Below are 121,896 nucleotides of genomic sequence, written 5' to 3'. Positions count from 1 at the left end.
GTTTCAAAATAACCTCATGTTTCCCGTCAGTCTAACTCAACATTCAGCAACAGAAAGTAAGCAAACGCCGTGAAGTCAAATCTTGCACAAACCTAAATAAACCAACAAACAAACATGCAGCATGGTGCAAGTCCAACACTTCCTCAAGTGAGAATGAGGAGGTTTTAGATTTACTTACTTAATGTGTGTTTAATGTTTTGTGTCTGATACGTTTTCTTATTACACACACTGTAAAATAGATTCAAGCATTTTCACAGTGTTACGTGCCAGGCAGGGGCAGTGTATTTCCTTGTCTCTCTCATGGAGAAGTTTGTTAGCCAGGTCGAGTTTTATTATATTACCTTAATTTATTTGGCATAACCAACCATGGTCCAGTCCTTCCCCACTGTGTATGCTTCAATCAGATTTTCAGTTGCCTTTATATCTAAAATAAATCTGGTTAAGTTTGCTTTACATCCAGACTCGACTTCAACAGTTGTCTCATGTTTGTCCCTATTCCCCTAGACCTTCCTAGAGACGTAACACATAGATAAACTTCCTCTTTGCTTTTCAAGGATTCCAGGAGTTTTTATTGTCATTACACACATGTTGGTACATGAGGTGGAACGAAATTAGTTACCCTGGTCCCGGTGCAAGCCAAAGCAGAAACAGTAAAAGTAAAAAAATAGAATAAAATTAGCTAACTGAGTAATATAAATACAGAAAATGGAAAACGCAACAATATACAGCAGAATTGTGCAAAACAACTGCATTTAGTGCAAAATGTATCTGTGGTTGGTTATCTGGGTGCAGGGGCTACAGGGGTCCTCCAGCGTTCAGCAGTCTCACAGCCTCTAGGAAGAAGCTGTTCCTCAGTCTGGTGGTCCTGCTCTTGATGCTCAGCAGCCTCCTGCCTGAGGGGAGAGTCTCTTATGATGCAGGTGGCCCTTTTCCTGCATCTGGAGGTGTAGATGTCCGTGGTGGTGGATAGACTGCGTCCCACAGTCTTCAGTGCAGCTTTCACCATCCTCTGCAGAGCCTTCTTCTCTGGCCCAGAGCAGCTGCCGTGCCACACAGTGATGCAGGAGCACAGGACGCTCTCCACCACACATCTGTAGCAGTGGCGGCTGCTGGTCTTTCAAATAGGGGAAGCCCAGTTTTGTAAAATTGGCCAATTATTACATCATTAAATTTAACAGGGTAACTAATTAATTCTCCTTATATTGTATAGGCCTATGTTTATAGTTATTATTAGTTAATTACAGTGCATGAAAATGCACTCTACTGTTATCAGAAGCGTTCTTCGTATTATTATTATTATCATTCTTCTAACCAAAATTCATTTAATTGATTCAGCTTGAATCGTTTAACGTAGAAACTTCATTCAACTTTTAAACTACAGTGGGTGCAGCTAGCTAGCTGGCTGGCTAGTTTACCCCCTACAATTGCAAATAAACGAACTTTTTAAAACTGAAATGAAAACAAGTAGCAAACTCAATAACGCTATATATTCACGATTTTATTTTGACAGATGGAAATAGTGCGATATATCGCAACAGATAATGCGCAGTAGCTCAGTATTAACTCTCTGGTATTAACTTCACTCGCCAAATCCGCATGGGACTGACCTAGAATCCTTCGATGCAGAAGTATAGTCTGGTATAGGCTTAAAGCGCTGTCAATCACGACGAGTTCCAGCCACGTTAACAGTTCATCCAATCATCATACAGAAGCTCGGCGTCCTGGTACATCCCACTGCCCATTCACTCCCAGAGACGCCCGGCTTCCCTGGAAGTGACGATTTTGGAGCGTTTGTCCAATAAATGTCGAGCTTTTTTGCCCTGAGATCGGCCCATTCTGAAGCCCCATTGAAAGTCCATTGAAGCCGAGCCTCAATGGGTTTTTAAACGGACCGTGATATGAGAAAAAAAATCACGATAGACGAACGGCTAAAACTTATTAACGATTGTGTTATTATAAGAAGTAGCCATGAAGTCGATCATGTTCTAGCACATTTTAGTTTGAGTAGTAACGTAAATTCGTAGTATTTGACGAAATTGCCAGTGATATTTTAGGGGAGGCTGAGCTTCCCCTGTAGCAGAGCCGGTTTTTGCTATGGGCAATGTGGGCGACCGCCCAGGGCGCAATCCATGTGAGGGCGCACGAGCGCCGTAAAAAAAAAAACAAAACAAAAAAAAAAAAAACCTGGAAACAAAACTCGCCATTTTTCTAGACTACCGCTCATTTCCATGCAAGTTAGTGTAGTGGTCGCTGGGGCGCCCTCACGTCAACTTGCTGCTGAGAGTCATACAGGTGTGTGTGTGTGTCAGAAGAGGCAAGGGGAGGGGGGCGGGGGATCAACTTGCGACTGCCGAGGTTGGAAAGGAGGAGGGGGGCGAGGGATAGACTGATCCCAGGCCACACAACACAAACTGCTTCCAAATAAATTGTATTTCATTCCTAAAATTAACATAGACCCATACCTACATGTAATGAATTGGGTTATGTGAAAAATGACCAAAAAAATAAAAAATCTGTGCAGTTATCTACGTGACTCACGTAACTCCGGTTGATTGACGAGCGAACGGACGGTGTTGGCAAAAAGTAATGCAAAAGTTAATGATGTCGAGTCTTCTTCTTCATCATGGATCAAAGTAAAAGACCAAAGAAGCATCAGGTGCCCAGTTCAGAAAAAGAAAAGAAGAAGAGGAGAAACGGGCAGAAGATAAAGGTAGCCTATACAGATTTCTATGAGTGACGTGAGTGACAGTAGGCTATATGTTGCTATTAGCCACAGAAGACGACTGTATTTGGTTTTTAGTTTTGCTGAACTAGCAACTATTAGAATTGAGGCAATTGCACTTCACACCTGTTGTTAATGTTAATGCCAGTTGTAAAAGGGGTGAAAAACCCAGGTTGAAAAATCTGCTACAGTCTGAGCACTGAATTCAGATTATGTTAATTATCTGCTGTTTCTCTATGTACAAAACTGGTGTGTTATCATAACTGTTCAGATGGTATTCGGATGATGCAAATCAAAACTCGTATGTAAAATACGAAATAGTTGTATTAGTGCAGGAACCTTTTTTTATGTAGTTTTTTATTTATTTATTTTTTTAGCTTTCTTCAGGGATTTTTCAAGCATGGTTATTAGATCCTGTGATGAAGGATTTGTGCAATTTTGTGCATTTATTTATCTTGTTGTTTCTCTGTACTTGTTATCTTTTTGTATTTAAGATTATATATAATAAAATAATACAAATAATATAATATATTGTTGTGTTGGTGGCGTTTTTTTTTTTTTTGGGGGGGGGGCGCCAAGGGATGGTTCGCCCAGGGAGTAAATCTAGCCAGGACCGCCTCTGCCCTGTAGTCTTAGAGCAATCGCCTCTGATCTGTAGAATGATGTCAGGACTGAGCTCCCAAGTCCGGCGCGCCTCAACCTCCTGAGAAATCATCATCAGGCAGGAAGTGTTGGTGCTCCAGGTGAGGTCGTCAGTGATGTGGACACCCAGGTACCTGTAGCCGGAGACCACTTCCACCGCTGTCCCTCCGATGTGCAGGGGAGGGGGGAGGTGTCTGCCCCCCCTTCTGAAGTCCACGATCAATCATTTTAATCATTTGCGAAGATAAAAGAATTATGTTTATTAGAAATTATAACCTGCAGTCTTCTGAGGTTTTGAGACATTAATGAGTGTTTGACAAATGAACAAAATATTCAGTGAGAAATTTTATTTCAAATCAGACAAAACAGAGACAATCAACAATATAAAGAAGAGACAACATATAATCTTTGACCTCAATAAAACAAAATATCAAACACTTTTATCTAAATAAAAAGAAAAATGTTCTTACACAATGAGAGACTAGACTGTAGATAAAGTCTCCTCCCCGTCCTATAAAATTAAATAGGAAGTTTATTTTAAAGAAAAAGCGCTGTCAGCCGTAAAGGGGTTAACAGTCTGTCAAAGCCTGAAGAGAGGAACAAGGAAATGTTTATGGTGAGTATTGCAGCTTATCTGTCAAACCAAATGTGTTGTGTTTCTTTATTGCAGAGACGGTTGAACTAACACTGAAGTCAACATCTGGAAGCCTCAACATAATGAGCCGTCCACAGAGCTACATAGAAGGTAAGAACATGAATGTGATGGAAAATCAGGAATCAGGAAGGTGAAGAAGAGAGCACATAAGCACCAGAATAAGCAAAGGTGTTGGTTTAAGAAGATAACAGAACATTGTAGAATAAGAAAACATCGTCTGCATAAAACTTTAGAAAACTAGGAGCCATGTTTAACTTTGTATCAATATATTATAATATGTAACTCTAGCTAAATGAAACTGGGACAGATTTATTTAAGAAGATTTATTTATGTCTCTTTTATTACAAGAAAGAAAGTCAACGATTGTGAAGTGAAATATAAAAGTGTAAAACAAAGTCTGACGTCAAGCCAGAAAAAAACTGACCATTTAAACTGAACTGAATGTGTCAAATAACTTCAAGTTTCCTGTTGGTTCACTGGAGCTGTTGGCCTCACACTAAACGGTTTGACTGTTGACTAACGCAGACATTTTAATTTAATAAATGTTGAAGACACAGTGTAATTCAGGAGAAACTGTTCAAAATCGTTGTTTTTTGAAATGATGTCAAAAGAATCTGTTGGCCGTGTTTCCTGCATCATATCATGAAGTTGTTCATTGATTCTCCTCTAAATGTTGACCAGGTGAAGCTCCTGCTTCTCAACAAGTAAAATCAAACAGAGGGTCAAAGGTCACATGGGCCCTGCTGGTTCTCTGTGTTCTCCTGGCAGCTGCTCTCATCGTGATTTACCGTCTCTGTGAGTTTGTTCACTTTTTCATGTAGATTCATGTAAAAACAATCATGTAACTGTAGAAACCGTTAAAAACAAAGATAGAAAAGATGATTTGAGATATCTGAGGAAAATATTGAACTGTGCAAGACTCATATTTTCAGTGACACTGAAACAAGTACTGATTGACTTGCACGGCCTTTTCACCATTTTTACATCAGCGTCTGACCGGATGAGGCTACAAACACTCAAAGACCTGGAGATTGAAACTTTAAAGAGGAACATCACAGGTAAGCACAGTAGATCAACCCAGTGTTTAATGCACCTGAACTGGTGACACAACTATGTGAAAGATTCTCTTTTCTGTTCAGGCTCTGAAATGATAATCCTGATAAATGACTGATGATAATAATTTATTATCATTGTTTGTATTTTTTGTAACAGAGAGTCGATGTAAACCTCCACCAGTGGTGCAGCCTTCATGTCCAACAGTTCCAGGATTGAGTAAGTTGTGGATTTAGATCTTTCCTCTGATGATGAAACTTTAACAGACTGACAGATAAAGTTAGATTATAACTTAAGGACAGACGGAGCCTCCTGCTGCCTCCAATTATAAACAATGATTTCTTCCACTTGACTGAAGTTTTTGCTGTGATCTCTTTAAAGGTGAGAAGTGTCCGGTGTGTGAAGAAGGCTGGGAGCAACATGGAGGACAGTGCTATTATTTCTCCACTGATAAATTAACCTGGGAACAGAGCAGAGATGAATGTAGAGATAAAAAAGGAGGAGACCTGGTGAAGATAGACAGCAGAGAGGAGCAGGTATAAAACACTGCTGCAGGTTCATGTTTCATCAACATGTTTCTTCATCTCAGCACAGAAAAGTCTCATAGAGTCATTTTCATCAACTTTTCCTCTTCAGACATTCCTGGAGAGAAGACTGAGAGACATAATGACAGAAGCTGAGGACAAGTTCTGGATCGGACTGACAGACTCACAGACAGAGGGGACATGGTTGTGGACGGACGGCTCAGCACTGGACACGAGGTTTGATTGTTGTGAAAATATTTTGGATCATTTCAAGAATCAAAGTCACCAGTTGTTGTTGAATCTGTTCTTCTTCTTTTAGTTTGACTTTTTGGGGCCTGAAGGAGCCAGACAACTGGAATGGGCACAATAATGAATATCCTGAAGGACAGGACTGTGTGAGGATGGGGGAGAAAGGAGGAGCTGTTGAATTGAAGTGTTGGTTTGATGCATTCTGCAGAGCTCCTCATAAAAGTATTTGTGAGAAACCACCAATACCTGGACGGGTTTCATGTGTACATCCCTAAAATTCAATTCATCTTATGAAACAACCTCAGTAGGATACAGAAGGTGGAGTGATGCTATTTTTATTTAAACATTTAAAGTTCACTTCAAGACAAATAAAATACTCTGCTTTGAATATTATTTAGAGTCTGATAAAATGTTGTAAACCCCTTTATTTTACTTTACTCACTTACTTAATGATTTACAAAAAATATTTCTTTTCAACTGTTCCTGGTTCATAAATACAAAATAAACTGTGATTTAACAGAAGCACTGATCTGTTGACTTTATTATTCCAGTCTGCTGACGTCTTGCTACTGTTTCCACCATCTGTTGTGATATTTTCCATGTGCTTTCTGACAAACAGACAAACAGGAAGGAAGGAGGTTATTCACTGCTGTGGTGTTTGAGACCAGAGGAGGGAACATGTCTGACTTTACTGAAAATTTAACGTCTGTCAAAATGAAATGAAGCTTTAACTTGACACAATAAAAAAAACATAAAGATTTAGTTATGACTCCCTTTATTAAATGAAAATATGTTAAAATGAGTCAAACAGGAAAAACTCCAGCTCTAACTCTGTTGTGGGCCTCATAGTTAGCTATGTAGGAAACCTTTCATGACTGTGTCAAGTGTTTAAGTCAAAGAGGAAACCTTCAGGCACAACAATGATATTTTAAAACGTCTGACGTGTGTTAAAATAACGTTTCCTGTTGGTCAAACTGTACATTTAGCAGCGTGGGATATTTGTCATAACTGTCAATGACTGATGACGTTAATACACATTTAATGTTCTTGTATTTTCACACAACCACTGTACACTGTGTTAATTAATGCTTGTTAAATCTAGACTGACTCTAGATATGTTGAGGAGAAAATGTTTAAGTTTGTTAAGATGATGTAAAAAAAACAAAAAAAACAACAACATTTGGTCATGTCGCTCCTCAATACAGTCCTGAATTATCCTGATCCTGGCTTTCAGAAATGTTTCCTGTCTCTAAACGTGATGTCTGTCATGTTGATGATGTTGAACTTTCTCCTTGAACGTGTCGCAGCACAGGAAGAAACCACTTGATCCCACTCATCTGGATCCTCAGACTCCTGTGGCAGTGGATCGACATTAGTGTCTGATGTGTGGAAATATATGTTTCCTTACAGACAAACAGAGGAGAGGAGGATTAGAGGATTATTCACTGATGTGGTTTGAAGTTTCAGAGGATGTGGAGACAACAGACTTTTTCCGTGCCCACACAAGACAAACACAAATTTACCATCTATGAAGGTTAAACCAAGCTTTAAACGACAATGGATTCATTCATTCATTCATTTTCCGTAACCGCTTGTCCTGTGAAGGGTCCCGGGGGGGGGGGGGGCTGGAGCCTATCCCAGCTGTCATTGGGCGAGAGGTGGGGTACACCCTGGACAGGTCTCCAGTCTATCACAGGGCTAACACAGAGAGACAGACAACCATTCACACTCACACCTACGGCCAACAGAAACACCAATGAACCGATGTCTTTGGATGGTGGGAGGAAGCTGGAGAACCTGGAGAGAACCCAACAATATTTGTAGTTATGGAAAAGTAAAAAGTTTGTCAACCATGACAAGCTATATTCTATCCAAATCCTCCTCCCTCGTCCTTTAAATTCAACAGGAAGTTTCTCTTAACACAAGTTTCTCTTAACACAACGTTGTGACACATTAAGGTGTCGTACAGTAATCCTTCCTGCAAACTGTGAAGAGAGGAAACATTTATCGTGACTCTCTGAAGACAGAGGGAATAAATAAAGAAGTTGTTATTCTTTGTTGCATAGAGAGACGGTTGAACCAACTCTGAAGTCAGGATCCTGAAGCCTCGACACAATGAGCCAAACACAGAGCAACGGAGAAGGTAGGGACGTCATCAAGTCGTCATCAAACAAACGACCACCAAGTCTGAACAAAACTGTTGGTTTATGGGCTGTATTATAGAATAAGATGACATCATCTGCATAAAACTGTAGAATACCTGGAGCCAAGTTCAGCTTCGTACAATATAAACATATAACTTTGAAATTTCAGCTTCAGCAAGTTTCTGATTCAAACAATCTGAAGTCTGAACAAAACTATTGCTTAAAGAACATAACACGTATTCTGAAATATAACATTATCTGCTTAAAACTTAAGAAACCACAAGGTCACGTTAGCAGTTTGTATCGTATTATATGTCTAATAATATTTCATTCTGGTAAATGGGACACTGACACTCCTCACAGATTAAAGTTATTTTTATCACTCACACTTTTAAAGAAAGAAAGAACATTAATCACATAAGATGAGTCAAAGGCGTTAAACCAGAACAAAAGAGGAACTGATTTGGAAAGATGAGATTTTAACATATCCTGACACAGATTGTGTCCTGACACAGATTGTGTTGGGACACCACGAGAAAACAGTTAACAACATTAAAAAAACTCTTTATGACACTTAAATGTTCTTATATCTGGTCACAACTACACTACACTGTCATATATTTTTAATATTTGATTTATTATTTATTTAATGATAATGTACTATTAATGAATGGTGACAAACACATGCTGATCAGTCTAATATTTATCTGTTTTAATGAAAGACACGACACAAATAGAACTCCAGATCAAATCTCCTCTCAAATCATGTCTCCTGATATGACGATCAGCTACGTAGGTGTTTTCTAGTCCTTAAGAGAAAACAAGTTTTAAACAACAAACTTAGTTATATAATGAGTTAGTTGTTATAAACTTAATAAACAGTATTTGCACCTCTTCATTTTCTACAATTTTTGCACTCAAGTCCTGAAAATAGGTAAAAAGAACCCAGTCATAGAAATGAAAGATATATTGTGCTTGTGCATTCATTTATTCTAGACAAGTAATCATTTGTACAAATATGTAAGTGACCCCTTGTTTTCAGTATCTGCTGTGACCTCCTTGTGCAGCAATAACAGCAACTAAGCATTTCCTGTATAATACAGTACAACTGATTTATTTATTGAGATAACATCAAAAGCGTTTGACCATGTTTCCTTCATCATATCATGAAGTTGTTCATTGATTCTCCTCTAAATGTTGACCAGGTGAAGCTCCTGCTTCTCAACAAGTAAAATCAAACAGAGGGTCAAAGGTCACATGGGCCCTGCTGATTCTCTGTGCTCTCCTGGCAGCTGCTCTCGTCTTGATGTGCCTTCTCTGTGAGTTTGTTCACTTTTATTCATGTAGATTCACGTATTAAACTCTGGTGGAGACATGAACCAGCTTCTCTCTGTTTTCAATCAGCTTTCAAAAACTGGAGAGCGAACAGAAAACTCCAAACACTGAAGGAGGAGAATGAAGCTCTGTGGAAGAATATCACAGGTAAAACTGTCAGGGTCTGAAACTGGGTCTCAAAAGTCTCAAAAGTCTCCATCAGTGGTCACGTTTACATGAAGAGATTCAAACTAAACTGTTCACATGGACGCTGAATAAAATGATCTGATCAGATTCATGTGTTTACATCCAAACATCAGTCAGGAAAGAACTGTTTTCACAAAGTGGTTCTGCTGCTTTAGAGAAACAAATCTGATTTTAAATATAACAGAAGAAGATGACTTAGATGTGTCCACGTCTCCAGCGTTGCTGTCCTCACTGATTCCATCTTGCTTCATCTTGCTTTTCTACCTCCATGTTTCTGTCCCTCCTGGAAACTCCTCAACCTGATGTTTACTCACTCCAGGTGGAGCAGAACATGCTCAGAGAGTTGAGGGATAAAACGTCTCCTTCTTTTTCATTCTTTGTAACAGAGAGACACTGTGAAACTGAACCATGCAGGACGGTGCAGCCTACATGTGCAACGCCTCCAGTACTGAGTAAGTTGTGGATTTAGATCTTTCCTCTGATGATGAAACTTTAACAGACTGACAGATAAAGTTAGATTATAACTAAAGGACAGACGGAGCCTCCTGCTGCCTCCAATTATGAACAATGATTTCTTCCACTTGACTGAAGTCTTTGCTGTGATCTCTTTAAAGGTGAGCAGTGTCAGATGTGTGAAAAAGGCTGGGAGAAACATGGAGGATGGTGCTATTATTTCTCCACCAATGCATCAACCTGGAAACAGAGCAGAGATGAATGTAGAGATAAAAAAGGAGGAGACCTGGTGAAGATAGACAGCAGAGAGGAGCAGGTATAAAACACTGCTGCAGGTTCATGTTTCATCAACATGTTTCTTCATCTCAGCACAGAAAAGTCTCATAGAGTCATTTTCATCAACTTTTCCTCTTCAGACATTCCTGGAGGGAAGACTGAGAGACATAATGACAAGAGATGGGGACAAGTTCTGGATCGGACTGACAGACTCACAGACAGAGGGGACATGGTTGTGGACGGACGGCTCAGCACTGAACACAAGGTTTGATTGTTGTGAAACTATTTTGGATCATTTCAAGAATCAAAGTCACCAGTTGTTGTTGAATCTGTTCTTCTTCTTCTAGTTTGAGTTTTTGGAGCCTGAACGAGCCAGACAACTGGACAGGGTACGGTTCTGGAGGAGAGGACTGTGTGATGATGGGGGAGAAAGGAGGAGCTGATGACCTGAAGTGTTGGTTTGATGCATCCTGCAAAGTTCTTCATAAAAGTATTTGTGAGAAACGAGTAATAACTGGATTGGTTTCATGTTCATGTTCATATCGCTAATATTCAGTTCATCTTATGAAACAACCTCAGTAGGATACAGAAGATGGAACGATGCTGTTCACTTCAACACAAATAAAATACTCTGCTTTGAATAATATTTAGAATCTGATATCCACCTGTAAAATATATGAAACCATTTTCTTTCATAAACTCTCCTGTTTTTTTGTTTTTCTTTTTTTTAGCTTAAGAATTTACAAGAAATATTTCACTCAAACCTTTTAGATACGACTGATCCGATAGTTATGGACGATAAATGCAAAATAAACTGTGAATCATCAAATACGCTGTGGTTATTGACATGTCGTTGGTGTCTGAAATATCTTCTGTGATTATGTTGAAATGTTTTGTAAACCACTTTCTTTTTTGTAATAATTTACAAAAAAAAAGTTTCCTTCAGAAAGTTTAGAAACCGCTGATCCAACTGTTCCTGGTTCATAAATACAAAATAAACCGTGATTTAACAGAAGCACTGATCTTGTTGCTGTCTCAAGTATCTTTTGTGATATTTTACCTGTGCTTTCTAACAAACACACAAACAGGTAGATACTTTATTTATCCTGAAGAAACAGATATAAAAGGTTGTGAAGGTTAAACCAAGCTATAAAAGACACTGGAGTCAATAGACATATTATATGTGACCTCAATATTATTGTATGTTCCTAGATATGGAAAGTAAAAAGTTTGTCAACCATGACAAACTAAACTCTATACAAAGCCTAAGCCTAACAAAACTGTTTGTATCGTATCAATGTCTAATAATGTTTCATTCTGGTTAAATGGGACACTGACACACAGATTAAAGGTATTTTCATCACTAATACTTTAAAAGAAAGAAAGAAAGAACATTAATCACATAAGATGAGTCAAAGACGTTAAGCCAGAACAAAAGAGGAACTGATTTGTAAAGATGAGATTTTAACATATCCTGACACAAATCACAAATATCCTGTCAAAATGGGCCTCACAGTTAACAGCATTAAAAAACTCTTATGACACTTAAATGTTCTTATATCTGGTCCCAACTACACTACACTGTCATATATTTTTAGTATTTGATTTATTATTTATTTAATGATAATGTACTATTAATGAATGGTGACAAACACATGCTGATCAGTCTAATATTTATCTGTTTTAATGAAAGACACGACACAAATAGAACTCCAGATCAAATCTCCTCAGTGACATGACGATCAGCTACGTAGTTGTTTTCTAGTCCTGAAGAGAAAACAAGTTTTAAACAACAAACTTAGTTATATAATGAGTCAGTTGTTATAAACTTAATAAACAGTATTTGCACCTCTTCATTTTCTACATTTTTTTCACTCAGGTCCTGAAAATAGGTAAAAAGAACCCAGTCATAGAAATGAAACAGACATATTGTGCTTGTGCATTCATTTATTCTAGATAAATAATCATTTGTAGAAATATGTAAGTGACCCCTTGTTTTCAGTATCTGCTGTGACCTCCTTGTGCAGCAATAACAGCAACTAAACATTTCCTGTATAATACAGTACAATTGATTTATTTATTGAGATAACATGAAAAGGGTTTGACCATGTTTCCTGCATCATATCATGAAGTTGTTCATTGATTCTCCTCTAAATGTTGACCAGGTGAAGCTCCTGCTTCTCAACAAGTAAAATCAAACAGAGGGTCAAAGGTCACATGGGCCCTGCTGGTTCTCTGTGCTCTCCTGGCAGCTGCTCTCATCGTGATTTACCTTCTCTGTGAGTTTGTTCACTTTTATTCATGTGATTCACTTAAAAACAATCACGTTTTAAACTCTGGTGGAGACCTGAACCAGTTTCTTTCTGTTTTCAATCCTGCAGGTCTGTGAGCCTGTGGATGGACGGCTCAGCACCGGACACGAGGTTTGATTGTTGTGAAAATATTTTGCATCATTTCAAGAATCACAGTCACCAGTTCTTCTTCTTTTAGTTTGAGTTCTTGGAGCCTGAACGAGCCAGACAACTGGACAGGACTCAATGATGGAGAGGACTGTGTGATGATAAGGGAGAAAGGAGGAGCCGATGACCTGAGGTGTTGGTTTGATAAATCCTGCAACGCTCCTCATAAAAGTGTTTGTGAGAAACCAGCAGCAACGGAGCAGCGTTCATGTGTATGTGTCTAAAATGATTGTATTAATCTGAAACAACCTCAGAGGGAGACAGAAGGTGGAGCGATGCTGCTTTAACAAAACTTGTCCACTGTTGTCGTCAGAACACAACACCCAGAGCTAAACAGCAGATGGCAGCAATGTGTTGACATTTTAGTTCAGGGGCCACATTCAGCTCAATATGATTTAAAGCTGGTCAGACCAGGAACATAACGGCATGATAACCTATAAATAAAAACAACTGCAGGTTTTTCCCTTTGTTTCAGAGCAAATAAGATCATTATGAAACTGTTTACATTTAATAAACTAAACTACAAAACGTTTTAGAAACATCCTGACAGAAATAGGTGTAGTTTCAGAACACTGCTGCCTCCTGCTGTTCAGTTCTTCTGGGTGTTGTGTTCTGTCTGCTGCTGCTGCTCTGACTAAATTAGGTTCAGCATCAGTGCCTCTGATTGGTTGATAGATGTGTTGTCACCAGCATTCTCGTTGGCCATTGGACGGCGTTCTGTGAATTGAACAAGATTCAGGATTTGACCTATAAAAGTAAATTAAAGAAGTAATTATAAAAATAAATTCACCCATGCAGATATTCAAACTTAATTATACGTTTCTAATGGTACGTTAATACATTGTGTATGACTGTATTCAGTTTAAATCTTTTATACATCATCTGAGCCATAAAATCTAATGTCTGTTGGAATTAAAGCAAATCTGAAGCTAAATTTAAACTCAACATGTGGTTTTATTCTAACAGGTGAGTCGCTCTTTACTGTGAACAGGTTAAATTGACCAGATATACAAACACTGTAGTAGTTTTTACTGTTCACTTTTCATTTTATTAAACTGAAACTGTGTGAAGGTTATTATCTAGAAACACTGTTCACTGTTGACTCCATTAAAGTCTGTTACATCTGCAGTAATAAACACATTTCCCTCTTTATTTTCCAGCCTTGAATTTAAATGTGACTCATGAATAAACAGACAAATTATAAGCGGCATGTTTCAAGTGTTTTTTTATTTCACTTATTTCACATTCTGACTTTTCCCTGCGGCAGAATGACACGTTATATTTGCACCATTTTCTTCGCTTTTCTTTTAGAGCTGCTTATGAAGACAAACACATATAACAACAATGTGAGAACGGACATAAAACGTACAAAACAAATGGGATTGAGTTCGTAGGTTTGGACAGTTTAGTCAAACCCTGTCCTCATTAAAATAATCTGTTTATTAAAACAGACACATGAGGACTCGTCTTTGAGAAACAGAGAGAAGCGTCTCCAGATTGAAGCTCTTACTTCAGCGTATTATCATTTCCAACTTTGTCTAAGCTTCTTCCACTTGTCCAGTGTTTGTGACGACACACAGTGCAAACTATAAACTGTATAGAGGGAGGCCAATCTGCTACAACAGCTGCTGTATATAACTAGAAAAAGAGGACGTTTAAAGACATATCACAACATCTTTACACTGAGCAGAAGCCACTTACAGAGAATTCTCCCCGACACCCTAGTGCAACAACATGTTCATTCCTGAACAGAAAAATAAGGAACATAAAATAGATTTCTCTGGAAGTATATATATATATAAAAAAGAAATGTCTACAGGAACAGGTGGACAGCCGCTCCTCAAATCTCACCCAAGGTTCAGTGTCACACGTCCAGTCAGCTGACGTCTTTACTTCTCTTTCTGTGAGGGGACGGAGAAGACATCACAGAGAGTTAACACCAGGCAGGAGACATTAATGTAAACACATTCAGAGGTTTCTGTCGTCCTAGTCAGAAACGTGACATTACCTTTTCTTGTTTATTAGCTTCACCTGAGCCTGCAGAGAAATAAAAGACAAACAGTCAGATACAGAAATAAGAAATAATGTTTGTGTCATCAAAGTATAGTAACTTGTTAATGTTTCTGATTTCTTTGCTACCTGAGCTGGTAAAGGTCCATGAGACAAACTTGATGAGGCCGTAGAGCACAAGGGCCACACCAACCATAGCCATGGAGTCCTCAATGGAGGGACTACTGAACCCTGGAAAGAAACAAACAAAAATCTGGTTTCCAATTGTCTGACTTTCATCTTTATGTTAACATGGACGAAAATAACTATTGTGGACCAGGACCTTCACTTATAGCATGAGGTATAATTAAAACAAAGTCTGCAGCACTGGAGTTAGATGCTTTTACTGCTGCGTATCAAAATGACTTTAAGGATTTAAATCTATTGTTGGGTGAAATCTGAAATCTGAAATCTGAAATCCAGCAGCTACATGCAGCTAAGTTCATTTTTCATTAAAATACTTAAATTAGATTCAGAAAACTTCTTGTCTTGTCTCACGGTGTCAGTTCCAGCTCTCTTCTCTCTTTCATCATTGCAGTCTGGTGCTTTGATGATACCAGAAGCACTTTAATGAACTTTCTTCCACATTACCGATGAGGTTGAGGGTCACGCTGGCCCGTCGTGTGCCTCCAGGATGGACAGCCACACAGGTGACCTCCCCTCCTCTGCCCAGGTCCAGTTTAGACGTGTCGAGCTCCAGCCGGGCGCTCTGGCTGTAGGTGCCGTCCCAGGCCTGCCGGTGGCCCGTAACGCTGCCTGATCCCAGGGGCGTAATTTTCCCATCGGCCCCTTTAAACTCCCAGCTCAGCTCCAGGGTTAAGGGGGCGAAGCCGGACGCTTCACACTGGATGTTCAAGGTCTGACCTGGAGCAGTGAGGGGCAGAGGGGAGGGGTGGATGGAGAGAGAGGGGGGCTCTGGGAAGAGAAGGAAAAAAAGAAGATATTCATGTTTTTACACATTTTTTTAGAAAACAGACAGTAGAAGATACTTGAGTAAAGCCTAAACATTAAAATGATTCCCTCACCTACGATCTCAAGCTCTATTGCCACCTGAGCCACCAGGTACGGCAGAAACACCGTACAGATATACGTCCCGGAGTGACGCACTTGAGCCTCCTGCAGGATCAGCGATGCGTTCCCTTTCTCGTGCAAAGCCTCAAAGTCTAGCGTGGCCCCTTTCTCTTGTGTGTCAGCCAGGCGGTCCGTCTTGCCGTCATAGGCCAGGACGAGTCGCCCGTTGCCCCTGAACTGGTAGCGCCACTCGACGGCGAAGCCTTTCCCAGACAGAGGGGAGGAAGGGTCGGCCCAGAAGCCACAGTCCAGCAGCACCGGTTCCCCGAGTCTGGACTGCACCGACATCGTTTTACTGGTCACGCTCAGGATCACTGAGGACACAGACCAGGAGGAAAAGAGAGTCAAACTGCCTCTCAGATACAATAAACCTTTCTTTAAACATATTTTATATTCCTACCATTCTGCTCCTTAGTCCCTGTAGGAGCACGCATGATAGTAGAAACGCCCAGTGGTTCATTGAGGCCGTGGAAAGCAGCTGAAAACCAATCAGCCTGCAGGTATACGGGACTGAGGGCAGACTCTGTGAGAGGAAGGACCCACTTGAGGCTGGAGGGCTGCGGCAGGAAGGGGTTGATCTCACAGCGGGGCTTCTCGACGGAGCCTCTGGGAGGGTTGAGAGAGCGGTGGCAGAGAGTGGCAGCCGGGTCTGAGGAAACAGGGTAACACAAAGAAGATGCTCTCAGATCCTCACTTTACTAATATATCTTAAAATATATACTAATACTGATATAGATATAAATATATGCCTTTAAGAAAACAAAAACAGCTCAAATAGAGATGATTTAAAACATGCAGAAAGAAAACTGCAAGGCATGCAGAGATAAACACTGAATCACTGCCTACATCCATCATTTAGATTTTCTTCTATGTAAAAAATATGCCTCACATATGCACATTAAAGCTCTCATACATCCAGATAAGTCACGTCCTGTTCAGAGAGTCACTGTGAACTGACCGGTGATGAAGTAGACTCTGTCAGGGCTGATGTCGGATGGAGACTTGCGGCTCTCTGTACTCTGTGGGTTAGTTCTGATGTGAAGCAGTGATTTCTCCTGGCTCGTTGCTCCAGTTAAGCCTCCTCCTCGACCTGCTTTCTCCTGCACGAACCAACACTCCAGCACTGGACATCTGCTGCTGCTGCTGCTGCTGCAGGCTTCAGCAAACAGATATTAAAGAAAATGTACAGTTAATAAAAAAATGCAATTGCATTCTGTAGTGTTCCCCTAATATACTCAAACAAACTATTATTTTACTAGATTGTAGGATATTTTTCCAAAACCTATTATATTATGAATGTACTGTAATTCTGTTAAAAGAATTAAAGTCAAACACTGAGTGCAAATGCAACATAAAACCTTGCATGAATGAAAAAAAACATATTTATAAAATCAAAAGCAAAACTATAATTTTCTTCTGAACCACAAACTCCAGGGCTGCCTCCTCGGTTAAATGTTTTCCTCTCTGTTGCTTTCAGTTTTCGCTCTCATTGTTAATGTTTGAACTTTGTACAACAAATGTGTATCATAGGGTTAGGCTTATAGTTCCCTTTTATTTTTCTACTTTGTACTTGTATTTAGGTCATAAAACGTCTTTGTCTTAATCATGATAATTTAATAAAAGCAAACTGAAGCTTGGCTGCTGGTGTAATTATCATTTTGGCCACAAGGGGTGGGTACATCCTAGCTCACGTCGCTGAAGCTTCACACCAAACTTCATTTAGAAATATGTCGTTTTTAATCGAAGCACATTAAAGATACATTTATATAAGTATATAACACTAGTTAAGAAGTTTCACCACGTATTTCGGCCTAATGGTAAATTCGGCAATGTTCTCAAAAAGCATAGATATTACTATAAGTTCTAACATGATGATGTTTAAAGTTTATAAGTTAACGTTGGACTCGTATTAATTTGCAAAATGTGTTACTTTATAAAACATCTTATAAAACATCTATAACTTTTTTTTTTTTTTTTCTATTCGCCTACCTTGGATGAAGCAGGTAACAGCAACCAGGCTCAGTTTGTAAATTGTGGAAAAGTTCGTCATGGTTGTCTCTGCTCCGTCTTGTCGCAGGTTCTCTTCTCTGCTGCGATCAGACGCAGTAAACAGGGTTTAGATGGTTGGTTTTCCCCTTGCAAACCCAGCGATCTTTTACTTTCACTTTTACCGAGTCCAGCACAGTTTGACAGTTAAATTATATCATAATTTAAAAATAAAATAAAAAGATATATCAACGATTGTGAATAAATAAATAAAGGCATATCTGAAAACCTAAAAAAAAATATATATATATATATATGTGGAAAATCAGTCTGTTTTAAATTGGACTTAAGTTCTCCAATTTCACCGCTAGATGGAGCCATCCACCATGCAACAAACCAGCAGCACTAGTACTGGACCCTACACTCATGCAGCCTTTGTTTACTATCTTTGTCTCCTTCTCTGCAAAAAAGGCGAGTTTTATCCTTTCTGTGGTTGGTCATAGTCTGGTTTATGTGCAGCACGAGTCATTTAATCCAGAAAAGAGAGTCTAAAGAAAGACAAAAGTGGACATAAGAGGCTGAAAGAATCCAGTCTGTGACAACAATAAAGGTCAAATGAGGACAAGCGAAACAGAAAATGTTATATTCTGACATGAAGCCACTGATTTTATCATCTAAATACAATAAAGTGCACAAATATTATGAAAGCAACGTATGGATATCATGCTGCTGTTTTTTTAAATATGCAAATTTTGTTTTTGTGAAGTTTCCAGAGTCTGTTTAACATGGTGTGTGGTGTCTCTTACATTTTTAAAGTCAGTTGCACACTTGCTGAAATTTTATTGATGTTAGTCTATCTTTATCACGGTGGAATGTAGTAAAACGAGGAGGACGAGATGACTCAGTGAACAATGGCTCGTTCTTTCTTCCTGGTTTGCATGCCAAAAAAAAAAAAAAAACACCCATACTAGCTCTCTGTTGTATACACCATAAACGAAACCTAACAGACTGAGCATGTGATTTCCCAGAAAGAGCCTCAGAGGGATTTATTTTATCATCCTGGTGGTGGAGCTGTAACACTGCTACTGACAGCAAAGACAACCACCGTGAGGGCTACTGAAGAACCCTTTCTATTCAGAGCTGCAGTCTCTCTCTCTGCAGGTTTAGTTTGTTAATCTGCAGCGCATCGTGTCAGAAAATCAGCAGCAGAAGTTGACAGAAAGACAAGAAAACACTCTTTACCTATTTAAGATGATTAAAATACTGTTTGTTACGACCTGTGCTGCTAAAGCTTATAAATGCCCCAAATCAAAGCATTATCAGGGCACAAGTCTCTCAGGATATCAGTATATATTACATACTTTATTCTTTCTATTGTCATTGGGGTAAAATATGAACTGAGAACCAAGTATCAAGCAACTGCGCAACAGCTTTGAGCGTCTGCCATTTCAAAACAAGGAAGACACAAAATGGCAGCGCCCGCCCATGTTTTCAGAATAAAAAGGGTGTGGCGCAGCATGTGTCTGCATGAGTCTGATATTGCATGCAGCTCAGTTCAGGAACTTCACAAAAACAACACAGCACTGTCTCCCTGCAGGATTACATTTAACTGTGTGTTCCAGTGCATTTTAACCCTGTTCTCTATAGTTAAACCCTCTCTTAAAATCTGTTTAGGTGAGTCATCGTGTTAACTTGCAGAGTCTTATTAGAAACACAACATTAACTCAAATTGCAGAAGAAACTTTCACAAAGTTGGAAAGGAAACAGAAGAAGTAGCCAAACCTGTTTATGTGCAGATGCTTTACTTTGTCTTTTAAAAGCTGAGAGAGGCATTACTGACTTGAATTTGAATTAAAAGGGCAGCATGGTGGAACAGTGGGTTGCACTGGTGCCTCACAGCAAGAAGGTCCTTGGTTCGAATCCCCGGTGCAGAGAGGGTTTGATTCTCAGGGCCTTTCTGTGTGGAGTTTGCATATTCTCCCTGTGTTTGTGTGGGTTTTCTCCAGGTACTCCTATCAATTTCCTCCTATCATCAAAAACATGAGTGCTTGGTGCCGGGTCAGGTTTGCCCACAGTGTCGCCACGCTCAGTTGCAGTAAAGCACTTTACTTTACTAAAAACAACAGAGACCTTAAAATAACAAGTCTACTGTACGTACTGCAGGCTCTGTGGTGGCGTCGGCCATCCTGTGTGGAGTGGTCTGCTGGAGCAGTGCCATAGCAGAGAGGAAAAGGAAGAAGCTGGATAAGATCATCAGGAAGTCCAGCTCTGTCCTGGGGAGGTGGGTGACGGGGGAGTTCTGGCTAAACTGTCCTCCATGCTGGACGATGAGTCCAGCCACCCTGCATGGTGACCTGACGGGACTGAGGAGCAGCTTCAGTGGCAGACTGCTTCTCCCTCAATGTGTGAAGGAAAGATACAGAAGGTCTTTCCTAGCACTCCTATGTGCAATATTGTTACACCTTATGGTGTAATAACACCTGTCTGTGCAATATGTCTATTATCTGTTCTATCTCTGTCATTTCTGCATGTTGTTACAAACTTCAATTTCCCCATTGTGGGACAATTAAAGGTTTTCTTATTCTTATTCTTATTCTGATCAAAGCATTTTGTTACCATGATTAGAACATGTCTCAGGGAAAAAAGGGATTAAAATGAACAAACTAAGATGGTTAAACTCTTTCACACACACAAATATTTGTCATGGAGTTCCACTAACACTAATACTTTTCATCTTATTGTATAGGTAATGTTATTAGGAAGCAGCCTCACAGCGGGAAGGTCCCAGGTTTGAATTCATGGGCCGACTGGTTCCTTTCTGTGTGGAGTTTGCATGTTCTCTCTGTGTCTGCGTGGGTTCTCTCCAGGTTCTCCAGCTTCCTCCCATCATCTAAAGACATGCTCATTAGGTTCATTGGTGATTCTAAATGGGCTGTAGGTGTGAGTGTGAATGGTTGTCTGTCTCTCTGTGTTGGCCCTGATAGACTGGAGACCTGTCCGCTTCTCGCCCGATGGCCCCCGCGACCCTTAACAGGAATACAGAAGCGGGTACAGAAGATGAATGAATGAATGAATGAATATTAGGAAGCACTCCATATATATCCATTGTCATGCAGATGACACTGAGCTGCATTATTCTGTGAAGCTAGATGAAATAAAGGCCTGGCTGACTTGTAACAGAGACATAAATGAAGTTGTTCCTATACATCAGAAACCAGAACTACTGGGAGGAACCTTGAAGCTACTTCTGACCAGGATGTGTCTTTTAACTCACACATAAATCAAGTTCACAGAACTGTTCTTTTTTGCATAGATAACTCTGTCAAAGCAGGAATATCTTGTCTGTTTTTCCATGTATTTACTGTTTACAGGCTGGACTATTGTTTATTATGTGCCCTGAAAGTCCACATATATTTCCAGCACATGTTATAAGTTGGAACTATCTAAATGAAACTGAACCGAACCGAGAAGTAAACGTCTCAGTTCCATTTAGAACCTCATTGGGTCCGTTTAACCCAGTTTTTAGTGACGAAGGGTCAGAATAAACCCTCATTGGCTCAGTTATAGTTCACTCGTGTTTTATTAATTTATTAGGGGTTATTAGGGGACATTGGACCTTAGTGGTTCTTGCGCTCAAGATAAACAGTTTTTCCGTGATTTAGATGCGACATTTCACAATGAAGCCCTTCATTTTGCTGCTTTTGCTGGGAATACACGAAGTGACGGCAGGTGAAGTTAACATTTTTAACTTTTTCCTCTGTTTTAACAGAAAAAAAATGCTTTGTGTCTTACGAGTTTAAAGTGTGTTAAATAGTCTCCGATTTTAAGTTTCAGGACTGAGAGGACTCCTATGATTAAGCTATCGATGATATTTTACTCATTGTTTTATTTATTTCTGGAAAGCGCAACGATCAAAACTTAACGACCCGAGCGGGTTTCCACTGCGGTCTAGGGTGACCAGATCCCAATTCACCATTTGTGGGACAAAGGCTACGTTTGTGTGGGACAATGTGGGACAATGTGAGATACCAGTGCATCAAGGTACCCTAAAAGAACTATAACAGAAAAAATAAACATTTCTATTCTGCCCCTTTGCTTATAGCATTACTATGCTTTGCCATCTGATTGATTCAGTAGCACATAACAGCCTGCAAATAAAAACTTAACAAATATATTTTATAATATATATATATATATATAAACTTATTTAAATGCAACTTTCCCAAGTTCCCAAGTTGAGCAACACGTTTTGTCTCGCATTGTCTGTGTCGTTTCACGTCGTATTCACCTCCGTGTGAAACGGAAAAATCACTCAAGCAAACTTCACAGCAAACTTTACCAGACTCGCCTTGCACTGGTTTCAAGGGATCGATAGTTTCCCAGTCTTTATTATAGCTGCATTTCCTCTTCTCAGTCGTACGGGTTGTGCTTCCCTCCATGTCTCGCGCTGCATGCCGTTCTGATCTGATTTGTATTAGGCGCGTTCGACTTGTCTGCGCCTGTCTGAGTCTGACTTGCTTACGTCAGCGTGATCTTACGCCGACTGTAGGGGTGGAGCATAAAACGGCTGCAGACAAGTCGGACACGGTCAACTTCGTGTAAACAATGGCGGATCTCGCGGTGTTTGCATTCGTTGTTGCCGACGAAATAGAAGCTTTGGAGTTACCGGAATTTATACCCGTGTTACAACAAGCATGCTGTATGCAAAGGATTGTGAATAGCAGCAAATCTACTGAATAAGGATTAAGTAGCATAGTGCTTTGGTCTCCAATCTTGGCGAAAATGAACTGCTGATTAGGCTACTTATTTGAATATTTACTTTTACACCCAAAGTCGTTTAGCACCTGTAACTCAACCATGAAACGAATTCACAGAAAGATATTGAGATGGAGATTAAATGCCATTTGTTTTCATTTTTAGACAGACAGGTGTGAAGAAGAACCCCAAAAATCAACTAACCGTTAACAAGATTTGAACTACGGACGGCCGATCGCCAGACTGACGTGTTACCCACTAAACCAATTTAGGATGATACTGAAGAAGCAGTACTACGATATAAGTAAAGGATAATGGACGACACTTCTACAAATTGAATGCACGCGTTCTAGATGGTGAAACGGCCCAACGCGAAGCCTTAGAATGTAACCTGCGTGATTCAGCTCCGCACACGCCCAGACTCGAACCAGCAGCACCTCGGATCGGGAGGCGAGCGTGCTGACAGTTGAGCCAATAGCCCAGGGTGTTCGACCTCGTGATGCGTTTATTTTCGGATAGTCTAATGGAGTGAAGTCCATTATCCCGCTTATTCTACTGTTACCAACATGTTAAAAATGCCTTTTTACTGTTTAATCGAAGAAATGAACTCTGCATTGAACTGCAGTCAGATGTACAACGTTTTCAGTAGGCCAGCCTACCATTGTTGCAGAAATCACATATAAGAAGGTATCCCTTCGATTTCTGTTCATTTTCGCATATTCCAACATAACGAAGTGAGAAACGTCAAAATCTTCATGAGGAGATTCCTCCCAAACTGCCCAATCACGTCTTTGACCTGACGTCATGAGGGCGGGTTTCCGGTCGTGCAGTTCGTTGGAGAGCAACTGCAAGATCTGTCTGCAGGCGAAGACTCCCGCGATATTTTAAGGTCATGTGACATGGTGACGTAGTGGTAAGTCCCTCCCCGTCTGACTCAAGTCGGACAGAATTTCTAACCAGCATGCATTGCGTCCATCCCAGCATGCATTGCGTCCATCCCAGGATGCATCACGTCAAGTCAGACTCAGACAGATCTGCATCAAGTCGAACGCGCCTATTGTTTGTTATTGGTGGGTGCGCCCTTAACCTGCGTCCGCGTCTCAGTTTGATTGACATGATCAAACAGCCCGCCCCGACCCCTGATGACAGCCCTCACTGCTTTCTCCAAACAGCTATTTGATAAATGCCAGATTATAAAACACGCATGGAGTCGGACTGTCAATAACAATGCGGGACAACGTCTCAATTTGCGGGACGTGTGAAAAGTAATGAAAATGCGTGACTGTCCCGCACAAAGCGGGACATCTGGTCACCCTACTGCGGTCATATGAGCCGTCGTTCTCAGAGTCAAACCAGCCAAGCCAGCCTGTCCCTTATGGAGCCGCGGTCACATTTTTCTTGCGCGTCTATACTTAAGGTACAGATGCCGGGACAGGCCAAAATGCAAACAAAAAAACAAACTTTATTTGGTGGATTCTGGTTTTGATTCCCCTGCGACCCTTCATCAGCGTTACAGAAGATGAATTGATGCATGAATGGTTCAGATTTTAAAAATCCTGTTTCCTTCATAGGTTACCACGATTACTGACTTGATTCTTGTTCACAACATCCCTCTCTATTACTGTTCAACATTTTAAGTCATTTTACTGAATAATTTTGAAGAAAAATACTGATAAAGTCACCCAACCTAAAGACGTCCAGACAGTTCAGTTCTTCATATTCAAACACTCATAAAACCCTACCCACCATAGGTTTGCTCAAATATTGTCTTGATTCCTGTTCACAGTGACCCTGACTACTACTGTACAATAGTTCAAGTCATTTTACTGTATAATTTTGAAGAAAATAAATGATAAAGCCACCCAAACTATCTCAAAGCATGCCAACATGGACCATTTACTTACATTTAAACTGTACAAAAATATTGACTCGATTCTTCTTAACAGTGAATCTTAATGTCCTCAAGTCATTTCACTGAACAGTTTTCAGGAAAAAGTTTACACCAGCATGTTTCATTTTCTTGCTCAAGCCTTGCTCAAATATTTTTGCAAGTCATCACGTAATTTTACCTTAAAGACTTGAAGAAAATCACTGACAAAGTCACCCAGCATAAGAGCATCCTGGCAGTTCAATTCCTCATATTCAGATAGTCATAAAACCTTTTCTTTCATAGGTTTGCTCTAATATTGTCTTGATTCTTGTTCCCAGTGACCCAGACTACTACTGTACAATAGTTCAAGTCATTTTACTGTATAACGTTGAAGAAAATAAATGGTAAAGTCACCCAGAGTATTCTGACACAGACCATTTACTTTCATTCAAACGTCCTTAAATTTTTTTCTTTCATAATTATGCTTTAAATCAATGCTTCCAGGTTTAAATGGTAAAATGTGCACAACAGTCAGAAGTTCTATGGTCACACGTCAACTTTAGTCTTTACTGTTTTTTACACATAAAGTTTTAGAAAGCTGCACTTAATGAATTTTACATGCTTATTATACTAAGACAGTATAATCCAATTATAATTGATCTATAGGTTAAACATTAACGTATGTTTTAAGTGTCTGATGAACAAGTAATTATTTTCCTACAGTCACTCACTCTCTGAAGAATTTCTACACTGCCTCGTCTCAAGTCCCAAACTTCCCAGAGTTTGTGATTGTTGGGATGGTTGATGATGTTGAGGTGATTCACTGTGACAGCAACACCAGGAGAGCTCAACCCAAACAGGACTGGATGATCAAAGTGACAGGAGATGATCCACAGTACTGGGAGAAAGAGACTCAGATCTGTGTGGCTTCCCAGCAGACCTTCACAGCCAACATCGACACTTTAAAGCAGCGCTTCAACCAAACTGAAGGCTAGTTCATGTGTTTTACTCTTAAAACGTGTGTTTATTTATTTTGTTTGTTGTAAATACACAAATACATGCACACAACAGTGTTTTATATTAATACGTTAGCTAGCTTATTATAAAAGTTGTTTTATTAGATAATACTGCCAGACTGATCATCCCAAAGTTATCCGTATAGATTATTAACATTTTATCTTTGTTAAATTATATAAAAAATACTCTGAACACACAGAGTGAGCCTTCTGTAGAAATCTGTTTAACACCATGACAGTAGGAACATTATTTGTTGATTTTCTTGGTCATTATTGTAAGTTAAATTCTGTTTAGTCTTAGAAATGATTTAATGTACAGTAAGATATCAGTTTGTAAATCCTATGTTTTAGTTCATGTTTCTTTCTTCTGGTTTGTGAGTCTCAGTTTTTCATCTGCATGTCCCTGTCTTTATGGTAAAAGGACAAATGTTTCAAGGGGCGGGGTTTGTCTCTGTGCTGCTCTTCTATTGGTCAGATAAACTGTCAATCACATCCTGCAGGCAGCTCTGAGAAGTGACCACAGTCCTCTGATGCTGTTAGCATTCAACCAGTAGTACTCAGTAAAAGTATAGATTGAAGTTATATCCTCTGTCTGTTTTCATCACTGATACATGAAACCTTCCTGCTGACATCAGATTACCTTCTGGAAAATAATCTCACCGTGTCTCCAACACTAGTGAGGAAGTTACTGGTATTTATTGTGAGCAAACATTAGCCTGTTCATACACTCTGAACCAGCTACATCTGTTTTATGGAAAGATCTCAAACCAAACTGAAACACCTGATCACTGAGGAAAAGAAATGTCTGAATATTTTGTTGTTCCTTTTTAGTTGAGAAATAGAAAAATAAATAAAGATGACAGCCAACATGTGATGATGAGTTTAACAGACAGTCTGATCTGGTTAAACCTCCATTCAGTCCTCTCCTGCTCTCCACCGTCTCATATCCTGTCTTCTAATTTACACACTCACTGTTTAACTGCTCTCATTGAATTATTTTTCTGTTTCTGCCGTCGGAACCGAATGAGCATAAAAACAGTGATTTGATTGTGGCTCATAAATTCTTAGTAAAAGCAGGAAAGTTGTAGCTTCTGTGCTGTTGAGCTGAGACGTTGCTTAAATTCATTAAAAATATAAAAATGACAGGGAACTGATGATTAGTTTTTAGTTAAGAGTTGGACAGATGAAGAGAGGATGAAATGATCCTACTAGTTAGTGAAGATGTTTGTCAGTTAAATGATCTAGAAAGCATCTTCTACACCTGAAACCAGAGATTTTCCTTCATATTCTGATTAAATACAGTAACAGTGTGGTCTACCTGCTCAGACAGGGTGCTCTCTGCGACCACACAATATACAGGTTAAGAGCTCTTTGTCTCTGTCTCTGTCTCTCAGGTGTCCACGTTGTCCAGAACATGTATGGCTGTGAATGGGATGATGAGACTGATGAGGTGTATGGATATGATCAGTATGGTTATGATGGAGAAGACTTCATAGCATTCAGCCCGGAGACAGACTCATGGACCGCTCCAAAACCAGAGGCTGTCATCACCAAACACAAACTGGATAATAACAACGCTCTTAATGCAGCCTTGAAGAACTACTTCACCCAGATTTGTCCTGAGTGGTTGAAGAAGTATGTGAACTATGGGAGGAGCTCTCTGATGAGAAAAGGTAAAATCACATGACCTCAGTTAGTGTAATGAACTCAATGTTCATATTCCTCAGTTACTTTTCTACCATAGCATAGCATTTATTTATTTATTTATTTTTGCTGTTTTCTATCAAATTTACTAGCCTCAGTTACTCTACATTTCTCTTCCCCTCTGGCCTTTGTAAACGGTCTCTCTCTCTATATATATATATTAATATGTCTTTGTTCTCTGTCTCTCTCTCTCTCCAGACCTCCCCTCACTGTCTCTCCTCCAGAAGACTCCCTCCTCTCCAGTCAGCTGCTACGCTACAGGTTTCTACCCTGACAGAGTCATGATGTTCTGGAGGAAAGATGAAGAGGAGATTCATGAAGGAGTGGAACTTGGAGAGATCCTCCCCAACCATGATGGATCCTTCCAGATGAATGTTGACCTGGATGTCTCATCAGTCTCACCTGCAGACTGGACTAAGTACGACTGTGTGTTTCAGCTCTCTGGTGTGGAGGACATCATCACCAAACTGGACGAAGCATCGATTAAGACAAACCGAGGTAAGTGTTCGATAGGAGGTTCAGAATTAGGTGTTCACCATCATCATGAGCATCGGTCAGAATGCAGAGCCGAGGTTCAAAGGGTTATAATGCTCAGAAAACGTTTATTTGTCCAAAAGAAAAAGGGGGGGGGGGTTTCAATAATGAATTCAACACGTTACTTAATGAGACCAAGGAGAACAAACACATGGGTGAGTGAATCAGCACAGCACTGCCGCCCCATGCAAAGGTGAGGAAAGGAGGAGTGAGAGGGAGTGCAGGCCTTAAATAAGGAGTGATCAGGTGAACTCAATCAGGTAAACGAACGAGGGAGTGATGGAAGGTGAGAAGAGCCAATCAGTGATAGAGAAAGAGAAAAGGAAGTGAGGTAAAGGAAGTGATAAAGGTGAGGTCAGAAATGTCAAAATAAAAGGGAAATTAGGATCTTTGCTACAGCCGCCCCCGAATTTCTAGTGAGAAATACGATTAAAGATCAAACCATAACTAATGGGTGACTTCGGGCAGGGTAGGAAGAGGGATTAGATGTGCAACAGGCCGGATATAGGTTTTGTCTTTAACTAAAACTTTGGCAGCCCTAATGCGGCCATCTTTACTCTGTAGGAGATGAGTCACTTTCCCTACAGGCCAAAGAGCCCTTGGTTGCTGGGAATCAACAATCATTACAATTGAGCTCAATGTCAGATCTGGTTTATCCTTTTGCCATTTTTGCCTGGTCTGAAGCGAAGGTAGGTAGGATTTGGTGAAATGTTTCCAGAAATGGTCAGACAATATTTGTGTATGGCGCCAACGTCTTCGACTGAGGAGATCAGAATCAGGGTAGGACACCAGAGGGAGTGATGCATCATGTCGTCCCATGATGAGAAGGTTTGGTGTGACAGGGTCAACATCTGCAATATCCGAGGATACATAGCCCAGGGGTTTTGAGTTAAGAATTCCTTCAATTTCAATCAGCACTGTTCTTAGAACCTCCTCAGTGACCATTTGTGCACCAATGGTTTTCTTTAGAGCATTCTTAACTGAGCGGATCTCACGTTCCCAGACACCACCGAAATGGGGTGCGTGTGGAGGATTGAAACGAAAATTAATTCTTTGGGTTGCTAGTACTGACTTAAGGGTGGGACAAAGATTGTTGAAGGCTTCCTGAAGTTCTTTGTCCCCTCCTTTGAAGTTGGTTCCCTGATCACACAAGATCTCAGCTGGTGTTCCTCTCCGAGAAGTGAATCTTTGAAGGGCCATAAGGAAAGAGTCTGTATCCATGTTATTAAGGAGGTCAAGATGTACACATTGTGTTGTGAGGCATTTGAATATTATACCCCACCTTTTCTCAGTTTTGCGGCCAATCTTTACACTGTAAGGACCGAAACAATCTATTCCGGTGGAGTAGAAAGGAGGTTTAAGTAACCTGAGACGAGCATCAGGCAAATCAGCCATCTTGGGAATTATTGGTTTTGCTCTCCACTTCTGACATGAAACACAGGTATGTTGATGTCGTCGTACTGCCTCTCGTCCTCTCAAGATCCAGAATTTCCGTCGGATTTCAGCAAAGAGTCTTTCTGAGCCAGGATGATGCAGTTTTTCATCGTAATCCTGAATGATCAGTTTGGTGACATTGTGAGAAGGATTCAAGACAATTGGATGGACTGACTCAGATTCCAGCTGATGGCTTTGCCGCAATCGGCCTCCAACACGAATGAGTCAGTGTTGTATAAAGTACTACAAAGCAATACTTGAGTAAAAGTACAAGTATCGTAATAGAAAAAGACTTTGGTAGAAGTGAAAGTTACCTTTTAGAATATTACTTAAGTAAAAGTCTTAAAGTATCTGATATATACTGTACTTAAGTATCAAAAGTAATTTTCTGATATTTAATGTACTTAAGTATTTGAAGTAAAAGTAAAAAGTATTTTTTATTTTTTTTTTAAAAAGCAAGCGGTTAGAACTTTTATTGTGAACTTTATTGTGGCTTTCTTATACTAAAGCATAAAGCATATTCAGGACTTTTCAGGCACAATTCTCTGAAGTTTAAAGAAAAACAGCACATTTTTAGAGCTGACATCAAAGAAAAAAAAACAGAAACAGAAATTTCACTTCTGTATGAACTTCAGGTAAAAATGAAAAATAAATAGCTTATTTCTTTTTAAAAAAAAAAAAAAAGACCTGCTGGTACTGCTGGTAGGGAGAACATTTTGGTCATGTGGTATGAGCATTTGTAGGGCTTACTCCCCAGGTCACCATCTCACACACACACTCACACACACACACAGGCCACCTATGTCCAGCAGCTACTAATACGCCAGTCATTAGTTGAAACTGAAAAGGTGTCTGTTCATCTTCAAAAGAAGCTGGTTTTCAAAGTTGCGAGAATTCAGTCTTACTCTTCTTGGACTGAAGACAAGTCCTGCGATGCTAAATAGCCTTTCACAGGCTGCTGAGGCAGGTAGCGGAGTGTTCAGCTTCACAGAAAGCTTGCACACTGCTGGGAAGGACTTCAGCAAGTCCATGTGATCAGCTGAACAGGCCAAGTACCCATCCAGCTGTTTGGCGCCTTCTTGCATTTGAGACGACTGCATGGCAGAGAAAAAGTCATCTTCATCAGATGAAGAGGACCTGCTGGCATCGCCTATCTGCAGTGAGGGCTCTTCCAGATGCTGCCTGATGTAGTCAGTTCCTGAAATAGTGTGGATGAAAATATAAATTATACAACTAATGCAACTGTCTAATCTGTCATGACCCCAACACAAACTTTTAATTTAAGGTTTGTTATTTTAGTTTCATGTACTATCCATGCACCTATAATTCAAGAATCTTGATTTGTGAATTGCCAGTATGACAAATTGTGAAAATATATACACGTAATTTTTCACTATCCCCATGGTATTTTACCCGTTTTGATTGTGGCTTCATCCTTTGTCCACATCGTTCGGAATTTCGGATGCAGAATCGCAGCAGCGATCAACTCTGGTTCTCCAAACATGTGGCCAAAACGGTTCATGATTCCCACCTGCAAGACAGGTTATTTATAGCACATTTCAGCAGCAAGGCAATTCAAAATGTACTTTACATAAAACATGTAAGCATTGAGACAAAGTGCCAAAGAAACTTACATATATTTAATTAATAATTGAAGAGTTAAGACAATAGAAAATAAATACAATAATAAAAGTTACCTGTAGAGCATCCACCAGAGGCTTGCAGAACTTCAGTGACAACTTGACTCTGTCAAGTTTGACATTGAGCAGGTTGATGGTTGGAAGTAGCCATCCCATCATGGCATTTGCTTCTGCTTGCAAGATGTTGGTAGCCTGGGCGACAGGGGTCATGACAGTGGCATACTCTGCGAGAAAGGCGAGTTCAGCTGGATTAAACCTGTTGAAAACAAAACACAACAACATTGTTTTTATAACACTGTAACCATTTCATTGAATTCATCAAAATAACTGCTGGAAGAGTAATTCAGTAAAATTGACCAATAATAAGTGGAAGTTGGGATACAATGTAATGTAAAGTTATTAGTGTCCATAAATGAATGGGACAAAGGAAGACATTCCAGATGTTCGATTATAATGAAATAAAACTAAATAAAAAAAACAATTCCTACTTACATTGGAAGCTTTAAGTCAGTGCAGATGACTCTGATGGTCCCCTCTCCCTTTTCTTTAATTATTCTCAGCAGTCTTTCCACTGCCAGGAATAGGGAGTTCCACCTGGTGGAATTCGGGCGCAGCAGCTGGAGGGAACAAGCATTTTCAACAGTTTCGGCTGCAAGGGTGGATTTTCCACATTTGTTCCAAAGTGCACTACACTTGCCAAATGTTGAACGATACACTTTCTTGTACGCCTCACTGGATGTTGATTTCATGGCATCAACCGTAGCTATTAGGTTGAGTAAGTGACAAGCACAGCGCTGGTGCTTTGGGAGCTCGAACTCTAAGCCATCATCTTCAGTCAGAAGTGCTGACACATCAAGAGACTCCACTTCTTCATCCCCTTCTTGATCTTCTTCTTCCTCTCCTGGTTGAGATGCACTGCCATGATCATCATCACTTCCAATGGCATTATTGTTCTCATCTTCACCAAAAATGTTGAACGCTTTTATGAAGTTAGAGGCATTGTCTGTTGTTGTTCGCACAATCTTTCCCCAAATCTCAAACTCAGAGTGAATCTCATTCAGGGCACTTGCCAACACATCAAATGTGTGCGAACCTCTCAGCTGTTTACAGGCTAGGGCTGCTGAGCATCTTTTGAGACTGTCGGGGTCAATCCAATGGGCAGTAACACCAATGAAGCTCCGCCTTCTGACAGACCAGCAGTCGGTGGTGGTGGCGATATGGTCAACTCCCCTCATGGCCTCGGTCACAGCCCTCTTCATTCCCCTGTAGGCATCATCAATCATGGAGCGCAGAGTCAGCCGTGAAATAATTTTTGCATTAGGCTGCAGTTCCTTCACAAAATCTTGAAATGCTTGTTCTTCAACAACATGGAATGGCCGGAGTCCTTGGACCACATAAGTCACTATAGCTTTGTCAATGGACCTCTGAGACACAGTGCTGGTGTTCACCAATGTGGTCTGCTTGATGCTGGAGGTGGTGGTCGGAGTCTCATGAGTCCTTTTTCTCTTTGTTGATGTAAGCTCTTCATACTTTTTGAGGTGAGGTACATGCTTTCTCTGTTTCAGAGGGAGAGACATTTAATGAGCAACTTTAGCTACAAAATTTAAGTCACACAACACAAACAATTGTCATTTGACTGTTAAACATTATCTAACTGCAAGTAAGTTAATGAAACTATATTTCCATCTGTGATGCAAATTACTAGCCTGGAAAATCCAGACCCTTTTAATCCAAGGTAGCAAATTACTAGAAACTAGTTCTAATTTTCATCACTGACTCTATTTTTGAAAACTTAAATGTCACCAAATTATCTCGTTTCAAAAACATAGAATTATAAACACTCAGACTGCCACCCTTGCAACACCTAGGCAATAACAGTATTAACTGGTACAACCTGCTGTTGTTTGTGTTTTGTAGCCTGTACTGCAGGGCCTACTTGACGTTTGTGCGCCAATCAGCTAATTAGCAACGTTAACAAGCAGACGTTAGCCTGGCCATCACGTTAGCCATATATCTGATACGGCTTATGATAACTAATGTTGAATCACATTGACATTGTGGCTTTACTGAATAAATATTACTTTAACCTACCTCGACGTGCTTCTTCAGGTTGGACGGGGAGTTTTTGAATGCCAAAATTTCAGTGACTTTCGGTAGGCATAAGAGGCACTTCATCCGGTAGGAAGAATCTTTCATTCCAATGTACAGAAACATGTCTTGCAAATACGGCCATGGGTGTATGACGTTATCTTCACCACTACCCTGTTCACCGAGTTCATCGAGTTCACCACTATCGTCGGGGTGGTCTACCATAACGGGAGGTCCTCCAGTAGACTGTGCTCGTGCTTCCATGGCGGTTTCAGTTGTGCGTCCTCCTCCTCAAACAAGCGGTAAAATATAGCACGCGGCGTGAGGAACTTGCTTAATACAATTGTAGCGACCATAGACATGTATATATGTCTATGGTAGCGACTATGGGTAGCGACAACAACAAAGTCGCCCCTCATTTACGTCACACCTGCGCCCCACTCTCACACAATCTAGGAGCAGTGATTCGCCAACATTTCTTCTAATTTTATTTTTTAGTAACGAGTAACGAAGATGCTTAGTGGAAATATAACGGAGTAAAAGTATACATTTTATCTAGGAAATGTAGTGGAGTAAAAGTGAAAGTTGACATAAATTTAAATAGCGAAGTAAAGTACAGATACGTGAAATTTCTACTTAAGTACAGTAACGAAGTATTTGTACTCCGTTACATTACAACACTGGAATGAGTCCAGAGTTACTGCACAGTTCTGGGGATAAGCAGAGTAAGCGACTCTGTGATGAAAGTGGTTTCTGTGATTGAAGGCAAGCTAAGTCCTCACCGAAGCTGTCCATCTGTGCCTGCTGGAGGATTTTCTGTTCTGCTTTCAGGTAGTCAGCTGCAGAAGGATTTCCATCAGTCAGATTTGAGAGAGATTGGGCAGTAACATCCAAAAGATCTCGGTAAGACTTAAAATCGCCAGTGTTTGGAACATTAACAATAGCATTGATGACACCACAGAAGGCAGGTTTTCTCAGCTCCGTTTTATCATCATTATCAGGTTCACAAGATGACAGTTTGGGCCAGTTATCTGGAGGTCCAGCTAAGAACGTTGGGCCATTAGTCCATCTGTTTGGACTGAGGATGTCCGACAAGGATTTGCCTCTTGTAACATCATCAGCAGGGTTATTGGCTGACTCAATATATCTCCAGTCTTGACTGTTTGTGAGATTTTGGATCTCTGATACTCTCGCTCCTACGAATACTTTGAAACGGCAAGAGTCGGCTTGGAGCCAGTGGAGTACAGTCGTTGAGTCTGTCCAAAGTGTAATGTCTCTGATTGGTGGGGTGAGTTCATTCCTGATCAGTTCACAGAGGCGTGCTTCAGTTAGTGCTGCACAGAGCTCCAGTCTGGGTACTGACAGCTGTTGTTTTGGGCTGACACGTGATCGAGCTAGTATGAAACTCACCTCAACCTGGCCTCTGTTATCTTCTGATCTCAAGTATGCAACGGCACCGTAGGCATGTTGTGAAGCATCACAAAAGATATGTACATCTCGAGCTGTGGTAGAAGCATCCATTTCTTTGGAAGTATAACAGCGAGTGATGGTGATCTGTGGTAGGAGACTAAGTTCTTCTTCCCAGGATTTCCAAGCTGTTAAGAGGTCGTGTGGAAGAAGGGGATCATCCCATTCTCGTTCCTTCCTCCAGAGTTGTTGGACAAGAATTTTGGCACGTGTTGTAAAGGGTAAGAGGTAACCTAATGGGTCATACAGACGGGCAAGAACTCTATAGATATGACGCATTGTTACAGTGTGTGCCTCCAATGTTCTGTATTTGTACTTGAAGAAATCCGGTTTGCAATTCCACAGTAATCCTAGTGTGTGTTCTTGGGGTTCAGTCTGATTCTCAGAGAGCCACAGTTCACTGCTTTCGGATCTTGCTTCGGATGGTAGATGGCTAATAACAGAGGGATCATTGCTTGCCCATTGACGGAGGTCAAAGCCTCCTAATGAAAGAGTAGCTCTTAGTTTGTCAAGGAGTGTTTGTGCTGCCACAGCTGAAGGAAAGCTTTGCAAGCAATTGTCGACATAAAAGCAGCGGGTTACTGAATTCTGCACCTCTGCATCAGATTGGTTGTCCTTGACATGCTTTTGCAGAGCATAAATGGCACAGCAGGGGCTGCAAGTGGTGCCGAAAGGAAGGACCTGCCATTCATACACTGAAGGGGGAACATCCTTGTTCATATCGCGCCAGAGGAATCGAAGAAGGGGCCTGTCTTGAGGTAAGAGACGGATTTGGTGAAACATACCTTTAATGTCACCACTTATTGCTACAGCATGTTGCCTGAAGCGGAGCAGCACACCAAGGAGTGAAGGCCCGATGATTGGTCCTGGCAGCAAGTATTTATTGAGACATTGTCCTTGGAAAGTGAATGAGCAATCAAATACAATACGGTCTTTGTTGTTATGTGTGATCATATGATGTGGAATGTACCAGGCCTCTTTAGTGTTGCAAACCTCTTCCGGGGTCAGTTTTGCTACATAACCAGCCTGGTCTAGTTTTGAGATCTGATCACTGTATGAGGTGGCTCTGTCGGCATCCTTGGATAACTGACATTCAGTATTTCGGAGCCGTGACATCACTGCAGACTGAGGAATGTTCAAGAGAGGAAAATTTGCTAGCCTAAGAAGGGGATGGCATTGCGGTTAACACCTTTGACTTGAACTCTTTCCGTGGCCTGTTCAAGGAGCTCCACGGCTTGTTGGTCTTGCCTGGATCTGATCACTGCCCTTTCACTTCTCACAGGTAAAGCATCAAGCTTCCAAAGTTTTTCGACATGATAATGCAGTTCATCAGCAGGAGATCTGAAGGATGTGAACAGGCACTGGACAGGAACTGAAGAAGCCTGACTGTGATAGTCTGTGATGGGGCCTTGGAGTGTCCATCCCAGACGAGTTTTGACAGCTGCAGGTGATCCAGGGGGGCCGAGTCTGACAGGAGCAGTAGGGGAAATAAGATGGATGTGATCTGAGCCTATGAGCAGCAGTGGTGAGGCTTTGTTGATTGACGGTAATGGAATGCCTTGTAAATGTTTGTATTTTCTTTGAAGGGTTAGCACAGGATAGGTATGCTCTGAGAGTGCTAACTGGCTCGCAGTAAAGGCATGATTGATAGTGAAAGTCTTTTCTGGGTATGCCATTGGAGAAAGCTGGAAAGTAACAGATGAACCATCAAGAGTTTCAACATCTTGGCGAACTGTTCTGAGAGACAATTTCTCAGCTTTACCATCCAAGTGGAGGTGCTGAGCTGCTGGGTGCAGAAGAATGGTACGCTGCGAACCATCATCAAGGACAGCATGTGTTTCCAGAGTTCGTTTACCATTATGGAGAAGCACTTTCACAACTTTCAGAAGTACACCATTGCAGTCACTTGGTCGGTCCAGGTACAGTGTTTTAACAGCAGGACAAGCAAGATTACTAGATCTTTCATTTACCTCGCATAGGATTTGCAGATGTTTTCCCCTACAGGTGGCACAGGATTTCTTCAGGTCACATTTAGCAGCTTGATGAGCTCGAGCACAGCGCCAGCAACGTTTTTTCTCTTTAATCCAGTTTACCTTTTGATCCTTCGTCATGACAGTGAACAGGGGACATTTGCTTACATGATGTTCGAATGAGCTGCAATAGGCACAGGTTGCTCTAGACCTCAGAATGGGTTCTGAAAATGGCATGTCATCACTAGGTTTATTTGCTCCATGTAAGATTGTTGTCAGAGCAGGTGTGGACTTACGTGGATGTCTTTGGTTGGAAGATGAGATTGAGACTTCTTTTCTGGGTTGGCACCGAGCTTCAGTTTGCAACCAAGATGAGAAAATATGTAAGTCATACTTCATGGTCCCTTGGTTCCTGTAGACATGACGCTTGAAGCGACTGGAATGTTCTGCAGACAGCTTTTCAAGGAGACGATCTACATGGGAGCCACAGAGAAGTTCTGCTTGTCCTTGATCCTCCATGGTGTTAAGCAGACCAACAAGTGCTTGTACACGCAAGGAAAAGTCGTCAAGAGCGTGACCATCACCTACCCTAACAGGAGGGAGATCCATGATGTTCCTGAGCTCCCTCAATGCTAGTTGTCTAGGTTGCCCATACCGTTCATCAAGAGCTGCGATGGCTTGGGTATATGGGTCAGAGGCATAGGAAAAAGCAAGGGCTAATCACTTGGCCTGGTCAACTTTCAGATGATCAAGAAGAACATGATATTTAAAATGCTCTGTTTCATTAGGGTCAAGGAGATTGCTCAACGCCATCCGCAGCATCCTATACTGCATTTCATCCTCTCTAGTAAGGTTTGGGAAGGAGGGGCCCTCAAGCTTGTAGACATGTGTCCTTCCTGGAGGAGGTGCTGCAGATCTCTGTTCTTGATGGCTATAAGATGTAGAGGTCTGAGGAATTAAAGAAGGGGACTGCCTCTGCTGGGAAGAAAAGGAAACAGGAGGCTGAGCAGGGTTTACTGGGAGAATCAAAGGCTGAACATGTGAACTCTGTGGTTGGCCCTCTGGTGATGCTGCAGGAAAACTGGGAGGTGTTAAGTCTTGTGAATAAAGGATTGGCCTAGGTAGGCCAGCTGTAGGAACTGCAGCATCAAGGATTGACAAATCAGGTAAATGGGGCATGGCAGAAGAAACTGCAACAGGATGACGGCTGACCTCTGGTGGACGGGAGGATGACTGGGGTTGTGGTGATTCACAGTGAGCAGTTTGTGGTTCTGTCTGAGAAACTAGGGGTTGGTTACACCCAGAGTGCCTGTTTCCTATAGATGATCCGGATTTAGATGAATATTTAGAGGATGAATGAGGAGTGCATGATCTTTCCATGAAGCATCGAATATCTCTCATTGTCTCAAGAATTTCCTTCATGATTTCAAACTGATTAACAGGCACAGGATTGGCATGTTGAGGGATATCCTCTATTTGACTGTCAGGCTCATGTCTTTGTTTCTCCTCTGGAACATCTTGTAACCCATGTGTGTTTGTATTACGTCGTGTGCACTCAGTTTGACATGCAGCACCTTTAACTCTAGGATATTGGACTTCATAATCTTCCAGATGAGCAGGGGGTCGAGTTTCACGACCAGAACGTCGAATAGTTCCATCTAATGGCGGCGGCGAATTCATGACAATAATGACATCCGGCTCGAAGGACCATGTTCGATAGGAGGTTCAAAATTAGGTGTTCACCATCATCATGAGCATCGGTCAGAATGCAGAGCCGAGGTTCAAAGGGTTATAATGCTCAGAAAACGTTTATTTGTCCAAAAGAAAAAGGGGGTTTCAATAATGAATTCAACACGTTACTTAATGAGACCAAGGAGAACAAACACATGGGTGAGTGAATCAGCACAGCACTGCCGCCCCATGCAAAGGTGAGGAAAGGAGGAGTGAGGGGGAGTGCAGGCCTTAAATAAGGAGTGATCAGGTGAACTCAATCAGGTAAACGAACAAGGGAGTGATGGAAGGTGAGAAGAGCCAATCAGTGATAGAGAAAGAGAAAAGGAAGTGAGGTAAAGGAAGTGATAAAGGTGAGGTCAGAAATGTCAAAATAAAAGGGAAATTAGGATCTTTGCTACAGTAAGCCTAAAGTAAAAAGTGATGATGGAGGTAGGAAACATGTTTAGTTTACTCTAATCAAACTTCTTGTTTTTTTTGTAAAAGAGGATCTGATTATTTTTTTCTTTTGTTCAAGTCTCATTGATCATTCAGTCATACTGTATATTAAATCAGAGATGTCTGCTTGTTGAGATTTCTTTCCCTGACATGTGATCCTGAGCTGTACACAGCTTACTGTAGCTTTGACTGATATTTTTACATTTACATGGAGGATGGTGGATGTAATATAGAGAGTATTTAGACTTGTTAAAGCATCAAGCCTCCTATTTCAGTTTCATTTATCATCATGTCAGAAATAATTCTGTACAGTATTCTAACAGTTTCAGCCAGTACTTTTAACGCATCTCCTGAAATTCAAACTGTAATAATCACTACAGTATTTCTGGTAGTTTGTCATGTGTCTCATATCTCGTGCGTGTGACATTACATAGTTTGTATAGTGCATATTAGGGCTGCAAAAAGCACATTTTAGTTTTGTGTCCTCTTATGAAGTCTGAATTGTTAAGAAGGTTATCCAAATGCAGGACAGAGTGGCTGAGGAGGCAGGAGTTGGCAAAAAGGTATTTAATAAACAGAATCAAGACTAAACTGAAAGCGCTGCAGAGACGGCAGGTAATCTAAACGTAACGAGACATGAACAAGGCAGGGTGGCGTGAATACAGATGAGCAACCAGACAAGCGACAAGTACGACATGACAGAGAACAAAGAGAAAGGCAGGGCTATATATACACACACGGGACGGAGGGGGGAGGAGACACAGGTGAAACAAATCAAGGTGGAGAACACAAGGAGAAACCAATGAACTATTTAAGGGGGAAAACACACAAGACAGGAAACAGACCCCAGGAAAACTAATCACAAAATCCTGACATGAATTAATAACTGTCTTCTCTATTTCAGAGGTTCAGCGCGCTAACAGTAAATATTGTCAGTATTTAAATTAGGTAGATTATTTGATCAGATTTATATTGTGAGCTTTATTAGCTTTATTTAGCTTCTGACACTTCATCATCATCAGCTGAACGTCCAGATCCTTAGAAAGTGAGTAGACAGTAAACACAGCTGATCAGACTAAACAAATATAATAGTATAGTCTCAAAGCTGCAGCTGCTGTCTTTTTGTTTTTTTATAATTTCTTTGTGTGATTCATTGTTTCTACAGGAAAATGATCCAGATGTGTAAACTGAACGATGAGAGGATGAGAGGATTCTTCTTGATTGTTCATCTGTCTCTACAGGAGACAGTGATTTACAGCATATATTTACAGTTTACTGTTGAAGCTATAAGTTAATCATGTACAATGTTTTATATTTGTGATTTTATTTCTGCTGCTTTTGACTTTTTGAAACAGTTAATCATTGACTGAATAATAAATAAGAACTCATCAGATACATAGATGATGTATTTCAGCCTCAGATATCGTAGGGATGCAGATTAGTGGTTTATCTGGTTTAGATTAGCTGGTCTTTATTTGTAGTAACACATTCATGGATGGACATTAACGGGGGGATAGGCCTCTTCTTTCCAGAAACAGATACAGAAAGTTTGAGAGCAGATCTGTCTGTCCATCCAGATACTGACCAGAGATAAATCAGATGTGAAGACAACAATGCACCACTGATCAAAGGTAGCTGAAGTCTCTGGACTAGCTCTGTCTGACATTTCATATGCAGAGTATAGAATCATCTGATTAAAGTTATGTTTGCATGTTATGAGCCATTAAAAGGTTTTCAATAGTGAACTATTGAACTGAAACTTGTTTTTTTCACACCTTCCACTTGTTTATGCATTTTGGATTTTGTGACATCGCAGCTCATTTCTACATTTTTAGTCATTTGTCTGAACAGAAACAAGAGGAAACTGATAAAGAGCAGAAAGAGGAGAGAGAACTCCACTCTATAAAGAATATGAGACTTTGAGTTTGAGAGAAATCTTCCCTCTCAGTCACAAACACAGATTTCTTCAATAAGAATAAAAAACTAAACTGATAATGACAATTATAATTCATTCATCTTCTGCTTGTCCTTGGAAGGGTCACAGGGGGCTGGAGCCTATCCCAGTTGTCACTGGACAGTTTAAAATTTAAACAGCCTTCTGTTCTGTTTGCAGTGTTTAATGTCATTTACTCTTGTCTGTGGTAATTACCAAATTAAAATAAAAGCATGAAACACATTAAGGTTTTGGTGATATTTATATGTTAAAATATATTTTGTTAATAATTTCTAGACAGACTTTAAAATCTACAGAGTCCTAGTTTTGTTTGTCTCTTAAGAATAAGACCTTAGAGATGAAAGTCATCAGTTCAAAGAGGAAGAATTAAAGAATGATTTACTGAATTATTCCTGGAAAGAAGGTCAAAAACTATTCCTGAAAAAAAATATTTTTCTAGTTTGTTTTTATTTTTATTTACATATATTTGTGCTCTTAATTGATAGATCATTAAACATATTACTGTCTACATTTTAACATTTTACTACAACTTTTACTGTCTGCGAAGGTTCTCAGTCATCCAGGTCATGGTATATCCAACAAAGGTTCAAAAAAGGCAACTGGACTTGTAGAGTTTTGGTGTGAATGAGACTGAAACTTCTTGGGGACAGAAGTTAAAACTGTATTGTAAATAGATGGCAGATTAAACCTCAGTCCACCTCGTCTGTTTAGTGAAGGTTTTTCCAATCTGACATAGATGGCTTCCTTTACTCCTCTTTCAAGATGAAGGCCGATGGTTTCACACCTTGACACTGGAGCCTCTGACGGACAAGAGTCGTTAGAGAATCATTCACCGGGGCGGGGTACTCCCCCCCCCAGGTAAGTACATAGCCGTTAATGGAAATTAGCTGCACCAGTTTATGGTTATTAGCATAACAAGCAAGTTTTTTTCAGGAGGAGTTCCTGTTTAAAGCTCAGACTTCCCACCAGTCCCCTAGAACTGAAGAAGCAAGAGCAAAATGAAAACAGTTTCAGGTGTTCAAACATCAGCAGAGACTTTAAATTTCTCTTCCATCAAGTAGTTTTCATCGGACACATCGTATATCGTTAGTGCTTTCACCCTCTTTGGTTGATTTAATTTCAAAAAATTGTTGCTTTACAATGTGTGTTTTATTGTGTCCCAGGGGTGGAGCAGCAATTTTAAAAGTGGGGTGGTTCTAGGGGTAGCACATGAGCACCGCAACTGCCTTTGGCCCCTGTTTGTTTCATCTTCAGATATAGGCTGGGGCATACATACAGAATGTGTATCATTTTGCCAGGTATTCTGATTACAAAATGCCTGCATAACCGAGGAATCAATGTGTCATTGGAAATTGTATTCTCCAATAATTTTCAAACAATTTAACAGTAATACTTAATGCTGTCTATCTGTCTGTCTTGCAGTGGGACAAAGTGGAAAAACTCCTGGGAGCCAAAAGACAACATTCAAAGCTAACATCCTGAAATAGACTGTTACTGTGTCATATTGATTTTGTTGTTGTTACTGTGTTGTATTGTTTGTTATTATTGCTGTGTTGTATGACAGTTATGGAGACTGACAGGGGATTATGCCATACTGTGGTAATCAAAAATGTTCAAGTATAGACATGTTTCTTTTTTAATAATTCATTTTTAATGTTTGATTCAGACTGGTATTTAATTGATGACAAGAGTGAAAATCAATTCTTTGATATAACTGATTTATGATCTATTTTGCTTGATCGTTGAGGAGGCAGGCTACCTGAATGATAAATGTGTTCAGGCGGCTGGACCTACCTCCTCTTTTCTGGACATTACCAAAGGGGTGCCCCAAGGGTCAGTGCTGGGACCCATTTTATTCTCAATTTATATAAACAATCTCTGTAACAACTTGTCAAATTCAATGTATCATCTTTATGCAGACGACACCATTATTTATTGCTGTTCAACCTCTCTCACTCAGGCTTTTGAGTTTTTACAAGTTGCTTTTAGTGTTATCCAGACTCGTTTAGATGATCTTAAACTGGTTTTAAACACAGATAAAACCAAGCTCATGATTTTCTCTCAGGCAAAGGTGCTACCACAGAACATTACAAATATTTTAACAACCAAAGGAAAACCTATAGAGCTGGTCTCGAACTACAAGTATCTGGGCTTTACCCTAGATCAGGAGCTCTCATTTAAAGCCCATATAAACAAGCTGGTCACTAAACTTCGGGTGAAACTTGGGTTCTTTTTTAGAAATAGAACCTGCTTCTCTCTCAGGGTCAGAAAGAAAATTGTGACAGCAACCTTCTTGCCCATTCTTGACTATGGGGACGTGCTCTACTTGAATGTGTCATCCAAATGTCTCCAGTCTTTGGACACGTTTTTCATTCGGCACTGAGATTCGTCGCAGGGTGTAGTCGCCTCACCCACCATTGTGAATTGTACTTGAAATCGAACTTGCCTTCTCTGAGTGCACGCAGATATGCACATTGGCTGACTTTAATTTATAAGGCTCTCTTAGGCTTGATACCTTCCTATTTGTGTGTTTTATTGCAGAAAACAAGCAGTTCTTATGCCTTGCGTTCCTGTTCAACCCTTGTTTTAACTGCTCCCCGGGTAAGGACCGAATTTGGGAAAAGAGCATTCAGCTTTGCCGCCCCCTTGGCATGGAATACTCTACAGACTGAGCTAAAACTCTCTAAACTGATTTCACTTGGAGCCTTCCACTCTATCCTGAAAGACAGGCAGCAGAAATTCATTGAACAGTGCCTGTGTTTCAAATCTTGATTTGTTTGTTGTGCTAATGCTCCCACGTCTCTGACTGGGACTGCTGTTGCATCTCTAGGATTGCATGTTTTGTTCTGTCTGTTGCTCTTTGTGGTCTGTGTTGACATGTGCTGCTGTTGTGCCTCGTGCTGCTTACCTTGTTGGCCAGGTCACCCTTGTGAAAGAGATCTTGATCTCAATGGGCTTTTATCTGGTTAAATAAAGGTTAAATAAAAAAAAAAAAAGGACTTCCGGTGTAGCGACTAATGGAGTAAGACGCGTCTTTCTGAGCTCCCGCAACAACCTTTAGCAAAGTTATTTTAGGCGCATTTTTTTTATCTTTTTTTGGTGTTCATTTTCTCTACCACCTTAATTTGAACTCAACGCCGACCTCTTGCCGATTAAAATGCCTCCAAAAGCGAAACCACCTATACAACCACAGCGGCCTACTTCCCACGCCGCATCCCCGCCTCGTGGTGATTTCCCCTCCTGCCCGGATGGAGCCGCAGGCGGCACTCTCCCCTCCGATTTTAAGGCTGAGCTGCTCTCGTCACTCCGCGTCGAGATGGCGGCTATTTTCAAAACCGAGCTTCAAGCGGCCTTGACCGAGAACTTGTCAAACATCAAGACTGAACTGCAGGCAGTGAAGTCGGAGCTATCTGGCAGTATTACAAACATTCAGTCTGATGTGCGCGCTCTGAAAGACACCGTAGGTGAAATGGAAATATCGCTTTCCTCCTGCACCGATGACATTACTACATTACAGGCTAAAGTGGAGCATCTGTCAACAGAACTGATAAGATTGGACAATAAATGCGAGGATTTGGAGGCGAGGTCTCGGCGCAATAACATACGGTTAGTGATGGCTCTCTGACACCCGAGGCTCCGACACATGCGCCGTAGCTCATGAAGCAATTGTATCGAACCACTGTGCCGAGGCGTGGTTCGGTCACGTGACTAGTGACGTTTGAAGCACTTCAGTTACGTTCGAAGCAGTTCAAGTGCTTCGAATGCATCAGCGGCAAACGAATCACCTGAGGGGTTCGGTTTGTCATGTGAATCACCTGGTGGAATCGAGTGTGTTCAGGGATATCTCGGATATCCTACCCCTATTTAGTATGGGGTGCCGAATGTAAAATTTCGATTACAATTTTTTAGCTGATACATTTTCTACATTTAGCTCACTTTCCTAACATTTAGCGCATTTTCCTCACATTTGAGACAGATATTATATATATATGTATATACTATATCTAAATGTTAAATGTTAAATCTAAATGTTATATCTAAATATAAATGTTAAATCTAAATCTAAATATTAAATATAAATATAAATGTTAAATTATATCTAAATATTAAATCTAAATCTAAATGTTAAATCTATATCTAAATGTTAAATCTAAATGTAAATGTTAAATCTAAATCTAAATATTAAATCTAAATCTAAATATTAAATCTAAATCTAAATGTTAAATCTAAATCTAAATGTTAAATCTATATCTAAATGTTAAATGTTAAATCTAAATCTAAATGGGTCGCCGAGTGTAAAGCTAAATATTTACAAAATATGCAAATATACCACGCCCCTTCTCAAACCACGCCCATACCACTGGTGAAAGAGGGCTTCGGGGATGTTGAGGACCTTCATGGCCGTTTCCCTGCGTGTGGAGGAAATTGACCGGGCGGTTTTGGCGGATGTGCGGGCTGACCTTCAAGGGGTAGTTTAACCGGCACCGTCACCGTCACCGACATTAACGGTAAGTTAAGTCGTTTTAATATTACCGTTAACTCATTTATTATTCATCGCTAAGATACCTTGCTAACGTGACTCGGATGCTACCTAGCAAACAGTCAGCTAGCTTTGGAGAGCGTTTCAGTTAAGAGGATACTCTACTTGGAATACAGCACATGAGCAGGATGGAGACATTTTGACATTTAACGTTGTAATATTAAAATTATCAGTATGGGATGTTGTTTCAGGTCTCCGCACCACAGAGTAACCCACAGGCATTTCCAGCTTTGCCACCACGGTCGCATCACTGAGATCAGTAAGTTTAGTTGAGATATGAAATGTTAGCTAGAAAAAGTTTTTGTTACCCTAAATTGTCCTTGAAATACATACATTTCCTTTCATCACATCCGTTTTTCCAGGTGTAAGGGGCACATTTGAAAATGCAGTTCTTGAAATGTCATTGAATTAGATGTCATCTCCTAATTTCATCTACATTCTGTGTGTGAAAAATTGCTGCCGTAACACTATATGTCAACCTAGAGGCCTTGCTGTATATGCAGTTCATTATAGCTTTACTTTTCACAGGATTGCTATGTACCCCATTAAGGAAAATCTCTTGGTCTGCTTTTTTATAGGCCTCCCTGCCATGCATCCCTTGACATTATGGGGCCCGATCACACTCCATCAACCGAAGGCACGTCAAAACATACACAAAGGATATTGTATGTTTGCCTTTTTCACCAGAGGCATCTGTCTTCGTTATACCCAGAGGAGAAACTCGGACCAGGTTAGCGTAGAATGGCCTTGTTGGAAAAATTTCATTTACCACAGAATCGTCTGAAGACCAACTGCGAGTATAGCCTGTCAACTACTACATACTTTGACTTTAGAAAGACTGAACAGTCATGAAATGTCTTAACAGAAAGCAAAAATAAAATCATAAAAGCCACCCACCAGTTTATTCATTTTACATCTATGTGCACAGCATTGTGTTGTTCTTTTGTTGACTACACTGCACTAAAAATGGCTCCATTCATGAGAGCCACAAGAAAATGGTAATCAAACTCATCATCATCTGTCAGATTCTTTCTGTTAACAAAGATCTGAAGCTCATTAGCGCATGTATGAGGGATGGGAAGGTGTTTCGTGTCATCATGGATGAAAGTTAGTTTTGGACTGGGAAAAAATCCAATTGCAGGTACTTTGGTGCTTCCTGTTGCAAAGGCAACGATGTGTCCAGGACTCAGTGTCAGGGTGAATGCCTTTTCTGCCTCAGTTAGGTTCCTATCATGAAGACGTTCCCCAACCGCTTTCTCTACAAAGGTAAAAAAACAACAGACAATAAAAACATTGCAATCCATGAACTGGGAGTGTTCTACTGAGCAGTACAGTTGTAGAACAATTTGAAGGCAATGTAAAATAAAAAGATGAAATTAGGAGATGGCATCTAATTCAATGACATTTCAAGAACTGTATTTTCAAATGTGCCCCTTACACCTGGAAAAACGGATGTGATGAAAGGAAATGTATGTATTTCAAGGACAATTTAGGGTAACAAAAACTTTTTCTAGCTAACATTTCATATCTCAACTAAACTTACTGATCTCAGTGATGCGACCGTGGTGGCAAAGCTGGACGTCCCGGTGGTCGCCGCTGGAAATGCCTGTGGGTTACTCTGTGGTGCGGAGACCTGAAACAACATCCCATACTGATAATTTTAATATTACAACGTTAAATGTCAAAATGTCTCCATCCTGCTCGTGTGCTGTATTCCAAGTAGAGTATCCTCTTAACTGAAACGCTCTCCAAAGCTAGCTGACTGTTTGCTAGGTAGCATCCGAGTCACGTTAGCAAGGTATCTTAGGTATCTTAGAATAATAAATGAGTTAACGGTAATATTAAAACGACTTAACTTACCGTTAATGTCGGTGACGGTGACGGTGCCGGTTAAACTACCCCTTGAAGGTCAGCCCGCACATCCGCCAAAACCGCCCGGTCAATTTCCTCCACACGCAGGGAAACGGCCATGAAGGTCCTCAACATCCCCGAAGCCCTCTTTCACCAGTGGTATGGGCGTGGTTTGAGAAGGGGCGTGGTATATTTGCATATTTTGTAAATATTTAGCTTTACACTCGGCGACCCATTTAGATTTAGATTTAACATTTAACATTTAGATATAGATTTAACATTTAGATTTAGATTTAACATTTAGATTTAGATTTAATATTTAGATTTAGATTTAATATTTAGATTTAGATTTAACATTTACATTTAGATTTAACATTTAGATATAGATTTAACATTTAGATATAGATTTAACATTTATATTTATATTTAATATTTAGATTTAGATTTAACATTTATATTTAGATATAACATTTAGATTTAACATTTAACATTTATAGTATATACATATATATATAATATCTGTCTCAAATGTGAGGAAAATGCGCTAAATGTTAGGAAAGTGAGCTAAATGTTGAAAATGTATCAGCTAAAAAATTGTAACCGAAATTTTACATTCGGCACCCCATAATTTAGTGGTGCTCATTTGAATGTTTCTTTGCATAGTAGGTTGGTTTGTTGCTGTAGTTGGAGATAGTTGCGTATTTTGTGGACAAATCACGTGTTTTGTGACGTATGAACCATTTCACTGCTTCATTCAGAAACCCTGTCACTGGTTTGGTTGTCTCGGCTCTTCGGGAGAGATGAGATGAGTCTTCGAAGCAAATAATGACTGAGTCAAGAGAGATTTGGTTTGACACTGTTGCATTCAGTACAAATATTCTCTAACACTACTAAACCATGATACCAAGAGCAAATGAAAATAGCTGATGTAAGCGCTGAAACATAATCATTAGTGTAAATTAGCAACGGTTCATGGAGTGTAGCAGTGACGTAATCAAAATGGTCCAACGACAACGGTGCATCACTCACGAGGTTCGTGGTACACTGTGAAATCACCGGTCTTTCGTTAGCGAAACAAGGTGTATCCGCAAATGTTGACTAGCAGGTATTTCTGGCTTACACGTATCCTGGCGCTGTTGTCCTTAATAATCCACTCGACTTCCAGGTGACGTAACAAAAAATAAAAACTTTTATTCCACAAGTGTCACTGAATTATCCACAAAATTAGCTTTCTCTTAATCAAAAATACAGAACAGGACACGGTAAAAAACCGTGTGTCTCCACTGCTAGTCTGGGGTTCTACCACGCAGGTAAACAACACCACTTGAACCAAAGTGCGAGGCTGCTGCCTCTTAAAGCTACAGTACCCCAGTAATAAACCAACTAATAAATGACTATTGGACAAATATGTAAACTTCAAATTCAAAAGTTACAGTAAATGTCTATTTAAATAACACAAGGAGATAAGGAGAAATGAGAATATTAGCAAGCTCATTCTTGCCTCATACATATCCGGCCCCTAATTGTTCTCTAACCTATGAAACAATTACAAACTACGTAAATCAACATAACCACGGGGCAATTAAAGTTTTAAGAACAAATATAAGTTTGTGTTCTTGCTTCTGTTATTACAAGTCTCTAGTACTTGACATACCGAAAGAGGCCAGTGTTTACTTCTGTATTATACTGCTTCTAGGAGCAGACAGATCTTGGTGATGGGTCTATCTAGTTCACTGGTCTTAGTCTTTAAACGAACCCGGCGAACAAGTCCATGTTCATCTGGAACTGCCTTAATGACTTTACCAATGACCCATGAGTTTCTTGGTGCAGTCTCATCCACCAGCAAAACGATGTCCCCTGGCACAAAGTTGCGTGATACCCGTGACCACTTCTGGCGCATCTGGAGTTCAGGCAGAAACTCTCTCACCCAGCGTTTCCAAAAAAGGTCCGCCATGTACTGGACCTGCCTCCACCTTCGACGTGCGTAGAGGTCCTCCTTCTGGAAAAGTCCTGGAGGTAGAGATGGCTTGGTCCTCAGTAGTAGGAGGTGATTCGGGCTGAGTGCTTCTAGGTCGTTGGGGTCACTGGAAGCGGTAGTAATGGGTCGCCCATTAACGATGGCCTCAGCTTCACATAGAAATGTTTGGAGGCTTTCCTCATCCAGATTCTGAGTGCTCAGGGTGGCATTGAGGATTTTCCTGATGGACCTGATTAAACGCTCCCAAACTCCTCCATGGTGAGAGGCGGCTGGGGGGTTGAACATCCATTTAATGCCTCGTTGAAGCAATGTTGCCTCTATTTTGGAGATGTTCCACTCTTGAATAGCTTTCTTGAGCTCTCGCTCTGCTCCAACAAAATTGGTTCCGTTGTCAGAACGCAGCTCCACAACTTGTCCTCTTCGTGCGATGAACCGTCGAAGAGCGTTAATAAAGGAGTCTGTGTCTAGGGATGCCGCCACTTCTAGGTGGACAGCCCGAATGGCTAAGCAGGTGAAGATAACACCATATCTCTTCACAGTAGCTCTTCCCCGCTTCACCTCAAAAGGTCCAAAATAGTCCACTCCTGTTCTAGTGAAAGGTGGTTCATCAGGTAAGACTCTGTTTCGTGGCAAGTCTGCCATTTGTTGCTGCCCGGTAACACCATGTAACCGTCGACACACAAGGCACTTGGACAGGACTCTTCGTATTGTTGCACTGACGTTGGGGATCCAGTATTTTAGACGCAGCTTGGATAGGACATAATTGCGTCCACTGTGACCTACTTCCTTGTGGATCTCCTGAAGGATGAGTTCTGACACCCGAAGGTCTTTAGCCAAGATAGCAGGATGTTTAGATTCATGTGGCATGGCTGCTCGGTTGAGCCTTCCTCCAACTCTAAGAATACCGTCTTGGAGAACTGGGTTTAGTTTGTATATGTGGCTACTCCTTTTGACGGGTTCACCCTTTTTTAAAGAGTTGATTTCCTCTTGGAATCTTTTTCTCTGACAGTGGCGTATAATCTCCAGTTCAGCCTCTTTCAGATCATCCACTGTGAGGGTTACTTTGCTGAGGCTTGTCTTGGTGTTTGTCATGAACTTGTGCAACTGCTGTTTTTGTTGATCCTTTTCAGCGTCAGACAGTGCAATAGTTACAGGTTGCTCCCTTCTCTTCTTAGCCATGCAAAGCAATGTGTTTCTCACCATAAGGATCCATGCCACTGCTTTCTTAAGGCGCATCCATGAAGAGTAGTGCTCGATTAGTTTCTGCATTGCGTCTACCTTTTCTCCTACGGCAAGAGCGTTTATGGTGGCATTTTTCTTGAGCTCTGGATCAGCAGTGTTCAGATCTGTCAGATGGTCAGGGTTCTCTGGCCAGTTGTCAGGCGACTGGGTGAGAAAGTCAGGTCCAGAGATCCAGGCTTGGTTTTCCACAAAGGATTTCACTTTCTGTCCTCTTGATGCGTAATCAGCAGGATTCAAATGTGTGCTAACATGCCTCCATTGAGATCCTGTTGACACCTTCCGAATTTCTGCCACTCTATTGGCTACGAATGTGCGGAATCTTGTCATTTCATTATTGATGTACTTGAGCACAGCCGTGCTGTCTGTCCAAAACACTGAGTCTGTAAGCTGTACCTCCAGTTCCTTCCTTATCAGTCGGTCCATGCGCACTGCCATAGTTGCCGCTGTTAATTCCAGGCGTGGGATGGTGGTGGGCTTGAGTGGGGCAACCCTGGCCTTTCCCATGACAAACGCGCTATGAACTTGGTCTTCGCTGTTCTGCTGGACTAAGTAGGTAACCGTGCCATAGCCCTCTTCACTAGCGTCACAAAAATGATGCAGCTGAGCATATGTAGGCTCTCCAAAATGGGCTGGCTTGAAACATCGCTCAACTCCAAAGTCAGTGAGCAACTGCAGATCCTTAATCCAGTCGAACCACTGTAGTGCAAGATGAGCTGGAATTATATCATCCCAGCTGAGCCTCAGCCTACAGAGCTCTTGCAAGATCTTTTTTGCAGGCAGAACCACTGGAGCCAAGATTCCCAACGGATCATATACAGAACTCACCAAGGAGAGAACATTTCTTCTGGTGGGAGGTTTATCTTGGATGACAATCCTGAACTTGAATTGGTCGGACTCGACACACCATTGTATTCCCAATGCCCTTTCAATGGGGAGTGAATCTTGATCCAGATCCAAATCTTTTACTTCTTTTACCATTTCCTTCTCAGGTATAGCTGCCAGCACTACCCGACTGTTGCTAATCCACTTTGTTAAGCTGAAGCCCCCCTTCTGACAGATGGCTTTCAGATTGTGGCAGAGCAATACCGCCTCTTCTTCAGAGCTGACTGACTTAAGGCAGTCGTCAACATAGAAATTGTTCAGTACTGTGCTGATTACCGAAGCGTCAAACAGGTCCCTGTTGTCTTCAGCACATCGTCTGAGGGCGTAGCTCGCACAGCTCGGGGATGACGTAGCACCAAATAGGTGCACAACCATCCTGTATTCCACCAGTGGTTTGTTCACATCTCCACCAGGCCACCATAGAAACCGAAGAAGGTCAGCGTCTTCTTGTGGGACCCTTACCTGGTGGAACATGGCTTCCACGTCAGCCATAGTGGCCACAGATTCTTGGCGGAACCTGGTGATGACTCCAATTAAGGAACTGGTGAGGTCTGGTCCCTGAAGAAGTTGCTCATTCAATGTGACTCCCTGATAAGAAGCACCACAGTCGTATACAACACGTAGCTTGTGTTTTTTAGGGTGGTACACTCCATGGTGAGGAATGTACCAAACCTTTCCATCGTTGCGGTTAAGCTCTTCATCAGGAACCTTCATTGCAAAGCCTTTTGAAATCATATCATTCATAAAGGTGACATAGTCCTCACAGAATTAATTATTCTTGAGAAGCTTCTTCTTCAAGTTTGAGGCCCGCTGTTCTGCTACAACACGATTGTTAGGCATTTGGAGCTTCTTGTTCCTTAACGGTAGACCAATACAGTAATGCCCTTCTACCAGTCTGGCAGACTGTGATACACTGTCCATGAATTGGAGGTCTTCGCGGGACATTTCCAGCTGTTCTTGGTCACTTTCAGGGAAGTCATATTTGAACTGTTGATTCCACAACTCATCCAGTTTAGCCACTGATATTCTGTTGGATGTAATGTATTTTCCATTTCCAGTTGGTTCACAGTTGTTGTCCCTCAATGGTCCATTCACTGTCCATCCAAGAATAGTTCTTACAGCGTAAGGTCCATCGTTGACACTCTTGATGACCTCTTCTGGTTCCATAGCCTTTGGCACATTGGTCCCAATCAGCAGTCCTATTTCTGCGGTGATGTGGGGAATTCTCACATGCTCCAGATGAGGCCACTTGTCCACGTCTTCTTGCAGTGGAATGTTACTTTTATTAACTGGGATGGTCTTTTGCGTGAAAACTTCCTGTAGTTCTATGAAGTTGTAACTGTTTAAGCTACACACCTCTAAGCCTGTTACAACATGGCTGCGAACAGTCTTTTGTTCTCCCATGGTTGTCAGTAGAATGTCAATCTTCTTTCCACTAAGGTTGAGCTCATTCATAAGCTCTTCAGTGCAAAAAGTAGCTGTACTACCTGGGTCTAAAAAGGCATATGACTTGACCACCTTGTTGCCTTTCTTCGCCTTTACTTGTACTGGAACAATGGCAAGGATACTGTCTGTGTCCCCGGCCCCAGTGCCAGAACTTGCGTTGTTTGTTTTGTCCACAAACCCACTGATCACAGACTGCTTTTCACCATCATCTGGTGACTCTTCCTTAGGTGTGACCTTGTCTTTGTTCTTCATGTGCAACACAGTGGGATGAAGCAATGAGCAAACCTCACAGTGTAATTTCTCTTCACATGACTTGCTCATGTGCCCCTGTTGCAAGCAACTGAAGCATAGTCCTTTTCCACGGAGAAAGTCTATCTTCTCTTTGTGAAGTGATTTCCTCAGTTTCTTACATTGCACCATGCTGTGTTCACCCTGACAAAAAAGACAGGGCTTGATGAAAGCGCTGACAGGGCTAGTAGGAGTCCTCTTGCTTGGCTTTAACTCTGTGCTAACACCTGTCTGGCTACTCATGGGCGTTGCAGACGTGGTAAAGATTGTCTTACGACTCTTCCTCTCTGCTGTGAGGTTTACTGGAGATTTGGCTTGTCCTTTGTTGCTGTCCTTTATATCTCCAAACAAAGGGTGTAGCGCAACCTTAGCTTGCATGTTAATGAACTTGACAAGGTCCTTAAACTTGGGTCTTCTAGCCGTTTGCTCCTGAATATCAAAGGCAGCACTCCTCCATCTCTCTCTCAACTTATACGGAAGCTTATTAACAATGGCACGCATGTTGGCAACATTATCCAACTCTTCCATATAATCCAAGTCTGTCATTGCATTGTTACAACTGGTGAGGAAGAGAGCTAACGAATTGAGACCTTCGCCATCATCTGCCTTGATTGCAGGCCAACTTAAAGCCTTGTCTATATATGCTACAGAGATCCGATATTCATTTCCGAAGTGCTCCTTTAAGAGTTTTTTTGCTTTGCTATAACCCGTCTCTGGATCCATATGTAGACAACTCCGTATTAACTCTCTGGGCTGTCCGTTGGTGTATTGCTCCATGAAGTACAAACGATCCTTGCAGCTCTCTGTTTTATCTTCAACACCATGCTCAAATGCTCTGATAAAGAGTTTATATTCTAAAGGATCTCCCTCAAAAATGGGAATGTTTTGTGGTGGCAGCGTAGAAAGTTTATGTTGCTTGATCAATAATTCTGTGATGTCATTTTGACGTTGCTTTGCAGTGGGCAAGGCCCCTGCACCTGCTACACTTTTGGCATAACTGCTGATTGAAGAATTGTCATCATCTACATCACTTGTAGCTGACTGATTTGACTGCGCAGCATTAAAGAGTAGTGGTGGGTTATGTTTCTTTCTTGTATTTCCATGATGCTCAGTGGCTACGTTATGGCCTGTCCCAGACTCTACATGACCTTTCTTTACCATAGCTGGCTGCTTCTCTTGTGGTTTAAACAGTTCATTCTTTTGAAGACCATCAGCTTCTTCAAACCTTTTCAAAACTTTAAGTTTAGCATCTGAAGCAGCTAAAGCCGTCTGAAGCTCAAGCTCTTCTTTCTCAGCCTTAAGCTTGACTTCTTGCTTATCCAAGGCTTCCTTCTTTTTCAGCGTTGCTGCCCTTGCCAAAAGTGCAGCCCTTTCCAATTCTGCTTGCAAGCGTGCTGAAGAGGCAGAGGAGGATGAAGAACGACCAGAGCTTGCTTTAGACCTATTGGACTTTCTATATGATGTTTCCGATATGCTATCAGATGGTCTAATATTTTCGTTAACTTCCCTTGCTTCCTCCATGCGTCTATGGACATCTCCTATCCAAGCATCAACTTGCTCAGTGAAGCACTTGAATGAATCAGCTTTTGGTTTAAACCACTTCTTTTGGTCACTGTTAATTTCCTCTTCTGAGATAACTGGCTGAGACAATGCTTTAACAGAAATGTTCAACTCACAAAACTCTCCGAAGAGCTTATTGAACTCAACAGCCAACTTGGTCTTAACTGCCTCCAAATTGCCATCATCATCCATTAAATGAAGCATCTCGTTCTTTTTTGCTGTAAGCTGAGTCAGTGTAGCTTTCCTGAACCCTATTTTCCTCTGTAATGCGTCTTCCATAGCTTTGACTGTTGGCTTCACTTGCCGTTTTTCCAATGTGGCTGAATCTTTATCCTCCTCCATGTTTCCTAATACAAGATTAGCCGTTCCATGTGCTAGCTTCGGTTGGCTTAATACACGAAAGTGTTCCACTGTCTTTCAAAGCACACAAAGGATAACCGTCCGCGGATCGTTAGCGCATCCTCCGCGAGTAGTTAGCGGGTCGTCCGTGCTAATTAGCGTATTAATAATATGCTCTCCGTCACATTAGCACTTACTTGAGGCATTGCAGAACTTTTTCTTTCCTTTCCATAATCCTCGAACTCTCTCATTCCACTGGTAAAGACCACAAGGAGAGGGTTTTTTACTAATGTATCCGCAAATGTTGACTAGCAGGTATTTCTGGCTTACACGTATCCTGGCACTGTTGTCCTTAATAATCCACTCGACTTCCAGGTGACGTAACAAAAAATAAAAACTTTTATTCCACAAGTGTCACTGAATTATCCACAAAATTAGCTTTCTCTTAATCAAAAATACAGAACAGGACACGGTAAAAAACCGTGTGTCTCCACTGCTAGTCTGGGGTTCTACCACGCAGGTAAACAACACCACTTGAACCAAAGTGCGAGGCTGCTGCCTCTTAAAGCTACAGTACCCCAGTAATAAACCAACTAATAAATGACTATTGGACAAATATGTAAACTTCAAATTCAAAAGTTACAGTAAATGTCTATTTAAATAACACAAGGAGATAAGGAGAAATGAGAATATTAGCAAGCTCATTCTTGCCTCATACACAAGGGTTCGATTCCTATTTGTTCTCTTTTATTTATTTTATTGTTATATGTATATAAGTTTCTTATAATAAACTTTAAACCACATATCCATGTAATCTAGTCGAATAGGAATGTGCATGGCAAATCAAGTCCCATACAAGTGTAAGGCAGTGGCCTTTTCAAGCCAATAGATGACGATGTTATATTATTTTCACCCCCAGGGGGTCTAGCGAATGTCGCTGTTTTTGTCCTTGCAGGCCACCGTATTTTCACCGGTTTTTGTTCGCGCAAGCGCCATGTTTGTTAGAAGGTTTTTGGTCTCGATTGCATGTAAGTCGCTAACCTCTGGATGTCTGAAATAAACGGCGTGGTCGAAGCCACAAATCAGTTACCACCGTGTGTCCGGCTCGTCCCTCTGCAGTACACCCGCACGACAACACATAAAAAACAACAACAAAACACAACGCAGAGTCTCCGGGTGCAGCGAGGCGTCGGAGGTAGCGCACGGGACGGGTTACATCTTTGGTGCCGTGACCCGGATTTGTGGTGCTTCGAGACCGAAGGGGAAGTTGAGCTGTCGGCTGTCGGCAGCAGTCTCCGCTACGCCGCTTGATTGAACTATTGTTATCCGAAGCGTAAAGTGCGACTAACTGAGTTATTCGTGTGAAGCTGCGTTACCAGGACATTCCTCCCCTCTAACGTATCCTTTGCAAGTGAAAGTGAATATAAACTTCATTGTGTTCTATTCGAGAACTTTCCACGCAATTCTAACTGCGATAAAAATAGTGTGACTGAATGATAGATGAGTGTATTCTGTGTGAAACGTTTCCAATAAGGACAATCTGACCAATTTTTAAGCAAGGATTGCTGGTTTATCTCATTCACATTATCTGTGCTTAACAGAATTGTGTAATGACGTTTTGAGTTTAATTTAAGTTAAAAGTGAGGTTTTGGGTTATTAAGTGATAATTGTGCCGCATGTTTTATTGTGGTCGTCACATTATACTGAAAATAATAGTTATAGACGCCCACAGTTAAGCATTTATTAAGTAACTTGCTCACCCTCCCACATTTTATCCTGCTGCTTGAATCAGAGATAGATGTCATTGAAGATGATGAGTGACTATGCAGACTCTCCACAGGAGCAGGGTCTCTCTGCAGCAATACCAGTCCCCCCACCCACTCCTGGGCCTGTAATAAGCCACAGTTATGACTCTCAGTCTCCAAGGAGAACACCTACCCACCTCACCAGTGAAGGAGCAACTGTGGGCACCAGCAACCAACAGCCATCTGTGAGGTCAAAGCTAACCACCCAATTTCCCAGACAGTATTACACCCCAGTTCGGCAGCCCACAGAGTCAGGGCAGGGCACACTGCTCACCCCATCACCCCCAACGCTGACACCCTATACTGATGTCTATGTTGCTCAAGCACAAGTGTCCACATTAGCAGCCCCTGTAACCCCAAGCGCAACACCCCCAGTGTTACAGCCGGCTGTGCAGGCAACCATGGCCTCTACCCCCCAGCCCCAGACCAGCGTGCCCAGGCCTGCAACGACCCTGCCCCCTCAAAGTCTCCCACGCCCCAACTTCCCAGAAACACAAATCATACGACAGCCCCCCATGAACCATCCAGCTATCTACCATTATCCAATGCAGGTTTATCAGCCTAGCCCCCAGGCCCCCATCAGCTATGCCGATACCCCACCTGCACCCCAAGCCCCCATGTCAAGTCTCCCAACACCACAACCGATGAATATTATGAATAATCTCTCTACAGTTGTGCAGAACCACCCCCAAGGCGCAGAGTATGAACAAACCCCCCAGTTGCATGTGCCACAGGCAGCTGCCCACTACTCTCAGGTTCCCCGGTACTCATCTGCCACCAGTGCATGGGACCCTACGGCAGCTCCGCCCACCCCTCTGAGTATGACTCATGGAGCTTTTGACTACACAGCTTCGCCCCAAGTCAGCATGCATCCTGATACAGTCCCCCAACCCACCCTCCTGCCTCCACCCTTTGCCCAGCACATGCCTGCACCACTAAATGCCCCAGTCAGAGTCACCTCCACCCCAAGCCTCCCTCCAGCAGCCTATGGCAGTCTCCTGCAGACTCATCAGGTGAAGAATGTCCAGATCTTCACTGGTAATGCTGATAGCAAAATGCTTATAGAGGACTGGATTCGTGACATGCAATATCTCCTAGAGGCAATCGAGCTCCCCCTTCACCTCCGCTTCTCAACAGTGGTGCGTCACCTGAGTGGTGAGGCCCGAAAGCTGATCCTGAACCTGCCTCCCCCTGACCAAACCCCAGAAAAGGCATTCGAGGAACTGAGGGCGGAGTATGGTGACACACAGGGCTCCTTGGACCCACTAGCCGACTTCTACGAGCGTGGCCAGAGGTCGGGGGAGTCTGCTTGCTCTTATGCCATAGCACTGGAGGCAACATTGCGAGCTGTAGAAGAAAGTCAAAGAGGCGGCAAGCCTTTCCCCGACCGTGACTGTAAACTCACCCGGCAGTTCTTGAGAGGACTTAATGATGAGGAGGTGTACATGAGGATTGCACCGATGAAACCCCGGCTTCTGAACTTCCGGGAACTACAGGCCGAGCTGAGAAATCTGGCTAAAGAAACAAAAAAGTTCCAGTCCTCAAACAAGTCAAAGAAAACCTACGCTCAGGTCCAGGTTGCATCAGAGTGTAGTTCAAATGCGAAGACAGAGAGGCCTAAACATACCTCAGAGTGGTCAGAGCTGACTGAGTTGGTCAAGAAACTAGCCCTTTGCCAAGAAGAGCAGATGGCCAAGCTGACTCACCTCGAATCAAGAATTGCTGCTCCCCCATCTGTCCCTTTCCCCGCTCCGAGAGTCCAGCCACCCCCCAGACCCACAACCCAGACCTCAGTTGTTACATGCTACCGGTGTGGGAAGCAAGGACATATAGCCCGGGTCTGCAGAGCAGTGTTCCTGGATCCCGATCAGACAGGGGCTCACCAATCTCAGCCTAGGACTCCTGTGGAGGGGAGCACCCCTCACTCAGCACAGCCTTTAAATGCCTAAGGCCCATGGTGACCGGGGCAACTATGGGCCAGCAGCAAGACCCCCCAATGCAGGTAACTAAGACTGGTGATGGAGGAGAGGACACCCCGTTAGTGGGCCCCAGGAATGAAGGGGAGGTGGAGGTCAATGGAATGAAGTGCAGGGCGCTCATTGACTCTGGCTCTCAGATAACCAGTATTACGCACAAGTACTGGCGCACCCACCCCATCCTCCAGGAACAGAAGCTCCAGCCCTCTAAAATACCCATTGAGGGTGCAGCCGGTCAGAGTGTAACCTACCATGGTGTCCTGCGCATTAACTTGAATGTGTTGGGGAAAGAGTTTAAGAATGTACCAGCTTTTGTTGTGACAGACTCAGAGTATCGCTCCTCTGTCCCCCTGCTAGTAGGAACTAATGTCCTCCGTGCCTCCAGAAGCCACCTCCAAGCGACCTATGGCCAGCAGTTCCTACACAAAGTCAAGGAGAGCCATCCAGAGTGGTACACTTCTCTATTGGAAATTGGGGGCACTGAGCATTATGCGGATGACATAGTGGGCCCTGCTGTGTACACTGGCCGTAAACTACGCATTCCTGGGGGAAAAGAGATGGATTTAATGTGCAAGATAAAGGCTGGCCCACAAAGAAAGACCTACACTGCAATGATTGAAGGTGACTCCTCTCTGCAGCTCCCCCAAGGCCTCCTAGTTGCCAAAGTCCTTACTGATGTAAAGAGAGGTTGTGCCCCTGTCAGAGTGATGAACTTGTCCCAGCATGCTATTACTATCAAGCCTCACACTCACCTGGCCAATGCTTCCCTGGTGGAAAGTGTTGTGGACTTTTCAGACAAAAAGCAGGGCAAGTGTCACAATAGTGGGGACAAGGAGACATGCCTGAGTCTGGACCAGGTTGTGGCGAGTTGTGGAGTGGGCTTGAGTGAAGCAGCAGTTGAGAATGAGCACCAGCGGTCCCTCCTGAAAGACCTTGTGGAAAGGAATGTAGATGTTTTCTCCCTACATCCCATGGATTATGGTCATACAAAGACTGTGCAGCACGAAATCCCTTTGGTTGATTCTAAGCCCTTTCGGCTCCCGTATCGCAAGATTCCCCCATCACAGTGGCAAGATGTGAGAAAGTTATTGATCGAGATGGAGGCTGCAGGAGTCATCAGGCCTAGTAAGAGTGCATATGCTTCACCTGTAGTGGTCGTGACCAAGAAAGATGGTTCACTAAGGTTATGTATCGACTACCGAAAGCTAAACTCCTGTAGCACAAGAGATGCCTTCCCCCTGCCCAGAATAGAGGAGGCCCTGGAGGCTCTGGGGCAGGCAAAGTTCTTCTCCACACTTGACCTCACTTCTGGTTATTGGCAGGTGGAGGTGGCAGAGCATGATAAACACAAGACAGCATTCAGCACCCCAGCGGGCCTGTTTGAGGCCAACCGAATGCCCTTCGGACTACAGAATGCCCCCTCCACCTTCCAGAGACTCATGACCTGCTGCTTCGGAGATCTGAACTTTACTCACCTCCTGATTTATCTCGACGACCTCATCATATTCTCTAAAACCTTTGACGAGCATCTGGAGAGGTTGCAGCTGGTATTTGATCGACTCCGAGAGCATGGCCTGAAGCTGAAACCCTCTAAGTGTCAGCTGATGAGAAAGGAGGTGCAGTATCTGGGTCATTTGGTGTCGGCTGAGGGGATCCGGACGGACCCCGAAAAGATAAGAAGGGTTAAAGATTGGGTGAGGCCCACAAACCGCAAGGAAGTGCTACAGTTCCTGGGGTTTGCGGGGTATTACAGGCGGTATGTGAGTGGATACTCCACACTAGCTGCTCCCTTATACCGCCTCACTGCTGGTGACCCTAGAAAGAAAAAGAGGGGCGGGAAGAAAACCCTGGCACCTGACCCACCCTTCTTGTGGACTGATGAATGTGAGGTGGCATTTCAGGCCCTGAAAGAAAGACTGACGTCTGCTCCAGTGTTAGGCTACCCTGATTACAGCCTGCCCTTTGTCATTCAGACTGACGCCTCCGGTGAGGGGCTCGGCGCCGTCTTGGTCCAGGTTCAGGAGGGCACAGAGAGGGTCATAGCCTTTGCCAGCAGAGGTTTGAGTCCAGCCGAGACGAGGTATCCTGCACACAAACTCGAGTTCCTCGCTCTGAAATGGGCAGTGACAGACAAATTCCATGACCACCTCTATGGACGTAGGTTCTCAGTCCTGACAGACAATAACCCTCTCAAGTATGTTATGTCGTCTGCAAAGCTGGATGCTACAGGTCAACGGTGGGTGTCTCAGCTGGCTGCCTTTGATTTTGACGTCCAGTATCGGAGGGGACAGAGCAACGCTAACGCCGATGCCCTCTCTCGCATGTCCAATCAGGAGGTCACGCAGGCCCTGCAAACATGCCCCCAGCAGGTGCAGTCCAGTGAGCCCAAGTATGTCATGGGACAGTCCACGCCGGACCCCGAAAGCCCCGCAGACCAGAGCACATCTGCCTCAGAGAAACACGAACCCCCCCGATCTAATGAGCCCTACAGAGACGTGGGGATGGAGTCACTTCCTGCCATGACAAAACAGGAGATCCGTGCAGGGCAGAAGGAGGATCCCGTCATCGGCCCTGTCTTGCACCATAAGACTCTGAACCAGAAACCAAGCCGCAGTGAGAGGATCAGTGGTGGTGGGCAGGTGTGCCTTCTCTTAAAGGAGTGGAGGAGGTTAGTGATAAGGGATGGTATCCTGTATCGCTGCATCCGAGACTGCCAAAGGGGAATAGTGGAGCAGCTAGTACTGCCAGAAAAGCTGCGTGATTCGGTCAAGACGGCACTCCATGACGACTCAGGGCACTTGGGTTTTGAGAGGACGGTGCAGATGATAAGAGAGAGATTTTATTGGCCACGGATGTTCCAGGAGATAAAGGCTTGGTGTGAGCAGTGTGAGAGGTGCTGCCTCCGAAAGACCCCAACCGCAGGTGTCAGGGCTCCCCTGGTCAGCATTCACAGCAGTGTCCCCATGGAGCTCGTATGTGTAGACTTTCTGACTCTGGAGAAGTCGAAGGGCGGCATAGAAAATGTCCTCATCGTCACTGACCACTTCTCACGCTATGCGCAGGCATACCCCACTAAAGATCAGAAGGCCAGTACTGTGGCCAAAGTGCTGTGGAAAAACTTCTTCTGTCGGTTCGGTTTCCCTGCAAAACTGCATGCAGACCAAGGGCGTAATTTTGAAAGCGCTGTTGTTAAGGAGCTGTGTAAGTGTACTGGCATTGCTAAAACCCACACAACCCCCTATCACCCCCAGGGCAATGGAACCACCGAAAGGTTTAATCGCACCCTCATGAACATGCTTGGGACATTAGAGCCTCACCTGAAGCCCCGGTGGCATGAGTATGTGGATGCAATGACTCACGCCTACAACTGCACACGCCACGACTCCACTGGATATACACCGTACTTTCTGATGTTTGGCAGGCACCCCAGGCTCCCTGTCGACCTGATCTTTGGGCTCCAGACCACTAATGAGCCATGTCAATATAGTGAGTATGTCCAGACCCTACATGACTGTCTGTCGCATGCCTATGCCCAGGCAAATCAGACCTCTCACCAGGCCAAGGGGCAACAAAAAAAATACTATGATCAGAGGGCCAAGAGTCAAGTCTTTAACCCCGGTGACAGAGTTCTCGTCAAAGTGTGTCATGTGGAGGGGCGGCAGAAACTGGGAGACAAGTGGGAGCCCCGGCCATACATTGTGGTGAAGAAACAGCCTAGCATACCTGTGTATGTGGTGCGCTCAGAAAATGGCGACAGAGAGAGGGTGGTTCACCGCAATCTCCTTACACAGTGTATGTTTCTTCCAGTGGAGCGGGCTAGTGAGATGACAAGAGAGGAGGTCATGGGGATGGAGGATACCGAGGACATGAGGGAGCAGGCTGGTGAAGTGGCAATACAGGGAGATGAGTCAGACACAGTGGAGGACTTGGACATGGACAACATGGAGGAAAATGTGGAGGAATGTTTACCTGAGACAACAGACGAACAGTTTGAATGCACAAAAATGGAGGAACTGGAAGCGAAGACAGGACAAGTGAGTGCGGGAGGGGAAGAACATGTAACAGCTGGTGGCACCAACGGGCCTCTCAGGCCCAGTGATCCAAGGAGGAACCCGCCGAGAAATCGACATCCCCCCAAGAAACTGTCCTATGATTCACGAGCCGTGGGAACAGAGGAAGATCAGCAGAAGATCCGGAGAGGATGGAAGTTGTGGCAGAGGGCCAAAGCAAGAAGAGCAGCTGGACACTTGTAGCTTAACACAGCAAGTGCACACACCTTTCACACTGTCGTTAAATCTTCACATGTTTATTTTAACTGTTCTCTTTGTTTGTGTTTAATAGGTGGTCCTGGTTTTATTCCATGTGTTCTGATGCCTGGGACGTCATCAATTAAAGAAGGGGTGGATGTAAGGCAGTGGCCTTTTCAAGCCAATAGATGACGAAGTTATATTATTTTCACCCCCAGGGGGTCTAGCGAATGTCGCTGTTTTTGTCCTTGCAGGCCACCGTATTTTCACCGGTTTTTGTTCGCGCAAGCGCCATGTTTGTTAGAAGGTTTTTGGTCTCGATTGCATGTAAGTCGCTAACCTCTGGATGTCTGAAATAAACGGCGTGGTCGAAGCCACAAATCAGTTACCACCGTGTGTCCGGCTCGTCCCTCTGCAGTACACCCGCACGACAACACATAAAAAACAACAACAAAACACAACGCAGAGTCTCCGGGTGCAGCGAGGCGTCGGAGGTAGCGCACGGGACGGGTTACACAAGCATGAACCAGTATGACACGTCTCCATTGCACTACATTTTATTGTCCACTAGATGTCCTAATAGAGCACTGTGTCATTGAAGCTTCGAGTAATGAACCTTTTTTTGAATCACGTGTCGAGGCTTCAACAAAGCCTCGATTGCCCATCACTACATACGGTTAGTGGGAATTCCTGAGGATTTTGCTACCTCTTCTACTGCTACAGCTATTTCATCTCTACTCAAGGAGGCCTTTAAACTTGAGAAGGAGCCTCTCGTTGACCGTGCTCATCGTACCCTTCAGCCGAAGCCGAAACCCGGAGAGCGCCCGCGCCCCATAATTGCTCGCTTACATTATCATACGGACTGTGTGTTGCGCCGTGCCAGGGCCCAACAACGGATCAAAGTTGGAGACATGAGTTTCTCTGTCTTCCCCGACCATACTCCGAAGACGGCTCGTGCCCGATCCGCCTTTAATGATGTCAGCCCACATAGCAAAACTGGTCTGGCCCACCTCTGGGCCACACCTCCCACTTGCACTCGGCCCACATGCCTGAAAGAATTCCGGCCCTTATGTGGGCCACATCCGGCATCCAACGTGTGTGCCAGATAAGGCCCACATCTCAGCCACACTTCAACCAGAGCTGGCCCTAATGTGGCCCTAAGGTGGGCCAAACCATTTTCAGAAGTGGTTCCTGATGTCAGCCTTAACTCAGCCACTATATTTATGTGCCATATTTATTCATATATATATGTATATAGGCCTATATATATATAAAAAAACAAGTACAGTATTATAAGCAAATGTTTATTTTGTTTAGTCATGTCAACACAGTACATTTAACAAACATTTAACAAATTTAACTGTACATTTATGATTCTAGACATGTCCATAAAGGTTTAAGATTGTATTTGTCACATACACAGTTATATATAGTACAATACACAGTGAAATGTATTCTTGTAACTGCAGCCAGTAGTAAAAAAAAAAAAGAGTACTACAGTAAAACAGTAGTAATTGTAAATTCCTTAACACACAAGGTAAACAATATAAGTGTAAATGTACACCGATAAAAATAGAATAAAATATAGATGGTAAAACTCAAGTGTAAACTTGGGGGGGGGGGGTAGAGTTTGTATATATACACACACACACATTTACTTTATTGAGCAGCTATGTGAGTAAAGTGCAGTGGTATAAGTGGTTAAGGTTCAGAGTTGAGCAGGCGGATGGCATGTGGATAGAAACTGTTCTTCAGCCTTTCAGTCTTTGTCCTCAGGCATCGGAAACGCAACCTGATGGCAGTAGAGAGAAAACTGGATTCTCTCCACTCTCAGCACGAGTTTAAGATATGGTGCTGTCCATTTCCTGCTTTCTCTTCATCCTCTTCAGTCTGCCACCATCTCTACCTGGAGAGAGACGTAAACATCTTTTGATGGTCCAGTCTATTTCCTGGTCTGTGGCCCCAGATGTTAGTCAGTTATGCCAACAGCAGCTGAAACATACACACAAAGCACAAATGATTGGAAATTAACATTTATGCATCATTAGGTAACATGGCTACAGTAATTATATTAAAACTGATAGTGATGACAATATTCAGATAAGTGTTTTCCCTACATCTGCTTGGTTTAATTTATGTATAAAACAAGGACTTACAGTGTTACACAAACTATGAGTAGTCAGTATCAGTATGTAATCAATAAAAATAACTCTAAGATTCTTAAAAATAGAGTCTGTAGGTTTGTAAACAACATTCAAACTGACCCGTTTTATGGTTGTTTACAAACAATAGTTTCAGTATAAGTTCCTAAACCTCAGACTTCCCACCAGTCCCCTAGAACTGAAGAAGCTACTCAGATGAGTTGTGAAGCGTCTTCTCAAAAAATAAAATGAAAACACATAACACATACATAAATAAAACTCTACAAGTCCACAGTTGCCTTTTTAAACGCTATTTTTGTATTGAAGCACGATATATCTGCAATTGCCAGCGGAAAAAACACGCCAACGGTCAGCTAGCAGAAGCTATGGTAGTAGCACTAATGTTTAACTAGCCGGAAAAAACGTAAAAAAAAAAAAAAAAGAAAACGACCTCTTCGGCAAAACATCTGCTGTGTTAAGTTCGTCTATATAATTTATTCAAAACGAATATGATAGTTTAACAGTAAAACAGTGCAGTCCATCCTTTCCTGAGCCGCATTTTAGGCTAACGGTAATCGTTAGCTAACGCTAACCACGCGTTAGCCACATAGCTAACCGTTAGCCACATAGCTAAACGTTAGCGCCCCTTGTTAACATTCAGGCTAGACTCTAGACATTGTCTTTGTATACCAACGGCTAGCGCATTGTCTCAAAAACAAACGTTATCGTAAACATAAAACTGATGTATTTCACTCACCACGTCTTTGTTGTCCGTCTCACCGGAGTGCACGAGCAGCCATCAGCTCCGGTCACAGTGACGTCGGTCGCGTCAGTCACCTGGACGGTTACGTTACTTCCGTTGATTGGCTGATGAATTTAAAAAGTGGATAGCTGGCTGACCGTTGAAAGGCCGCTGTTGCAAAGTTTAACTTTAAATTTTCAGATCAACTGAGACATCTGTCCTATTTCTACAAGAACGATATTGTGATAGTTGACATTGATTGACATCGACAATATATCATAATAATATTTAATTTACTTATTTATTTTTATTAAATCTGTGATGTTAAACAACAACTCACTCAAAAATATCGAAAAATAACTTTAAGGGTGGCATGAGTCCGGCCTCACATATGTGGCCCAGAGGTCTAAGCTGATATGTGGGCCGAATTCGGCACTCCACAAGTGGCCCACATCTGTCTGCCGGAGTCAAGACAGTGCCGCCTTTGCCGCATCCGGGCCATGTCCGGCTCACATGCCGTATGCCAGTGCCGAGTGAACGCCACCTGTGCCGGCTTCAAGCCAGATCTGGCCCACATGTCTCTGCTATGTGGGAGACGCCAGCTCCGTGAGATACCGGGGATACGCTTTGGACTGCTCTACCCGGCGCGTCTCCGGGTTACTCATAACGGTGCAGAGAAGGAGTTCAAGTCGCCAGAAGAGGCCAGCGCATTTATTAGGTCGCTTAACACGTAAGAGAACTGAGAAAAGATACACTTTATTTCACGTATTCACAGTTTGTATTGTGTTTCCTTTTTGTGCCTTGCTGCCACATGTTGCTAGGTTTGCGGGAGTTCTACCCGAAGCCTGTCTGTAACTATTAGGCTAAAAGCTGTAAGCATTCGTTTAAGGAATCTGACTCCTTGTGGAGTTAGCACTGGGTTCTCCATCGTTTGGGGATGGGGTCGTTGTAAGTGCTGTGGGTGGGTGGGTGGGTGGGGTCGAGTGTTGTTCGGTATGCCAGTGTTTTTTTTCTTTTTTCTTTTTCTTTTTTTTTTTTTCTTGCTTGTTTGTTTTTGTTTTGTCTTGTTTGCTTTTTGTCTCTTTCTTTCTTCTTCTTTTCTTCCTCTCTCTTCTTCTTGGGGGTCCACATTCAGTCTATTTCTATGTCCAGGAACATAACATATGGCCACTAATGCTACTACTTCTGATGTCTCACATATTGGGTCTTCTGTGAGATTTTTGAGCTGGAATATTAAAGGCATGGGGAGTCCAGTTAAGAGGTCGAGGATATTTGCTCATTTGAAACGCCTTAAAGCTGAAATAGTGTTTCTGCAGGAAACCCACATGCGCACCAAAGATCAGGTCAGACTTAGGCCACATTTACACATAGCCGGGTATTTAGGGAAACGAATATTTCCTCCCCTCCGTTTTCAATAATAACATCGTGCACACAACATCGTTTTCAAAAAACTTGTCATTTACATCAACCCGCATAAATACGCCGTCGAGCGCCATAATAACTATGCCAAACCTATGGGCGGCAGTATAGGGAAAAGAATAAAGCCATGCAAGCCAATCAAAATCCTCAGAATCGACACCAACGAATAACACGAGCGACTTCCTGTTCTTTTCTAAACAGCAAACATGGCGCGAGGTTCGTTTGTGTGGACAGACAGCGAAGTTGAGTTACTCCTTCGTGTAGCGTTGGACTACAAGGCAAGGAAAGCCCAAGACAATGTCGACTGGGAATCTTGCCAGTCCAAATATGTCGACATGTTGGCCCAATTCTTGGAGCAATACCCGTCCGAGACCAACCAGGACTTTCCTCATGTGAAGGAGGAGATAACGCGAGCCAATCTGACAACGAAACTTAAGGCAATAAGAGGGAAATACAGAAATGCAGTGGACACTGGACGCAGGAGCGGCCACGGAAGAGTGGTGCTCCTCTACTTCGAGTTGTGTGAGCAGGTTTGGGGTGGTTCCCCAGCCACTACGACCATCGCCTCCGGCATCGAGACCGACGAACTGGAAGATTCGTCGCTCCTTCCCCCGCCACATCTTCTTCGTCCTTGGTGGAATTAGACGCCGAGTCTGAAGCAGAGGTTCAAGATGTTGATGGCAGTGTGGCCATCAACCCCACAGTGAAGCAGAGGAGAGACCTGCTTCAGGTATGTATTTATTGTCATATCATTGTAGTGTATGTATTGTTGGCTTTGTTTCAATGAATGTGTGGATGTATCTGTGAAATTTAAGATCATACTAGCCTTCCAATGAAGCATGTTTTAATTTCTGTAGTCCTATAGTCTGTTGTGAATCGTGACGTTTAGTGTTAAGTACTTGTTCATAGATTGATTATGCTGAGGGAAATATAGGCCATCATTAATCATGGTAATATCAAATGTGATTATTTTTGGATAGGTATACTTCTGTAAAGGAGAATGTAAATGAGTTTTAATACATTTTCTTTGGTCTACTCTGTAAAGGCTAAACTGAAGGGACACCGGCATGAACGGTTAAAGAGGAAGCTACCCGCTGAGGCCCAGTGGTTGAATGCCGTTGAGGATGACAGAAATGTCAAGAAGAAACTTGTGGAAATTATTGCGACCTCAGAAAAGCAGGCATCCGAGAATTTCTCTAAAATAACAAATACCCTGGATAGGCTAACATCATCAATTGCAGATGGGTTTGCTCTCCTGCGTCAAGTTGTGCAGCCAACGTCACATTACAATATCCCATTTGAGGGAAGAGGTCCTTATGGACCAGTATATGCACACACTCCACCAGTACACACACAGTCCTATTTCCAAAATTCGGCACCAATTCAGCATTCATTCCCACCCAACTTGTCAGCTGACAACAGACCACCCAATGCAGTGCCACTCAGCACCATCAACATAACTGATTTGACACACACACCTGTTGAGGGCATGCAGGGTCAGTTTTCATATACCCAAGCCCTTAAGGAAGATTAGCGATATTGAGATATAAAAAGTTTCAACTGATATGTGCAACTGTGATTTGTAAAAAAAAGTTTTTGCCAATTGGTACTGTATTTTGGGGACTTGTTTTTTTAGTGTGAAATGTTACCCTGAGCAGGTCCAATGTTTGTGTACCAAGAGTTTAAAAATGGGTTCTATATAGGTAGCCTAAAGTTAAGGCCTCTTGAAGTGTTTTTTACTTGAAAAGTGTTTTATTTTTTTACTTGAAAAGTGCCTATTGGTTGAACAGCAGTACTGAAGAGGCAGCTTATATGCACTACTTTTGTCAATTTGTGAATTCCTCTTGAAGTCTAAGTTTACTTGAAATATGCCTTTATTATTTGACAATTTGCACTACAGATGACACTTATTTGCACTACTATGCTTGTCTGATTTTCTGGATTAATGACAAACAGGCAATTTGATTTTGTGTCTGTCAAGTGTCACATCTCTTCAGAAGTAAAATGTCTGAAAAATGAAGACGTGTGTCTGTGTATTCAATATGGGTCAAACCAGGTCAAGCTATTATAGAAAGCGTTCACACAGGACCATTTAGAATTTCTTATTCTTTATGTGGATAATGGTATTCTACCAAACAACTAACATTTACACTTGGCAGTGTCAATACATTACATCCAAGTGACTTGTAAACATGTACAATGTAAAGAACAGAAAACTAAACCTATTTGCTTTGACATGTTGTAAATTTAAATGCTTAACACCTTGAAATGTAGCCAAAATATACTGCCATGTAAAGAGCACACAGTTTTTAGGTCTGTGATGAACATAAGCAAAATATTGTGAACTATGACAATAATAACTTTAAACTTTGAGATGTCATACAATGTCATACTGTCCGATACCCCACACACAATGGAGAGAAGAGTGTTGCTTTTATGGATCCAGGAATTGAGTGAGGATTCTCCTGACCCTCTTCCCTTCTGATGTCATGCAGTCTCCTCTGGTAGCTGGTTGTATGTCTGGCTGGTTTTCCCTGTCGTATTGAATTGCCTCAGCAACACTGTTGTCGTCTACCGTGTCCTTGGAAGCCTCACAGTAATTGTGCAGCACAAAACATGCATAAATTACATAGGGAAGATCAGCCAGATTAATGTCCATGGCCCTTTTCAGGGCACCGAACCGGGCTTTTAGTCTCCCAAACGCACATTCTATCACCATCCTTGCTTGGCACAAAGATAGTCCAAAGTACTGCTCCTGGGCAGTGCTTCCCCCATTGACATATTCCTTCATAAGATATGGGAGCAGTGGATATGCAGGGTCGCCAAGTATGTAAACCGGTATGGGCTCTTCATCTTCAATGATTTGCCTTGGACAGGGAGGGATGGTTCTATCTTTGAAGGATGTGTTAAGTGTGGAGTTGGCAAAAATACGGGCGTCGTGCACGCTCCCAGGCCATTTCACTACCACGTCCATGAAGGCATATTTATAATCGCAGGTGGCTTGAATGTTTAAGGTAAACCTCCCTTTCCTATTGATGTAATCAGTGGAATTGGCTGGTGGTTGCTTTATCTCAATATGCGTCCCATCCACAGCACCTAGGCACTGAGGGAGGCCATGATGAGCTTCAAATCCCTGCACAAGTTGCTGGACAGCCGCTTCAGTTTTCGGCAGTGTTATATATTTAGGACCCAAGTGGACAGTAATCGCTCTACAAACCTTTCTGATTATTATTGAAACAGCCGATCTTGACAGACCGAATGCGTTTGCCGTTTTACGAAGTCTACCCTCATCAGCCAAATAGTACAGGGTGAGGGCAACTTTCTTCTCTACACTGACTGGCGACCGCATAACAGTAGTCTGACCTTCTATGGTGGGACGCAGTAACTCCGAAAGCGACAGTAGGGATGACCGTGACATTCGGAAGTTCTCATGCCACTCCTCCGGGAGGACGACTTCTTTCTCAAAGTTTTCCCACCAGACCGATGACCGCCCAGGTCGGATCCAAAACCGGCGACGGCGACGTTGGGAGGCAATGCACCGTCTTGGTAGGGAAAGCTGCAGTAAAAATGCTGACCTCCGTGCACTCCTTCGCCTCTGCTCCTCCATATAGTAGAGCAGTTGTTGCAAATGCAAACAGGCCAAAAGCGTTTGCACAAAAGTAAAAATTAGTAGCACCTTAACAGCATCCATGATAATCCTGATTTACGACGATCCGTAGCCAAACAAACTGTAAATATGGCGCTCACATGACGTTAAGCATCTTCCGGTGCATAATGTGACGTTTGAGAACCTAAAACCCCGTTTCTCCCAGTTGACACGGCAACACATAACCGGCGTTATCAGAAATCTCCACTTTGGCCGGAGTTTTTAGAAATAATCGTTTTCTGTGATAAAAACGGGGTTTTCGTGTAAATGAGAGGCCAAACCGCAGGGAAATATCTGCGTCTTCCCTTCGTGTAAACGGGGCCTTAAATGTCCCTGGGTTTCTGAGGTGTTTCATTCAAATTTCAATTCCAAAGCTAGGGGGGTTGCCATTTTAATTTGTAAGTCAATTCCATTTTCAGCTTCTAAGGTTATATCAGACAAAAATGGTAGATACTTAATTGTTACGGGTATACTATTCCATGTTCCCATTTTACTAGTTAACATATATGCCCCCAGTTTTGATGATCCACACTTTATGAATAAGCTCTTTGAATGTCTTCCCTCTTTGAATAACAACCTCCTTATGATTGGTGGGGACATGAATTATGTAATTGATCCCAATCTTGACCGTTCTAACCCACGAACTCTGTCCCCATCTTTGATGTCAAGATCACTTTCAGATTTCATGTCCAAGAATGGTTGCATTGATCCTTGGAGATTTTACAACCCTCATGCCAAGGAATATTCCTTCTTTTCACAGATGCATCAGTCTTTCTCTCGGATTGATTATTACTTTATTGATGCCAAACTAATTCCCAACGTATTGACTGTTAATTACCATCCTATTGTTATCTCTGACCACGCCCCTCTTTCTTTAGACATTCAATTCTCCTCACGACCCCGGTACTTAACATCTTGGAGGTTTAATACTTTACTTCTTTCAGATGAAAAGTTTAATAAATTCATTGCAGCTAAAATTGATGATTTTATTGCTATAAATCAAAATGAGATGGAACCAGTATCATGTTCATTGCTGTGGGAATCATTAAAAGCATATTTACGGGGACAAATAATTTCCTATTCGGCCCATCTGATTAAGTCCCGTGAAGCCAAATTGCAAGAACTCTCTATTAATATCACTAAATTGGACCAGCAACTCGCTACTTGCCCCTCTCCCAATTTATTTAAACAACGTGTTGATTTACAGACTGAATTTGATCTCATCACTACTAGTGATGCAGAGCGACTTCTCTTACGATCACACTCCACATATTATGAACATGGTGATAAGGCTAGCCGGCTCCTAGCTCACCAACTACGTCGACAGGCAGCATCACGTATCATCCCTCAGATAAAAGATTCAGCAGGCGCATTGCATAGGGATCCCACCGCCATTAATTCGGTTTTTCACTCATTTTATTCCTCTTTATATAAGTCTGAATCGTCACCTGACACCACGGATATGAATTCGTTCCTAGATAGCCTCAATTTCCCTGTGATCAACCCAGATGTTGCTAAAGAACTTGATGCTTCGTTAACGGTACAAGAAGTCTCTCTTGCTATGAGAAGCATGCAAAATAACAAAGCTCCTGGCCCTGACGGGTTTCCAGTTGAGTTTTTTAAAAGATTTCAGGATAAATTGTCCCCTTTATTGCATGCTGTTTATAAGGAATCGTTGGAATTTGGCACTCTCCCTCCCACTTTAAGGCAAGCCTCCATAAGTCTCCTCTTAAAAAAAGATAAGGATCCAAATCTCTATAGCTCTTATAGACCTCTCTCCTTAATAAACGTGGATGCTAAGATCCTTGCTAAAGCTTTGGCTTATCGCCTGGAAAATATTGTACCAACTATGGTTTCACATGAACAAACTGGATTTGTTAAGGGGCGGCAGCTATTCTTTAATGTGCGCACGCTCCTAAATATTATCTACTCAAAATCTACCACAACAACACCTGAAGTAGTGATCTCGGTTGACGCTGAAAAAGCATTTGACAGGGTTGAATGGGACTACTTATTTACTGTACTAAGGAGATTTGGGCTGGGAAGTGGGTTCATTTCATGGATACGTCTCCTTTATACATCTCCACAAGCTAGCATCTCTACCAATGGCATTCAATCCTGCTTTTTCACTCTATCCCGTGGCACCAGACAGGGGTGTCCTTTATCTCCCCTACTGTTCGCACTAGCTATGGAACCCTTGTCAATCTTTCTGAGGTCCTCCTCCATTTTTACCGGGATTTCACAATTGGACACAGAATTTAAATTATCACTTTATGCAGATGATTTATTGTTGTATGTCTCGGATCCTGTCCTTTCTATACCAACAATTTTATCCACTTTTCAGAGATTTGGATCATTTTCAGGCTATAAAGTGAATATCTCTAAAAGTGAATGCTACCCTATTAATGCTTCAGCAACACAACTCACACAGTCTGATGTTCCTTTTAAGTTGAGCCTGTCTGGCTTTAGGTATCTGGGGATCAATGTAACCAGAACATTAAACTCTCTTTTTTCTGCTAATTTCTCACCTTTAATGTCTAAAATTAAATCCGACCTCCAAAGATGGGGAAGTTTACCGCTTTCGTTAATTGGAAGAATTAATGCAATTAAAATGAACATTTTGCCCAAATTCCTATTTTTGTTCCATTGTCTCCCACTTTTCCTGTCAAAACAGTTTTTTAAAACAATTGACCGAATTATTTCTGATTTCTTATGGTGTGGAAAAGCACCCCGGATCCGCAAATCTATACTTCAGAGATGTAAATTCAACGGTGGTTTGTCACTCCCTAATTTCCAACTGTATTATTGGGCAGCACATATCCACAAAATTTCTTTTTGGTTCAAATCAATGGATCTGCCATGGTGTAACTTAGAGGCGCAGTCATGTGTTTCATCTTCCCTAACTGCTTTACTTACCTCTTCTATTCCATCCAGCCTCTCCGACTTTACAAATAATCAAGTGGTTCACTCCACACTTAAAATTTGGTATCAATTTAGGAAGCACTTTAACTTTAAGTCGGCATCTACTTTAGCTCCCTTGCTGAAGAATCATTTATTTCGACCTGCGCTGACAGATTCAACCTTTTTTGCATGGCACAATAAAGGCCTGAAATGTTTTAAAGACCTTTATAAAGATGGTATCTTTCGTAGCTTTCCAGATTTGTCAGGAGAATTTGATCTTCCACCCTCTCATCTTTTTCGATATTTTCAGATTAGACACTGTGCTAAAGCTTTGTTTCCAGTTTTTCCTTTCTCACCACAGAGTCTACAGTGGGAGGAGCTTCTAAATCACGACCCACTTCAGAAGTCACTCATTTCTAAAGTTTACAATGAAATTCTGTCTTTTGATTGCTCACCAGTTACTAAAGTCAAGGCTGCATGGGAACAAGAACTAGGTCTGAATTTGGAAGATGACTGGTGGGGCTCTGCTCTTAAGAAAATCTACACAAGCTCAGCCTATGCTCGTCTCACACTTATACAGTTTAAAGTACTGTTTAGAGTCCATTTTTCTAAAACTCGACTGTCACAAATCTATCCCAATGTCACGGACTGTTGCGACAAATGTCATGCCTCACCCTGTAATTTAACCCATATGTTCTACTCTTGCTCGCTACTTTTTCGCTTCTGGCAGAATTATTTTGATACCATGTCAAAAATACTTTCAATAGACATAAAAGTTTCCCCCCATGTCGCCATATTTGGGCTTCCAGAAGACTGTTACCGGTTTACCGCTAAACAATTAGATATTTTAGCTTTTACTTCTTTACTGGCAAGACGCCATCTCCTTCTTCACTGGAAGTCAACCAAAGCTCCTTCTAGCACTCAATGGCTCAATGACACCATGTCTTTTCTAAAGCTGGAGAAGATCAGATATTCACTGAAAGGTAACTCTGATACATTTTATAACAAGTGGCTTTCCTTTTTAACATTCTTTCACTCTCTTCAGTCTCTGCCCCCTGATTGATGGACCCCCCCCCCCTTATTTATTTTATTTTAATTTTAATTTTAATTTTATATTTTAAATTATTATTATTATTATTTATTTATTTATTTATTTATTTTTTAATTATTTTTCTCTCTTCTGTCTTTTGGTTATTTATTCATTTATTATTCTTTTTCAAATGGTGTATTGTTTCTTGTTTCGCCCGAATAGGTTCCTGAGGGCCGCAAAATTAAAAAAAATGTCCTAGGAGGTAGATTATATGCTTTGCTCTTCATTCGTCAGGATGCACAATATTTCTGTGGTATCAATATGTCTATATATTTTTTGTGATACAGATGTGATGTGATACTCAATGTAAATTTGACGTCAGTTCATGTTCTGATGTGCCTTACCTCCTAATAAACATATTAATAAAAAAAAATAAAAATAAAAATAAATAAATAAAAAAAATGAATGATAAATGTTAATGTCTGGTAATGTTTTAAAATAAAATACCTGCCACCTGTCTCTGTCTGTGTTCATTTCCATTCAATTCAGTTTCATGATTGTTACAGTTTATAAATTAGCAGCCTGAATAGGTTTGTTTTCACTAAAAAAGGGTGAGGGGTTAACAGACAACTTCATCCAATCACACCCATTACAGTAGCTTAGCCAGCATAAAAGACAAGCCCATGTCATCGAGGAGTACATTCTTACCCATCAGCTGAATTTTTGTGCTTAAATTGCTTGTTAATTACTCAGAATTTATTTAGTTTTGATTAATATTTATTGTTAAAGGCATAAGCCGTGAATCTGTAGTTACACTATAGGTGAGGATAGAAGTTACAGTATTCTGAAATCAAGGAATGCCCCCTTAGTGGAGCTGATAAGTGAAAAAATACTTCAGTTTGTGATACAAACATGAAAATTGGCACAAGTGCTCACTATAACCCACTCTTTTGAAAAGTTTGGGTGTCCACGCAAAATTTCAAGATGGCCACCATTTTTCAAGATGGCCACCAATTGCACCGATTTTAGACCATTTTAGACACTTTCAGTGCCCAATTTTTTGTGATATGTGGTTATGATGTTGACACTGACATTAAAAACTAAAAAGTAAATAAATAATAAATAATAAAATAATAAAAAATAAATAAAAAATAACAAGCGGCCATTCCAGAGGCTACTTACACCTCACATTTGCAGCTGCATAAAGCTGTACATGCCAGCCCAAGCCTGTAGCATTTGCATCTGCCATGGCAGGCAGACTTGCAGCCACATTTAGTGAGTTGTTCACAACTTTTTGCAATGGGAGAGATGGCTGTCCAGAAGACTTTCCATTCCTCACCAACCTCACATATCCTCATTAGTGTTTTGTTGAGATGCTGTTTTTTCATTGAAACACACAGATGTCAGAAATGACCTATTGGACATCATAACAACGGTATGTGTAACTGATTTACTCGAAGTCCCTTGACAAATAGCTGTTGTGATGTTAGTTTACACACAGGTTCAAAATGTCTGGTGGAATTAATTGGCAAAAACAAATGAGCAGATATAATATAAATTACTAATTCAGTTGTAAATCTGTCACATATGATTACCTTACATGATTTTTATAATTTGTTATTTAAAAAAATAATAATCCTTATGTCATGGGCTGAGCCCTCAAAAGGCTCTCTGAATCTAAGCCTGTGCACAGCTGTGTCCATGAAATGTGAAAATCCATACTTTGTTGTAAGACTATAATAAAGATATCATTGGAAAGGTCTCAACGTGGGGAATAACATATGTTAGTTAGGGGATTGTAAATGGCTCCTTCTTTGAACTATTGACCTTTGAACCCTGACTTCTGTGAAGATCTGAAGGGCTGTAATTCTGCATCAAAAGGGGCTATAGACATGGGACAAAGTGCTGTAGAAAGCTTATGAACTCTGCCTTTTGTGCCTGTGTGACTATACCTAGTGGATAAAGACAGAAAGTGGGAGTGCTATCCAAAATGGTATCTTTTCACCCACTTGACAATTATATGCTTAAATTCTGGTAAGAAATGTGTTTCCCACACCCTTAAACCCCGGCTATGTATTCATTTTATTATTTATAACCTCCTATTCAAGGAAATCACTAATCGTGGTAGAAACTACAAATCCCTTGAGCTGCCACATGTAGCTTTATACCAAGTCACGTGATATTTGTAGTTTTTTCAGTTTTCAAACGTATGTTAAAATAGGGTTGTAAAAAGATATATATACTGATTACATCGAATATCTAGTATTGCCGAACTAGCGATGACATTGCTTTAAGTCGATATATGTTAAGAAAAAGTAAAGAGAGTTTATTTAGGATGTGTTTAGAACCGCCGCGCAATGTAGATTTACGCCAAACAGCAATGCAGTTTGGTTCTCCCGCTTCAGTAGGCAGGGTTTGGATTGGTTTATCTGCTGAACACATGAAATATTTACTACAGCCGAACTTGTAACGGCAGTGATTATAGTTGCTTTAAGTTAAGAAATGACACACAACACTGCATTTGAGTCGTTTATTTGAAAATATTATGAAGCTTTGCTGTAGCTTGGTTGAGCGGCAGAAACCGAACGCAGCCAATCCACGGCAGACAGAGTGGTCCTGCTGGCTGACTCAAACGGGAAATTCCTGGACACTAACAAGCTTTTTCCTTCTAAGAAAGTGCTGTCTAAACGTTGCAGCACCACAGGCCAAGCAATGAAGCTGTTGAGAAAGGAGACCCTCGGGAGCCCTCAATGCCTGGTGATCCACACAGGAACAAACGACCTGCACAACCTCCGAAGGAACACTGCTGAGGCAGTAAGGAAGATGGCGGAACAGGCCACCAAGGAATTCCCTGACACCCGCATCGTGATCTCCACCCTGCTGCCTAGGACAGACACTCCTCCTCACGTCATCCATGACATCAATATGGAGATCAGAAGAGGTTGTGCCACCTTACCCAACGTCCACCTGGCCCTCCATCCAACCATTGGCACCTGGGACCTCTACGATGGACTCCATCTACACAGAGAGAAGGTGAATATCTTTGCAAAGACCCTCAAAGACACGGCTCTAGGACGCAGCCCTTGCACCCTCTCTTCTACCAGAAGCTTCAGAGACCATCAAAGACCTCCTCCCCCCTATCTCCAGCCCCGGATCATCCCCACTGCGGTGAGGAGACACACCAGTTCTGCCCAGACCCCACACTACCCACACGCCCACCGCCTCACCACTGGGAAACAGAACCAGCTGAGGCCACTTTCCCCCTCCTCAGTCCCTGCCCAACAACCCCTTATACAGCATCGGCAGCAGAGCCATGGAGCAGCACGTCCCCCTCCCCACCCACAGCAGCAGAGCTATGCTGCAGTTGTAGCCCGGCCTGCTGTCACAGCCCCTCCCCCTGCTACCTATGAGCTGAGAGACATCAGGGAGATGCTGCACACCCTGTGCAGCCGGCTTCTGTCCAGCTAAGATATATTCCCATACGAGTCACAAAACAACATGGACATATATTTGTTAGTTAGTAATAGTAATAGCAATAGTAGTAGTCAGAACAATGGCAATATTATTGAAAATAGTACATCTCCATGGAATTAATATCAAATTATTATTATACATATATAGATAGGTTTTTTTGTTTTGTTTTGTTTTGTTTTTGTCTCACTGTGCAGGTTCATTTTGATTGTTTTCTTTTTTGATGCGTTCATTTCACATAAGCTGTTGGAATATTCAGGGTCTCCACTCCTCGACCTTTGAGCTGAAGAGTGGAGACCCTGAGTTCCTGAAATCTATCAAAGACGTTGATATCATCGTATTGACGGAAACATGGTGTCAAGATGATTTGCTCACTCGCTGTCCCCCAGGATATAATGAAGTCATGGTGCCCTCCATAAAACTAAAAAACATACGCAAGGGCAGAACATCGGGGGGGATTTTGGTGTGGTATAAAGGAGATCTTTGCAATCAGATCTCACCAGTAAAACAGGGTAAATCGCACATTTGGTTGAGGTTAGATCAAACCCTAGGCATAACCGATAGGGATCTACACTATATTACCAAAAGTATTCGCTCACCCATTCAAATGATCAGAATCAGGTGTTCTAATCACTTGGCCTGGCCCCAGGTGTATAAATTCAAGCACTCAGGCATGCAGACTGTGAAACAAGACATTTGTGAAAGAATGGGCCGCTCTCAGGAGCTCAGTGAATTCCAGCGTGGAACTGTCATAGGATGCCACTTGTGCAACAAATCCAGTCGTGAAATTTCCTCGCTCCTAAATATTCCACAGTCAACTGTCAGCTCTATTATAACAAAATGGAAGCGTTTGGGAAAAACAGCAACTCAGCCACGAAGTGGTAGGCCACGTAAAGTGACGGAGAGGGGTCAGCGGATGCTGAAGCGCATAGTGCAAAGAGGTCGCCGACTTTCTGCACAGTCAATTGCTACAGAGCTACAAACTTCATGTGACCTTCAGATTAGCCCAAGTACAGTACGCAGAGAGCTTCATGGAATGGGTTTCCATGGCCGAGCAGCTGCAGCCAAGCCACACATCACCAAGTGCAATGCAAGGCGTCGGATGCAATGGTGTAAAGCACGCCGCCACTGGCCTCTAGAGCAGTGGAGACGCGTTCTCTGGAGTGATGAATCACGCTTTTCCATCTGGCAATCTGATGGACGAGTCTGGGTTTGGAGGTTGCCAGGAGAACGGTACATTTCAGATTGCATTGTGCCAACTGTGAAATTTGGTGGAGGAGGAATTATGGTATGGGGTTGTTTTTCAGGAGCTGGGCTTGGCCCCTTAGTTCCAGTGAAAGGAACATTGAATGCTTCAGGATACCAAAACATTTTGGACAATTCCATGCTCCCAACCTTGTGGGAACAGTTTGGAGCGGGCCCCTTCCTCTTCCAACATGACTGTGCACCAGTGCACAAAGCAAGGTCCATAAAGACGTGGATGACAGAGTCTGGTGTGGATGAACTTGACTGGCCTGCACAGAGTCCTGACCTGAACCCGATAGAACACCTTTGGGATGAATTAGAGCGGAGACTGAGAGCCAGGCCTTCTCGACCAACATCAGTGTGTGACCTCACCAATGCGCTTTTGGAAGAATGGTCAAAAATTCCTATAAACACTCTCCTCAACCTTGTGGACAGTCTTCCCAGAAGAGTTGAAGCTGTAATAGCTGCAAAAGGTGGACCGACATCATATTGAATTCTATGAGTTAGGAATGGGATGGCACTTCAGTTCATAGAATGAGTAAAGGCAGGTGAGCGAATACTTTTGGTAATATAGTGTATACCTCTGTGCAATTTACATACCCCCAGTGGATTCTCCTTATTTTGAAGAGGACATTTTTGACACCCTAAATTCAGAAATCTCCTATTTCCAGGCCCAGGGAAATGTACTTCTCACTGGAGATCTGAATGGACGTACAGGAATTGAACCTGATATCATTGACACACAGGGCAACAACCATGTATTTGGTCAGGCCCCCCTGTTTACCACACCAAACATCACCCGTCGGAATAACCTTGACTCAATATTGAATCAAAGTGGCAGGGAGATAGTGCATTTCTGTCGGGCCTTAGGCCTGTACATAATTAACGGTAGGTTCAGAGGGGACTCTTTGGGGAGGTTCACATACTCCTCAGCTCTTGGGTCTAGTGTTGTAGACTACGCAATCACTGACATGGACCCCTCAACTATCAGTGCATTCACTGTCAGACAGCAATCCCCCCTTTCAGACCACAACCAAATTAATGTGTTGTTTAAATTGTCAGGTCAAATTAGTGACACAAAAAGGAAGCCCAGTAAGCTGTATAAATTAAATCCTTCTTACAGATGGGCCCCAGACAGTGGAGACAAATTCACCAAGGCTCTAAACTCCCCTGATCTGATGAACTACATATCAACATATACTCAAAATCAATATGTCCCTACCAGAGATGGGGTAAACAAGGCCACTGATGATATCAATATGATATTTCATAAGGCAGCTATTAGGGCTGACCTCATAAAGCAAAGACGGAGACCTGTTAAAAGGCAAAATACCGACAAATGGTTTGATCAGGAATGCAAAGAAATCAGAAAAGAGCTGAGAAAAATAGCAAATGAGAAACATCGCCAACCGAACAACCCAGCCCTGCGCATTCGATACAATGACATTTTAAACACATATAAACACACAATTAGGATCAAAAAACAAAATTATACCCAATTGAAACTTGAAGATATTGAGAATGCCATTAACCAAAATCAATTCTGGGATATGTGGAACAAGTTCAACACAAAGCAACAGCAGACATTACCCATCCAAAACGGTGACATCTGGAGATCACATTTTGAAAATTTATACAAAGACATACCAATCAATCAAATCAATTCAGATCAGTGTATTATGAAAGAAAAACTCCAAAAATTAGAAGAAACAATTAAAGACAACCAAAACCCCCTTGATTTCGAAATGACTTGGGAAGAAATAACCAGACAGACAAAATGTCTGAAGCCAAGGAAAGCTTGTGGTCCAGACAGCATTAGAAACGAAATGCTCAAAAGCAGCACCCCAGAAATGCAGGGTGCAGTGTTACATTTGTTCAACCTTATACTACAGGCAGGATGTTTCCCCAACATCTGGTGCAAAGGGCTCATTTCCCCCATTCATAAGAGTGGGGACAAATCAGACCCTAATAACTACCGTGGCATCTGTGTCAGCAGCTGTCTGGGTAAACTATTCTGTAGTATTCTTAATACAAGAATACTAGATTTCCTTGAGGAACAGTCAGTCTTAAGTAAAAGTCAGATTGGCTTCCTCCCAAAACACCGCACCACCGACCATGTATATACCCTTCACACTTTAATCAACAAACATGTACAACAAACTAAGAATGGAAAAATATTTGCCTGCTTCATTGATTTCAAGAAAGCTTTCGACTCTATTTGGCATGAAGGGCTCTATTACAGACTTTTAAAATGTGGCATAGGTGGCAAAATGTATGATCTGGTTAAATCAATGTATTCGGAAAACATGTGTGCTGTTAAAATTGGAGACAAATTAACTGATTTCTTCCCCCAGAGAAGAGGTGTTCGGCAGGGTTGCAACCTAAGTCCGACGTTATTTAATCTGTATATAAATGAACTGGCTGTTGAGTTGGATAAATGTGCTGCTCCGGGCCTCTCCCTCCTAGATAGAGAGGTGAAGTCTCTGTTCTATGCTGATGACCTTGTTCTACTGTCTCCTACTGAACAAGGACTACAGCTACAGCTGGACGTAGTAGAAAAGTACTGTCAGAACTGGGCCCTGGCAGTAAACATGAAGAAAACAAATATCATGATTTTTCAAAAACGCCCCAGGTGTCATGAGAACAAACACCAATTTACCATCAATAATCATGTCATTGAACACAGCATGAGTTATACCTACCTTGGTATAACCATAACAGCATCAGGGAGTTTCAACATGGCAGTGAATGCACTAAAAGAAAAAGCTCGAAGAGCTCTATATGCAATTAAGAGAAAATTTTATAATGTCCATATTCCAATAAAAATCTGGCTTAAAATATTTGATAGTGTCATCCAGCCCATTGCGCTGTACGGTAGTGAAGTATGGGGTCCACTCAGTCATCAGAGCTTTATCCGTTGGGACAAACATCCAACAGAATCTCTACATGCAGAATTCTGCAGATACATTTTACACGTACACAGAAACACACCAACAAATGCATGTAGAGCAGAATTAGGCAGATACCCACTGATAATCAACATTCAGAAGAGAACGCTCAACTTCTTTAACCACCTGAAATCCAGCCCCAGAGACACCCTCCACTCCAAAGCCCTCCAAACCCAAGAGCTGAGCCCAGAGAAGAGTCCCCTATGTCAGTTGGTACTGAGGCTAACTGCCCCCTCTCAGACACAGTCTGACCAGCCTCACAACAACACTGCTCTACAAAAAGTAATCAGGGTAAATCAAATTATAGCACAATGTAAAGAAAGCTATCTGGACCATTGGGAAGAAACAACTAAAAGCCAAAGTAGATTGGAATGTTATCTTGCCCTTAAAAGAGATTATGAATTAGCAGAATATCTCTCCACTGTCAGAGATAGAAAGCAGAGACAGATCCTAACCAAGTACAGGCTCAGTGACCACAAACTGGCAATCCAAACAGGAAGACACAAAAAATCATGGCAACCAAAAGAAAACAGAAAATGTGGTCACTGTTCGACAGGTGAGGTTGAGACGGAGATGCACTTTCTCCTACAATGTACAAAATTAAATGACACTAGAAAAATTTATTGGAACAAGTTCAGCTCTTTGGTTCCAGGTTTCATTTTGTGTCAGCTGGACGACCTCTCCAAATTAAAAATACTCCTCGGAGAAGGAGAGCGGGCACACCTTGCTGCCCAGTATGTGTTAACATGCCACACCCTGAGGGACAGTGGGTGATCGAGGCACACACACACACACACACACACACACTGTATATAACTAATAGAATGTTCATAATGTATATATCTTTGATTTATTGTATTGTACTTTAATGCTCTGCTTTGGCAATATTGTTTTTTTTTAAGAAACTTTCATGCCAATAAAGCCCATTTTGAATTTTTGAATTTTGAATTGAATATAGACAGGAATGGAATGAGTCCAACTCCGTCACTAGACTTACTGCCGATCTCATAAGCCTTCTTTTAATAATACTGATCAAAATGCACCAGGTTTAACGAATGCATTGAGTAACACGCATTACTAGCATTCACTTTGAGGGTATGGGTAGTATTTTTACACTAATAAGCTCGTTTTCTACCCCGGGATGACGACGGAGGTTGACCGGCGGATCACTTCAGGAGGCCGGCCGTTCGTCTCTGAGATGACTCGCTGCGCCTGGTTCCGCAGGTGGCGCTTCACTTCTCCGAGAACATCGGAGCAAACTTCCAACCAGGCGTAATTTGGATAAACTGATCACATATTGGGGATCTGCACTGTTACTTTCTAGCATGAAAAAATATTAAAACTTAATAAATGACGTATTAGAGCGGGAATCAAAACAGCTTTTAGCCTGCTTATTAGGCTACGATCCCCAGCGTCAGAATGCGACGGTGAGGGTTTTACATTCAAGTCTATTGGACAGCCCTATGCGTTGAAAAGCAACGATGAGGGATTTACATTCAGGTCTATGGGCGGCCCTAGTCGTCCAAGAGCGACGCAATGGGGGTACCTTCTGCTTCAAATGTTGACGACAGGGGTCAGTGACCAAGCGTCAATATGTGACGACTAGGGATGAGACTGTGTTGCACAATTTGTGTGTGTATTTTGGGGATCACAAATGCGTACCTAGGTATCTAAACGTGTGTGCTTGTTTTGCAAATTCACAAATCAGATCGTTCAGCTTCACAAAGCTCATCCTTTTTGTTTTCAAAAGACTTCCTGCTTACGAGTGTCTAAGTCTACGCATACGGATCGGCAGATACGGACAGATCAGGCTGCAATAACCACTTCTTGTTTTGCTCGTCTCCTTTGTTTTTTTTTTTTTTTTTTTTCATTTGCACTTTTGTTTTGTTTCTCTCACTAGATGGCAGTCAAGAGCAATGGCTCCACTCTGAGCTGAGCTCGCTGGAAATCCCCTTTCACCAATCTGCTGTGCTGACCGCTTCCAAGAAAACTGCTGGTAAAAGCGCCAAACTGAGCCAACAGTGGCGCTATTACACCACAGTAAAGGTTGATCACAGGGTTGTGTTCCTGATAGCTGACAGAGGATCAGTTTCCTTTCTCCTAGTTTTGATTTCTCAACACAAAAACAGACATCAGATCAGTACTTTGTCTTAACCTTCTTCACTGGCTGGGACTTCCCTGAGAGGAGCTTTTTTTTCTTTTATTACCATCAATTTAAGAAACCACATATCAACTGTAATAGCTGCAATTGTCATTCTCCCCAGGGGAAGTCAGGGGATTCACAAACGTTAGTGGGGCTTTACCTGTCTATAAAACAGTGCAATATACTGCTGGAGATACTTTATGTAGTTATCATTACCTCCAAACAGTAAACTGAAAGCAATATTATAATAAGACTTTTCAAAATCATCTTTTTCACTCAGCAGTTTCACATATTTCCCTGCCTATTCTATTCTATTCTATTCTATTCTGTTCTATTCTATTCTAACTCGTGTTTTAAACTTTTTCAGGGGGCACTACATTTTCATCATCTCTCTTGTGCCTCGTGCTGCACCAGTTCCTTTATTATTTTTGATTTAGAGAAAAGAGAAGTAAGGATCAAGTTACAGTGAAGTTCCATCAACGGACTTCATTCTGTTTTTTTATTTCTTTCTTCCAGAGATGACTCAGCAGGGTCTAAGGCTCTAACTGAAATATATATTATAAAATATGCAATAGGCCTAAAGTATATTACTTTGATTGTTTTGCTCACTTGACCAGATCAGGGAAGGTCTGGTTTCATGACGCATTAACTGAAGCAGAGCAGAAATATTTGCAGGACAGATGGCCTTCTGTAGACATGAAACCTGAAAAGACACAAGTCAGATTGTTGTGAAAGCCTGAGTTTCTTAATCGATGGACACTTTTTCTGTCAAAATATCGTTGTTGATGTTTAAGTGTTGCTCTGGATCTGACAGTCAGTCAAATGCTTGAAATTGTAATACAGACATTAGAGAGAAACGTTCATACAATTCAGGCATTTAAAATATTACTTTAAACATAATTATGTCAAATATAAAACTGTGTCAGCTCCCGAAAAAGGAGCAACACAAACCTTATATCTAAAAGGTAGAAGAGACATAATGCTTTCAGTTACATGCCTGGGTGTGTCAGCATAAGAATAAGAATAATAAGAATAAGAATTTCCCCACAATGGGGAAATTGCAGTTTGCAACAGCATGCAGAAGTGACAGAGATAGAACAGATAATAGACATATTGCACAGACTGGTGTTATTACACCATAAGGTGTAACAATATTGCACATATTAGGAGTGCTCGCTGTGGAGCCTAACAGCAGCAGGAAGGAAAGACCTTCTGTATCTTTCCTTCACACATCGAGGGTGAAACAGTCTGCCACTGAAGCTGCTCCTCAGTCCTGTCAGGTCACCATGGAGGGGGGCTGAACTCATCGTCCAGCATGGAGGACAGTTCAGCCAGAACTCCCCCGTCATCCACCTCCCCCACTGAGTCCAAGGGGCAGCCCAGGACAGAGCTGGACTTTCTGATGATCTTATCCAGCTTCTTCCTTTCCCTCTGTGCTATGCCACTGCTCCAGACCACTCCACACAGGATGGCCGACGCCACCACAGAGCCTGCAGAGTGCGTCCAGTTCGAACGTCTTGTATGGCGGCGATATCACGTTGCCCATGGTAACGGAGGGGAGAACAGCGCTGAGAAGTGAAGCGCCTCTTCTCTTCTCTATGTTATTTTCCTGCTCGGCATCCACGGCGGGTCCCACAAAGCATCTACAGGGGGATCCCATGTCCATCCCGAGGGAACACCACAGTGCCACGCAGGACAATCAGCCGTTCCCGCCTGTAATCAATGCGCACGCTTGCCGCTTCTTGAATAGTAACACCGGACGGTCTGGATGTTGTTAAAAATATTAGGCTATGGAGAGACTCCCCATAAAAAACAAAACTAAAAAAGTGCAGTGCTGTCTGAAAAAGTATATACAAAAGTAATCTCCAGACAAAGGGAAGCAAAAAGTGAATTAAATTCGGAAAAAGGAGAGATCAAGTAAGAGTTGTTGCAAGCAGCTGTCAGCCTCAACCGGCACCGCAAAAAAGGAAAAGAAAATGAAAAAAAAAAAGTTAGGCAACAACTCAATCTAGTAGAGAATGAAAGTGAAAGAAAGTGAAAGAAAAAACAGAGAGGGACTTTCCAGCTCGGTAAAGTTGTGCAATGGCATGGTGCAGAACTGGTTAGACAAAGGAATCATGGCACACACTTTATATCCGACCACAGAGAGACACACTAATGTACATTAACACTGAGTGTTGAGGATGCACATGACTCTCTCTCCTATTATACCATACTAATAGACGGCCACATAACTGTTAGATCATCTTTTATTTGCCGTAACAGACCATTTTCTAACTTTCTCTCTCTCACGGCGCCGGCCATTTTGTGTTTTCTTTTTTGAAAGTGTCAGCTTAAGATGGCGGCGAATGTCAGCTCTGTGCCTGCCTGCCTTTGTGACCCGCAGGCGGTATCAATTGCTGATGGGAAGCAGCCAAGTTTAAGGATGAGTCACTGCACCTGATGGAGGCATTTTAACTCCAAACTGGTGTTTTTAAATTAACGGTTTACAGACAGTTTTCACCTCCACGCATTTTATTAGCATGTAGTAGCCTATAACAATAAATATACAACTAGGTTTCTACCTCAAATGAGATCATAATACTCCAGTTAAAATTAAAATATGGAACATTAAAATAAATTCAGCTAATGTTAGTTAAAAGAAAGAGACATTAATTCAGTCTGATTTCTAAAAAGGCTGTCTCTCTGTAACCGTCTCTAGGGCAGGACCCACTGTATAAAAGTGAATGAAACCTTACTATTGGCAGTCGATTCTGTAGGCCTACTTGCTAGTGAATGCGTCGACTCCTTGCTGCAAGTAAAACTTTAGAACAAGACGCCAGTGACTCTGTCATTGTTGATAAAAGAATTTCCGTAACAAAGACGTATTTCTTCATCATAAATTATTTTTAAAATGAATTTTAGGTTTCAGGGAGCAGTGAGGCTGTTGATTGACTCTAATAACTTGATATGAACATAGTCATGGATTATTAGGATGTTTTCCTCAGACAGGAAGTGACGTCCTCAGGTGATTTTTCATTTATAGTTAAACTGTAGATACATAGTTTGTCTGCAGGGTCACACTGATAATAAGAGCAAAACAAAATGCTTCAAAAGCAGAAAGTATGAATTTAAACGTCAACAGCACTAAAGCAAGAACAAAATGAAAACAGCTTCAGGTGTTCAAACATCAGCAGAAACATTCAATTTCTCTTCCATCAAGTAGTTTTCATCAGACACATCGTACAGGACAGAGCTGATCTGTTGCTGTTAGTGCTTTCGCTCTCTTTGGTTGATTTCATTTCAAAGATTGTTGCTTCACAGTGATTGTGTGTTTTATTGTGTCCTCACCTGAGGTCGAACAATATGTCATTAATCAAACTAAACTAGGTTTGAACCAGTAGAATGAAAACCACAGAAATGCACAGGAACGTCTGTAAAACCATGTTTGTATTGGTTGTTGATTCTTTTTTATCAGGACATTTTTCATTCTCAGTGCAGCCAAAGCAAAGAAAAATACAATAATGCATCATATAACTCCCCAGAGTGTAGAATAGAATAGAATAGAATAGAATAGAATAGAATAGAATAGAACTTTATTGTCCACCGAGGTGGAAATTTGGCTTCGGCTCACCAACAGAAAGGACAGTACTAAAATACCAAAGTTGACAAATACAGACAAACAGCATTACATTGACATAATAGTAAATACCAGCCAGAGGGGCTCTATAGCGCCTCCCAGATTTCAAAAGATCAAACTGATTAAAAAGAAGGTGGGAGCTATCTGCCAGGATTCGCTTAGCTTTCCTCCCCATCCTCTCAGTATAGATGTGGGTCAAAGACTTTGGGGTTTTCCCACAATTTTGCTTGCCACTGCCACAATCCTGTTTAGTTTATTCTTGCACTTACTGCTTAAGTGTCCCAACCAAACAGGGAGATAAAATGTTAGGACACTCTCTATGTGTGCAGTATATACAAGTTCCAGAATCACTGGACTGACCCCAAGACAGCTCAGTCTTCTCAGAAGGTGAAGCCGCTGTGAACATTTCTTAAAAACAAAGTCTGTGTTTTCTGAGAAGTTTATCTGGCAGTCCAGAACTGTGCCAAGGTATTTAAAAGTTTCCACAGTTTCAACAAGTTGTCCATCAAGTGAAACTGGCACTACTGTCAGATCTTTTTTCATGCAGACAACCAACTCCTTTGTTCTAGAAACACTGATTTCCAGCTTGCTATCTATGCACCATGCTTCAAAAGCCTTAATGTGAGCAAAATAGGATGTCTCACCAGAAGTGTCCGTTCTCAGTAACAAGCCCACTAAGGCCATGTCATCAGCGTATTTAATCAGCTTGTAGTTATGATCATTAAGTGCAAATTCATTTGTAAATAGGGAGAAAAGCAAAGGTGAAAGAATGCTACCTTGTGGGCAGCCTGTGCTTATGACAGCCTCTCCTGAAAGAGTATCATTAACACACACCCTTTGAGGGCGGCAGGAGAGAAAGTCTCTGATCCAAAGAATCAGGCCCTTAGCCTATTGACATTTAGATCGACGAGCCTTTTCAGAAGGATATGCACCGTCATAGAATTAAAAGCTGCACTGAAATCTACGAATAAAACCCTTGCATATCCTTTAGGAAGTGTAAGCTGCTTTGAGAGTGAATCCAACAGAGTCAGGACAGCATCATCCGTACCTCATGCTTTTGGAAGCAAACTGGAGTGGACCTAAAACTCCAGCCACTGTGGAGGTCAGGAGGCCCACCAGAACTTTCTCCATAGTTTTACACAGCATGGAGGTAATGGCGACTGGTCGAAAATCATCAGGTTTGCTTGCACCTGGCTTTTTCGGAATGGGCCTTATTACGGAGACTTTCCAGGATTTGGGTACCCCTGTGACTAGGAGGGAATTGAACAGCCTTGATTGGTGAGCACAGTCTTTAAGAAGACGAGCTTTCAGGCCATCTGGGCCTGTGGCCTTATTTGGTTTCAACTTAGAGAAACTTTTTGCGACAGCATCAACAGTGATGACCGTCGGTGATCCTGAGGGAAGGTTTTTACAGATCCTGTCACATTCAGGCTTGTCATCCTCAGTATCAAATCTACAGAAGAACCGATTCAATTCATCAACAAAACCTTGACTTTTGTTCACAGAATTATCTCCTCTTTTACTGGTTTTGCCCATTAAGGTGTTTAGACCCTCCCAGGCTTGTTTTAATTTACCGTTGAAGAATTTGCACTCTATTAGGCTAGCTGACAGTGACCTCTGACCTGCCACTTGTTATCACCATATCTCAAGAAACACTATCACACAGGGTCTGATCAGCATGAGATAAATTACATTAGCACCTTTTCATTATTTTTCACTGGCTCAAGGCAGAGTTTACTTTCAGTTTCATTTCCAACCTCTGTGAGTCAGTTTAAACCGGTTCAAACCAGTTATAAGTAACGACAGCTCAGACTAAACTCTCATTGGCTCAGTTATCTACGGTAGTTCTCTTGTATCCACTTCGGTGTTTGTGTCTGAGCTGGAAGAGTCTCGCTTTTAACTCCAAAATGTAAAACATTATTTCAGTGAGACAATAGATAATAATTATTATCTATTGTCTTTAATTCTATTAGATCTGTTTAATTCTAATGAAATCATTCGTCGTTCTGCTCTTTCTGGGAATACAGGAAGTGACGGCAGGTGAGTTTAAAATTTTAAAGTGAATTGATTTGAACAGAGAAAAGGCTTGTGTCTTACAAATTTAAAGTTTGTCAGATAGTCTCCGATTTTAAGTTTCAGGACTGAGAGGACTTCTATGATTAAGCTATCGCTGATATTTTAGTCATTATTGTATTTATTTCTTGAAAGCCCAATGGTCGAAACTTCGACCCGAGTGTCTTTCACCAATATGGCTTCACGGCAGACACAGATAAAGAAATAGGAAGACAGAAAACATTGTTTCATGTCCACACATGGTGGGGGACTAAACCATTTAAGTCTCTAAAATGTTCACGACACAAGAATCACAGGAAATTTGAAAAAATGTGCGTTTGTTGTCATTACAACGTTGCTCCAACGATATCAAAACTGTAACAGTTACATTATATATTATTATTTATTTATTTATTTCACACAAAACAATAATTTTAGCTTTACTCACGACATTTTAACGGAATACTTCATGATACAAATAGAGTAAGAACAAAATTAATAAAAAAAACAAACTTGCATTGTATGACCTTTATGTAGGCTACCATATATACACCATATATATATTATAGAATACTCATTAGAGCCATAAATCTTCCACATACTGACCGATACCAGTTTATCCAATTTAAACAGTATATGTTTGTTGATCAGTACAAAAAAAACATTTCAGGACCCTTAAACCTTTCAGGGGTTGAACCAGTGGTGTCATGACATTATTTGTCCAGCAGAGAGCAGTGACGACATGATTTTTTTTTAGGGTGATAGGGTGTTAGCGTGTATTACTGAAAAAAGAAAATACAAAATAACATCAAACAAAAAAATGTTATATAAAATATATTAATCAATAAATACTATTGGAGGTGGAAGCAATATAGAGGGGTATAATCATATTTTAATGATGTATCTTGACTATATTTAACTTCACTTTTACAAAACAAAGAATGCACATGATATAGAAAAATGTTGGAGGTAAAAAGGCTATTTTGATATCTAGATATTTGGCTTATTAAATATTTAATGTTATTTCAAGTTATTGTCTTTTTCTTACAGTGACTCACTCTCTGCAGTATTTCTACACTACATCTTCTGGAGTCTCAAACATCCCAGAGTATGTCTCTGTTGGGATGGTTGATGATGTCCAGATAAGTCACTGTGACAGCAACTCCAACAAAAACGTACCCAGACAAGACTGGATGAATAAAGTCACTAAAGATCATCCAGAGTACTGGGATGATCTTACTCAGAACTGTTTGCGTGCCCAACAGATCTTCAAAGTCAACATTGGAATTGCAAAGCGTCGCTTCAACCAAACTGGAGGTTAGTTAATCTGTCACTGTTTTTTTTCTGCTATACTGTAATATTACAATGTTTATATCCATCAAATATTAATCAATATTAATTCACATTTCTAACTTTACTGTAGAAACAGTTTTGTAGCACAGAGCTGACAGAGGACTCTGAAACTATGACGACAAAGAAAACGTCTCTGTCAAGGCTTCAAGGGTTTAACTGTGTGAAAAAATAACTGTATTAGATCAGTTTATCGATAATGAACATATACAGTGCTGAAACAATTCATAGGTTTATCAACATTATCAATACTCTTTTCTCTGTCACCATTATGAATTAAAGAATGATGTTTGCGCTGAAAACGTCTCAATGATCTGCAATGAATTTAAATGTGTCCATTAATAAAAACACAAATAAATTATGGACTGAAAACCATCAGTTATAAACTACAACATTTTACTATCACACATTGATTTACTATCATGTGTTTCTAATTTTTTGTTTTAGTTTTTCTTTAGCTTGTTTCAGTTTTCAGAGTTTGATCTGTTATGGTAAATGGACAAAATACTTGAATTAACGTGAGTGTCTGTGCTGTAATAAAACAAATTAACTAGCAGCGTTTTTTTTCTGTTTAATTAATTCTGTAAAATACTCTGATCATTATTGTTTGGACAAAAGAAGCAGTTTGAACATTTCTCCTCAAGCTCTGAGCAAATTTGACAGTGATTTGACAGCTATTCATTGATTAATAAAAAACACTCATACTAATACTAATACTCAGACATGAAGCTCAATCTACATAACCAGCAGTGGCACAATAGAAACAGATTAAATGAATCATTTCTGTTATTATATACACTGTCCTTAATGTAGTAGAACCAAATAAGGTTAGATCAACTTTACTTGACCTGTTTTTAGTTCATTTTTAATTGAATAATAAAAAACATTTTGATAAAACATTTTTTTATGCTGCCCTAAATACATTGTAAAAGATTAATCACTGGTATATTATAACCTGTTGTAATAACACACTGTTGAACTCTCTCTCTCTCTCTCTCTCTCTCTCTCTCTCTCTCTCTCTCTCTGTCTGTCTCTGTCTCTGTCTCTCAGGTATCCATATTTACCAGAAGATGTATGGCTGTGAATGGGATGATGAGACTGATGAGGTGAAAGGATATGAGCAGCTTGGTTATGATGGAGAAGACTTCATAGTATTTGACCTGAGGACAGAGTCATGGATCGCTCCAAAACAACAGGCTTTCACCAGCAAAATGAAATGGGACAATAATAAAGCTGGAGTGAAGTATTTAAAGAACTACCTCACCCAGCAGTGTCCTGAGTGGCTGAAGAAGTATGTGAACTATGGGAGGAGCTTTCTGATGAGAAAAGGTAAAATCATGTGACATGGTGTAGTTTAATGGACTAATGTAGTTTGTGACTTTACAGAGAACATGATCAGATCCACTATGACCCATTTCTGTCACTTTATCTCACACATCTATCATTACTCTTTCCATCTTTCTTCATTTATCTAATCCTCCCTTTTTTGTAATTACACTTGACCTGGCATATATATTAAAATGTATAAATATACATTACACCAAACAGAGATAATTATATTAGGAAACACTACATTTTAATAATCTTAACAATCCTCCTCTCTCCCTCCAGTCCTCCCCTCAGTGTCTCTCCTCCAGAAGACTCCCTCCTCTCCAGTCAGCTGCCACGCTACAGGTTTCTACCCTGACAGAGCCATGCTGTTCTGGAGGAAAGATGGAGAGGAGATTCATGAAGGAGTGGAACATGGAGAGATCCTCCCCAACCCTGATGGATCCTTCCAGATGAATGTTGACCTGGACATTTCATCAGTATCAGACTGGAGGAGGTACGACTGTGTGTTTCAGCTCTCTGGTGTGGAGGACGACATCATCACCAAACTGGACAAAAGGGACATCAGAAGCAATGAAGGTAAGAGATCAGAAGTTTACTTTAAGAGCTTAGAAATTGTTTGGATGAGAAATTAATCTTACCTGTCATCTTTTAGTCATTTACTTCCATGTTTTTTTACACATAATTTTAAGGCCTACATCATCATTACACAAATACGTGTGTTTCATGGAATAATTATGCCCCAGAAAGTTAATAAATAAACATTCAAAGTATTAAGTATTCATTAAGTATGTTTATTTAAGTTGTTATTTTTTATGTAAAGTGCATTGAAGTAGATACACATTTGTGTTGCATTTTGCATCTGAACTTTACTTTTACAGATAAACCTTGTCTGGATGAATTGTTTTTGTTTGTTATTTTTTTAAATTAAGATCGAGTTTATTTGTCCAGCATGTTCACTGTTAAAACCAAAATGAAATTTGACTATTTGGTTTGATCCCTCATCCCTTTGTAGAGTAGCTATAATGGAAATGACGTGGTGGAGATGTACGTGACATCTGGGGGTATCCAGGACAAGGTTATGAAGGAGCATTGGGTGTGGAGGTGTAAAAGCCTCATTAGGGTCATCAGGGGGCTCGTGCCTTCATAGATATCTCAGTGATTATCTATCAACACCTCAGGAGGACTCATCTGTGATATGACCAGATGTGTCTCCCTCTGTCTCTTCAGTTTGCGTATCAGCCTCATGTTGGTGTGGATGATGCTGTCATCTACCTGCTGCACCGTGCTCACTCTCACCTGGAAGGTGGAAAGGGCTCTGTGAGGATCATGTTCTTTGATTTCTCCAGTGCTTTTAACACCATTCAGCCCTTTCTGACGAGTGAGAAGCTGCTCAGATGGGTGTCAGCTCCTCCATTGTCTCCTGGATTACTGATTACTTGTCTGACAGGCCCCAGTTTGTGCGGCTGGGGGGGCTCCCTGTCTGATACTGTTGTCAGTAATGTGGGGGCACCACAGGGGACTGTCCTGTCTCCATTTCTGTTCACCCTTTACACCTCTGATTTCCAGTACAGCTCTGGGTCCTGCCACCTGCCGAAGTTCTCTGATGACTCTGCAGTGGTTGGCTGTATTAGTGGTGGACATGAGGAGGAATACAGGACACTAATCAGAGACTTTGTAGAGTGGTCCCAGGCAAACCACCTACTCCTGAATGTGGACAAGACCAAGGAGCTGGTCATTGACTTCAGGAGGAAGAGGACACCAGTGGAGCCCACCACCATCCAGGGTCTGGAGGTGGAAGTAGTGGACCACTATAAGTAGCTGGGCGTCCACATGAACAGCAGACTGGACTGGAGGGACAACAGAGATGCTGTGGACAAGAAGGGACTGAGTAGACTCTACTTCCTGAGGAAGCTCAGGTCTTTTAACGTATTCAGCAAGTTGCTGGAGATTTTCTACCAGTCTGTTGTTGCGAGTGCCCTGTACTTTGCTGTGGTTTGTTGGGGGAGCAGCACCAGCAAAAAGGACATAAGTAGGATCGACAAATTGATCCGAAAGGCTGGTCATGTGATTGGCAGTAAGTTGAAGACGTTTGTCTCAGTGAGGGACAGGAGGACACTGGACAAACTGCTCTCCATCATGGACAATCCATCTCATCCACTACACCAGACAACAGAGGGGCAGCGGAGCTCATTCTCCAACAGACTGATGCAGCTTCGCTTCCACACTGAACGCTACAGGACGTCATTCATACCATTCTCAGTCCAGCTCTACAAGAACTCACCTTTCTGTAACAGATAACATGTTAGTCATAGTAATGGACACTATTGCACCTTACTATCATCCCTGTGTATATAATATATATTCTTCTATCTCTATTTCTTGTACATTTATATATACTAATATGCTAATTTGTACATTTTGCATGTACTATTTTATTTTATTTTATTTGATCTTATTTAATCTTTCTTTTATCCATGGTTCTTAAGAGTGTTACTGCTACTGTGGTTTCTTAAGAGTGTTACTGCTACTGTGACCAAGCAATTTCCCTTGTGGATGAATAAAGTTTATCTAAGTCTAAGTCTAAGTCTGCTTTACTGCTGCTCTATTCACCCTGTTGGTGTGAATAGAATTATTCAGTGGCCCAGTTGATAAACACAGGGCAGGAACCAACACAGACAACAACACAGTGAGAGTACAGAGGCTGAATTGACTTTGTTGTTATCTTTTTGGTAAATTTTCCTCTTCTTATATTTTCTGCTTCATCTGTTCAGCTTCTGATTTGTTTGTTGCTTCTCAACAGGGAACTCCCCCTTCATGATCATTGGCATCGTTGCTGCAGTGGTTGTTCTTGTTGCCATTGTTGTGATCATGTTTTTCATTTACAAAAAGAGGACAGGTGAGAGAACAAAAGCATGTTGCAAAAACTGTTGCATCAACCAACAGTAAGAAATTAAATAATGTAAAATTATTTATAACTATAACAACTAAAATGTTTTGATTTTCTTCTCATTCCAGAGAAACAAGCTCCATCTCGTAAGTTATTATTTTTTTCATCTTTAATCTTTAAAGGTCAAAGAGGATTCCTGTATGGTGAAGATTTACCTTCATGACTGTTTCCTGAAGTGTCTGCTGTTTGTTAAAGTGTCATTTTAGATCAAGAAGCAGACTAACACTGTTTCTATGATCTTACAGCTGCAGAGGACGTAGAGATCCAGATGATGCCACAGCCTGAATGACAAACACCACTATGAACACAGTGAGTTGTTTCATGTTTTACACAAAGATATTTTAAAGAGCTGTATCAGATAAATCAGTAAAGATAAATAAATATTGTATATGAAGTTAAATCGGATTGTAAAGAGAAAGGCTCTGATGCTTTTAGAAATCTTTACATCCACTCAAATATTAATGAGACAGTTTTATTAATGACAGTGACATGAGTTTATTCAAATGTTTTAAAGAATTAGCAGGTAAATACAGTAGTTGGTTTATAAAATGTTGATAATGAAATGACTGAGTCATGAATATTTTAGGTTTTAATGATGCTGTCAGTATGTGGCTTTGTGGAATTGAAGTCTACAGTAACTTTATATAACATTTTTTCTTTTTGTCTCTTTAGGTTTGTGGATGAATGTTGCACAGGAATGAGGAGCTGTGACAACAAATTCACCTCCCTAAACTGGGAATTCATTTTTATCCATCATTAATATCATGAGTTGACAGAATTGTTGGGAATCTAACTACAGATGCTTATTGATTTAAAAGATGGAAAAAATATGACCTTACATAGTGTCATTTATTTCTGTGCTGAACTCAACATATACATAGATGATGTGTTTCAGCCTCAGATATTGTAGGGATGCAGATTAGTGGTTGATCTGGTTTAGTAGTACTTTATTTGTATTAACACATTCATGGGTGACCTGTCCAGGGTGTATCCTGCCTCTCGCCCGATGACAGCTGGGATAGGCTCCAGCAGACCCCGCGACCCTTAACAGGAATAAGCGGTTACAGAAGATGAATGAACATTCATGGGTGGACATTAACGGGGGGATAGGCCTCTTCTTTCCAGAGACAGATACAGAAAGTTTGAGAGCAGATCTGTCTGTTCATCCAGATACTGACCAGAAATAAATCAGATGTGAAGACAGCAATGCACCACTGATCAAAGGTAGCTGAAGTCTCTGGACTAGCTCTGTCTGACATTTCATATGCAGAGAATAGAATCATCTGATTAAAGTTACGTTTGCATGTTATTAGCCATTAAAAGGTTTTCAATATTGACATGACTCAGCTTGAGAGGCACAACAAGTGGAAATACATGACGGAGTTACAAAAACTCCGTCACTCATTGCCTTTTTGTCAACAAAAAAGGCAATGAGTGAGACATGGCGAGCTTCTGCAGCCGAAAAGTTATCCTCCTATTGCTCTTCAACAAGGCACTTTATTCAGTCTTCTCAGGTGTGTCTGGTTAAAGTAATTAAACACAAGCCAAAGACACTTGCACAGCTAGTGGAGGTGCAGAGGTGCAGAGGGGCGTAACGTATGGTGTTTAATATTTAAACGATTCTCTCATTTATATAATTTAATGGTTGGTTGTGTTTAGTGTGAAGGGTCTATATACCAAAGGTTTTTGATACAAGATTGAATGTAATGTTTTATTATTACGTTATTTTATGTTGTATTCACAGGTTTTATGGACAATGATAAAAGTGTTTTCCTTCCATCCTGATCCTGAATACAGCCTGTTTCAACACAGTGACTTAATAAATGATGCTGATGATTTAACTCCTGTTCCCCATTGACTGATTTCTAAAACAATAATCAAAGGACACAGTGATGCCGAGCTCATAAGAACTGTCCAGCCAGTACATTTTATTTTGTTCACAGCTGTGTGCAGCATACGATCAGATCACAGTTTGTCCCAGAATGATATGGTCAGTTGTTGCCTGAGTTGCTGCCTCACATTGAATTGTTTAATATGTAGATTTTTCTTAATTCACCTGAACTCAAAAGTCAGATTTAACACAGATTACTGAGACTGAAGACTGGACACTGCTTTACTGCACTGACTCTACACTAAACCATAATAACCAGCAGAGGTTAGAACATGTTTGTCTCCACCAGATTAGATCAGAATAAATCAATTAACAATAATTTACTTTCACAGTTTGACACTCAGCTTATAAAGTGACATTAGTGTCTGGTTTCTAGACCTTTGAGACACGACAACATGAAAAATGTTTCATTCATGTCACAGATATAAATAGTTTAACAGCAGGACTGTACTGAAAACAGTTTGTCCATCCAACATAAATATACACTAGAAGTTTAGATTAAATCACCTTTACTTGACTATTGAGTGTCTGTGCCACTAAGATTATATACATTACTGAAACTATTAGTCACTTTATCAGTTTGTTTGTGCAGGCAGCTCTGAGAAGTGACCACAGTCCTCTGATGCTGTAAGCATTCAACCAGTAGCACTCAGTAAAAGTAGAGATTGAAGTTATTTCCTCTGTCTGTTTTCATCACTGATACATGAAACCTTCCTGCTGACATCAGATTACCTTCTGGAAAATAATCTCACCGTGTCTCCAACACTAGTGAGGAAGTTACTGCTATTTATTGTGAGCAAACATTAGCCTGTTCATACACTCTGAACCAGCTACATCTGTTTTATGGAAAGATCTCCAACCAAACTGAAACACCTGATCACTGAGGAAAAGAAATGTCTGAATATTTTGTTGTTCCTTTTTAGTTGAGAAATAGAAATATAAATAAAGATGACAGCCAACATGTGATGATGAGTTTAACAGACAGTCTGATCTGGTTAAACCTCCATTCAGTCCTCTCCTGCTCTCCACCGTCTCATATCCTGTCTTTTAATTTACACACTCACTGTTTAACTGCTCTCATTGAATTATTTTTCTGTTTCTGCCGTCGGAACTGAATGAGCATAAAAACAGTGATTTGATTGTGGCTCATAAATTCTTAGTAAAAGCAGGAAAGTTGTAGCTTCTGTGCTGTTGAGCTGAGACGCTGCTTAAATTCATTAAAAATATAAAAATGACAGGGAATTGATGATTAGTTTTTAGTTAAGAGTTGGACAGATGGAGAGAGGATGAAATGATCTACTAGTTAGTGAAGATGTTTGTCAGTTAAGTGATCTAGAAAGCATCTTCTACACCTGAAACCAGAGATTTTCCTTCATATACTGATTAAATACAGTAACAGTGTGGTCTACCTGCTCAGACAGGGTGCTCTCTGTGACCACACAATATACAGGTTAAGACCTCTCTGTCTTTGTCTCTGTCTCTCAGGTGTCCATGTTGTCCAGAACATGTATGGCTGTGAATGGGACGATGAGACTGATGAGGTGTATGGATATAATCAGTATGGTTATGATGGAGAGGACTTCATAGCATTCAGCCCCGAGACAGAGTCGTGGATCGCTCCAACACCAGAGGCTGTCATCACCAAACACAAACTGGACAATAACAACGCTCTTAATGCAACCTTGAAGAACTACCTCGCCCAGATTTGTCCTGAGTGGTTGAAGAAGTATGTGAACTATGGGAGGAGCTCTCTGATGAGAAAAGGTAAAATCACATGACCTCAGTTAATGTAATGAACTCAATGTTTATATTTCTCAGTTACTTTTCTACCACAGCATAGCATTTTTTTAGCTGTTCATGTCTTTCTTTTTCTATCAAATCTACTAGCCTCAATTACTCTACATTTCTCTTCCCCTCCGTTTCTCTCTCTCTATATATTAATATGTCTTTGTTCTATGTCTCTCTCTCTCCAGACCTCCCCTCAGTGTCTCTCCTCCAGAAGACTCCCTCCTCTCCAGTCAGCTGCCACGCTACAGGTTTCTACCCTGACAGAGCCATGATGTTCTGGAGGAAAGATGGAGAGGAGATTCATGAAGGAGTGGAACATGGAGAGATCCTCCCCAACCATGATGGATCCTTCCAGATGAATGTTGACCTGGATGTCTCATCAGTCTCACCCGCAGACTGGACTAAGTACGACTGTGTGTTTCAGCTCTCTGGTGTGGAGGACATCGTCACCAAACTGGACAAAGCATCGATTAAGACAAACTGGGGTAAGCCTAAAGTAAAAAGTGGTGATGGAGGTAGGAAACATGTTTAGTTTACTCTAATCAAACTTCTTGTTTTTTTGTAAAAGAGGATCTGATTTTTTTTCTTTATGCACTATACATTACATAGTTTGTATAGTGCATATTAGGGCTGTACAAAGCACATTTTAGTCTTGTGTCCTCTTATAAAGTCTGAATTGTTAAAGAGGTTGTCCAAATGCAGGACAGAGCGGCTGAGGAGGCAGGAGTTGGCAAATAGGTATTTCATAAACAAAAGACAGCAGGTAATCTAAACTTAATGAGACATGAACAAGGCAGGGTGACGTGAATATGGACAAACAACCAGACAAGTGACAAGTACAACATGACAGAGAACAAAGACAAAGGCAGGGCTTTATATACACACAGGGACAGAGGAGAGAGGAGACACAGGAAACAAATCAAGGTGGAGAACACAAGGAGAAACCAATGAACTAATCAAGACAGGAAACAGACCCCAGAAAAACTAATCACAAAATCATGACATGAATTAATAACTGTCTTCTCTATTTCAGAGTTTCAACGCGCCAACAGTAAGTATTGTCAGTATTTAGTTTAGGTAGATTATTTGATCAGATTTATATTTGTGAGCTTTATTTAAAGATTATTAAAATCTCAAAGAACAACTTGACAGAAACCATTCATTTTATTTCTATTTTTTTAGCTTCTGACACTTCATCATCATCAGCTGAACGTCCAGATCCTTAGAAAGTGAGTAGACAGTAAACACAGTTGATCAAACTAAACACATATAATAGTATAGTCTCGAAGCTGCTGCTGTCTTTTAGTTTTTTTAAAATTTCTTTGTGCGATACTACGGAGCCCCTAAAGGGACATGGGTAAAAAAAAAAAAAATGAAACGTTTCTCGTGCTCACGCGAAAGCATCTCGTGCTCACGCGAAAGCATCTCATGCGCACGCGAAAGCATCTCGTGCGCACGAGAAACCTTAAGTTAAGCACTTCCTGTGCTTATGCCTCTATAGGCTCATTAACAAGGGCGGACTGGCGTACGGGGACACCGGGGATTTCCCCGGTGGGCCGGTGGGCCTGTGGGCCGGGCCATGAGAAACATAAAAATAAAGGGGGGGGAAAGTCTATCGCAACTTTCAGTGTGTCTGTATGTTAGCATGTATATTAACAGACTAACTGCAGTGGTTTTGGCATTTTTAGTAACCCTGCAAACATTTCATCAACCTGGGGGTTGACGGTAGGTCTAAGGGGCGACCTCTAGCGTGAAACGAGTTTAAAATAGGTCTAGGTCGCGCTTCGACCACAAACCAACTTGATGAAAAAAATAAATGTATACAACCAATCGGGTGAGAGCCCTTCTAACCAATCAGAGGCGAAAAGGGCGGGACCTTCTACTTCAAACCTGGCAGCGGAACACGACTGCAGAGAAGCAAGCACGGCACGTACCGAACAGTTTTTTCGGTAAGTTCGTTGACATAAAACATTAGAGACGGTTTATATGTGTTCATATCATAGACTGTAGGTTCATATTGCAACTTTCTGTGTTTTAAAAAGTGTCATTGACCGACCGTGCGTTATGTGTTTAACTGTCGAGTGGATTTCAAGCTAGCTGCTCACTCGGCTAACATAAACAGAGCTCTTCAGTGTGCTTTCTGTCTAATATTCTGATATTTTTGGACTATTGGAGTTTAGAAATCCAGACATGAATCAGTGAAGCACTTATACAAACCAGCTGACATGGAGGTGTCCAGAAAATGCATTTTCCCCCCAAGATAATTTGAAAATGTTAATTTATCTTCATAAAAAAACAAGGTAGCCTAATCTATTGATTAGCTGTTAAAATGTTAACATTCAACGGATTGTGAATATAAAAATTTGACTCCCAATGCAATGCCTAATTGTCTGCTTTATTAATCAACAATGCTTTTAATATTTAAAATCAGGTAATGTTTTTATTTTATCATTATCTGGGACTTTTTGGCCTATGTAAATATAACCAAAAAGCAATTTATGTCTATTTCATGACTTAACATTCATGTGATGTATGTAGTATGTACGTAGGTGAATTAGATGGTATAACAGTGTACAATTTCCCAAGATGTGTTTAAGAATTGTTAAGTAATATACTTCAAATGTTTTTCCAGCTTCACATGACAGAGTGAGGATCTCCACTCCAGGTGAAGGAGCCATTGATAGGAGGGAGAGGGGGCCAGAGGAGATCGTGATCGCCTACAAAGTGTTTTTCAACTGTGTTGGTGTTAACAGTTTTGGTCTCTTTTTTTTTTTTATATGTTTATTGCACATACAGCTAAAAATAAAAAGACCACTGCTGCGATTAAAAATTGGGATTATTCCACCAATGTTGATGTCTAAACTCCTCCTAAGTTTGAAAAGTATTGTTGTGTTCTAAAATGAATATGAACCTGTTTTCTTTGCATTATACAACGTCTGAAAACACCAGAATTGTTTTGTCATTTTGACCTGTTGCCATTTTCTGCAAATAAATGTTCTAAATGACAATATTTTTATTTCCAGTTTGGGAGAAATTTTGTCAGTAGGTTATAGAATGAAACAAAAGTGTTCATTTTACTCAAACACAGCTATGAATAGTAAAACCAGAGGAACTGATCATTTTGAAGTGGTCTCAACTTTTTCCAGAGCTGTATGTGTAAGAATCATGTTGGTCTCATTATTTTTTACTGTTCTAATTATGTTTGTGTAATAAAACTTTAAAGAAATTGCACTTTTGTGTTTTCAAACTTATAATTTCCCCCCAAAGGTAGGTTCTGTTAATACAATGTATTTATATAAATGTGTTAATTTATAGCAAAAAAATATTTATAATATCATTTATTATTCATTAAATGTATTATCTATATGTAAACACTGTAATTGTTTTTACAAGTTTGAACAGATAACATTTCGACGTTGAACAAACGTTAAAACGACGTCGAGACCTAGACGCAGCCAGGGGCTTTAAAAGTAATGCTGAAATGCAGGTTGAAAAGACGTCAGATCGCAACGTCAACATCTTCTCTACCTGCATTTGTCAACCTCTTTTTAACTCCACTGCAGAAACAACATCTAAAACTCGACACATACAGCTGTAAATATATCAGAATATTTACTGGATCATTTTTAGAAAGTGAATAATGCGCGTTTAGAAGACATCTGTGTTACAACGTGACGTTGTGGAGACGTTGTTTACGACCGTTAAAAAGACGTCGAGGTTGCAACGCGACGTCGTTTCAATTTGCATTTCAGCATTACTTTTAGACCTCCTGGCGACGTGTACGTTTAGACGTCGTTTCAACGTTTATTAGACGTCGAAATGTTTGCAGGGAAGTTTTCTGTTAGCCGTGTGTGCTACTGTGGAACAGTAGGCTAACAGATTTAGCCGGTTGTCTGCTAACTGGTTACAAAGACGTAGTAACGCTGCTAACTGGTACAGAGTTACTACGTCTTTGTGTCAGAATCTCCGTTAACACAGAGCGCCGCGCTGCTGTACCGATACGCGGAGCGGTTGCCAAGGCAACCAAGAGACTCTGACAAGTTTGTCAATAAAGTTGGGATGAGGAGCTAATTGACGTACCTGCCTGATGCACGTAAAACACCTGCGGGTCAGTTCTGATAGATAGAAAATATTATCTCGCCTGATACAGTTATGGGAAAAATAATTGCCCACCCTGGTATAGACAGTCAGTGTCATTCAGTTCTAACAACATCAAATGCAGTTTTTTTCATCAAGGTAGGCTACATGAAACTTGTGTTGCTGGCTGGCTGACTGCGCCGCGCATGAAGTGGGCCGGTTTGTCAATGACTCCCGGGCCATCAATTAGGCTACCTGTGTTCCTCAGGTGTGTTAGTTTGAAGTGAGTGAAGAGCTGCTTAATTTGATGGAGAAAACTAACTTCATGCGCGGCGCGGCCAGCCAGCCAGCCAGCCAGCCAGCCAGCAACACAAGTTTCATGTAGCCTACCTTGATGAAAAAACTGCATTTGATGTTGTTTTGGACCATAATCATATAGTAATCCTTAACCTGAACCCTTAAGTAGTCTACAGTAAAATAATTACAGCAGTAGCCTATAGTGATTTTACAGCATGTAGTGATTTTAATGCAGACAGGTCATACAATCAAATTTGGTCGAACAATTTGCCAGGCTGTTAGAACTGAATGACACTGACTGTCTATACCAGGGTGGGCAATTATTTTTCCCATAACTGTATCAGGCGAGATAATATTTTCTATCTATCAGAACTGACCCGCAGGTAGGGTGACCAGATCCCAATTCACCATTTGTGGGACAAAGGCTACGTTTGTGTGGGACAATGTGAGATACCAGTGCATCAAGGTACCCTAAAAGAACTATAACAGAAAAAATAAACATTTCTATTCTGCCCCTTTGCTTATAGCATTACTATGCTTTGCCATCTGATTGATTCAGTAGCACATAACAGCCGGCAAATAAAAACTTAACAAATATATTTTATAATATATATATATATAAACTTATTTAAATGCAACTTTCCCAAGTTCCCAAGTTGAGCAACACGTTTTGTCTCGCATTGTCTGTGTCGTTTCACGTCGTATTCACCTCCGTGTGAAACGGAAAAATCACTCAAGCAAACTTCACAGCAAACTTTACCAGACTCGCCTTGCACTGGTTTCACCAAGGGATCGATAGTTTCCCAGTCTTTATTATAGCTGCATTTCCTCTTCTCAGTCGTACGGGTTGTGCTTCCCTCCATGTCTCTCGCTGCATGCCGTTCTGATCTGATTTGTATTGTTTGTTGTTGGTGGGCGCGCCCTTAACCTGCGTCCGCGTCTCAGTTTGATTGACATGATCAAACAGCCCGCCCCGACCCCTGATGACAGCCCTCACTGCTTTCTCCAAACAGCTATTTGATAAATGCCAGATTATAAAACACGCATGGAGTCGGACTGTCAATAACAATGCGGGACAACGTCTCAATTTGCGGGACGTGTGAAAAGTAATGAAAATGCGTGACTGTCCCGCACAAAGCGGGACATCTGGTCACCCTACCCGCAGGTGTTTTACGTGCATCAGGCACGTACGTCAATTAGCTCCTCCTCCCAACTTTATTGACAAACTTGTCAGAGTCTCTTGGTTTCCTTGGCAACCGCTCCGCGTATCGGTACAGCAGCGCGGCGCTCTGTGTTAACGGAGATTCTGACACAAAGACGTAGTAGCTCTGTACCAGTTAGCAGCGTCTTTGTAACCAGTTAGCAGACAACGGGCTAAATCTGTTAGCCTACTGTTCCACGGTAGCACACACGGCTAACAGAAACCTACTATAAATGACAACACCACTGCAGTCTGTTAATATACATGCTAACATACAGACACACTGAAAGTTGCGATAGACTTTTCCCCCCCTTTATTTATGTTTCTCATGGCCCGGCCCACAGGCCCACCGGCCCACCGGGGAAATCCCCGGTGTCCCCGTACGCCAGTCCGCCCTTTAATGAGCCTAGAGGCATAAGCACAGGAAGTGCTTAACTTAAGGTTTCTCGTGCTCACGAGATACTTTCTCGTGAGCACGAGATACTTTCGCGTGCTCACGAGATACGTTCTCGTGCTCACGACATACGTTCTCGTGCTCACGACATACTTTCTCGTGCTCACGACATACTTTCTCGTGCGCACGACATACTTTCGCGTGCGCACGAGATACTTTCTCGTGCGCACGAGAAACGTTTCATTTTTTTTTTTTTTTACCCATGTCCCTTTAGGGGCTCCGTATGATTCATTGTTTCTACAGGAAAATGATCCAGATGTGTAAACTGAAAGATGAGAGGATGAAAATTATTCTTGATTCTTAATCTGTCTCTACAGGACACAGTGATTTACATCATATATTTACAGTTTACTGTTAAAGCCATAAGTGAATTAATTAAAAATGTGATCAATTTAAAGTTAATCAAGTTAATCATGTAAAATGTTTTATATTTGTGATTTTATTTCTGCTGCTTTTGACTTTATGAAACAGTTAATTATTAACTGAATAATAAATTAGAATTCATCAGATACATAGATGATGTATTTCAGCCTCAGATATCGTAGGGATGCAGATTAGTGGTTTATCTGGTTTAGATTAGCTGGTCTTTATTTGTAGTAACACATTCATGGGTGGACATTAACGGGGGGATAGGCCTCTTCTTTCCAGAAACAGATACAGAAAGTTTGAGAGCAGATCTGTCTGTCCATCCAGATACTGACCAGAAATAAATCAGATGTGAAGACAACAATGCACCACTGATAGATAGTTTCTTTATTAATCCCAAACTGGGAAATTTCTCTGTTGCAGCAGCAATGTACAGGCATTCAACCATACATAAATATAACAAAAGCTAAAATCAACAATAAAAATAAAATAAGTATACACAATATTAACAAGATTATAAGATAAGTGAATAAGTGAATATTAAAGGTGAATATCAAAAAGAAATGTTAAATTAGATTGCAATGAGGTGTAATATAGGTAAGATTAAAATTAAAAATTTACAGCCACTTACCCAAAACAAACATGTGCAAATGTGCAGGAAAAAATAAAAGTCCGGAGTGTCATCTGTCACACACAGTTGAGGAGTTGTACAGACTGATGGCTTGGGGCAGGAAAGATTTCCTGTAGCGTTCTTTGAGACAACGAAGTTGTCTGAGCCTTCTGGAGAAGGTGCTCCGTTGTCTGTCTATTGTGTGGTGGAGAGGGTGGTCAGGGTTATCCATGATTGATAACAGTTTGTTCAGAGTCCTCCTCTCCACCACCGATTCAAAAGTGTCCTGTCTGCAGCCAATGACAGAGCCAGCCTTCCTGATCAGTTTGTTCAGTCTGTTGGCGTCACTGGCTGTAATGCTGTTCCCCCAGCAGACCACAGCGGAGAAAAGTGTGCTGGCCACAACAGACTGGTAGAAAATCTCCAGCATCTTGCTGCACACATTGAAGGACAGTCCTCCAGTTCAGTCTGTTGTCGATGGTCACTCCCAGGTATTTGTAATCCTCCACCTGCTCCACATCCCTACCCAGGATGCTGAGGGGCAGAGGAGCTGTTCCCTTCCTCCTGAAGTCAATCACCATCTCTTTGGTCTTGTCCACATTAAGCAGCAGGTGATTTCTTCCAGCCCACCCCACAAATCCGTCCACCAACCTTCTATACTCCTCCTCATCCCGTTCACTGCTTATACACCGTACAACTGCAGAGTCATCAGAACATTTCTGTATATGACATGACTCTGAGTTGTGCTGGAAGTCAGTGGTGTATAAGGTGAACAGGAACGGAGAGAAAGCACAGTGCCCTGTGGGGCTCCCACACCACTCACCACCACATCAGATAGGACATGACCCAGACTCACGAACTGTGGCCTGTCTGTCAGGTAGTCAGTGATCCAGGAGACAGTGGACGCACCAACACCCATCGACTGCAGCTTATCACCCAGCAACAAAGGCTGGATGGTGTTGAAGGCACTGGAGAAATCAAAGAATGTGATTCTCACTGAGCCTCCACCACCATCCAGGTGTGAGTGAGCTCGCTGCAGAAGATAGATGACAGCGTCATCCACCCCCAGACACGGCTGGTAGGAAAACTGTAGGTGGTCTAAAGAAGATCTCACCTGTGGCTTTAGGTGGGCCAACACCAACCTCTCCAGCACCTTCATCACATGGGATGTAAGGGCAACTGGACGGTAATCACTGAGGCCAGATGGAGATGACTTCTTAGGCACAGGAACCAGGCAGGAGGTCTTCCAGAGAAGCGGCACCCTCTCCAGGCTGAGGCTCAGGTTGAAGAGATGCTGGAGAACAGCAGACATCTGGCTGGCACAGGTCCTCAATATCCTGGGGCTGATACCATCAGGGCCTGCCGCCTTGCGTTGGTTCAGTCTCTCCAGCTGTCTCCTCACCTGGCCGGTCGTCACAGTCAAGCAGGGGGTGGGGGTGGGGGGAGTGTCTGTGGGAGGGTGAGTAGTGAGCTTAGTTCCCATTGTCTGATCCTGGAGGCTCACCGCAGGGGGAGGAGTAGGGGGCATGAGATTCAATTCAATTTTATTTATATAGCGTCAATAACAATACAAATCGTCTCAAGACGCTTTACAAAAACCCGGCCTGAAACCCCCAGAGCAAGCCTGAAGGCAACGGTGGCAAGGAAAAACTCCCTTTTAACAGGAAGAAACCTCGAGCAGAACCCAGCTCATATGGAGGGACCCATCTGCCTAAGGCCAGCCGGGTACAGACAGAAGAAAGAGAGAAGAGAACAGCAAAGAGAGAAGAGAACAGCAAGATAAACGTACATCTGTCATAGATACACATATCTGACTAAAGTGTACATGTGGAATCTTATGATACAAACTGATGATGTTACATGACAGTTTGAAAATGTAAGAGGAATCATAGGCAGGTTGGAGAATTGTTCATTCAGGTAGGAGTGGATAACTGCAGGATTCCATGAAGACTGGGCAGGCTGATGAGACCACGACAACAGATGTAGTATAGAGCTCCACAGGAAACACACCACTCCAGACCAGAGATACTCACAAGAAGAGGGGGGAAGAGGGGGGGAAGGGGGGTGGAACACACACAGCAGTAAACATTCTACATAGTAATAGCACAGAATTGTATGACTAGTAGTATATAGGAAATTAGAGGGCAAGAACTCTGTGCCAGATAAAAGAAAGTGGAGGATGCGAGAGTGGAGAGAGAAGAAAGAAGGAGGACATGTGTTTGGTGCATCGTCCCCCAGCAGCCTAGGCCTATAGCAGCATAACTAAGGGATGGTTTAGTCCAGCCCTAACTATAAGCCTGATCAAAAAGGAAAGTCTTAAGCCTGACCTTAAAAATAGAGAGAGTGTCTGCCTCCCGAACCCAAACTGGGAGCTGGTTCCACAGGAGAGGAGCCTGATAGCTAAAAGCTCTACCTCCCATTCTACTTTTTGAAATTCTAGGAACCACAAGTAGGCCTGCACTTTCAGACCGAAGTGATCTGTTGGGATGATATGGTACAATGAGGTCTTTAAGATACGATGGAGCTAGGCCTTTAAGGGCCTTGTATGTAAGGAGGAGGATTTTAAATTCTATTCTAGACTTTAAAGGGAGCCAGTGAAGAGAAGCTAAAACTGGAGTAATATGATCTCTCTTGCTAATTCCTGTCAATGCTCTTGCTGCGGCATTTTGAATCAACTGGAGGCTTTTTAAGGAGCTATTTGGACAGCCAGACAGTAATGAATTACAGTAATCCAGTCTGGACGACACAAATGCATGAACTAGTTTTTCAGCATCACTCTGAGACAGGATGTTCCTAATTTTGACGATATTACGCAGGTGAAAGAAGGCAGTCCTGGTCACTTGCTTTATGTGACATTTAAAGGACATATCCTCATCAAATATAACACCAAGGTTTTTTACAGTAGTACTGGAGGCCAAGGTAATGCCATCCAAAGACACCACGTGATTAGATAATGAATCTCTGAGATGCTTAGGACCGAATACAATAACTTCTGTTTTGTCTGAGTTTAAGAGTAGGAAATTACAGGTCATCCAAGCCTTTATGTCTTTAAGGCATGCTTGGAGTTTAACCAACTGATTAGTTTCATCTGGTTTCATAGATAAATATAGCTGGGTGTCGTCTGCATAGCAATGAAAGTTTATGCCATGTTTTCTAATAATCTTGCCTAATGGCAACATGTATAACGTGAAGAGTATTGGTCCTAGCACAGAACCCTGAGGAACTCCATATCTTACTTTTGTATAAGTAGAGGAATCATTATTGACATGAACAAACTGGAATCTGTCAGATAGATAGGATTCAAACCAGTCTAATGCAGTTCCTTTAATCTTGACCTCACTTTCAAGTCTCTGTAGTAAAATATTATGATCAATAGTGTCAAATGCAGCACTAAGATCTAGCAGAACAAGTATAGAGACAAGTCCACTGTCTGAAGCCATGAGGAGATCATTGGTAACTTTAACCAGAGCTGTTTCTGTACTATGATGAACTCTAAAACCTGACTGAAACTCTTCAAACAGACCATTCTTGTTTAAGTGGTCACACAACTGATTAGCAACAACTTTTTCTAGAATTTTGGAAATAAAAGGAAGGTTGGAGATTGGTCTATAGTTGGCTAAAACATCTGGATCTAGAGTGGCTTTCTTGAGTAAGGGCTTAATTACAGCAATCTTAAAAGACTGAGGCACATATCCTGTTAATAAAGATAAATTTATCTGGTTCAATATGGAGGTGTTAATTAATGGAAAAACTTCTTTTAGCAATTTAGTTGCGATTGGATCTAGAAGACAGGTTGATGGTTTAGATGCTGTAATTGTTGAAGAGAGCTCAAGAAGATCTGGGAGAAGGATTCCAGATATTGATAAGGTCTTACAAAAGTTTCTAATGTCGCTGTACTTGCATCTTTAACAGCTGTTGGAAGGATTCCTTGAATATTTTCTCTAATGCCGACAATTTTATTAGTAAAGAAGCTCATGAAGTCATTACTACTGAGGGCTAAAGGAATAGATGGCTCAACAGAGCTGTGGCTCTTTGTCAGCCTGGCTACAGTGCTGAAAAGAAATCTGGGGTTGTTCTTGTTTTCTTCTATTAATGATGAATAATATGCTGTTCTAATACTACTGAGAGCTTTTTTATAAGTTGTTAAACTATCTTTCCAGGCTATGCGAGCTTCTTCAGAATTAGTAGAATGCCAAATTCTTTCTAGCTTTCGGACTGCCTGTTTTAAACTGCGCAACTGTGAATTATACCACGGAGCTAGCCTCCTCCTATTTATGACCTTCTTTTTCAGAGGAGCAACTAAGTTTAAAGTTGAACTAAGCGAGGCTGCAGTGCCATCGACAAAATAATCTATTAGTGCAGGGGTTAAATTGTGGTTGCTGTCGTCCACAACATTGGTACATGGCACTGAGGTAAATAAAGAAGGAATTAATTCTTTATATCTAGTTACAGCATCATCAGACAAACATCTACTGTAATGAAATGTCTTTTCAGTTCCTGTGTAATCCATTATTGCAAATTCAAAGGTTATGAGGAAATGATCAGACAAAAGAGGGTTATGAGTAAATACTGTTAAACCTTCAGTTTCTATGCCATATGTTAGGACAAGATCTAAGGTGTGATTAAAACTGTGAGTTGATCCGTTTACATTCTGAGAAAAGCCAATTGAATCTAATAATGATGTAAATGAGGAGCTAAGGCTGTCACTGACAACATCAACATGGATGTTAAAGTCACCTACTATAATGACTTTATCTGTTCTAAGAACTAAATCACATAAAAACTCAGAGAATTCAGCTAAAAACTCAGAATAAGGAGCAGGTGGGCGATACACCACAACAAAAAGAATTGTTTTTTGTATTTTCTGGTCTGGATGGGGAAGACTAAGAGTAAGACTTTCAAATGAATTAAAGCTCTCCTTAGGTCTAGGATTAATAGATAAATCAGAGTGGAAGATTGCTGCCACTCCTCCTCCTCTACCTGTGCTTCTAGGAATATGATAATTACTATGACTGGGTGGCGTAGACTCATTTAAACTAACATATTCATCATCCTGCAGCCACGTTTCAGTCAAACTAAATAGATCAATCTGATGATCAGTTATCAGATCATTCACTAAAAGAGATTTGGATGAGAGAGATCTGACATTTAAAAGACCACATTTAATTTTCCTATTCTTCTGTTCTACCAATGAACTTGTACTGATTTGTATCAGGTTCCTATGAGAAACTCCTCTGTTGTTATTTTTTGGTTTAAATAATCTGGGAGCAGACAGAACATCTATAGAGTTGATAGAGTTTTGGGTGTGAGACAGTCCTAGAGAAGCGGCAGAGAAGTGTGTAAGACTACAACTCCGCCTCCTGGTCTGAACTCTGGGTTGTCATGGTTTCGGGGGGTTAATAAAATCGGCCATATTCCTAGAGATGAGAGCAGCACCCGCTAAAGTTGGGTGGATGCCATCTCGCCTAATCAGACCAGGCTTTCCCCAGAAAGTGTGCCAATTGTCAATGAAGGCCACGTTGTTTTCTGGACACCACCTAGATAACCAGCGATGGAATGACGACGTGCGACTAAACATGTCATCATTGGTCAGGTTGGGCAGGGGACCAGAGAAAACTACGGAGTCCGACATAGTTTTAGCAAACTTACACACCGATTCCACATTAAGTTTTGTGACCTCCGATTGACGTAACCGGGTGTCATTACTGCCGACGTGAATAACAATTTTACTGTATTTAACCTTAGCCTTAGCCAGCAGTTTGAGGTAAGATTTAGTTGTCGCGTTGGAGGCAGTGGGGAGGTGTGGGGGATAGGGGTAGAGGAGACAGGAGTCTTGGAGCTAAACCTATTGAAGAAGGTGTTAAGCTCGTTCGCACGCTCCAAGCTACCCTCAGACAGCCTGCTTCTCCCCCCACAGCCCGTTATGTCCTTCATTCCTGACCATACCTCCCTCATGTTCTTCTGCTGGAGTTTGGCCTCCAGCTTCCTTCTGTAGGAGTCTTTGCACTCTCTGATTTTGTCCCGCAGTTGGTGCTGTACCCTCCTTAGCTCCTCCCTGTCTCCAGACCTGAAGGCTCTCCTCTTGTCGTTCAACAGAGTCCTCAGGTCGCTGGTAATCCAAGGCTTGTTGTTGGAGTAACAACGAGCAGTCCGGGGTGTTATGACGGTATTCTCACAGAATTTTATGTATTCTGTGATGCAGTCCGCCATGCTGCTGATGTCTTCCCCATGAGGCTGGCAGAGTGCCTCCCAGTCAGTGTACTCAAAGCAGTCCTGCAGGGCCTCCTCAGCCTCTGGTGTCCACCTCCTTACAGTCTTTTTGGACACAGGCTGCCGTTGGACAAGCGGGACATACTTAGGAGTTAACAGGACAAGGTTGTGATCTGACCTGCCAAGGGGGGGAAGGGGAGTAGTACTGTATGCATTGAGGGTATTTGCATACAGCAGGGTTATTTGTATTCTTATCAGAATTGTTTTCAGTCCCAGATCAGCAACAGAAGGAAAAACAACATGTCACTGTGTCCCTACAGGCTCCAGAGTGTTCATTTGTAGTTTACAGTGACCTCTGACCTCCTGTTAATACATTTCTACACATTACATCACACTAGTTTAAAAAGAACAACACAGGGTCTGAGCAGCATGTGATTATAAGAGACTGTTCTCCTCAAAAAAAACGACCACGAGTCGTATGTAGAACAGTATATACAGTCAATGATGTAGAAGCGGTGAATTACGACCTCATCCCTGCAAACATTTTGACGTCTAATAAACGCTGAAACGGCGTCTAAACGTACACGTCGCCAGGAGGTCTAAAAGTAATGCTGAAATGAAAATTGAAACGACGTTTCAATTGAATCGACGTCTTTTTAACGGTCGTAAACGTCTCCACAACGTCACGTTGTAACACAGATGTCTTCTAAACGCGCATTATTCACCTTCTAAATATGGTCCAGTGTAAATATTCTGATATATATATATATATATTTTTTACAGCTGTATGTGTCGAGTTTTAGATGTTGTTTCTGCAGTGGAGTGGAGTTAAAAAGAGGTTGACAAATGCAGGTAGAGAAGATGTTGACGTTGCGATCTGACGTCTTTTCAACCTGCATTTCAGCATTACTTTTAAAGCCCCTGGCTGCGTCTAGGTCTCGACGTCATTTTAACGTTTGTTCAACGTAGAAATGTTATCAGTTCAAATTGACTAACTGTAAAAACAATTACAGTGTTTACATATAGATAAAACATACCTTTAATGAATAATAAATTATATTAAAAATATTTTTTGCTATAAATTAACACATTTATATAAATACAATGTATTAACAGAACCTACCTTTGGGGGGAAATTATAAGTTTGACAACACAAAAGTCCAATTTCTTTAAAGTTTTATTACACAAACAATCAGAACACTTTTGAAAAACTAAAAAAAAAACAATGACACCAACATGAGTCTTACACATACAGCTCTGGAAAGTGTTAAGAGACCACTTCAAAGTGATCAGTTCCTCTGGTTTTACTATTCATAGCTATGTGTTTGAGTAATAAACACTTTTGTTTCATTCTATAACCTACTGACAAAATTTCTCCCAAATTGGAAATACAAATATTGTCATTTAGAACATGTATTTGCAGAAAATGGCAACCGGTCAAAATGACAAAACAGTTCTTTTGTTTTCAGACGTTGTATAATGCAAAGAAAACAGGTTCATATTCATTTTAGAACACAACACTACTTTTCAAACTTAGGAGGAGTTTAGACATCAACATTGGTGGAATAATCCCAATTTTTAATCGCAGCAGTGGTCTTTTTATTTTTAGCTGTATGTGCAATAAACATATAAAAAAAAAAAAGAGACCAAAACTGTTAACACCAACACAGTTGAAAAACACTTTGTAGGCGATCACGATCTCCTCTGGCCCCCTCTCCCTCCTATCAATGGCTCCTTCACCTGGAGTGGAGATCCTCACTCTGTCATGTGAAGCTGGAAAAACATTTGAAGTATATTACTTAACAATTCTTAAACACATCTTGGGAAATTGTACACTGTTATACCATCTAATTCACCTACGTACATACTACATACATCACATGAATGTTAAGTCATGAAACAGACATAAATTGCTTTTTGGTTATATTTACATAGGCCAAAAAGTCCCAGATAATGATAAAATAAAAACATTACAGGATTTTAAATAGAAAAAGCATTGTTGATTAACAAAGCAGATAATTAGGCATTGCATTGGGAGTCAAATTTTTATGTTCACAATCCACTGAATATTAACATTTTAACAGCTAATCAATAGATTAGGCTACTATTGTTTTTTTTTTTTTTTTTTTATGAAGATAAATTAACATTTTCAAATTATCTTGGGGAAAAAATGCATTTTCTGGACACCTCCATGTCAGCTGGTCTGTATAAGTGCTTCACTGATTTATGTCTGGATTTCTAAACTCCAATAGTCCAAAAATATCAGAATATTAGTCAGAAAGCACACTGCAGAGCTCTGTTTATGTTAGCCGAGTGAGCAGCTAGCTTGAAACCCACTCGACAGTTAAACACATAACGCACTGCCACTGTCAATGCCACTTTTCAAAACACAGAAAGTTGCATATGAACACATATAAACCGTCTCTAATGTTTTATGTCAACGAACTTACCGAAAAAACTGTTCGGTACGTGCCGTGCTGGCTTCTCTGCAGTCGTGTTCCGCTGCCAGGTTTGAAGTAGAAGGTCCCGCCCTTTTCGCCTCTGATTGGTTAGAAGGGCTCTTACCCGATTGGTTGTATACATTTAATTTTTTCATCTAGTTCAGTGGTTCTCAAACTTTTTACACTTGGTACCACCTGAGAAAATACTTGGCTCTCCAAGTACCACCTAATGACCAACATTAAAGTACAGTAGCGGAGTAGGCCAAAGTTTTCATGAAAAACATTTTAAAAGTTTTATTTAACAAGTTTATTTAATATTGTTGGCCACGGTAACAATCATACACAGATGGAACACTGTGTTTAAAATTGGAAAATCATAAACTTTACTTAAATAAAAAAATCAATTAAAATGCACTGCGTTTTTTGCTAACAGTAGCAGATGTTGTGGTGCTGGTACTGGCATCACTGTTCGCGCTTGTGCTCGGCTCACACACGTCCTCCTCTTCGGTTGTTGTTATCTCCTGTTGCACGTCTGTCTTTGATTTAAGCCACGACAATAGTTTTGTCGTACGCTTCATTTTTAAAGTCCTTGTTATTACGGTAACTAAACCATCTTCCCATCACAGCCCAGCTACAAACGGCGCCTGTAACGGCGGGAATATTACATATATCGGCTAACGTTACCCAGAAACACTTGCGGATTTTTAAAATTATTAACTTATTTATTGTCTTAATTTCCTTCCATTTTTTGTCATCGGTTGATAGTTTTTTTTTTCATACATTCTCATATATTAAATCGTGTTTCACCTTTTAAATGTATTTTATTTTATTTTAGTATAAGTATTATTTTGCGTACCACTAGAGGGAGCCCGCGTACCACTAGTGGTACGCGTACCACAGTTTGAGAAAGGCTGATCTAGTTCGTTTGTGGTCGAGGTGCAACCTAGACCTATTTTAAACTCGTTTCACGCTAGAGGTCGCCCCTTAGACCTGCCGTCAACCCCCAGGTTGATGAAATGTTTGCAGGGATGTTACGTTTCAAAGTTAAAGGAACAGTAAGAAATGTATTTCAATTAATCATAAAATGGCCCTGATATGTCACTAGACATGAAGAAATCATGTTCATTTCAAATACTTATATCACTGACAACAGTGGTCAGGCCAGGATATTGTCATTTAAAAGTGAGAGTTGCAGCCCTCAACTGATGTTGATGTTGTCATGTTGTGTTTTGGTCTGAGGCGCCACCCTCCACCTATCTACTAATCACGAAGTCAGTAGAGTTTCGTCATCCGGGTTGCCAGCTCTGCTCTAGTTACCACAGCTGCAGCTACGAACGTGTCGGATAAAACATGTATTACTAAACCTAAGACCTCGTTATGAATCCGAACTACATCGTGACAAAGTCCGAAATAAAACAAGGATTTGTATAGGAGATGCCTTTGAAAGATAGAGACGGCTGAAAACGGAGAAGAATTTGAAGACAGACGCCAACGTTGCTAATTTTCTCCTGGCTAACTTACTTGTACATAATGTAAATGGACATTTAAAATATTCACGACAGTCAAACAAAGTTATGCATGTTCGTGCAAAGTAATGTTACGTTAGCGCATACAGAGGAGGTGGGTCATCGAATTGAAAAGGTAAGGAATTGTTTGGGAAATAAAAACGGCGATTATGCTGAAACGCCGAGGAAAACAACATTAGCACGTCGATTATGGCAATGTGAAACGTAATTCACCTTTGGCTAAGCCCCGCCCTAGAATGTAGATTGACCAATCACAGCACCCACAGGGGTCCGACACTTTTTCACAGCGCTCCATTGACTTTAACGCAGGCGTCTCATATTTTCGGTCTCGGCAGGCTATACTGTCGGTATATATCCAGGGTATGGATAAGCCCAATGATGTGCGCGCAAAACCCTGTGGAGCTAACCAAAACATCACTGTTACAGCTTAAGTTGCATAGCTGTTGATACGCTAGCACACGCTGAAGAAATACAACGTTATACGTGCGTAACGTTAGTCAGTTTGCTTCGTAATAACGATTATAGAAGTGATTAGAGACGTACCCAGCTTTGCATGAACAGTGTTGCTCCTTGATATTGTCAGTCCCCCCTTAGTTACTGTTGCTACGTCCGACATTCTCTTCTGGGCTGTGGTTTTCTGGTTATCTGTAAGGCTCTGGTATCAACATGGCTTATGCTGTGACAGCTCTTCCTGCTGAACTTTTGTCAAACTTTTATAAAGCAGCAAATAAAGTGTCCGATGGAAGTAGGCAAAAGGGGCTGCAATATGCGTTCGAAGGCTATATTCAGGACATACAAGTGAAACGCAACGAACAACAAGGCATCCAAACAGAGGCAAAAGCATACCGGTCACAGTCAAAAAATGAACCACCGCATATCCTATTAATCGAGACGGAGGCTGGGACTGACAATATCAAGGAGCAACACTGTTCATGCAAAGCTGGGTACGTCTCTATTCACTTCTAAAATCGTTATTACGAAGCAAACGGACTAACGTTACGCACGTATAACGTTGTATTTCTTCAGCGTGTGCTAGCGTTTTAACAACTATGCAACTTAAGCTGTAACGGTGATGTTTTGGTTAGCTCCACAGGGTTTTGCGCGCACATCATTGGGCTTATCCATACCCGGGATATATACCGACAGTATAGCCTGCCGAGACCGAAAATACGAGGCGCCTGCGTTAAAGTCAATGGAGCGCTGTGAAAAAGTGTCGGACCCCTGTGGGAGCTGTGATTGGTCAATCTGCATTCTAGGGCGGGGCTTAGCCAAAGGTCAATTGAGACGTATTGAGTAGCCTAACGTTACCTCGGTAACCTGGCAACCTTGAGTCAGGGGGGAGGTTGGAGGGGATACACCGTTCTACAGTATTTTGAAAGTGATTGCAGTACCAGTTTTGGCCAGTTTTGGCCACAATCTTACATACTGTTCCTTTAAAGGTGCAGTAGGCAACTTTTATAAAACTAACTTTCTGTCATATTTGCTGAAACTGACCCTATGTTCAAGTATAATTGCATAAAGCAGGTCATTTAAAAAAAAAATTGGCTCCTCTGGCCCCTCCTAGAGCCTGTAGCGCGATTTGCAAGACATCCACCGCTCCACATCCAGATGCACCAATCACGTCCAGGGGTGTATCTAACAGAGTGTCAATCACTGCTCATGGACACGCATTTCATAGCGCCCTCCCCTCCCTCCACCACCTCGCACCACTTGTCCGCGGGCGTGTAGAAGGAGCCGGGACGTAATCCTCCTCCGAGGCCTGTGCCTCAGCTTCACTCTCAAACGTCTAACCACATCAACAGGTAGCGGTCATATATCTACCACATAGCAAATTGATAAGTCTAAACTGTGGAATAAAACGCCACAATGAATGCTTCTAACTGTTAGTGATAGCAAACATCACCGATGTAGGCTACTTTCAGAAACATCCTAACCTTGGTTTTGTCCTAAAGTTGACTATTGCTAAATATTTTGACCTAAAATTATTTAGCAATAACGAAGGGTATTATAAAAACTATTTTGTTGTTGTTACGTTGGTGTGTTCCATGCTAGTTTGTTTACTCGCTCTCTCTCGGTTCTCTGCTCGTGCACAGTATTACAGGGCCAATATGCATGCGCTCTATCGTGCACAGCTCTCCCTTGTGGGGGGAGGGGCTTGCGAGACCTTTTTGGGCTTTAGCGGAAAGTGGGGAGGGACTGAGAAGTTGTCGATGTTCAAATTTTTTGGCTAAGTCCTGGATTTTCGCAATCCTGCCTACTGCACCTTTAAGCGACCCCTGTCACAGTTGTCGTTTTGTATGCACCCAAATTACAACTCACTATTACGTTTAAGTGGCTCTAGAGCTGTTAATACGTCACGTACTTAAGTTTTAATATTTTTTCATGCAAGAAAGTAACGGTGCAGATCCCCAATATGTGACCAGTTTATTCAAATAACGCCTGTCTGGAAATTTGCTCGGACGTTTTCGGAGAAGTGAAGCGCCACCTGTGGAGCAGGAGCAGCGGATCATCTCAGAGGCGAGCCACCGGCCTCCCGAGGTAATCGGCCGGTCAACCTCCGTCGTCATCCCGGGGTAGAAAACGAGCCGATTAGTGTGAAAATACTAGCTACATCCTAAAGCTAAAGCCGTGTTACTCAATGCATTCGTTAAACCAGGTACACATTGGCATTTTGAACTGTATTATTTAGAGATGCACCGATTTATCGGCTGGTGACCGGAATCGGCCGATTTTCACGTGATCGGCCATGACCGGAGACCGGCCGGTCAGTCTGACATATGCCGATTTTTTGCCGGTCAAATGCACTCGGGCACCGCATGATTTACATCGCCTTCTCTCTCTCTTCTCTCAACGGTAGCCTGACTCTGTCCCTCCGCTCCGAGACAGCGGGCCCCTCCCGCATCACTCTCTCTGTCACCTGACTGCACCTGGATCTCTCTCCTCTCTGACGGAGCTACCAAACTCAACTGTTTCTGTCAAAGATAACGTGTTGTTTCAGGCTTTTATACAAGCTAATGGACGTTAGCATTAGAGCTAGCCTGTTAGGTTACGTTACAAGGCTGGTAAACGTTGGCTGCGCTGTTTCTAACCTGCGTTCACTTTACTAGTCCCAGCTTCACCGTCACCAACTTTTTTTAAATATTTGTTAAGAAAATCTTTAAGGCCTCTATTTTCTTCTCTTCTTCTCTTTTCTTTCCTTCTCTGAGCACTGGACTTATGCTGAGTCTGACCGGACATTTTGAGCTACTGAACTTCAAATCAAACGGCAACATCAAATTTTGATCAGTGGCCAAACAATTTTTGTGTTGGGGGTGGGGGGGGTTCTTGACCATTATTTCAAGGACAATTAGGAAGAAAACAAATAAAAAGCTTTTATGTAACTCAAATATTACATATTTTTTTCCACAAATAGGTCTATTTAAATTTTTTTTCCCACACCAGGAGTAATTTATATAGTTCTATTTTTATAGTGATAGCGATTATCTGTTCAAAAAATGTTCTATTAAAGAAAAGATAATATTAATATTCTATTAAAGAAGAGAAAATAAATCTCTGTGTTTGTTGTAAAGTGGTCAGAAAAAATGAAATCGGAATCGGCTAAAATCGGTATCGGCAGGTCAAACTCAATGAAAAATCGGAAATCGGAATCGGCCGGGAAAATTGTAATCGGTGCATCTCTAGTATTATTAAAAGAAGGTGTATCTACCCTGGTCACAAGATTCACGCTTCTTACTGATGTCCACAACACTTTATTCTTTCTTCAAAGGTTACAGAACACCATGAAAACTGGAACCAAAAAAAATACATATTTCACATTCAAAGTTATCAGAAATGATTCTCTTATGCAAACGTAAACAAGCTTCGTTATTCAAAATAATTACCGTGTACGCCTTGTTAGCCAGCAGTAGACAGTCCTCTCTATTCTCCTCTCTCCCTCAATTCCCACACACACATCTTCCCGCTCACGTTACTCAAAACCGGAAGTGACCTCTCACGACAGTTTTATCTTTAAAAAATTTCAGTAAAGTCCAATATCATTTTCACAAGTTACACTGCAGAAGGTTTCATCATAAATTTATGTAAACAATAAACAAATACAATCAGAAATAAAATATACCTATCTCACCCTAACTTCTGGTGTTGCCATGGTGACACATAGCCATAGTGCGGGTGTCAGCTACACTCCCACCAAATTACCTTTGATTAACACAAATGGAGACGTGAAATACACTTACACTCTTCATTGAATAATTAATGGTAATTTCCAAGTCTTGGTCTGTTGTTTCCCATAACACTCATTTGAAATTTGAAAGTTAACCAAATGATTTTCCACACTATTTAACAATAGAATTTATATGTGAACATACAAAGAATATCCAATTAAGGATGAACTACAACATAAGGACCACTTTTAGCTCAGGAAGGTGATATTTAACCAATAACTGACCTTTGCCCCTATTTTTAGCTACTTCTCACTAGAACCACTAACTTCTGAATGGGTCTTTGAACAATGGATGGCTGGTTGAGGCGTTCACCCTTTTTTCCTAACTTTCTGTCTCCAATCTGCACTGTCACTTTTCGTACCAGTCCGTCATCATCCTCATGTGCTTCAACAACCTTAGCAAGTTTCCATTCATTGCGAGGGGTGTCCTCCTCTTTGATGATCACAATATCACCCATATCCACGTTGCGCCTTGGCGCATGCCATCGCTGTAGAGCAATGTTTGCCAGGTATTCCTTCCTCCATCTGTGCCAAAATTGCTCGGACAGATATTAGACCCTTCTCCACCGTTTTTTAGCATACAGGTCTTCCTTGCTGAACTTTCCAGGTGGGGGAAGTAGAACAGAAGATTTCATAGTAATCAAATGATTTGGTGTGAGTGACTCCAAACTTGTGGGATCGCTGATGTCATTGACAGTGAGTGGGTGGTTATTTACAATGGACATAGCTTCATAAAAGAATGTCCTTAAGGAAGTATCGTCCAACCTTCCAACACTGTAGGCAAGGACTGTGTTCAGTACGCTTCTCACTGTCCTAATTTGGCGCTCCCAGACTCCTCCGGTGTGACTTGAGTGTGGTGTATTCATCTGGAAGTCACACTGATTATCTGCCAGGTATACAGCCACTCTTTCCTTATCGAGTTCTTTCAGAGCCTTTGCCATTTCATTTTTAGCTCCCACGAAGTTAGTGCCCTGGTCCGATCTAATGTGTCTAACAGGTCCACGGATAGCGACAAAGCATCGTAGGGCATTGATGAATGCGTCAGTCGTCATATCCTCCAACATCTCTATGTGCACTGCCCTAGAACAAAGACATGTGAAGAGGAGACCGTACTGTTTTTGTTCTTTACGACCTTGCCTGGTGTGGAAGGGACCGAAGCAGTCCATTCCACAGTAGGTAAACGGCGGTGTAGGATCAACACGCTCGCTCGGTAAGTCCGCCATCCGTTGTTCCTCTGGCGGTGCTCGCACCCTTCTGCACCGTACACA

General features: G+C 41.5%; 4 protein-coding genes and 1 long non-coding RNA gene across 7 annotated transcripts; 4 read left to right on the top strand and 1 right to left on the bottom strand.

The window, feature by feature from the left end:
• Positions 1-5,019: 5,019 nt before the first annotated feature.
• Positions 5,020-10,788, top strand: LOC311500959 (C-type mannose receptor 2-like; the record flags this gene model as incomplete). The annotated part of the gene is made up of 8 exons (XM_084562598.1): positions 5,020-5,077; positions 5,454-5,608; positions 5,709-5,833; positions 5,916-6,108; positions 9,830-9,962; positions 10,125-10,279; positions 10,380-10,504; positions 10,566-10,788. The coding sequence occupies 8 exons, from the start codon at positions 5,020-5,022 to the stop codon at positions 10,786-10,788; spliced, it is 1,167 nt and encodes a 388-aa protein (XP_084418724.1).
• Positions 10,789-13,542: 2,754 nt separating this feature from the next.
• LOC311501121 (tapasin-like) lies at positions 13,543-17,933 on the bottom strand. The gene is made up of 8 exons (XM_084562790.1): positions 17,808-17,933; positions 16,777-16,974; positions 16,219-16,467; positions 15,773-16,132; positions 15,339-15,662; positions 14,838-14,939; positions 14,707-14,735; positions 13,543-14,599 (listed from the first exon to the last, which is right to left on the bottom strand). Exons 1-8 carry the CDS (start codon positions 17,866-17,868, stop codon positions 14,588-14,590), a joined length of 1,335 nt encoding a protein of 444 aa, XP_084418916.1. The 5' UTR covers positions 17,869-17,933; the 3' UTR covers positions 13,543-14,587.
• Positions 17,934-21,235: 3,302 nt separating this feature from the next.
• On the top strand, positions 21,236-97,498 carry LOC311501336 (BOLA class I histocompatibility antigen, alpha chain BL3-7-like). 3 transcript variants are annotated; one of them, XM_084563096.1, is made up of 8 exons: positions 21,236-21,533; positions 25,153-25,419; positions 26,840-27,118; positions 92,878-93,174; positions 95,399-95,494; positions 95,614-95,631; positions 95,791-95,854; positions 96,218-97,498. In XM_084563096.1, exons 1-7 carry the CDS (start codon positions 21,467-21,469, stop codon positions 95,832-95,834), a joined length of 1,068 nt encoding a protein of 355 aa, XP_084419222.1. In that variant the 5' UTR covers positions 21,236-21,466; the 3' UTR covers positions 95,835-95,854; positions 96,218-97,498. The 3 variants fall into 3 exon arrangements, with proteins under 3 accessions (XP_084419222.1, XP_084419224.1, XP_084419223.1); XM_084563097.1 differs by lacking the exons at positions 21,236-21,533; positions 25,153-25,419; positions 26,840-27,118 and adding exons at positions 89,733-89,904; positions 90,967-91,233; positions 92,317-92,595; XM_084563098.1 differs by lacking the exons at positions 95,399-95,494; positions 95,614-95,631; positions 95,791-95,854; positions 96,218-97,498 and adding an exon at positions 94,165-95,331.
• On the top strand, positions 96,987-99,940 carry LOC311500958 (major histocompatibility complex class I-related gene protein-like; the record flags this gene model as incomplete). Its single annotated transcript, XM_084562597.1, has 4 exons — positions 96,987-97,059; positions 98,922-99,200; positions 99,410-99,739; positions 99,927-99,940. The coding sequence occupies 4 exons, from the start codon at positions 96,987-96,989 to the stop codon at positions 99,938-99,940; spliced, it is 696 nt and encodes a 231-aa protein (XP_084418723.1).
• A 789-nt stretch (positions 99,941-100,729) lies between these two features.
• Positions 100,730-104,936, top strand: LOC311501365. The gene is made up of 3 exons (XR_014699509.1): positions 100,730-100,911; positions 103,054-103,981; positions 104,764-104,936. It is a non-coding gene; the product is annotated as an uncharacterized lncRNA (long non-coding RNA).
• Positions 104,937-121,896: the final 16,960 nt, after the last annotated feature.

The sequence above is a fragment of the Chelon labrosus genome (assembly GCF_963514085.1).
Source record: "Chelon labrosus genome assembly, chromosome: 16".
Classification (NCBI taxonomy): domain Eukaryota; kingdom Metazoa; phylum Chordata; class Actinopteri; order Mugiliformes; family Mugilidae; genus Chelon; species Chelon labrosus.
The sequence above is the reverse complement of the archived record's forward strand: the minus strand, read 5'-3'. Positions and strand labels throughout refer to the sequence as shown.

What these genes read in the sequence shown, in the direction of transcription:
- LOC311501121 (XM_084562790.1), bottom strand. Translation starts at nt 17,868, where the DNA reads ATGACGAACTTTTCCACAATTTACAAACTGAGCCTGGTTGCTGTTACC. An exon ending in CAGAGTCTACTTCATCACCG is followed by an intron (nt 16,468 to 16,776) that starts GTCAGTTCACAG and finishes CTGTTTCCTCAG; the next exon opens with ACCCGGCTGCCACTCTCTGC. An exon ending in AGGGACTAAGGAGCAGAATG is followed by an intron (nt 16,133 to 16,218) that starts GTAGGAATATAA and finishes CTGTGTCCTCAG; the next exon opens with TGATCCTGAGCGTGACCAGT.
- LOC311501336 (XM_084563096.1), top strand. Translation starts at nt 21,467, where the DNA reads ATGCGACATTTCACAATGAAGCCCTTCATTTTGCTGCTTTTGCTGGGA. An exon ending in GAGCTCTCTGATGAGAAAAG is followed by an intron (nt 27,119 to 92,877) that starts GTAAAATCACAT and finishes CTCTCCCTCCAG; the next exon opens with TCCTCCCCTCAGTGTCTCTC. An exon ending in GGACATCAGAAGCAATGAAG is followed by an intron (nt 93,175 to 95,398) that starts GTAAGAGATCAG and finishes GCTTCTCAACAG; the next exon opens with GGAACTCCCCCTTCATGATC.